The 138,584-nt window shown below is 48.4% G+C and overlaps 5 protein-coding genes, 1 long non-coding RNA gene and 2 other non-coding genes across 19 annotated transcripts; 6 read left to right on the top strand and 2 right to left on the bottom strand.

Annotated features, from left to right (window-relative positions):
- Positions 1-24,711: 24,711 nt before the first annotated feature.
- On the top strand, positions 24,712-48,125 carry Msi1 (musashi RNA binding protein 1). 4 transcript variants are annotated; one of them, XM_090320256.1, is made up of 14 exons: positions 24,712-24,757; positions 25,368-25,449; positions 25,556-25,640; positions 28,916-28,957; positions 30,718-30,810; positions 34,470-34,518; positions 35,863-35,945; positions 36,298-36,415; positions 39,047-39,127; positions 40,958-41,014; positions 44,583-44,651; positions 45,113-45,300; positions 45,683-45,746; positions 46,343-48,125. In XM_090320256.1, the coding sequence occupies exons 1-13, from the start codon at positions 24,721-24,723 to the stop codon at positions 45,722-45,724; spliced, it is 1,026 nt and encodes a 341-aa protein (XP_090176382.1). In that variant the 5' UTR covers positions 24,712-24,720; the 3' UTR covers positions 45,725-45,746; positions 46,343-48,125. The 4 variants fall into 4 exon arrangements, with proteins under 4 accessions (XP_090176382.1, XP_090176379.1, XP_090176381.1 ...); XM_090320253.1 differs by having other exon boundaries at positions 24,717-24,757; positions 45,146-45,300; XM_090320255.1 differs by lacking the exons at positions 24,712-24,757; positions 25,368-25,449; positions 25,556-25,640; positions 28,916-28,957; positions 30,718-30,810 and adding exons at positions 32,192-32,541; positions 34,263-34,399.
- A 47-nt stretch (positions 48,126-48,172) lies between these two features.
- Positions 48,173-60,292, bottom strand: LOC150045095 (uncharacterized). The gene is made up of 3 exons (XR_016532958.1): positions 60,190-60,292; positions 54,494-54,531; positions 48,173-48,251 (listed from the first exon to the last, which is right to left on the bottom strand). It is a non-coding gene; the product is annotated as an uncharacterized LOC150045095 (long non-coding RNA).
- Pla2g1b (phospholipase A2 group IB) lies at positions 51,818-58,774 on the top strand. The gene is made up of 4 exons (XM_090320261.1): positions 51,818-51,855; positions 56,115-56,274; positions 57,050-57,177; positions 58,592-58,774. Exons 1-4 carry the CDS (start codon positions 51,822-51,824, stop codon positions 58,705-58,707), a joined length of 438 nt encoding a protein of 145 aa, XP_090176387.1. The 5' UTR covers positions 51,818-51,821; the 3' UTR covers positions 58,708-58,774.
- Positions 60,293-62,304: 2,012 nt separating the features above from the next.
- Positions 62,305-71,695, bottom strand: Sirt4 (sirtuin 4). 4 transcript variants are annotated; one of them, XM_090320260.1, is made up of 5 exons: positions 71,637-71,685; positions 65,630-66,127; positions 64,320-64,614; positions 63,935-64,227; positions 62,305-62,390 (listed from the first exon to the last, which is right to left on the bottom strand). In XM_090320260.1, exons 2-4 carry the CDS (start codon positions 66,124-66,126, stop codon positions 64,075-64,077), a joined length of 945 nt encoding a protein of 314 aa, XP_090176386.1. In that variant the 5' UTR covers position 66,127; positions 71,637-71,685; the 3' UTR covers positions 62,305-62,390; positions 63,935-64,074. The 4 variants fall into 4 exon arrangements, with proteins under 4 accessions (XP_090176386.1, XP_090176385.1, XP_090176384.1 ...); XM_090320259.1 differs by having other exon boundaries at positions 64,008-64,227; XM_090320258.1 differs by lacking the exon at positions 62,305-62,390 and having other exon boundaries at positions 64,072-64,614; positions 71,656-71,695.
- On the top strand, positions 71,181-71,321 carry LOC150045094 (U4 spliceosomal RNA). Its single transcript, XR_016533010.1, has one exon. It is a non-coding gene; the product is annotated as a U4 spliceosomal RNA (small nuclear RNA).
- A 254-nt stretch (positions 71,696-71,949) lies between the features above and the next one.
- LOC150045092 (U4 spliceosomal RNA) lies at positions 71,950-72,090 on the top strand. The gene has a single exon (XR_016533009.1). It is a non-coding gene; the product is annotated as a U4 spliceosomal RNA (small nuclear RNA).
- Positions 72,091-82,849: 10,759 nt separating this feature from the next.
- Positions 82,850-128,128, top strand: Pxn (paxillin). 6 transcript variants are annotated; one of them, XM_090320252.1, is made up of 15 exons: positions 82,850-82,984; positions 115,913-116,139; positions 116,430-116,545; positions 116,952-117,088; positions 117,185-117,386; positions 118,283-118,418; positions 119,833-120,690; positions 121,897-122,172; positions 122,448-122,808; positions 123,258-123,382; positions 123,657-123,827; positions 123,910-124,083; positions 124,392-124,473; positions 124,597-124,745; positions 125,997-128,128. In XM_090320252.1, the coding sequence occupies exons 1-15, from the start codon at positions 82,972-82,974 to the stop codon at positions 126,261-126,263; spliced, it is 3,294 nt and encodes a 1,097-aa protein (XP_090176378.1). In that variant the 5' UTR covers positions 82,850-82,971; the 3' UTR covers positions 126,264-128,128. The 6 variants fall into 6 exon arrangements, with proteins under 6 accessions (XP_090176378.1, XP_090176372.1, XP_090176374.1 ...); XM_090320251.1 differs by lacking the exon at positions 82,850-82,984 and having other exon boundaries at positions 115,910-116,139; positions 122,448-122,768; positions 123,281-123,382; XM_090320246.1 differs by lacking the exons at positions 119,833-120,690; positions 121,897-122,172; positions 122,448-122,808 and having other exon boundaries at positions 123,281-123,382.
- Positions 128,129-131,649: 3,521 nt separating this feature from the next.
- On the top strand, positions 131,650-135,816 carry Rplp0 (ribosomal protein lateral stalk subunit P0). Its single transcript, XM_090320245.1, has 7 exons — positions 131,650-131,775; positions 133,006-133,181; positions 133,275-133,362; positions 133,471-133,617; positions 133,718-133,903; positions 135,136-135,276; positions 135,579-135,816. The coding sequence occupies exons 1-7, from the start codon at positions 131,722-131,724 to the stop codon at positions 135,738-135,740; spliced, it is 954 nt and encodes a 317-aa protein (XP_090176371.1). The 5' UTR covers positions 131,650-131,721; the 3' UTR covers positions 135,741-135,816.
- The last annotated feature ends 2,768 nt before the right edge of the window (positions 135,817-138,584 follow it).

The following is a 138,584-nucleotide window of genomic DNA, read 5'->3' as shown; positions in this document are numbered from 1 at the left end:
AGGAGCTCTGGGTCTCAGCCCCTTTCTAGAAGGAACTCAACTCCTTCTGAAATTGTTGCCTTGGTCAGTCCAAGAGAAAAGCTTATAGAGAGAGGCAAAGGGAAGACTAGTCCAGAAAAAATGCCAGATTGAGAATATCAATTCTGGGGAACCTGGTTACCAGAAGTGATCCTAGAAAACCAGAAGTGGTGCTATGGCTCAAGTGACAGAACACTAGTTTTGAAAAAGCTTAAGGACAGTGCCCAGACCTGGAGTTCAAGCTTTAGGACTGGCCAAAAAAGAAAAAGAAAGAAGAAAAAAGTTCCCGGGGGAGGGGGAGGAGAGGAGGAGAGGGAGATAGGAGGAGCAAAATTGGGCTGGAAAGCAGAAGCTTTCCCATCTATAAAATGTGTAGAAGTGGGGCTGGGAGTTTGGCCTAGTGGTAGAGTGCTTGCCTAGCATGCACGAAGACCCAGGTTCGATTCCTCGGTACCACATACGTAGAAAAAAAAGCTGGAAGTGGTGCTGAGGCTCAAGTGGTAGAGTGCTAAGCCTTGAGAAAGTCCAAGGACAGTGCTCAGGCCCTGAACCCAAGCCCAGGACTGGCAAAAAAAAAAAAAAATGTGTAGAAGTATGTGTATGCCTACCTTATAGTATCCTGAGGAATTGCATGTATACTGCTCACCCTGCTGAGCTGACTGCTCTACAAGCAGAACATGCTCATCACAGCCGTGGCGATGTCATTCTTTATGTTGAATTGCCTTCAGAGAGGAGTTGGTAGAGAGTGAGGGTGACTGAAAGGTCAGGTGCCAGGAGATGGTTGGTGAGGAGAAAAATGTGTGAGACACTTTAGGCTAATAATTCAGTGAGGACTCCTTGGCCTTTGTATAGCTCAGTGGAAGAGCACTTGCTTGGCCTGCCCAAAGCCCTGGGTTCCATACCCAGGCCTTTTAATATTTTTTTAAAAGAACAGTTAATTACTTTATTATAATTATGTGTTTTATTTTTTTCTAGTCCTGGGGCTTGAACTCAGGACTTGGGCACTGTCCCTGAACTTCTTTTCCTCAAGGCTAGCACTCTACCACTTGAGACACAGTGCCACTTCCAGCTTTTTCTGTGTATGTGGGACTGAAGAATTGAACCCAAGGCTTCATACACACTAGGCATGCACTCTACCACTAAGCCACATTCCCAGCCCTCTTACCCAGGCCTTTTTTGTTTGTAAAACAAAAAACAACAACAACAAAAAGGACCTTCATTTATTATAGCATTATGTATATTGTTCAATATAATGTATCATATATTACAATGAGGTTCTATAATATGCAATATGTAATATATGTGTATATACATACACACATACACATATACAATTCAGATTAGGATCTTGTTATGTAGCCCAAGCTAGCCTTGAACTTATGACCCTTCTGTTCTCACCTCCTGAGTCCTACCTTCCTTGGGATTATAGGCATGCCTACCCACACCCAGCTCATGACACTAAGTTCTACAAAGCAATAGAACCCCAGTACTACAGTCATTTAAGTTCAAATCTCAGTTCGGCTTTTTTTCTTTCTTATATTTATTTAGTCTATCAATCATGGGGCTTGAACTCTGGGCCTGGGCACTGTCCCTGAGCTCTTCAGCTGAAGGCTATTGCCCTACTCCTAAAGCCACAGCCCCACTTCCCCCAGGCTGGCTTTGAACCTGGATCCTCAGATCTCAGCCTCCTGAGTAGCTAGGATTACAGGTATGAGCCTGTAATCAAAGCTCAGTTGGGCTTTTTTTTGGGGGGAGGGGCAGTCCTGGGCTTGAGCTCAGGGTCTGAGCGCTGTCCTTGGGCTTTCCTCAGGGCTAGTATTCTACCCTGAGCCACAGCACCACTTCTGGCTTTTTCTATGTATTTGGTACCAAGGAATCGAACCTGGGTCTTCCTGCATGCTAGGCAAGCACTCTACCACTAGGCCAAACTCCCGGCCCACAATTCAGCTTTTTTCTAGCTGTGTAATCTTGGGCAAGCTGCTGAGCCTCTCTGAGCCTCCAGTTTGCCATGTTTACTAGACAATGACCAAAGCAATTAGTTCTGGGGAACAAACTGAACAACAGAACAAAAAGTCCTTAGAGAATCTGCTGCTACCTGGGCTGGGTACTGGTGATTCACACCTGTAATCCTACCTTCTCAGGAAGCTGCCATCTGGGATCAGCTTTCATTTGAAGCTGACTTAGAAAAGTCCGTTAGACTCATTGAGAATTAACCAGCAAAAAAAAAAAAGTCTGGTTCAAACAGTTGAATGACATCCTAAAATGAAAAAGCCAAGTGACAGTGTGAGGCCTTGAGTTTAAACCCTAGTGCCAACACACACCAAAATACAATAATAAAATAAAATAAAGAACAGGACTTACAATCTATCAGAAACGTCATACTAGGGGCCGGGAGTTTGGCCTAGTGGTTAAAGTGCTTGCCTAGCATGCACAAAGACCCAGGTTCGATTCCTTGGTACCACATACATAGAAAAAGCCGGAAGTGGTGCTGAGGTTCAAGTGGTAGAGCTCTAGCCTTGAGAAAGTCTAAGGACAGTGCTCAGGCCCTGAGCTCAAGCCAGGACTAGCAAAAAAAAAAAAAAAAAAGTCATACTCATCAAGGGAATTGAGCATCTAGTGTGTTCAGGCCCTATGCAAGCTAACTCAGCATCTATTATCATTTTAGAGGTGAAGAGAATAGAATTCAAAGACCTCAGGAGCAGGGGTTCCTCACTCAACATCACAGACAGGCCTCCAAGCCAGATACAGTACACATTGCATGATTTCTTTTATTTGAAATTCTAGAAGATGCAAACTAACCCATTGTGAGAGAAAGCTGATCAAGGGTTGCCTGGGAACAGAGTGGGAGGAATCACAACTACCCAGGACACAGCTTGCTCCCTGGGGAGATGGAAATGGTTTTCAGGTGACAGGTACATTAGCCACTTGGGGCTATGCATTTGCCAAGGCATACCAAATTGGATGGTCAAAATACTTTTAACCAGGCGCCAGTGGCTCACGTATGTAATCCTAGCTACACAGGAAGCTGAGATCTGAGGATTGAGGTTCAAAGTCAGCCCGGGTACGAAAGTCTGTGAGATTCTTTTCTTCCATGAAACACCAGAAAACTGGAAGTGGTGCTGTAGCTCAAAGACGTGAGAGCTAGCCTTGAGCTGAAGAGCTCAGGAACAGCGCCCAGGCCTAGAGTTCAATCCCCATGACCAAAAAAAAAAAATGTGGAAGGGAGATAGAACTGTTTCAGGCCCCTATGCTTTTGTTACATTATTTGAGTGTCTGATTGCAAGCTCATTTGTGGGTAGAAAGTGTATTAAATTCCCCCTCACTTCTAGTCAATTTCATTGTGTGTGTGTGCGCGTGCGCGCGCGCGAGTGTGCACGTTGCAGGGATGGAACCCAGAATTCCACACAAGTGGGGCAAGCCCTAGACAAGTGATAGTTCCAGTCCCCAGTGAAGTTCTTTTCAACCCATAGTTCAAATCAACAAATACAGCAGGAACACTTTCTTTGTGCTGGGTGCCAAGCTCACAGAGCAATCCATCAGTCCAGCTGGAGGTGAAAATGGACATACTGAGTCAGAAAAGCATGGGAATATTCCCCACAGAAGAGGCAGGGTCAGCGATTCAGTATCCAGACGCATAGATCCATTCTGCACACAGCCTGGGACCCCCTGGTGTCAAGATCCAGGTTCTGGAAAAGATTCACTACCTGCGCTGTCCCTTTGCTAAGCGCATGACTTGGGGTGACCTCTCTCCTTAAAGACAGCAGGCCACCCCTGGGAAGTGCAGATCACAGTGGCTCAAATCTAAAGCCCTGTCTTATGAATGAAGGGAGTCAGAAAATGTCATCAATGTCAAAAGCTTAGAATTGTGAAGGGTTCCTTCTACACTGCCTGAGAAGCCAGGAGCTAGAGAGGAATAGGGGGATGGGGTGGGGAGCAGGGGTGGGAGAGAGGTCAGGGAAACTTTCTCAGAGAGATGGTACTTGGTGGTGATGGGGTGGGGGGGGGAACAGCCAATTTTGGCCTTCATGAGGTCTGGGAGGGAGTGGAAACAGCTTGAAACAAACGCTCAATAAATATTTGCTCAATAAATTAAAAAAAAAAAAAAGCAGAGACTAAGCAAGGTCTGCTTGTTACCACGGGGATGGTGGAAAAGATCTACTAGGGTCATTCGAGGGGGTCCAAGGGAGGCGAGCCTGGATGGCTGGCCCTGTTGGCAGGTTCCAGCTCGGGCGTGGCCCACCCCAGCCTGTCCCCCTCTCCTCCCTCCCCTCCCCAGCAAGACCTTGCAGCCTGGAACCTACAGAGAGGAGGGGGGAGCAGGCTGGAGGTCCTCAAGGGTCTTCTCCCCCCTCCCCAAGAGAATGGGCGCCTCTCAGCGCCCCTGTTGTCCCAGCCACAAAGGATGGGGATCAATGGAAGGCGGGAGGGGCCGAGGGGCCTCCTCTTTGTGCGGCTGTCTCGGGCCTGTTTGCATGGCCGTCTCTGCGCCCCCATTGATCAGGCATGTGGAAACATTCCGCCTCCCGGGCTCCCTTTGTGGCCTGGTTGCCAGGCTGCGCCCGCCTGCTCGCCCTGGCGGGGCTGCACCGTGGTGCAGGGCGCTCCTGCCTGCTGTGGGCACTGGAATGGACCACCGATGGACGGACACGGGTGTGTGTGTGTGTGTGTGTGTGTGTGTGTGTGTGTGTGTGTGTGTGTGCAGGTGTGACAAAAATTACATGGCCCTGTGACATTTGAATGTCTGATCAGTCGCAGAAGGAAAAAAAAAAAGATTAAAAAAAAACTTAAGCGCTGAGGAAAAGAGAAAGTTATGGTTGATCTGATCCTACACTTCAGTAGGCATCCTGTATTTGATTGGGTACCCAAGAGACAAGGAAACCGAAGGAGGTTCCATTGGCAAGCCTTTCCTGCTCCTCAGTTTCTCTCATTGGAGTTGGTTTGCTTGCTTTTTGTTCTGACTGGATCAGGGTAGCACTGGCTACTTTCTTTTTTGCTTTCTCCTCTCTCTCTCTCTCTCTCTCTCTCTCTCTCTCTCTCTCTCTCTCTCTCTCTCTCTCTCTCTCTCTCTCTCTCTTTCTATCATGAATCATCAGCTTGAACACAGGGCCTGGGTGCTGTCCCCGAGCTCGTTTGCTCAACACTAGCACTCTACCACTTTGAGCCACACCTCCACTTCCAGTTTTCTGGAAGTTCATTGGAAATAAGGGTCTCATGGATTTTCTTGCCTGGACTGGCTTTGAACCATGAGCCTCATATCTCGGCCTCTTTGAGTACTACTAGGATTATAGGTGTGAGCCACTGGCATACAGCATCTCTTTCTTTCTTTCTTCCTTTCTTTCTTTCTTTCTTTCTTCCTTTCTTTCTTTCTTTCTTTCTTTCTTTCTTTCTTTCTTTCTTTCTTTCTTTGTCTTTCTATCTCTTGATTTCTTTCTTTCTCTTTTTGGTTTGGTGTGGATCCTGGGGCTTGAACTCAAAGCTTATCTCTTTCTTTTATCCATTCAAGGTAGGCACTCTACCACTTGAATCACAGCTCCACCCTGGATTTTTGCTGGTTAATTGGAAATAAGAGACACTGTCTAGAGTTTCTACATAGGCTGGCTTCAAATTTTGATCCTCAGATCTCAGATTCCTGAGTAGTTAGGATTACAGCTGTGAGCCACTGACGCCTTGTTTGGAGAATAGAATTTAAGAGAACAAACAGGCTAAAGCTGGGATGTAGTTCAGTAGTTGAGCTCTGGTCCATCTTCAGCAACAAAGGTAGGGTGTGTGTGTGTGTGTGTGTATGTAAGATTTCAGGGGACAGACAAGTGGGTTAGCCCCTGAAAGCCCAGGGACAGTGCTCAGGCCTTAAGTTCAAGCCTCAGGTATGGCAAAAAAAAAAAAAAAATTCACAGCCCAGAGCTGGCCCATTATAGATGTCTCTAAGTGAGCTACTATTTAGTGACAACAGCAACTGATAATGGGTATGTATGAGATGTGCTTAAGTCCATCTTCATTTTAGTGAGTTAGGGCAGATTCTGTTCTTACCTACCCATCTTACAGATGAAGAAACTGAGGCTGTGAAAGCTGGCATAGTAGGTGGCAAGGGTAACTCCCCACCCAACCCCCAGTGTGATTTTCTGGAGCCAAGCTTCAGGAGGGTTCAATGCAGCTCATGTCTAGGGATGAAAGTATGATTCAGTGAGGAGCTAGATACCTTCTTACGGCCTGGATCCTCCCCCTCCCGCCCTCTTAGCACCCTGGCCAGTAGCTTTCTCTGTAGAGGGTGGGAGGAGCAAGGCTAGACCTTTCTGGAGAGGCCTAGACTGCCAGCCATAGGCAGGTGGGAGGACAGGCAAGGCAAGTCTGACGAGTCCTTTCCCTGAGGAAGAAGAAGAAGAAGAAGCCAGGGCCTCCTCCAGCCTCAGTCACTGCTGGCACTGCCAGCTTCACTACCTGCCATCTGAAGGGCACAGGAACTGCTGATCTCAGGCGATTAGCATAGCAATCAGGGATCCAGAGTCCTCTCAGCCCAAAGCTGGGTCTGCGCAATCCCATTTGAAGCCAGCGCTTTCTTTAGCCGACTAATTAGGGAGGGGAAGGGGGGAGCACAGCCTTCTTAAAGGGCCTGGGTACCCAGGGCCCAGCTAAAGCCTGATAATATCTTCATCCCTGGAAAAGGGGAGGAGGAAGGGGGAGGAGAGAGGGGGGAGGAGGTGGTTTGTCTCCTCTTGCCTCATCCCAGGCTGGGGTGGAATCATGAGTCCCCCACCAGGATTTCACAGGCTTTTCTTTGAACATTGCCTGGGACCCTTTGAATGCACTACTGTAGCTGTACCTCAGGCTTTTTGTCTGTCTAGGCTGGCTTTGAACTATAAACTATCATCCTCAGATCTCAGATCTGTACTTTGTGAAGAAAGAGAAAATGAAGTTGGAGAGGCAAAGTGACTTGCCCAAGGCCACACAGCTAGGAAATTTCAAAGGGAAGCTAGAGCCCAGGAACCCTAAAAATAATAACACAGGACCGAGAAGGGCTTGTTACTACCACCTTTGCCAGGCCCAGGCATCCTGGTTCATCTACTGAGTCCTAAGATTCTGCAGAACTCACAGAGATGAGGAAAGGGAGAAGCAGGTGCAAAAGCTCCGGGCAAAATCTAACTCTTGGCAGAGGAACTCAGGCAGCCTGCATAGCTGAATGGAACAGTGTAGAAGGCGGTGGAGAGCGAGCGAGGCCTTGCTTAACCAGGCAGGGCTATGAGAGAAGTTATGAATTCCTTCCTTCCTCTTCTGTCTGGTCTTCAGCCTCCTCTCTCTCTCTCTCTCTCTCTCTCTCTCTCTCTCTCTCTCTCTCTTCCTTCTTCTTTTCTTCTCTTCATCTTTCCTCCCTCTTCCTTCTTCCCTTTCTCTCACCATTTTTCCTACCTCCCTCCTTTCTTGCTACTCATCCACCAACCCATCCATCCAAGCACTTATCATTCCTTCTTTCCTTCCTTCCTTCCCTCCTTCCTTTTCTTCCTTCCTTCCTTCCTTGTTCCCTTCCCTACCTACTATTTTGTAGGCACTGGGCCAGGACTGAGGGTCTCCAAGTTTCTCTCTGCTTTCCTCTCTTACCATCTTCCCTCCCCTCCCCCTCTTCTTCTAAACAGTTGCCCCACCCCCACTGGTCCAGCTCTCCTCCCCCCCAACCCCCCAACCCAATCTGTCTCCCTGACAATACTGCCTGAACCCTGAGACCAGTATTGTCCCTTTAAGGAATCCCCTAAATCCGGACACCCTTCTCCTCCCCCCACTTGAGAACCAATTAGGGACCCCGAATTCAAGTAGAGGCTTTTGTGTGTCACGTGTTTGGGGGAACAAAGCCCTCTGCGGCAGGAATAAAAGCTTCTATTCAACAGCCAGTTTGTTCTCCTTCTAATCGTTTCCACTCCAGCCTCGCCTCCTTCCCAGGTTCCCAGGGCCGCCCAGCTCGGCCTCACCTTCCTGCCTCAGTACCCTCATTAGTGCCCTACCCAAAAGCAGGTGGCCAGAGAGCCAGGCTCTGCCCATCTTTTCTTCTACCCTCCACCTCCCACGGATCAGATGACACCAGCCAGCCAGGAGCTGGTCCCAGCTCACTCGCTTAGTTTAGTGAATTCAGGCATCATCCCATAACATCCTTCAATGTCTTTGGTGAAAACGAGGAAACTGAGGTACCTGGAGGTTGAGATACCTGCCTGAGGTCATACAGCTAGTCAGGGGAGAGTCAACAGAACTCTCAGTTCTGGCACTGGTGAAGGAGGAGCTGCCATTATTTCCATACAGCTTAAGAGGCCAGGCACCTGCTGGGTATGAGGGATTCCCCACAATGCCTCGCGGGAAAAGCAACAATTGAGGTCAAAGTCACAGGCAAGTCCAGGGTGGGATAGGAGTGGGAGTTCAGGTCTTTGAGAGGAATGGTGGAGCCCCTAGGTCTGAAGATGGAAAGCCAGCGAGAGAAAGGATCTTTGCATAATGGAACCATTAAGAAGAATGTATTGACATAGAATGGCAATTGACATATTGCCAGGAAGAAAGACAATGCCGTGAACATAATATAATCCCATTTGTGTAAGGGAATACACACACACACACACACACACACACACACACACACTCTTCTATATGATATGTTTGGAAAAACTGGAGAAGACTATTGTAAGTTATTTATTTTCTTTGAACTGTGAAAAGGAGGGAAAATTGGAGAAGACGACTATTTTAAGTTGTTTATTTTCTTTGAACTGTGGAAAGGAAGAATAAAAAGAGATCATTTAGCATCCTTCTGTATTGTTTGAAAAAAAATACAGCCAGCATCAGTGGCTCACACCTGTAATCCTAACTACTCTGGAGGATGAGATCTGAAGATGGCAGTTCAAAGCCAGCCCAGGCAGAAAGTTCAATAAACTAAGAAAAAAATCAAAAGTGGTGCTGTGGCTCAGGTGGTAGAGCTCAAGCTTTGAGCACAAAGAAACTCAGGGACACTGCCCAGGCCCTAAGTTTAAGCCCCAGGACCGGAGGGGGGGAATGTATATATATTAATTATAAATATATAAATACGTATTTTTCCAACTAGACAATACATGTCTTTTTACAAATAATAATGCTACTTTTAACTTGTCCAGCTTAACTATTGGAAAGTTTAACTATATTCACAATATAGTTGTGGCACTATTGTTTCTACCCAATTCTATAACATTTTTATGACCTCAGGCAAACCAGCTGCACCTTCCTCCCTCTGTCGGCCCCTGGCAGCCACCTACCTGTTCAACCATGTTGTTGTATTAATCAGTACATTTTGTTGTTGGTGGTGGTGGTTGTAGTTTGAACTCAGGGCCTTGATGCTGTCCCTGAGTTATTTTGCTCAAGGCTTGCGTTCTACCACTTTGAGCTACAGGTTGGTTAGTTTGTTTGTAGTGGGATTTTTTTTTTTGATGGTTACAGATTAGAATCTCTCAGACTTTCTTGCCTGGACTGGCTTTGAACTGTGATCTTCAGACCTCTGCCTCCTGAGTAGCTAGGATTATAGTTGTGAGCCACCAATGCCCAGCTAATAGATCATTTCTTATGGCTAAATTGTACTTCATTATATTCAGAAAATGGTTTGGTTGTCCATTTGTCATTTGATCATTTGAGATGTTTAGGTGTTGACCCTTCCTTCTTTCTTTCTCTTTCTTTCTTTCTTTCTTTCTTTCTTTCTTTCTTTCTTTCTTTCTTATTTTCTTCTTTTTTTTTTTTTTTTGCCAGTCTTGGGATTGGGCTCAGGGCACTTGAGCCTCAGCACCACTTCTGGCTTTTTTTCTATGTATGTGGTACTGAGGAATCGAACCCGGGTATTCGTGCATGCTAGGCAAGCACTTTAACCACTAGGCCAAACTCCTGGCCCTCTTTCTTATTTTCATAACTAGGTTTGAACTCAGGGCCACAAGTCCACTTTGCTGGTATGCTTTGGCTGGCTCTCTATCATTTGATCCATGCCTCCAGCCTGGCTTTTTGCTGGTTATTTTGGAGATAGAGTCTTGTGGATGTATCTTCCAAGGCTAGCCTTGACTCATAATCCTTCAAATCTCTTCCAAAGAACTAGAATTACAGCCATTTGCATTGATCTCTTGTTCTGCTTTGCATTTTTTATAGAAAATTTTCACTCTTTTTAAAATAAAGGATCAGTTGGGTAGTGGATCAAGTGGTAGAGCACTAGCCTTGAGTGAAAGAGCTAAGGAATTGTGCCCTGGTCCTGATGTCAAGATCCATGACTTCCCCCTAAAAGTTATAAAACTATAGAGTTATTTGTTGCCTGGTTTTCATATCTTTTTTTTGAGGGGGGGAACACAGAATTGATCTCTGTATATTTTTGCTAGTATATTCTTGCATTGAGACTCACTGTCAGTCTCATGAATATTTATTTATTCTTTTGCCAATCCTGGGGCTGGAACTCTGGTGAGATCTTGTTTTTAAAAGAAATGACTATAGGGGCCAGGAGTTTGGCCTAGTGGTAGAGTGCTTTCCTGGCATGCACAAAGACCGGGGTTCGATTCCTCGGTACCACAGACATAGAAAAAAGCCAGAAGTGGTGCTGAGGCTCACGTGGTAGAGCTCTAGCCTTGAGAAAGCCCAAGGACAGTGCTCAGGCCCTGAGCTCAAGCCCAGGACTGACAAAAAAAAAGAAATGACTAGAGCCTAGCGCAGTGGTTCACACCTGTAATCCTACCTGTTCTGGAGGCTGACATCTGAGGTTCCTGTGATCTGAGGATCCTCGAAGAACTGAGGATTAAAGCCAGCCTGGGCGCTAAAGAATGGGAGACTCTTATGTCCAGTTAGCCACTGGAAAATGGGAAGTGGGGCTGAGGCTCAAGGGGTAGGGCTGTAGCCTTGAGCTGAAGAGCTCAGGGACAGTGCCTAGGCCCACAGTTCAAGCCCCATGACCCACCAAAAAAGGAAAAAACTAAAAATAAAAATGAATAGGGCCTGTCACAATGGCTTGTTTCTGTAATCCCAACAACTCGGGAAAGTAGAGATTAGGAGGACTTGTGCTTCCAGGGAAGCCCAAGCAAAATGTTTAGGCAACCCTAGTTCTATAAATCAGCTGGGTGTGGTGGGTGGGTCATGCCAGCAATCCAAACTGCTGAAGAGGTCTATATAGGAAGATCTCGGTTCCAAACCAGACTCAGGCAAAAGATCTTAGTAAAGAACTAAGACAGAGCCGGGTGCTGGTAGCTCACATCTGTAATCTCAGCTACACGGGAGGCTGCAATCTGTGGATTGTGGTTCAAAGCCAGCCCGGGCTGGAAAGTTTATGAGATTTAACCACTATTAAACTAGAAGTGGCTCAAGTGGTAGAGTGCTATCCTTGACCACAAAAGCTCAGGGACAGTGCCCAGATCCTGAGTTCAAGCCCCACAACTGACAAAATAAACAAATAAACAAACAGAACTAGAATAAGCTTGGCACCAGTGGCTCACACCTGTAACCTTAGCCACTCAGGAGGCTGAGATCTGAGAATCCAAGTTCAAAGCTAGCTAGAGCAGGAAAGTTCATGAGACTCCTATCTCCAATTAAACACTGTAAAAAGCTGGACTAGCACTGTGGCTTACAAGAGAGTGCACTATCTTTGAGCAACAAAGCTCAAGAACAGCACTCAGGTCCTGAGTTCAAGCTCCAGAACCACCATCACCCCCTCCCCCACAAGAAAAAAAAATGCCTAGAAAGGTCTAGGGGCATGGCTCAAGTAGCATAGCATCTGCCTAGCAAGTCCAAGGCTCTGAGGCCAAATCTTGCAACTGCACTGTCCAATGCATAAATAAATTAGAATATTTCAATACAAAATGAAAAATAAGCTGGACACGGAGGCTCATGCCTGAAATCCTAGCTGCTCAGGAGGCTGAGATCTGAGGATCCTGGTTTAAAGTCAGCCCAGCCAGGCACTCCTCCACTAAAACTACTCAGAAAAAGCTGGAAGTGGTGCACGCGCTTCAGGTGGTAGAGCGCTAGCCTTGAATGCTGTCCCTGAACTCTTTTGGTCAAGGCTAGTGCTCTACCACTTGAAGCCTCAGCCCCACTTCCAGTTTTCTGGAGGTTAATTGGAGATAGCCTCATGTCTTTCTTGCCCGGGCTGGCTTTGAATCACAATCTCCCTATCTCAGTCTCCTGAGTAGCTAGGATTATAGGTGTGAACCACCAGGGTCTGGTTTATAATAGGCTACCTTTTTGCCTGTGTGTGTGTGTTTGTGTGTGTGTGTGTGTGTTTGTACTGTGCCTCCTAAATAACTAGGATTATAGGCATGAGCCACTAGCACCCAGCTAAATAGTTTTTAAATAGTCTTGTGCAGATTATTTTTTGCTATAGCTTTTTGCTTGTTAAGATAAATCTATACTTACATAACAAAAATCTATACTTACGCCAACATAAAATATGTGGGTTTTTCTTAAATTTAAACACATTAATTCAAATAGATGTTATTTTATTTTACCCCTCCCCTCACCCTATGTTAATGGTTTGATGAAAATATCTTAGGATTTGATGTAGGTGGTAAACCCTTTTAGGCAGCCAAGTATGGTAGTTCACACCTGTAATTCCAGCACTGAGGAGGCAGAAGCAGGAAGATCTGATAGTTGAGGCTAGCCTGGACTACACAGTGAGTACGGGAGCTAATAGAGACACTTCATCTCAAAAAAAAATTCCTTCCAGACACTTCCCCTCCTCATAAAATCATGTATATTATTATTGTGATTCACCACTGGGGATGTTGCATAGTTCTTGATGGTTGTCTTTCCCATTCTGAGATTTGTAGAAAAGTAGAACTGGAAAAGACACAAGGTTCCTCCAATCCTGGCAAGAAAAATGCAGTTGTGTCAGCCTATGTACAAGAGCATTAATTCCAGGATTCCCAATGAGACCAAACTACAAGGATGCTTAAGTCCTTTCTGTAGAATGTCTCTCTATTTGCATGAAACCTACCCACATCCTTCTAGATTCTTTAAATAATCCCTAAAATACCCCACACTAGGTAAATGTTATGTAAATAGGTATTTCACTGTACTGTTTGGATAATAATGACAAATTTCTAAGTCTGTACAAGTTTGGTACACATGTGATTTTTGGAGGGTGGAGGGGCATTACTGGGGTTTGATCTCCAGGCCTCAACTTGATAAACAGGTGCTCTATAACTAAAAGGCACCCCTATACACAACAATTTTTGCTTTCAGATAGGGTCTTCTGTTTTTCCCCTGGCTGGCCTATACAATGATACTCATAGTTACACTTTTTTTCTTCATGTCTGGAATGACAAGTAGATGGTGGAGATGAGGTCTTCTTACCTTTTTGCCAATGGCTGGTCTGGGAGTGCATACCTCTCAATCTCAGCCTCCTATATAGTTGGAATTACAGAAGGCAGACACTATACTCTGCCAGATACAACTTTTTAAAAAAGTATGTTAGGAAAGTAGGTCAGCAGTAAAGCATTTTTCTAGTACGTGTAAGGCTCTGGGTTTCTGGGTTCCATACCAACACAGGAGGGGGAGGGGAGAGAGGGGAGGCATTTTTCTTTTCCATGAACGGTTGGTTAAATCCACAGATGTGGAATCTTCTATACTAAGGACCTCCTATATAAAGCACACTTTCCCATAGTCCCCGCTCACCTGTATCCATAGCAGACATCACTAATCAATTATAGATTTCTTTCTTTGCCCAGCCCAGCCACTACCAATCAGTAGAAAGACTGAAACCAATTTCCCATCTCTAGAATAATCTGGCCACTTTCCATTTTGCACATGAACAAACTAGGACTCGGAAAGAAGAGCCTGATTCAAGGTCAGGGACAGAGCCCCAGGCTCCTGCCTTCCCTGTATAATGCTTTTTTCCACTGTACTCACTGGTTCCAAAAGCCATTTTCCCTAGGATGGCTGAAAAACCTGGTCTCTAGGAGAGAGGACTCAGAGAAGGGACCCTGCCCTCCATTCAGGCCTTTATCTTTACACCTCTGTTAACAGCCTGCCACCCCCACCTCCACAGTTACTGGGGACAGACCTGTGGTTTCAATTCTCCAGGCCTGCAGTTTTCCATTTCCCAAAATAACACTTAAAAAAATATAAAGCATGATCTTGAGCATCTTTGTCTTGAGCCCCCAAATTGTGGGATTATTAATTGATCAGGCTAAATCAAATAGTTAATTACAGCAGAGACATGACTTCAGTTACTGACCCCATCAAACTCCTAAGGCAAACCCCTATCTTCTCACTAACACATCAAGTGAGCTCTGGCTGTCATTGGAAGCGACAGTGAGGAAAAAAAGCAGCAAAGTGGAAGAGTCAGCAGGTCTGGACCGGCTGTGGGTGTTTCCCAGCTGGCCCAGCAAAATCCTGGATTTAATTCCAGGGCAGAAGAAGAAGTCAAGGGGAAAAGGGAGACGAGGAAGGAGGCTCTTTGAGCCAGGTAGATCTGGACTCTTGGAGGAGCATCTGTATGACCTTGGGCAGGTCATGGAGTCTCTGTTCCACATGGATATTAATAGGACCTACTACTTGTGTGAAAATACCACACGGTACCCCATAGATATGTACAATTATTGCGTATTGATGGAAAAGAAAAGTATAAAGCTGGAGGGGCAGGTGATGGTGGTGGGTACCTGTAGTTCTCAGCATACTGAACCCAGGAATTTGAGGACAGCTTGGGCAACCCTGTGAGAGTCAAAAGATATTTTTTAATTAATTAAATTTAAAAAACAAAACAAAGCTAAGATTAGGCACTGGTGGCTCATGCCTGTAATTCTAGCTACTCAGGAGGCTGAGATCTGAGGATCACCATTCAAAGCCAGGTAAGGCAGGAAAGTCTGTGAAACTCTTATCTCTAATTAACCAGCAAAGGACTGGAAGTTGAGCTGTGGCTTTGGAGTGCTGGCCTTGAACAAAAAAACTCAGAAAAAGCATCTAGTCTCTGAGTTCCAAGCCCCACAACTGGTACCCCCCCCCAAAAAAAGGAGAGAAAAACCCTTTCAAATAGAACCTATTTCATTGCAATGATTTAAATGAACTAGTTGAAAATGGTATATTCATAGCTGGACATGGTGATACATACCTATAATACCAGCACTTGGGGAGCTGAGGCAGGAAAATCATGAGTTCAAGGACAGCTGGAACTACACAGTAACCCTCTCTCAAACATACAACAAAAAGACAGCAGAAGTATGGTCATGTCTTGCATAAGGATGTTGTAACCATCAATAGATGGTGGCTTCGTAAGATGCTAGTGGACTGGAGATTCCTACAGCTTAATGACATCAAAACCTTCCTAATCCAGCAATGGGACATGATGTCTACATGTGCGTGTAACACTGTGTAAAGACACCTGCTGGACTGCCAGTTCTTACATCCATGGAAAATACATAGGCTTGATAATGGTTATCAGTGACAAGGTTACTGGTTTATGTTCTAGACTACACTCTTCTTTCCTTCATCTCCTCCTCTTCCTTTTCTTCCCCCTTGTTCCTTCCTTCTTTCTTTCCTTATGTTCTTCCTTCCTTCCTCCCTTGGTTCCTTCCTTTTTCCCTTCCCTCCTTGGCTTCCCTCCCTTCCTCTCTTTTCTTTTCTGTCTGCTAGAGAGAGAACCCAAGGTCTCATCTATGGCAAACTAAGCACATTCTTTTTCTCTGAGTAATACCTAACCCTGTCATTATTTTAGAGTATACTTTGACTTATTTTTTTTAAAAAGTTTGGTGTCAGTGGTTTACACTTGTAATTCTAGCTACTCAGGTGGTTGAGATGTGAGGATCACAGTTCAAACCCAGTCTGGGCAGGAAAGTCTGTAAGACATTTATCTCCAGGAAACTACACAGAAAAGCCGGAAATAGTGTCATGGATCAAGTGGTAGAGCGCTAGCCTTGAACAGAAAGAGGCTCATGGACTTTCCTGCTGGGCCAATCTTGAACCTCAATCCTCAGATCTCAGCCTCCTGAGTAGCTAGGATTACAGATGTGAGCCACTGGTCCCCTGCTCTGGAATATTTGTCCTCACTCATTTTCCCCCTCACTTTTTTTTTTTGGTCAGTCTTGGGGTTTGAACCCTGGGCCTGGGCTTTGTCTGTGAGGATCTTTTGCTCAAAGCTAGCACTCTACCACTTGAGTCACAGTGCCATTTCCAACTTTTTCTGAGTAACGTATTGCAGACGAGAGTCTCACAGGCTTTCCTGCCCAGTCTGGCTTTAAACCGGGATCCTCAGATCTCAGCCTCCTGAGTAGCTAGGACGACAGGCGTGCGCCACTGGGGCCCAGCTATCCTCTCACCCTTAAGCTCTTTGCAGCCACCAGTTTACTTCCTGATTTTATGAATTTGTTATTTGTGGGCACCACATGTAAATGAAATCATAAAATAGGTGGCCTCTTGCTTCTGCCTTTCACAGCATAGTGTTCTCAAAGTTCATTTGTGTTATAGCCGGCATCACTACAGCATTTTCTTTTCCTTTTTGAAAATATTGAGTATCATTAATTCATTCATTTGTTGTCAGTTGTGGAGCTTGAACTCAGGGCATGGGTATTTGTCCCTGAGCTCTTTTGTTCAAGACTAATGTTCTTCAACTTTGAGCCACAGCACCACCTCTGTCTTTCCAGTGGTTCATTGGAGATTAGAGTCTCATAGACTTCCGTGCCCTGGTTGGCTTTGAACCCCACCTTACGTGTCTGAGTATAGGCGCATGCCACCTGTGCCCAGCAGTCATATTTGTTTCTCTCAAATGGGATAAAGTTTTCTTCAGGGTTCTAGGTTCTCAGATAAAACTTTATATCATCCTCTATCATTCTGCTTTTTGTGTTGTTTTGTTTTGTGCCAGTCTTGGAGCTCAGGGCCTAGGCTCTGTCCTGAGCTTCCTTTTGCTCAAGACTAGCACTCTCCCACTTGTGCCACAGCTCCACTTCTGGCTTTTTTGGTGATTATTAATCGGAGACGAGAGTCTCGCAGACTTTTCTGTCTGGCTGACTTTGAACTGTGATCCTCAGATCTCAGCCTCCTGAGTAGCTGGGATTACAGGTGTGAGCCACTGCACCCAGCCCTTTTCTCTCATTTTATCAATTTATAACTGAATTAGTTAACTTATATTTTTGTTGGCTATGGGGCTTGAACTCAGGGCCTGGACGCTATTCCCTAGCTTTTTTGCTGAAGGCTAGCCCTCTATCACTTTGAGCCACAGTGCCACTTCCAGTTTTCTGGTGGTTAATTGGAGATGAGAGTCTTATGGACTGGACTTTCCTGCCAAGGCTGGCTTTGAACTGCGATTCTCAGATCTTAGCCTCTTGAGTAGCTAGGATAACGGGCGTGAGCCACCAGCACTCAGCTTTTCTGAGGTCTTTTACTTGAAGGCTAGTGCTCTATCACTTGAGCTTCAGCTTTTCTTCTGGAGATAAGAGTCTCATTGACTTTCCTACTTATGCCGGCTTCAAACCCTTATCCTTAGAATTCAACCTCCTGAGCAGTTAGCAATACAGGTGTGAATCAGTGGTACCTGGTTTCATTGTCTCCTTTGAAGCATTTTTAATGAGGACAATATCCAATTACTTAATTTTTTCTTTCTAAAGTTTATGTTCATGCCAGGCACTGAGCAAGAGAGCTCAGGGACAGTACTCAGGACTTGAGTTTAAGCCCCATCAGCAACAAAAATGAAAGTTTATATTTTTGCAGTTAGGTTTATTATCCATTTTGAATTAATTTTTGTATATGGTAGGGGTGTAATTTAATTATTTTGGGATTGATATCCAATTGTCCCAGCACTATTTATTGAAGAGATGGATTTTTATTATGTTATGTTGTTACTTTTGTCAAAAACCAAATAAGGCCAGGCAAGTGGCTTACGTCAGCAATCCTAGTTACTCAGGAGGCTGAGATCTGAGTATCTCGGTTCAAAGCCAGCCCAGGCACTAAGTCTGTGAGACTCCCATCTCCAATTAACCACCAGAAAACCGGAAGTGGGGCTGTGGCTCAAGGAGTGGGGCGGTAGCCTTGAGCTGAAGAACTCAGGGACAGCACACAGGCCCAGAGTTCAAGCCCCATGATGGACCAAAAAAAAAAAGAAGAAGAAAAAGAAAAAAAATCAAATCAGTTTAGCACATTCAAAGAATAAGAAGAGAATGAAATACTTCCAACTGTAAAAATCAAGAATAATTTAATCTTTAGTAGTTGATCTTACAGTACATATGTTTATTTCATACATTTATAATCTGCTTATATCATTCATTATATTATATATACTTACATATTATATATACCACTTATTGAGATATAGAAAGAGAGATAGATATAGATACATAGATATACCACTTGAGCCACACCTCTACTACTGTCTTTCTTTTTGCTGGCTAATTGGAGATAAGTGTCAGAGTCTCTTTGTGCTGGCTTCAAACACTGATCCTCAGTTCTCAGTCTTCTGAGTAGCTAGGATTATAGGCATGAGCCACTAACACCAGCAGTCTCTAGTATATTTTATTGTCTTTTTTTTTTTTTTTTGCCAGTCCTGGGGCTTGAACTCAGGGCCTTAACACTGTCCTTGGGCTTTCCTTAAGGCTATGCTCTACTACTTGAGCCATTTCCAGCTTTTTCTTTCTTTTTTAATTTTATTGTCAGGGTAATATAGAGAGGGGTTACAGTTGCATTTGTCAGGTAGTGGGTGCATTACTTCTCACACATTGATACCCCTTCTCATGTTTTTGTCTCCATTTCCCTCTCTTGAGCCCCTCCCTTCCAGCTTTTTCTTTGTATATGGTACTGAGGAATTGAACCAATGTCTTCGTGCATGCTAGGCAAACACTCTACCACTAGGCCAAACTCCCGGCCCCTCAAGTATATTTTAAAGCAGTTTTTCTACAAGTGTAGTTCGAGGAAAATATGAAGATTTATTTCCAGACTATCAATTCTATTTTGTGAATCTATTTGTCTACTATTCCACCAGTATCATGGTCTATTTTTCTTTTCTTTTTTTTCCCCCTCAGCTCTGGGCATAGGACCCAGAGCTTGATGAATATTAGGCAAATGATTCCCTACTGAGCTGTACCTCCTCCTACCTAAGCCTTCATGGTAACTGAAATTGAACTGGATAAAGTGAACTGAATCAAGAGGTTAGAGGCATGGTTCAGGTGGTAGAGCACCTGTAAATGAGTGAACACATCAGATACTGAGTCCCAGTCTAGCAAAGAAGAAATAAGGAGGAGGAGGAGAGGAAAGAGGATAAGAAGAAGAGGAGGAGAAAATAATTAATTGAACCAGGACATGCACAATCTTTTTTTTTCTTCAGTTTTTCAATTCATTGATTGATTGATGACAGTAAAGGGGCTTGAATTCTGGACCTAAGTGCCCTCCCTGAGCTCTTTTGCTCAAGGCTAGTACTTTACTACTTTGAGCCATAGCTCCACAGTTTTCTGGTGGTCAATTAGAAGTAAGAGTCTCACAGACTTTTCTGCCTGGGCTGGTTTTGAATTTCACTCCTCAGATCTCAGCCTCCTGAGTGTCTAGGATTACAGGCATGAGCCACCATTGCCCGGCAAGTTTGGGGATTTTTTTTTAATTTTAATTTTTGGCCAGTCCTGGGGCTTGAACACAGGGCCTGAGCATTGTCCTTGGGCTTTCTGAAGACTAGTACTCTACCACTTGAGCCACATCACCACTTCCAGCTTTTTCTGTGTATACAGAGCAATCAAACCCAGGGCTTTATGGATGCTAGGCAAGCACTCTATCTACCACTAGACCATGCTCCCTGCCTGCTGTAGTTTTGGGATTTTTTTTTTTTTTTGCCAGTCTTGGGCTTGGGCTCAGGGCCTGAGCACTGTCCTTGGACTTTCTCAAGGCTAGAGCTCTACCTCTTGAGCCTCAGCACCACTTCCAGGTTCGAGGAATCGAACCTGGGTATTCGTGCATGCTAGGCAAGCACTCTACCACTAGGCCAAACTCCTGGTCCCAGTTTTGGGATTTTTGTTGCTGTATGATTTAGAACTTTTAGGATACTTTCCTATACAATTTCTTTTCTTGCAACAACTCTTGAGAGGTAATGAAAGCTGAAATGGCTCACACTTGTAATCCTAGCTACTTAAGAGGCTGAGATCTGAGATCACAATTTGAAGACAGCCAGGGCAGAAAAGTCCTTAAGACTCTTACCTCCAATCAACTTCTCCCCCACCAAAAAATGTCTGAAGTGCAGCTGTGGTTCAAATGGCAGAGCTCTAGCCTTGAGCAAAAGACCTCAGTGACTGTGACTATGCCCTGAATTCAAGCCCCAATACTGGCACACACACACACACACACACACACACACACACACACACACACACACACACACACACACACAAGCAGAAGGTGAATCCCCAGACCCACACCCAACCTAAAACAACAGGGAGACAAGGACTAATCTGACAGTCCCCAGACATTCAGTCAAATGCTCTCATTATCTCATCTGATTAATTCCTGGTTGAGCCCAGAAAGTTGAGAGAAGGAAAAAGTAAAGAGAGAAACTAGGGCAAAAAAAAAAAAAAGTAAAGGATTAAAAATTTATATCCATATAAAAATCTGCACATGGCTGCTTGACTTCATAATAGCCAAAACTTGAAAGCACCCCAGATGTCCTTCAGAAGGTGAATGGATAAACTGGAAAGTATCCAGTCAATGGAATACTATTCAGCACTAAAAAGAGATGAGCTATCAAGCCCTGAAAAACCATGGAGAGATCTCAAATGCATATTATTGAGTAAAGGAAGGCCATTTGAAAAAGTTTATGCTTCCAACTGTCTGATATTTGAGAAATAGTAAAGAAAAAAAAAACTATAGAGACAGTAAGAAGACCTGAGGTTGTTGAGCCCCCTCCTTCACCCCCCAGCCTTCAGCAAAGGTTGGACAAACAGATGAAACACAGGGCAGTGAAATTATCTGTATGTCATGACAGTAGAGGACACATGTCCCTATATGTTTGTCCAGCCCATGGAATGTACATGGAAGTACACTGCCAACATGGAACTCTAATATAAAGAATGGTCTTTGGCAATAGCACAGGGAAACTATTTGTTCATGGTAACAGGGAGTTTTGGGGAAATCTCTGAACCCTCTGGCCAATTTCACTGTGAACCTAAAACTACTGTAAATATGATCTTTTTTTTTAAAGTGAGGGGATGGTTCTAAAATGGACTGATTATTAATAGAGGTTCCCAAAGCAGCTTATAATAAATTTTTGTCTTGCTCCCGTACAGATAAGAATTAAGATGTTGAGGGCTTTGCCTGATACTGTATTTTCAAAGAATGAGAATAGAGTGAAATACTTTCAACACGAAAGCCAAACACGCTCTAATTCAATCTTCTGTTTTATTGTTTTTCTCAAAGTCTCTAGTACCTTTTCAAGCAGTTTCTCCAAGAGTAATCTAAAGAAAACCCCAGCTATGAGTTATCAACTGATAGATGTTCGTCTACAAAGTACAATGTTTTGGAGCCTTTTTGCATTTTGGGGAACCACTTTTAGAGCAGTGGGAATCAAATTAGGAAGAGCAGTGACTGCATTCAAGAGATGGCAGGATTCTGCTTACTGGATAATTCAGCAGCACCGCATATATATCTCCTCCCTTTCAAGTCTTTGCGAATAATCACATTCCCTATGAGCTATTTCCTGACTTAAAATTGCATATCGACCTTCCCTTGTATCTCCCACCCTTTCTGTCTCCCCCCCACACACACACCCCAAGTCTCCATTGCCCTGTTCCTTCTCCTTCTAAACTGCTTTATATTTACTTCTCTGACTCTTGGCCCTAGAAATGAAGTTGTGCCATAATAAATACTGGAGACAGAACACTCACGTTAGGGTCTCCAATGAAGGAGGTGTTTCCTAACTATTTGTGATGATTTGAATCATCTTTGTTGGTTGGGCATAATGTCATTTGTCCACGGTCTTTCTCAAGATGATTTTTTTTTAAGTTACAAAGTTTTGTTCCCCTGTGATGTGCTGTGTATGTAGCCCAAGAAAGAAAAGAGCTGGGATGCGATTCCAATGTCTGGGAAAATGATTCTTTTTCCTGAATACAGATGAGAGACTCAGTTCACCATGAGGATAATGCATCTACAGTAGCTGCCTTGTCCTGTGAGGGTTACCCCTACCTAAAAAGAGTTGCTGCCCCCACCCTTTTGTTGAACAAATCAAAACCTGCAGTGCGCCTGCACTGGGGAGGGAACTTCCCTGAAGTTTATCCCTGAGTCACTGGGCTACAAACTAGACACTGGCAAAAGGAAGCAGATGCCAATAAATGGAGCATATCTCAGGTTACTGACACAGTCTCCGGCTGGCTTCGATCGAATGCCCCTCACCGTTTCCTATGCCAACCACCTGCCCACAGCACCAACACACACGGATGATTTTGAACCCTTGGGATTTCACACTCCCAGTGACTCTCCACAAACAGGAGGAACCTAGATGCAACCTAGCATCATGGGATTTCCTAACCCAGGGGAAATACCACCTAGCTAGTCTTCGCCCGTGTGTCTCCCAGGACACACATCTCAGGCAACCCCTGGTAGGGAATGCTCTGGGTGAGATGCTTTCCTTCCCCAACCCCAGGGATCCACAGGCGGACACAAACAACAACAGCAACAACAAGCTCAGTTTGTTGTGTGTTGTGCTCAGAGGGTGGCAGGATATGCCTGCTGAGCATCTCTGCCAGGTCCCTAAAGAAGGCATTAAGGAGAGCCTCTTATTTGTGCTGGTTGGGGGGTGGAGGGTGGGAAGGGATGGAAAGTGTGCTGGGAGGAGGAGGATGGAAGCCTCCAGGTGATGTCCAGAGCTGGAGCCACACAAGTCATCAAAGATGGCTGGACACAGGACAGGTGTGAAGGTGCCTCAGCGCTCTGGATCATCCTGGCTGGGTTGCAGGAAGGGAAGAGGAAAGGAGTGTGAGATGAGGTGGGATGGACACTGGGTGACACTGGAACCCCCACCACCTCCCCTAGCAGATATATGATAGGGGGTCAGTAGTAGCTGTCTGAGACTCCAGCTTTCACCCTCCCGTGGCTGGATTCCAGCTGGGGATCTTTGAGGTCCTTAGACTTTTGGACACGGAGGGAGAGATGAGCGATAAGCAAAGTGACCTCCGTCCCTTTGAACATCCAGCATGGACTTTCTTAGAGTCGTTCTCCCCAGGCTGACCAGAGGAAGTTTTTAGAGGTAAGGGGAGGTGGTTTGGGTTAGGATCTCAGAGAACCCAGACGTTGGGGCGGGGAGGGGGCTGGGGGCGCGCGGTGGGAACGATGAAGAAAGAAGTTTGTCCCGGGATGAGATCGAGGGGGACATAACTTGGAACGGAGTGGGTGGGGTGCTCGGCTTCCCCCAGTGCGTTGGGATCCAGCTAGAACTCTGCAAAAAGGGTGTGGGGGAGAGGTGTCACCCGGAGGGAAAGGGGCCCCGCGGGGCCAGCGGGCGCCTCAGCGGGGAGCGGGGAGGTCCGCAGAAGCCTGCCTTCCGCCCCCGCTCTCTCAGCCCCGCTGGGGAGCGGGCGGCGGTGCCTGGAACCCGGTTTTCCCCAGCGCAGACCGGGAGTCCGAATGGGGCAGGCAGCGCGAAGCGGGGGGGGGGGGGGACGCCCCCAAAGTGGAGACCTCGGCTCAGGATGGGAGGGTTACTTTCCTCAAGGGACTACAGAGGGACCCCGAGTGTGGAGAGAATGGGTTGGGGGGAGTTCGAGGGGGTTCTCACTCTGGACAGCAACGGCAGAGGCATGGGGGGACTAAGCGGCTCCTACCGGGGTGCTGCTGCTGTTGGACGCGAGGCGCTGACAGGGCTCCCCCAAACCGGATACAAGAGGCCGTCAAAGAGGGACCCTCAATTAGATTCAGAAGAAAACTATGGGGGGGCTCCAAAGGTGGCCTCTGGTTCTGACTGGGGGGAGGAAGGAGGGACTGTCACCAGTTGGAATGGGTGGGGGTTGGGGGGGCACTGGGGCGACCTCCAACCAGACCCAAGCAGACTGGGGGGGTCCCGTCAATGCTGGCTAATGGGGACCTGAGAGCAAGGGTTGGGTGGGGTGGGGGGCTCCCGATCCCCGGAACCGAGCTACCTTGAAGGCACCGGGCAGCGCTTCATCCCGGGAGGGCGTTCCCGCGGCCCGGCCCCCGCGCCGGTGTGGGTGGGGGCGCGCGGCCGCGCCCCGGCCCCCGGCCCGCACTGGGGGGTCCCGGGGGGGGGACCTGCGATCACGGCGGGAGGGGGGTCCCGGCGCCGCCGCCTCCGCGGGCGCCCGGGCGCGCGGGTGAGCGCGGGGCTTTATGCGCGCAGGGCGGCGGGGGGAGGAGCCGGCAGGTCGGCCCCCGGCGGGCCCTCCCCTCGGCCGTCCCCGCCCGCCCGCCCGCCCGAGCGGGGTCGGGGGAGGGGGCAGCATGGCCTGTCCGTCCGGCCCCCTTCGCCGCGCTCCTCATCTGCCCCGCGCCGAGCGCCGCCGCCGCCGCCGCCGCCGCCGCTCCGCTGCCCGCGCCGCCCGCGGCTCCCGATGGAGACTGACGCGCCCCAGCCCGGCCTCGCCTCCCCGGACTCGCCGCACGACCCCTGGTACTGCCCGGCCCGGCCCGGCCCGGCCTGCCCGGCCCGCGCCCGCCCCAGCCCCGCCAACATGGCCGATCCGGGTCGCCCGGGCCTCCCCGGGGCCCGGGCCCGCGCCCCCCTGCGCCCGGGCGCCCGGCGCTCACGCGGGCCCTTTGTGTCTCTCCTCTCCCCGCAGCAAGATGTTCATCGGGGGACTCAGTTGGCAGACCACGCAGGGTGAGCCCGCCCGGGAGCGCCTGCTGGCCCCGCCGAGCGCCCCGGAGTCCCCCCGAAGCCTGAGCCCCGGCCCCGGGCGCCCCGGCCCGGCCCTCCGCCCCCGCTGACCCCGGGCGCCCTCGTGCCCTCTTCCGCGCCCCGCCCGGGGACCCCGGGGGCGCAAGGCGATCGGCGAGCGCGTACGGCCCAGCGGGCGGAGGGGGGCAGCAGGACGGGGTTCGAGGGGGCGTCGTGGGGGTGGTGGGCTCGGCCCCCGGGACCCGCCGGCGGGAGCGCCAACTCCGCTCGCACCTGCGGCTCAAACTTTTGTAAGGCGGCTGCCGGGGCGGCGGGAACCCGGCCGGAGCGGGGTCCCCCCCACCCTTACCCCCTCCAGCCCATTCGGGCCCTTGGCCTCCCGGGGGCCCCGATGGGCTCCAGGAGGCTCCCGGGGAGCCCGACGCGCCGAGGGTGGCGGCTGTGGGGGCGACGTGGAGCGCGCGGGCAGCTTGGCGCGGGGGCGGCCGGGCCGGGCCGGGGTCACCAGGGGCAAAGGATAAGGGGAGGGGGGGCACAGGGGAAGGAGGGCGCGGAGCCAGGGCCGGTCCGAAGGCGGGTGTGTGGTTTACAGAAGGGCTGCGCGAATACTTCGGCCAGTTTGGGGAGGTGAAGGAGTGTCTGGTGATGCGGGACCCCCTGACCAAGAGATCCAGGTGAGCGCTTCACCCCCTCCTCCTGCGCCCGCCCGCCCGCCTCGCCCCCCTCCACCACCGCCACTCGCAACCATCTGCCTCTCTCTCCCTCTCAACGCGGGCGCAGGGGTTTCGGCTTCGTCACTTTCATGGACCAGGCGGGGGTGGATAAAGTACTGGCGCAATCGCGGCACGAGCTCGACTCCAAAACAGTGAGTGGCCCTTGAGGGTTTTTTTGGGGGGTGGGGTGGGGTGCGGGGAGGGATCCTTAGAGAAGGAGAGAGAGGGAGAGGATCATGACTCTTCTCCCCCCCCCCCACCAACCATGGCCCCTGAGGGGACAGTTGAATGGGATCCGTGAAGAAAGGAGTTTTATGAATAAGGAGGCTGCCATGCTCAGAAACTTTTTGTCACTTGAGTTAGGGGGTGCAGAAGGAGGAAGAAGGATTCCCAGGTCTGGGGTGAGATGTTACTGCTTCCCTCCCCTCCCACTGCCCACCCCCATTCCTCACAGTATTGGTGAGGGCAAAAGCCACTACCACCTCTGCCCTCTAAAGTACTAATCTTGGTGCCTCCGAGTTGGGGTGGGGCCAGGTGCCTCCCCTAACCCAAAGTGAGTGAGTCAGGGCTGCAGTGACCCCACTGAGTGACTTCTCTGAACTCCTAACTAGTACTTGGCTCTGGCAGACACCCCCTCCTTTCCAGACCAATGGCAAAGCAAAGCATCACTGAGTCTCCCTCCTTCCTTCCCTGACTTTGGTCAATGAGCTTCTTGCTTTGTGTAGAAGACCTGAACCTACTTCACTCTTGCCAGGGTTTTAAGAGAAGGGAGCTTGCTTGGAGGGATGCAGGGGCAGGGAAACCTTCTGAGGACTAGACCTTAGGAGAAACTGTTTGCCATTCAAACTCCTGGAACATTTTGCTACTGCTCCCACTGTTTTCCCAGTGTCTTGAACCCTGCAGGGGGCGCTGGTGGGGGCCAGCTCTAGGGGGAGAAGGAAAAGGTGGGGGGGAATCAAGAAGATGACTGGCTTACTCATTGATGGGGGTGTCTGTCTGCAAGTGGGGCTGGGACAGTGCAAGCTCCTGTCTCCACTCACCCCTAGTTTCCCCTGGCCTGGGCCTCCCTTGCTTAGGTCAATCACTGGCTCCTGTTTACCTGCAACAATGGCTGGTTGTACCCAAGAATTTGTTCAATTACTGCCTGTCCCAAGCGCCTGTTATCTCTGCCCAGTGGCTCCCACTTCTGCTTACAGTAATGAGCGAATGAGGCCAGGCCTCGACTTTGCCGGCTCTGAAAGGATCTTCTTGGCTCAGACTGAGTGACCCAGCCTGGGAAAGGAGAGACAGTGGCCTATTGTTTTTTTGGTGATTATCTGCCATCAAGCTGCCTGTTCTCCTACCATCCCCTGTCCTCAGAATGCATTGATGGCTCCTGCGGAACTCAGGAAGCTGAGTTTAGGAACTGAGGCCTGGGGGACTGGAGGAGTATAAGATGGATAAGGACAAGGGAGAGCAGGAGGAAGGATGGGGAGATGGGTATCCTTAGGATACCAGGACTGGCTCTAAGGGCAAGGGCTTTGTCTGTGTTTGGCATCTTTAGGCTGGGAAAGGGGGTGGGAGGGAGGTTTACTGTGGGGAGTCTATTTTGGGTTCTGACTTCCACCTTTTATTTACTTGTTGGGTTTTATTTATGTTGCCAGCTGTGAGTCAGAGTGGAGGGTGGGGAGTGTCTGGCCTGGTGCAGGTGGGTCAGGGGGAGTGTGGCTTGGATACCATCTCCTTGTTTGGGCCTGTGCAGAAGGACCATTTGAGGTACATAGGTGTCTGGGGAGGTTGCATCTGGAAGGAATAGACTGAAAATGTCCGTGGAAGTGTGAATTCAAAACTTCAGACCGGGACAATAGACACCTTTGATTTTTTTTTTTTCCTTTCTTGAACCCAGTGGGCTTTTGCTGGAGAAGGAGGCATTGCTCTGGCATGGGTTTGGAAGGGTCTATCTTTATGGGAAGATTCCAGTAGGAGAACTGGCAGAGACTTCTTCCTGATCTGTGTTATAGAGGCTAGCAAAAGCCAGTTGCTTAGAACAAGGCTAAGTTTTGAACAGAAGGAACTTTGGGAAAAGATGGATCTTCCTCGTGATTGGCTAGTCAATTTCTGAATGATGTACATTCTATGGGTGACAGGAAACTCTCTAGAATGACCCTGCCTTTAGGTCCTGTGTTGGTCACAGTGTCCCGTGCCCATCTCTTGCTGTTTGTCAGTTTAGCTAGAGTACCCAGGTCCAAGTGCATCTTGATTTTTCCCTCCAGTTGTTCCCAGCCAGGGGCAAAGGTGGCCTCCTGGTAATAGCCCTTTTGTTTGTGAAATGAAGGGCAGTTCACAGAGGGTTATGTGTGTGTGTGTGTGTGTGTGTACACTAGGGCTTGAACTCAGGGCCTTATACTCTTGATTGTCTTTTCCCACTCAATGCCTAGTACTCTATCAACTTGAGCTACACCTCCATTTCTGGCTTTTTGGTGGTTGATTGGAGCTAAGACTTTTACAGATTTTTCTGCCCAGACTGGCTTCGAACCAAGATCCTTAGATCTCAACTGCCTGAGGAGCTAGGATGACAGGCTCCTAGCTCCTCACCCATGTTATCTTATTTGAGTCTTTTTTTGCAGCTATCCCTGGGAGAAGGGCAGTGAACGACCCCACTTTGCAGATGTGGGTACTGAGGCTGGGGGGCGGGTAGGTTACTAAGATCACAGGCTTGGCAAGCAGCCTAAAGTTACTAAAGTCCAAGTCCCATGCCCTTTCATGTCATCAAAGACTTGAGGCACCCTGCCTTGCCCCAAGCCTGGCTGCATTATCAGGAGCTATTTGCTTATTGCTTCTAGGAGGGTTGCTAGAGGCTGGAAGGATTGAGGAAACAGAACAGAGTCTAATCCTGGTAGTTCTGAACTCTCATCTTGTAACCCCCCCCCCCCCCCCCCCCCGGTAAAGTATATTTCCATTTGCAAGGCTTCTAAAGTCAGAGTTGAATGCCTCTCCTAGACAGATAGCTGTGTGAAGTCATTTAACCAAGGGGGGCTTTTGTGATGACTTGATACTTGAAGGAAAAAGATTTTGGCTTACATCATTTCTGGTTCTTACTGTGAGTTAGACACCATGTCAAGTGCTTTGTATATATTATCTCCCGTAATCCACACATGACCTTTGGAGGTGGGTATTATTCATTTGTCTGTTTTGCAGGTAAGCTTGACTCTCAGGCTCAGGGAGGTTAAATCAACTTACCTCAAGTTCTTACAGCTGGGAAATGTTGTAAGTGGTATTTGAACCCACTACCTTGTTTAACCACTGTGCTTTCCTGCATGAAGCTGTGGTTGGTTCCCGTCCCCTCTGGGTTCCGGAATGAGAGAGGTTCTCAGGATGGAAAGATACAGGATGACAATCAGGAGAAGTGTGATAGTCAAGACTCCTAATTGTCCCCCTTGTCTTTCAGATTGATCCCAAGGTGGCCTTTCCTCGGAGAGCACAACCTAAGGTAGGTGCTGCATGTGAGATGGAGAGTCACTCTGTTACCTTGGGCAACTCTGGACATTGATTTATTTTCCCCCCAGCATTTTATTCAGCGGCAGATGCTTCTGAATCTTGCATTTGGAGTGTTTCTAGAATAGGCTGGGGTAGGAAGAGGGAATGTCCTTTCTCCGGGCATGTTAACATCTGTGCTCTGGGGCAGACTGCAGGTGGGGAGGGGATTGTGTGTGTGGGACCTCATGGGTCCTTCTGTGTTGGAAGCTAGTACAGTCTGGAGCCCAGAGTCTTAATTCTGACCTCATAGATCACAGTCTGTATGCTGGGAGCCTCTAAGGGTCAAAAACAGGACAGGTTTGCCCAGTGAAGCTGGGTTAGATTTGGACCAGGGGCCTACTCTGATGTGCCTCCCCCCACCCCCCGCCAACTTCCTGTCATTGCCTACCTCTGCGTGTGAGGTGTGCTGGGCTTGCAGAGGAGGAAGGGGACCAGGAAGCTGGTCACCTGTTGTCTTGTTGATTTAAGTTACCTTTGTCTGCTCTCTCTGTCTTTCTGTTTCTGTCTCTGTCTCTCTCTGTTCCTTTTCTCTGGTGTTCTGAGGAGAGAGGCAGTGGGGACAGAAAGTGGATTTCTGAGCAGTTGAATGATGTAGCATTCAAAACTTGTGCTCTAGGGCAGGTACCACAGATTGGGTTCTGGCCTTATGGCAACCAGCCAGATCTCTCTCTCTCTCTCTCTCTCTCTCTCTCTCTCTTCCTTCCCCTCTCTCTCTCTCTCCCTTCCTTCCTCCTTCCCTCTCCCTCATTCTTTCTGCAGTTTCTGCATTACTTCTATGGGACTGAAAGAAAGGCCAATTACAGGCCAGAGAGTCAGGGTCCCCCGGTTTGCGTACATTGTCACGTGGTCCTAGTGGTAGATCCTTTTCCAGGAGATGTCAGTTTCCCCCTTTATTAGGAGATGATAAGAACCAAGGGCTTTGAGGTTCTGAGCTACTGGACTCCATCAAGGCCTCCTGGGTCCCAAGAAGATGAAGGGACAGGAACAGTTTTAGGAGACAGGAAAGGAACATCTCTGGAAGGGGTCCAGCAGAGAGCCTGAAAGCAATTACGGGGCAGGTATCCAAAGGCAGCCGTACCAGGGAGCACATGGTTGGAATTGGGTTAATTCCATTAAGCAGTTTGGTGACAGAAGGTGCTGTAGTGTTAGGATGGGGTTGGGAATTGCTGCGGATTAGCCATGCGCTCCCGGCCTAATTAGGACCATGTGTTCCTCCTAACACAGGACTGGGGCCACAGGGCTGCCAGAGGTTGGGTGGGGAGAAGGAGGTGGATGGGGAAAATGTCGGAGTTAAGTTCAGGGACACCCCCACCCCCTCCCTACGGCCTTGGCATCTCCCAGGAGGGCGGGTGGGGTTTTGGAGGAAGGCTGTGGATCTGGGTCATTAGTCCCCCCCCCACTTCCCTTGTAGGTGAGGATGTAAGGGAAGTTATTTACCTGGCCCAGACCCCAGAGAAGTGGCGGGGGGAGGGGGCAAGAGTGAGGCTTGAGTGAGGATTCAAGCCTACCTTGGCATGGGGCAAACAGCTGTCTGTGACAGGACTAGAGGCAAGGTTCCAATGGGGAGCTTGTGGGGGTGGGAGTTCCCTTCTGAGAAGCTGGGGTCACAGAGAGCCTGTCAGCTGGCATCCTGGCAGGGGGGCCAGAGCCCCTGCCGGTGGTGGTAGGCCACAGGACTCAGATGCCCACTTTCTCCTTCCCTCCCTTGAACAGATGGTGACTCGGACGAAGAAGATCTTTGTTGGGGGCCTGTCGGTGAACACCACAGTGGAAGATGTGAAGCAATATTTTGAGCAGTTTGGGAAGGTGGGTCTTTGAGGATGGGGGGCTGAGGGGGGGAGTGTGCTTGCTTGCTAGAGCCATGAAAGTGTGGGGAGTAAAGTCAGTAGCAAGGAGGGGCCTGTAGCCAAGCCACCTCCACCACCACCACCCCAGCCCACCAAAGGTGTAAAGGTACTAGGTATATCCTGTGGGTGAGATCAGGCCAAGCCACTGTTCAGGCTCCTGGCCCATCTGTGGGCCTCTGACTGGACATCCCCAGGGAGAGGATGCCACACAGTAGTGTTCTTTTGTTGGCCTTCCCGGGTCTTTTTCTCCTGTTTATCATCATTCTCCCAGGGGAGGACATGCTCCTGTAGCCAGTTCAATCCAGTCACCTCCCCCCCCCCCCCACTTTGGTCTCCTGGGAGTTTGCACCTGTCCAGGCCCCTGGCAGCTGTACCTCCCCCAACCCCTTCCTGGGGGGAAGATGATAAGGAGACAATAAACATGACTTTGCCACCACACCCAGTAGTACCCCTGCACACAGACGGGAGGACCTGGGAAAGGCTGATGATTCCGTACTCCCCACCCCGTAGCTTGTTGGTGGGAAGTAAAGAAAGCACCCCACATTGTGATCTTGCCCAGGGGGGTTGGATCTTTTAACTTCTGGGTCAGCAGAGAGGTGCAGTATACCTCGGTGGACAATAAGATGTCCTCGGATCAGGTGAGCTGTGTGAAGGACAACGTCCCCTAGGGAGGTGGCAGGGAACCATCCCCAAGTGTCAAGGTGAAAGGAGCACTGCGTTCTTAGTGTTATCCTTTTTAGCCCCGCAGATTGGGGCTCCGTTTTCCCATGGAAGCATTTCAGGTTTCCCTGTAGGCCAACAAGGCTGGATGGAGGACCGGGAGATGGGTTGTGATGGGTGGCTGTTTGACGCCCGGAGGCCTCGGACTCAGGCCCGGTTCCTTGAGGACCTGGGTACCCCCCAGCCTTGCTCAGGTCGGACCTGGGCCCCAGAGCCAGGCCGCGGCCGAGCGAGGGCGCGGAGGGCGCTCCCGGGAAGCCGCAGGCCCGGGCTGGGCTCCGGCGGGGTGTCTTTGTGTCTGAGCGCCGAGCATTAGAGCTCACACTAATCTGATCCAGCAGCTGTGATTGGAGGCCGCCTGCCCCCGGGGCCGGCGTTGCCACGGCAACCGGGCCCCAGGAGAAGCCGTCAGCGGCCGCGTCTTTTGTTCGGGCCTAAATCGGCGTTGGCATGTGAAACCGGCCCGGGGAGGCCAGGGGGAGCCGGAGAATAGGCTGCCAGGGAGCGAGGGGGACAGCCGGGAATGCCAAGGGCCCCGCGGCAGGGGGCCACCCACCCGTCCCTCCCCCCCCCCCGCCCGGATCGAGGGGCCCCTGCCGCCGCCGAGGGGGGGAACAATGGTCAGCCGCCATGGCTGCCACTCAGGCTTAGTGGTCGCCGAACTTGGCGGCTCCCACTGGTCAGCAGGCCTCGGTCGCCTCCCCTCCCCCCTGCAGGAGCCCCCCTTGCCCTTGGGTTCCCATGGAGACCAAAGCCTATTAAGGACACTGGGCTGAGAGCCCTCCCTCCCCTCCCTCAGCTGGCCCCAGGAGGGGGGGGGACACCGACGGAGGTACCCTGGATCCCAGCCATTTTCCTTGCTCTCTGCCCTGGCCTCAACCCCACTACCACCTCTTATCCACCCCCACCGGGGTGTGGGCCCAGGTCTGTCCAGCCAAGGCCCAAGGTGAAGGATGGGTAAAAGACCCAGGTATTTGTTGAGTTTGGAAGACTGCATAGAACGAAGGGGGGTGGGGGAAGACAAAAAATAACATAAAAAAAGGAAGGCCGGAAAGACTGGATTTGGCCTGCATCAGTTTGTGGGTCGGGCAAGAACTCAAAAGCTGTGGGATTAGGAATAAAGGTGTGGCCATTGCTTCTGTTCCTTGCTCTGGTCCATTCAAGAACTGATTAATGACCACTGAGCTTCACCTGGTGGAACCTTAAGCCATTGCAGGTCCTCCAGCTTTGCCAGCCTCTCCAAGTATAAAGATAACCCAGGCGCTTCCCTATTAAGCATTTACTAAATCTTTTAAAGAGAGGTGTGTGCACTATCTCATTTAACGCCTTCCTAGGAGATAGTTGCTGACCATACCCATTCCACAGATGGAGAATCCAAGTCTTGAAGACCTAATGACACTTGCCTAAGATCACCTCACCCCCAAGTGGACCACCAAGATTCCAACTCAGGCCTGCTCTACCCATGTCTGTTTCCCATTGCTTAAACAAGGGGTTTAAACAGATGAGGGCAAACCTGAAGTGGCTGCCCATCCAAAGTGGGCCAGCTGATTTGGGATTGAGATTCAGAAAGGGGAGGAGGGCAGAGTGAGGGTGGCACTCTGCTGGAAGTTCCTTGGGGGAGGGGAAAGGGGGGTCATCATATCCCTCTAAGATGACCCTGAGACACTGATGAACAAAGTCATGGTTTCCTGGCATGATGTTTCTTTTCAGGAGAGCTGGAGAGCTCAGGGTTGGCACATCCACTTTTTTTTTTTTTTTTTTTTGCCAGTCCTGGGCTTGAGCTCAGGGCCTGAGCACTGTCCTTGGACTTTCTCAAGGCTAGAGCTCTACCACTTGAGCCTCAGCACCACTTCCGGCTTTTTTCTACATATGTGGTACCAAGGAATCGAACCCGGGTTTTCGTGCATGCTAGGCAAGCACTTTAACCACTAGGCCAAACTCCCGGCCCTGGCACATCCACTTTTAACAGGGCACAGGAAGGTCTGGATCTGGGAGGAAGGGAAACAGGGAGAGGCTGTGCCCATAGCCTGAGGAGTTTACCTTTGGTGAATGAGACAAAAAGGCCAGAAGGCCTGACTAGTGTGATTTACTCCTGTCATCCTAGCTACTCGAGAAGCCAGGTGAGATTCAAGGATTGAGGTGCAAAGCCAGCCTGGCCTGGAAAGGAAAGTCTGGGGAGACTTAGCTCCAATTCACCAGCAAAAAGCTAGAAGTAGAGCTGTGGCTGAAGTGGTAGAGCATAAGCCTTGTGCAAAAAAAAAAAAGAAAAAAAGTTAAGAGACAGCACCCAGATCCTGAGTTCAAGCCCTAGCAATGGCAGCAAAACAACATCAAAAAGGCGGGAGATACTAGAGGAAGCAGCCAGGAGCAAGGACTGGTATTTAAGAGAGGGGAGTTTTGTGTGGACCCTCTTTCATCCCTTCCCCTCCCCCTGTCAGTGGAAGGCCAGCAGCCCAGGCACTGAGCTCTACTCACTTTAATTACAGCCTCTAGCAAAAGGAAACCTCAATTAGAGAAGATGTGTACCAGGAGAGGGGAGTTGAGTCTGCTGTCCTGTTGGCCTCCCTATATTCCCTTCTCTTTAACATCTGTTCCTTCTTGGTTTGGTCCAAGATGCACTGTGTATCCTTGGGAAGGTAATGTTACCTCTCTGTGCCATTTCTTTATGTACACTGTGGGGCTCTTTCCCAGCAGGAAAAGTTCCGATAATGGGGACAAAGTATCCGGCACATAGTTGGAGCTTAACAAGTACAGAATGATCGACTGAGAATATGAGGGTTGAGTCAGGGTCTTGAGGGTGAAAACTCTGTCCACTGAACAGAGAGCAGGTACAGAAGCCTGGCATGGGCTGGGAGTGGGTTCTGTCTGGTGGATCCTCCACGGCAGGCTGTATTTCAGGTGGACGATGCCATGCTGATGTTTGACAAAACCACTAACCGGCACCGAGGTGAGTAGGGAGCCCCTCCTCCCCTTGTCAGGCTGGGCCTGGGGGCCTGTGGTCAGCCAGGGGGTTGCAGGTCACAGCTGCCCTTTCATCTTTGCCTCCTGACATTCTATCCCCAAGGATCTGCATCCTCTCCAGGGCCTGGCCTTACAGAAGGCTTTTGTCCCGCCATTTCCTGTGCTAGAAACTTGCCCAATTACAGACACAGAGAGGAGCCAAGGAGAGCCTCCCCTCCTCCCCATCAGAACCTCCACCACCCACTGCCCCCCCCCCCCCGCCCCCCGGGCCATGTCTGCCTCTGCTGGTGATTTACCTTGTGGCTGGTAACTAGAGCTGAGGCCAGGCTGCTCCAGGGCTGGACTGACTCCACTGCCCAAGGCAGTTTGCTCAGCTCCTGCTTCCCCTAGCCACTTTGGCCCTGAACCTGTGGGCATCCATACCCTGTGAGTACTCTGGCCTGGTGGTTTTTCTCTCAAGGGTCTTCCCCTCCGAGAAACCCATCAGGCTGCTAGGTGGGGGTGCTGTGGAAGAGGCTAGACTGTTCCTTCTTTGGGCCTTTTTGGGGTGTGACATATGGGCTATGTGTATGTGTGTGTCTGTGTATCTGGCACAAGGATATATTTGGGTGCTCTTTCTTCCTTGGAAAGCACCAAAGGAAAGAAGAGCCAGGTTCAATTACAGCCTCATTCTCCCTGCTCCCCCTACCCCCGTTTCTATGGGTTTTACATTTCCAGGTTCAAGGAACTTTGGTTCAAAAACAAGTAAACCTAAAAGGCTGAGGATATAGCGTGTGCAAGAACCTGGCCTGTGTTCTTGGAATTGCATCTGTACTAAGCAGACGTTTCTCCGTAACCATACAGCATGACAACTATTTGCCTAGCATTTACATGGGTTTTTAAGTATTAGAAGTCATCTAGAAATGGTTTAAAGCATACAGGAAGGGTGTGTATGGGGGAAGGGTGCATGCAAATAGTATCACATTTAATCTAAGGAACTTGGGCATAGTGTAGATTTGGTATCCCCAAGGGTCCTGGAACCTGTCCCCCCTCTGCTCCCGAGGGACCACAAAGTTCTTGTGGCACCCTAGACTGCTTTTTAACTTGCTGTGTGACTTTGAGCAAGTTACTTCACTCTGCTGAGCCTTGGTTTGCTTATCTGTAATTTGGGACCCGAAGCCCTGTGTCAGCTGGTATTTGAGAGGCTCCTAAGCTATAGCCAGAGCCTTTCATTAACTCTCAGACACTTGCCCACAAATGGAGGAGCTGTGGTCTCTGTATGGCCTGCGGCTCGGTGCTGACCATCAACCTGGTTCTGACCCTCCCCTGACCCCTTGTCCGACCTCTCTAGGGTTCGGATTTGTCACATTCGAGAGTGAGGACATCGTGGAGAAAGTGTGTGAAATCCACTTCCATGAAATCAACAACAAAATGGTGAGCTGAGTTTAGGTGGGGGTAGGGGTGTGGAGTGACGGGGTTCCCAAGGCCTCTGGGAGGTCTCACTGTGAGCTGGGCAGAACCAATTCCCCGATACCACGTGACACTGTTGCTCTGTGGTCAGCTGGATTGCCCCGTGAGGCTCAGTCTGCGCATCTGTAAAACGGGACTCACCATGAGAAGTTTGGTGTACCACGCGTTCAATGGAACTGGTGCCTGCAAAAGCTTTCGTGTACATAACGAACGCTCCATAAATGAGAATGATGATACCAATAACGAGGCCTGTGGTGGAACCGAGGGTCCAGGGGCCCTAGCCACAAGAAGGACTGACTGTCAGGTCTCATTCCAGGTGGAATGTAAGAAAGCTCAGCCAAAGGAGGTCATGTCACCGACGGGCTCAGCCAGGGGAAGGTCTCGAGTCATGCCCTATGGAATGGACGCCTTCATGCTGGGTATTGGAATGCTGGGTACGTTGTTAAGCCTACACCTGCGGCTTCTTCCTGCCAAGAATTGCTCCCCAAGCTACCAGGGGGCTGTGTGGGTGTCACAAGAAGGTCTGCCTTCTTGTCTCTGAGTCATTGGGCAGGAGTTATGGCAAGGCATCTCCTCTGATCTGGTAGACCTTCCCAAAGGTGGGATGGTTTAGTTGTCGAGTGCTGCCCCCTTGTGGCAGCTGGAAGGATCGTCCAGCTGTTCCATAATAATGGGTCCATCCATCCATCCATCAAGCCGGGCACTGTGTCATGGATTCCAACAGTATGCCTTTCCTAAGATTTAGAGCCTTTCAGAAAAGACACCTAAGTAAGAAGGTCAATAGATTTAGTTTGAAGTATATGGTACCAGAGGAGTATGGCCCCAGAAGACTGTCCCCAGTCTTAGAGAAACTGGAAAATAAATTACATTTGTACAGAGTCTACAGGTTGAGTTCAAGCCAGTGATGGGAAAGGAGTGTTCCAGGCAGTGGGGACAACATTTACACAAAGACTTTTGGAGAAGCAAAAAGAAGGCTCCTCCCTTTTGTCATTCAGATAATTTTTATGGGGGGTGGCTTGTTTTTGTGTGTGTACACCAAAGCTAGAGATTGAACTTGGCCCTGTACTCTTTATTGGCTCACTTACTCACAGCCAGTGTTCTACCACTTGAGCCATGTGTCTAGTCTGTCATTTTGCTGGTTTATTGGAAGTCTTCTCTGCCCAGAATTGGAGACTTCTCGGCCCAGGCTAGCTTTGAATGGAGATTCTTTCCCAGGACTTGCCTTCTGAATAGCTAGGATTCTAGGTGAAAGCCACCAGCTCATGGCTTAGAGAGATGGCTTTGGAGGGAAAAGGTCCATCCTCATGGGACTTTCCTTCAAACAAGAGAAGACTGAATGGGCAGTGCCACCACAGTGCATGAGGGGTGGGGGAGACTTAAGGAGGCACCTAAAGAAAGCTCTGGCAGTTAGAGAGGCTCCCTGGGAGTTTTAAGTCTTGGGGCCTGTGGCTCAGGCCTGTAAATCCTAGCTATGCAGGAAGCTAAAGTCTGAGAATCACAGTTCAAAGCTATCCCAGGGTGGAAAGTCCCTGAGACTTTTATCTCCAAACCACCAGAAAACCAGAAGTAGCTAAAGTGGTAGCTGTTAGTTTTGAGCAAAGAGCTCAGGCGTAGCACCTAGGCCCTGAGTTCAAGACTCATGACCAAAAAAACATACATACATACATACATACATACATACATACATACATACATAAATACTGAGGTTGCTCACCTTTGTAGTCCCTGCTGGAGATAATCTGGGCTACATAGAGAAACTTTGTTTCCAAACATTCAAGAAAGAAGTAAGGGAGCCAGCTGCTGCTAGGTCTCACCTAAAAGCCTAGCTACTCAGGAGGCTGAGATATGAGAATTCCAGTAAGCCAACCCCAGTCACTAAAAGTCGTGAGACTTTTTTTTTTTTTTTTGCCAGTCCTGGGCTTGAGCTCAGGGCCTGAGCACTGTCCTTGGACTTTCTCAAGGCTAGAGCTCTACCACTTGAGCCTCAGCACCACTTCCAGCTTTTTTCTATGTATGTGGTACCGAGGAATCGAATCCGGGTCTTCATGCATGCTAGGCAAGCACTTTAACCACTAGGCCAAACTCCCGGCCCAAGTCGTGAGACTCTTATCTCCAATTAACCACCAGAAAACTGGAAGTGGCATTGTGGCTCAAGCGGTAGAGTGATAAAACCTTGAGCTGAAGAGCTCAGGGACAGTGCCCAGGCCCAGAGTTCAAGCCCCACGACTGACAAAAACAAAAAGAAGGAAGGGAGAGGACAGGAGAGGGAAAAGGAAAAAGATAGAAGGTTAGGAAAAGATGTAAAGAAGAGGAAGAAAAACCATTTGCTAAATAGATTTGTGATTGAGAGCCTTAGAGCTAATCAGGCCTCAGTTTAACTCCTAATTCCACCAGTAATACTAATTATAGGATTTGTTTTCCCTTGAGAAAGAGAGAAAAACCCACATGTCTAGAAACCATGAGATATTCTTAAACAAAGGCATCAGTGCTGTGTAAGGTGGGAAAACGGAGTTTGTCACTGGTAGGAAGGAGGAATGAGAAGACCTCTAAGAAAATGTCGAAGAGCACAATGAAGCCTCATTCATGTAATCACGGGAGTGGAAACTGCAAGCACAGGTGACTTCTGAGGTAGAATTAAGCTTGGCATATTTGAGAAGCCAGGCATTGTAGCTAGAACCCACGGAGAAAGGGAAACAGAATATGCAGTTGATAAGTGGGGGGGGGGGGGGGCGGGTGCAGCGAGAGCAGAGCACCGAGGAGTTTGGTAAGGGTGTTGGATTGTTCTTAGCCAGTTTCCAAGTCTATAACACAAGGCTTTGTCTAGTACCTACCTGTTAGTGTGCTTAAGAAGTTTAATAAGTTAATCAAAGTGTGTACACTGGGTTTAGCATAGGACTTGGCGTGCAGAAAGTATTTGGAAAGCAGGCCTGAGGGTTATCCATGATAACGCTGCTGGACGGAGTGGTATGTGGCTTAGATCCACAGCCATGATAGTCCCAGCTTGTGGGGGGGGGGGGCGTTGGAGGAGACATGGATCTGACAATTTGCCCTTTGCCTCCCTTCAGGCTATCCAGGTTTTCAAGCCACAACCTACGCCAGCCGGAGTTACACAGGCCTGGCTCCTGGCTACACCTACCAGTTCCCCGGTAAGTCTTGCTTGTTGTCACCCTGCCACCAGCATGTCTCCCAATTCTCAGACAATTTGCAGGTGGGGTCTGGGGTGCATGATTTGGGGGGGGGGTCTGCCTGCTGGAGGCTTGGAAGGAAGGACATGTCTGAGGAAGAAGGGCTTTTCCCATCCCCCCCCCACATACCTCCATGGTGCTGTGTGGCACTGTCATCTCTCAGGCTGTTTGTCTCCTGTCTATATCCTGCTTTCCTATCCTCCTCATGGGTCCAGAGGTGCCATTTCCACCCAGGGAGAGGACCCAGCCTGCAGTGGGTGGGGGTCCCTGAGATCCTCCACAGTCACATCTGCCATCTGCAGTGAGTGAGTCCTTGCAGGATCCCATAGCACTTGGGAGATACCAAATCCACCCTCATTTATAATTGGACATAAAGCCAACACTAGACCTTGAATAGGGCCCTGTGATTATCCAGTCTTGTTTTCTTTGAAACAAAATATCAAACACTTGTAAGACTCTCATTTCCTTATAGAATGCTGCCCTCCCCCCCCCCCAAAAAAAAGAATCCTTAGGATGTAGCCAGGAACCAGTGGGCTTGTGCTTATAATCCCAGCTACTCTGGAGGCTGAAATTTGAGGACTGCCTTTTTAAGCCAGCCTAGGCAAGAGAGTCTATGAAATTCTTAATCTCCAGTTAACTACCAGAAAGCTGTGGCTCAAGTGGTAAAGTGCCAGCCTTGAGTGAAAAAGCTGACGGTCAGGCCCTAGACTGAATTTTAGCCTCAGTGCCAGCACCAAAACAAAATAAAACAAAAAACAAGCTGGATACATGGTTCAAGTGGTAGAGCCCTACTACCAAACATGAAGCCCTAAGTTCCAACCATAGTATTGTAAAAAGAGAAATAAATTAATATCCTGGGGGAAATATGGCTTCATGGTAAAGTTTTTGCCCACCATGCATGAAGCCCTGGGTTTGATTCCTCAGTACCACATAAACAGAAAAGGCCAGAAGTGGTAAGAGTGCTGGCCTTGATCAAAAGAAGCTCAGGGATAGTGCCCAGGCCTTGAGTTCAAGCCCCAAGACTGGCAAAAATTAATGAATGAATGAAAAGGAAGCAAAGTATATTTTTATATATATATGAAATAAAATAAAAGCTAGGTGCCACTTGCTCACACCTAGTTACTCAAGTGGCTGAGATCTGAGGATTGTGGTTCATAGTCAACCCAGCTAGGAAAGACATGAGACTTACCTCTAATAAACCACCAGAAAACTGAAAGTGGCACTGTGTCTCAAAGTGGTAGAAAGCTAGCCTTGAGCAAAAGGAGCTCAGGGACAGTTCCCAGAGCCCTAAAGTTCAAGGCCCATGACTGACCCCCCCCCCAAAAAAATTAATAAACACGCAGATGGGGTTACAAGTTTGGCTTAGTGGTAGGGTGCTTGCCTAGCGTGCGTGCGTGAAGGCATGCTTTTGATTCCTCAGTACCACATACACAGAAAAAGCCTGAAGCAGTGTTGTGGCTCAAGTAGTAGAGTGCTAGCCTTGAAAAAAAAAAAATCTCAGGGACAGTGCTCAGGCCCTGAGTTCAAGCCCCAGGACTGGCAAAAAAAAGAAATAAATAAAAAAGAAATAAAAGAAAACGCAGAATTGTGCCACCACCGTTGATTTGCCCATCCACGATGTAGGTGTTCACTGTGCCTGCTCTTTCTCTCCATCTGCCCTCCCCCCCACCTGCCTGCTGCTGGGACCTGTGCTCTCCCCCCCTCATCCCCCAGTAATGCAGTGGCTGCCCCCTGGGCCATGCCTGAGGGACTCCCCTACCTTTTCCTAAGCTGTTTTCCGTTTCATTTTAGAATTCCGTGTAGAGCGGACCCCACTCCCGAGCGCCCCAGTCCTCCCCGAGCTTACAGGTCAGTCGCTCGGGACCCTCCTGGGGAAAGCTCAGTGGGACCCTCTCCTCCTGCCCGCCAGCCCCTCGGCTGTGGGGCCACAGCGGACTGGGCCTTGGGCACTGATCAGTCTGTAGCTCCATGGCCCTTCATGGTGGGGCACTGGGCCAAGCCAAGCAAATGGAGGTAAAGTCACTCATTCATCCATTTGCAAATATTGATCTAGCACCTTCCAGGCGCCAGGCACCACAGAGGCTCTGGGATCCAACAGTGAACGGGTCAGGATCGCAAAAGCAGAGCAGAGTGGGCCGGTGGGGGGGGGGGGCTTTGTCCTCACACAAGCCTGTGTATGTGTGTGTGTACTTGGTGCCATGGCCCTGCCAAGGGGTTGTGGACCCCGGAACTCTGGGTCCCTCACCCCCAGGATAAGCCACAACCCCAGCTTTTGCTTTCATAAGCTTTTGTTTCCCTCCCCCCCCCGCCCCGAATCAGTTTTAAATATTGGCAACAAATTCCAAATTATCAAGACACTGTGGGCTTGTCGGTGTCGTGACAGATGTTATTCAGTTGCCAAATCAGCCCTTGGAGGGTGGGGATGCTGTTGGTAATTTCTGGAGAAATGGGGTAAAGCTGGTTAGGCCAGTGGGATCCCACTGGGACTAGCTGGGTGAGCTGGGGGGTGTCTAGGTACATGCAATATACGGTGCCCAGAGTCTCTGTCCTACCTGCTTCTCCCCACCCCACCCAGGCTCCTCCCTGCAACCTGACCGTGTGTGGAAGATATGATTGTGGATTCTGCTTTTTAGATGAGACCTTCCTTCCAAGGGGTATTCAGGGGTCCCCCAAAATGGGAGAGAGGGAGAAGAGAAACATGGGAGTGAAGGAAGGGAGAAAAAGGAAGAGACCAACTACCATGAGCTGAGTAGCATTTAACCTGAAACCTGGGTGAGGAGGGAGAGACTTCTTTTCTCAAGGCCTGGGAATATGGCTTAAAGTGCTTGCCTAGCATGCATGGAGCACTGCATTAAATTCCTCAGTACCACATACACAGACAAAGCCAGAAGTCTATCCTAGAGGCAGGCACTGGTGGCTTAGGCCTGTAATCCTAGCTTCCTAAGAGACTGAGATCTGAACATGGTGCTTCAAAGACAGCACAGACAGGAGAGTCTGTGAGACTCTATGCTTCAATTCATGACCCCCCAAAAAAGGGGGGGCGCCAGGAGTTTGGCCTAGTGGTAGAGTGCTTGCCTAGCATGCACGAAGGCCTGGGTTTGATTCCACGGTACACATACATAGAAAAAAGCTGAAAGTGGTGCTCTTGCTCAAGTGGTAGAGCTCTAGCCTTGAGAAAAGTCCAAGGACAGTGCTCAAGCCCTAAGTTCAAGCCCCACAACTGGCAAAAAAAAAAAAAAAAAAAAAAAGGCTGTGCTAGCCAGATGTTGATGGTTTTCATCTATAATCTTAGCTACTCAGAAAACTGAGTTCTGAGGATCACAGTTGGAAGCCAGGCCAGGCAAGAAAGTCCATGATACTTTGGTCTAAAATTAACCAGCAAAAGCCAGAAATGGAGCTGTAGCTCAAGTGGTAGAGCTCCAGGCTTGAATAGAAAGCTCAGAGATAGTGTCCAAGCCCTGACTTCAAGCCCCACTAGCACACATACAAAAAAAGGAAAAAGTGCTGGGCTCAGTGGCTCATGCCTGTAATCCTAGCTACTCAGGAGGCTGAGATCTGGGGATCAAGGTTCAAAGCCAGCCCAGCCACAAAAGGACCTGAAACTCTTATCTCCAATTAACCTCTAGAAAAATGGGAAATGGGGCTTGGATCAAGGGAAGAGCAGTAACCTTGAGCTGAAGAGCTCAGGGATAGTGCCCAAGCCGAGTTCAGACCCCATGACTTGAGAAAAAAGAAAAGGAAAAAGCAAAAACTGTGTTGAGGATCTACTATGTGTAGCACACACTACCAGGTCCTTGGGGCAGGCAAGGACAGCTTTCACGGAACATGCAGCCTAGAGAGAGAAACAAATATTTATCACAAAGAGAAGTCGTCATTCTTTACCCGGTGATAAGCACTGCCTTATGCTGGTTTCTCGTTGAGTTTGCTCTGGAAATGGGCCAAAAACAGATACTTCAGTGCCCAGACCCTGCCCCTGCCAGCCTGGCAGGGTTGGAAATGGGTCCCAAGCTCAGCAATTCTTGGGCATCTGGCATCTGTACTTTCCTCTTGCTTTAGAGAAAGGGAAAGTTAGGCTAGTCCCTTGGCTCACACCTGCAATCCTAGCTACTTTGAGGGGCTGAGGGGGTTGAGGTTTAAAGCCAGCCCATGTAGGCAAGTCCATGAGACTGATCTCCCATTAACCACCAAAAAACCAAACTTGAGCAGAAAAGCTCAGGGACAACAGCCAGGTCCTGAGTTCAAGCCCAGGACTGGCACATGTACACACCATAGGAAAAAGAAAAGAAATGGAAAAGGAGAATTGGGTGTTTTCTTCCTCCTCCTGGGTTCAGTACATATTTATTGTGCCAGGGCTGGGTCCAGCCTTGGGACACAGATACAATGAGTCAGATAAGAGAGCTGATATTCTAAAAGAAAAAATAAAAAAGCGAGGGATATACAAACTAAATGAGAGACTTCAAAGGGTGAAAAGGTAATAGGTTCCCCATCTCCCGCACCCCAACCCCACAGCCCATGTTGTTGGGCTAGGGTTAGAGGAAAAGGGACAGGCTCAGAGCCTGTAGTCTGGGAGATCTTCTCAGGGGAAGCAGTGTCTAAAAAAGAAGGAGCCAACTGTCCTGACATCTTGGGAAAGACCCCTCCAAGATGTGGGAACCATGAAGTTCTACATTTGAATCCCTCAGTCCAATGGCTTTGCTGAGGATCCAGGAATGTCTTGTCTGGATCTCTTAAACAGCTCCAAGGTGTGATGGTTAGAATGAGAGCTTGGTATCCCACAGACTTACCAAATACAAACCCTAAAGCCCCCAGCCCCAGGAAGCCACTTGCTGGCTTATGCCAACACCATATTGACACATAGGTCTTGGCCAGGCTGGTGGTGCATTCCAGTAGTCCTAGTGTTCAGAAGGAAGAGGATTGTGAGTTGGATGCAGCCTCAAGTACATAGTGAGACCCCAGAAAGGGGAGCAGAAGGAGTTGGGGAAGGGAGTAGTTGTATCTGGCTGGCCCTGAGGGGTGCTCTGGGAGGGAGGGTAGTCTCATCTCAGCCTGACTTCATGGACTATTCTGGAACCTCATGGCACATTCATGAGCCTGGAATCAGCTGGGACAAGGGGTACACTCCCCTGGCTGTTCTGAACGCAGGGCTTGTAGACAAAAGTTGAGGATAGCAAACCATCTCTCCCTGAGTGTTGGTGTGTGTTCTTGGGTCTAGGGGGAGAAACAGGCTGAGCTGCTTTCTGGGACAGCCCCTTTTTTCCCATCCATAGTGTCAGGTCACAAGTTGATGGCCCAAAGGTGACCCCTCTGGTGCAGAGTCAGGCAGGAGATGATGGTCATGCTCAGATGGTAGAGGTCTCCTCCATCACCTCTGCCCCCCTCTCCAGCCACACTGAGTTGCCCATGCCTTGTCTTTCAGCCATTCCTCTCACTGCTTATGGACCAATGGCAGCCGCGGCGGCAGCAGCAGCTGTGGTTCGAGGGACAGGTGAGGCCTCCTGGGAAAGGAATGCAGGGGCAGAAAAGGGAAGAGCCAACAAGCCTCATTTAGTTCTTCCTTCACGTATTAACTAAGCATATACTCACTGCTGGGTATCGTGCCATTCCTGGTGAGCCAGCCAGGAACTACAGCTTCCAGTTTGTAAGCTTCCACCTTACAGACGAGGGATCGGGGGAGCGGGGAGGACATCAGAATTCAAATGGTCATAATTCTGAAGGAGGGGGTCGACAAGCAGAAGAGCTCCCAGCAGGGACCTCTAGAAACCACCCAAGTTAGCCTGGTAAAGCACGGGACAGAGGAGTAAGAATGGGCAGAGGACCTTCAAAGGCCAGCTTTGGAGGCTGCGTTAGCTTCTGGGTGGTACAGCTGGGGCGGGTGGAAGTGGTTGAGGGGTGCTGTGGGCCACAGTGGGTGTCAGGGCTATCACCATCTTCTTTCTGGGTTGTCAGGCTCTCACCCCTGGACGATGGCTCCCCCTCCAGGTTCGACTCCCAGCCGCACAGGAGGCTTCCTGGGAACCACTAGTCCCGGCCCCATGGCTGAGCTCTACGGGGCCGCCAACCAGGACTCCGGGGTCAGCAGTTACATCAGCGCCGCCAGCCCCGCTCCCAGCACTGGCTTTGGCCACAGTCTCGGGGTGAGTGGCCAGGCCTAGCAATCTCCTATCTCAGACCCCAAAGGTGGGAGGGAAGTGGGGAGGAGTAGAAACTTTGTCTTCCCAGGTTAAAGTGGGAATGGGCCAAGGGAGCTGGCGAATGGGGACAGGAAGTGTCACTTTCTGGTGACTCACATTCAGGTGGCAGGCGCTTACTCATCACCTGCTCTGTCTGTCTCCCCATGGAAGTTGAGAGTCCAGCTCAGGAGTCCCCTGGGTGCTGGAGATGGGCAGAATCTGTAGGCAGATCCACACTGGACAGTAACACGGGCAGGGTGGGGAAGGGCCCGTGCCTTCTCTGCCTGACAGAGCAGGAAACCTCAAGCTGTTCCCATGATTCAAAACGTCTCATTTTTCCCCCCAGGGTCCCTTGATTGCCACAGCCTTCACCAATGGGTACCACTGAAGCAGGGAACAGGTGGCAGGAGGTGAGAAGGGGTGGGGGTTGATGGGCAAAAACCAAGCAAACAAGTGAGCATTCCATATGCAATGAGGGTGCTTCAGAGATGTCCCCGAGAAGGTAACTTTGGGCTGGACTTGGTGGTCAGGCCTCTAATCTTAGCGTTCATGAAGTTAAGACAGGACGATTGTGAGTTTGAGGCCAACCTGGACCATATGGTAAGACCCTGTCTCCACTCCCCCCCTCACAAAAAAAAAGAAAAATGAGTCAGGCACCAGTGGCTCACACCTGAAATCTTAGACACTCAGGAACTGAGATCTGAAGATTGTGGTTCAAAACCAGCCCAGGCAATCAGGTCCAGGTGATTCTTATCTCTGACTACCAGAAAGCCAAAAGTGGTGTTGTGGCTCAAAGTAGTAGAGCTTGGGCCTTGAGCAAAAGAGCTCAGGGACAGTGCCCAGCCTCTGAGTTCAAGCCCCATGACTGAAAATATATATAGAGAGAGAAATGGGAGGGCGGGGGAGTCTATAAACAAAGCTCTTTTAGGAGGCCAGCTGTTTTGAGAGAAGCCAGTGGGGCTACTTGGGGGTTCATGTCTCCATAACTGGCCTCCTGTCTTTCTAGCACCCCAGCCTGCAGCTGACTGAGGACCAGAGCGAGCCAGCGAGGGGGCAGGACACCTCAGCCGCAGCCATCCTGCCCCACGCACGACTCTACCGCTACTGCCTGCCCCCTCCTCCCATGCCAGCCCCCACCCTGCTGCCCCAACATCTGGCTCCCTTACTAACCTCCCTTTTTTCTCCCCTTGTCCCCTTGTCCCTATTTGCCCCGTCCCTGCCCACTTTTATTTATTTTGGATTAGCCGGTTGGCCCCAGACCCCCTGGATGCCCCCCCCAACTTCTCCTTCCCCTCTAGAACCCCTCCACCCACACCCCTTATCTCCAGGCTTTTCTATTTGTGCATAGTAGACTGAGAGCGGAGGGAGCCTACCACAGGCCATAGCCCCAAGCCCTGGTTTTTAATTCTGAATTTTTTTTCCCTCCTTTGCTCTTTGCTTTTTTTTTTTTTAAGAAACTGTTTTTAAACTTTCTAGGTTTGTGAATGTGAAGCCCCAGGCCGCAGGGGCAAGGGACCAGGTGCCCCCTCCCCCCCCACAAACACATATATACACACTGGCTAAGAACCAAGTGTCTCTGTGGGTGTGGACTCCTGGCCGGCTCCCTCCAGCCCCGGAGGGGAGGGCAGGGCTGTGGGTAGGCCAGGCCGAGCCCCTGGAACCATCCAGCCCTGTGTCCTGTATCATATGTAAATACTGTGAGGTGAAGCGCCTACTCCTTCTCTTAAGACCCCTGGGGGGTGGAAGGCACTGCCTGATCCCACTGGGCAAAGTCTCCCCCTCTCCCCCTGTTTCTGCCTCCTCCCACCCCCAGTCACCGTTACTGTAAGCTTACAGGCCTCAGCTCTGGCTAGTCCACTCTCCCAAGACCTCGGGTCTCCCCCCACCCCCCTGGAAGAGGGAAGAGATGGGCTTGCCCAGAGCCACCCCTGGAAAGGAATTAACTCTCCAAAGGTCTCCCCTGTCCTGTACCTCCCACCTCCACACACACACCCCTGCCTGGGTTGGACCTGCTCCGTTTCTGCTCTGAGCCCTCCTTCCTTGAGTTAGGCCCTTCAGGTAGTGGGCAGGAGGGCATTTGGGCATGGAGCAGATGCCAAGGGAAACGCAAAGGGCTTCTCAGGGAACCTCCACATTGTCTCACTGATGTTGCCCACCAGAATGGTCCCGTGGCCAGAGCCCCTTGACAGTTCCTTAACCCCAGAGTGGGCTCCAAAGGAAAAAGAGAGAGAGAAAGAGAGGCTCCAGGTATGAAGCTGAAGCCGCACCTGGCTGAAGCCCACCTATGATTGCCCCCATTCTGTGTCCTGGGCCTGAGCTCCCGTCTCCCCACCTCCCACAGCCCCTCACCCCTTCAAAGCGCCCTTTGGAGAGAGCTCATTGTGAGGTGCTCAGTCCCAAGAACTCAAAGCAATAATCTTTGTTACGGAAATGATGCGTGGCTGTTTGTGTTTGGGTTTTTTTTTTTTAATTAATGTTTCCTAATAAAAGAGAAGCTGCATTTTATTGATTTTTATTTTATTTTATTTTTGTTTTGTTTTCTACACATTTGAGCTGAGTCCTAAGAGATTTAGCTTTCCGTTCCGGGACCCTCTCACCCAAACATGGGTCTGAATTGTTTGTGGTGGTGTTTTTGTTTTTGTTTTTTTTTTCTTTTTAAATGTTACATGGTGTTTCAAAGCCAGCAAGTTACCATCCCCACCCTCCAGTGTCTCTTCTCTCCACATCTGTAACTTCTTTTTCCAGGTTTTATTTTGTTTTAAATTCCTAATAAATTATTTGAAAACGGTGCTAAGTCTGTGAGTGTCTTGGGTCTCATCTATCCTGGCCAAGGTGACCTGGAGGCTCAGTTTCATTTTCCTGGTAGAGGACTGGCACAACTCCACCTACTCCATCTTCTTGGGGTCATGGATGGTCTAGAAAACGAAAATGAAAAAAGTTCTCAAGACCCTATCTCAGTCAGTGGCCAGGTGCTGTGACATATGCCTGACATGCCCAGAGACACAAGAATGCACAAATAGGAGTATTGCAGTCCAGGCCAGCCCAGGTACAAAGCAAGACTACCTTGAACACAACCAATGCAAAGCTGGGTGCTTGTGGTTCACCTCTATGATCCTAGCTACTCAGGACCCTGAGATTTGAGGATTATGGTTTAAAGCCAGCCCAGGTAAGAAAGTAAAGTCTGTGAGACTCAATTAACAACCAGAAAAATCACCAGTGGCCCTGGGGTTCTAAGCGATAGAGTGCTTACCATGAGCAAGAAAAGCTTAGGGACAATGCTTGGGCCCTGAGTTTAAGCCCCCAGCCAACTGAGGTTATGGGGGAGGGGAGGGAGAACCAATGGGAAAAGGAGCTGGAGGAGTGGTTCCAGCATTGGAGGGTCTGCCTAGCAATCACTAGGCTCTGAGTTCAACACCAAATGCTGCCTCTTTCCACAACAAAAAAACCCTGACATGACAGATTAACAGGTGAAAGGCATATTAATTTAATACAAGCCTTACGTGGCATGGATGCCTTTTTTTTTTTTTTTTAAATGACGCAAGGGGCCAGAAGTTTGGCCTAGTGGTAGAGTGCCTGTCTAGCATGCATGAAGACCCGGATTCGATTCCTCAGTACCACATCCATAGAAAAAAGCAAGAAGTGGTGCTGTGGCTCAAGCGGTAGAATTCTAGCCTTGAGAAAGCCCAAGGACAGTGCTCAGGTCCTGAGCTCAAGGCCCAGGACTGGCAAAAAAAAAAACAAACAAAACAAAACTCAAAAAGAGTAGATGGGGTGGGGTGTTGGGGGGGTGCCTCACCCTTGCTTGGCTTGCTAGCTGAGCTAGCCAGTATCTTTCCACCTGAAACACACTAGCCTGCATTTTGGAGATGAAGTCCCACGGAGATTTTTGCCCAGGGTGGCTTGGAATCTCTGTCTTCTAAGATCTCAGCCTCCTGAGAAAGATTATAAGTAGGAGGTACCGGAGCCCAGGGGTACAGAAACTTAAATTTGATGTGATACTTTCTGTCAATGTTTGTTCTTGTTTTCTGAGATATGGCATTCTATTCAGGAAACAATTACCTGCTCCTATTTTTTTTTTCAGAATTTTCCATGTTTTCTTGTACTAAATTCAGGGTTTCAGGCTCTGTTGCTTTTCTGTTTTGTGTTAGTCCCCAGGATTGAACTCAGGACCTAACCACTGTCCCTTAGGCTCTTTTGCTAAAGGCTAGCATTCTACTACTTGAGCCACAGCTCCACTCTTGGCTTTTTGGTGGTTAGTTGAAGATAAGAGTTTTCAACTTGTGGGGTCAGGAGTTTGGCCTAGTGGTAGAGTGCTTGCTTAGAATGTATAAAGTCCCGGGTTCCATTCCTTGGTACCACATACATAGAAAAAAGCTGCAAGTGGTGCTGAGGCTCAAGTGGTAGAGCTCTAGCCTTGAGAAAGTCAGTGCTCAGTGCCGTGAGCTCAGGACTGGAAAAAAAAATCAGATTTGTTTGCCTGGGCTGGCTTCAAACCATGATCCTCCGCTCTCAGCCTCCTGAGCAGCTAAAATGACAGGCACCCAGCTTCCACCACTTTCCCAAGGGAAGATTATGATAATATGAGCAGGAATAAAGGAAAAATGTGGAAGACACCATCCACAGTGGCAATCTCAGGCCTCTGTTAGTGTTTGGCCAATGGGAGCGAGCTGCTGCTTTGAAGCATTTTCTGTGTGGGCAGGGACCCAGCTGACATGACCTTGTTGAAGTGTGGGTATGGTGTCACCTGAATGAGTGGAGAAGCTATTGATATCTGTTCTTTCCATTGGAGATTGTGTTTTTCCCGAGCTGGGAGAAGGCAGGCCTCGCATACCTGTGCACAGATAGACCTGAATCAGTGGAAGATTAAGGCACCAAGGCTGCAGAGATTTGGGGAATTCCCTCCCCAGTGACCTGCTAAGTCCAGTCTTCTGCAGGGACCACACAGGTTTGGCTATGTCTGTGTGAGTCTAAATCAGGCGTTCAATGCAATGAACACCAGCAGTGCCTTTCTCTTCCCCACCAGGAGCTGCCTGAGAATTTGTCCAGGCTGCCTTTGGGGATGATTTCCAGTGGGACCTTCAGCATTCCCTGTCCCCAAGCTGTTCTGGGGACAATCACCAACAAACCCCTTGGTCCTGCTGTATGATGTTAAGATAGCCACTCCACCAAAAAGCCTCTGACACCTTGTCTGTAAGATGGAAGTAATTGCTAGGCGCTGCTGGCTCAAGCCTGTAATCCTAGCTACACAGGAGACTGAGATCTGAGAATCATGTTCAAAGGCAGCCCAGGCTCTTTATTTTCCCAGTCCTGGGGCTTAAACTCAGGGACTGGGCACTGTCCCTGAGTTTCTTTTGCTCAAGGTTAGCACTCTACCACTTGAGTCACAGGGCCACTTCTGGCTTTTTTTGCTATATGGTTCTGAGGAATCAAACCCAGGCCTTCATGAATGCTAGGCAAGCACTTTACCTCTAAGCCACATTCCCAACTCCTCTGTGAGACTCTTACCTATTAACTAGCAGAAAACCAGAAGTGGAGCTGTGACTTAAAAGTGGTAGAGCACAGGGGCCGGGAGTTTGGCCTAGTGGTAGAGTGCTTGCCTAGCATGCACGATAACCCAGGTTTGATTCCTCGGTACCACATACATAAAAAAAAAGCCAGAAATGGTGCTGAGGCTCAGATGGTAGAGCTCTAGCCTTGAGAAAGTCCAAGGACAGTGCTTAGGCCCTGAGCTCAAGGCCAGAACTGGCAAAAAAAAAAAAAGTGATAGAGCACAGAGACAGTGCCAAGGACCTAACTTCAAGCCCCAACAGAAAAAATAAAATAAAAAGAAAGAAAAGAAGAAGGAAGGGAGGGAGAGAGGGAGAAAGGGGAGTAAAAGAAGGAAGGAAGGAAGGAAGGAAGGAAGGAAGGAAGGAAGGAAGGAAGGAAGGAAGGAGGGAAGAAAGAAGGAAGGAAGAGAACATGGAAGGAAGAGGAAGGAAGGAAGGGAATCAAAAGCATTCCTTAGGATCAGGTACACTAGAGCCCTGTCCTACCATTGCCATTGTGTGGGCAAGGCAAGCCACTTCCACCTCTCACAACCTATTTCCTCACCCACTTTGAACATGAACTGTACAATATTACACCCACAGCCAAGACCCAAGCACTTGTCAAGACATGGGGGCAGCTATCATTTCCTCCCTTGATCTCTTATCGGGATGGATGACTCTCTGCCATGGCAAAGTGAGGCCAAGTACAAAAGGGCAGAGGGGATGGTTGAATCAAAGATTGGCAAACTCCAGAAAGCGTTCCTTTAGTTACACAGTGCAGACCACAAATCCGTGACATTATTTCCAGTAATCCCTTGCAGGCTGGCAGTACCTTCTGCCTCAAGACCAACCCAAAGTGGCTGAGAGCAAAGCAAACAGCCTTATCTTGGGGGTGCAGGGGCCCCTGACTATAAAGAGGGACAACCATTGCTTAGTTCAGTGCTTCGTTCACTCAAGATGAAATTCCTTGTATTGGCTGCTCTGCTCACAGGTAGGCACCCCGATCCCCATTGCGGGGCACTCATCCCTCTTCTATTCCAACAGGGACCTGGGGTCACAACATGCTGGGCTGGCTGGAGTCTCAGTTCTAGGCTCCCTGTGGTATGAATTCCTGGGTTAGGAATATTCTTCAAGTCCCCCAACAGTTTCCACATTTTCTACCTCATCTGAACTCGAGATCCCTTGTAGCTGGTTCTGTCCCACCACCAACCCAAGCAAGCTAAGTAAGTCCTTCTTTCTTTCTACCATATTTGCCATATCTTTTTAAAAATATTTTTTGGTCAGGGCTGGAAATGTAGCTTAATGGTAGAGTGCTTGCCTAGCATACATGAAGCCCTGGGTACCATTCCTCATAAACAGGAAAAGCTGGAAGGGGTGCTGTGGCTCAAGTGATAGAGCACTATCCTTGAGCAGAAGAAGCTCAAACACAATTCCACTTACAGTTTTCTGGTGCTTAATTGGCGATGAGACTCACGGGATTTTCTTTCCCTTGCCTGGCTGGCTTTGAACCATGGTTCTCAGATCTCAGACTCCTAAGTAGCTAGGATTATAGGCATGAGCCACCAGTGCCCAGCTGCCATATCATCTTGACCCAGTGGCTACCTGTGCCTCAATCTACCAATTTTTACTTTACTGATTCATTATTATTATTATTATTATTACTATTATTTTATATGTGTGCTGAAACTGGGCCTTGAACTCAGGCCTTGGCACTGCCCCTTAGCTTCTTTTGCTCAAGGCTGTAATGCTACCATTTGAGCTACATCTTCTCTTCCTGTTCTTTGCTAGTTAATTGGCAATAAAGTCTCACAGATGTTTCTGCCCAGGCTGGTTTTGAACCTCAGTCATCAAATCTCAGCCTCTTGAGTATCTAGGATTATGGATATGAGCCACTAGGACCTGGTAACTTTATTTTGGTTAGTGGTGCTCAGGATGGAATTCAAGGCCTTATATGTACTAGTCAAATGCCTTACTTCTTGAACCATGCTCCCAGCCTTGCCTCTATATCTTGGTTTTGGTTTTATTTGTTTGTTTGCAGTTCTGGGGCTTGAACTCTGAACCTGGGCACTATCACTGAGCTCCTTTTGCTCAGAGCTAGCTAGCACTCTATCACTTAAGCCACCGTGCCACTTCCAGCTTTTTCTGTTTATGTGGTACTGAGAAGTCAAACCCAGGTCTTCGTGAATACTAGGCAAGCACTCTACCACTATGCCACATTATCAGCCCATGTGTATCTCTTTTCTTTTCCTTTTATGGTCAGTTATCCGGCTTGAATTCAAGGCCTACATACTATCCCTGAACTCTTTTGCTCAAGACTAGCACTCTTCCACTTTGAGCCACAGGGGCCACTTGTATTTTTATTTTCGAGGACGAATCTCACCAACTTTTGCTTAGATTAACCGTGAACTTGAGATCTCCTGCTTCCAAATCTGAAGTAGCTGGGAATATAAATGTGTGTTACTACTCACAGTTTATGCTCTTCCTTTGAGCATTAAAATTTCACACAGCAGGAGTCTGGACAAAATAAAGGGTCCTGCTCCCCTGAGTCTGCTGTGCCAAGTCTTGTATTTGATCCTAGACAGATTTGTTCTCTTGTTCAGCAAAAATTTATGGCGCATCTGTTATGTGCTGGATCTTTCTCTCTCTCTCTCTCTCTCTCTCTCTCTCTCTCTCTCTCTCTCTCTCTCTCTCTCTCTCTTTCTCTCTCTCTTTCTTTCTTTCTGTCAATCATGGGACCAGAACTCAGGATCTGGCCACTGTCCCTGAGACTGTCTGTGCTCTCCAGTTAACCACCAGAAAACTGGAAGTGGTGCTGCGGCTCTCGTGGTACAGCACTAGCTTTGAGCTGAAGAGCTCATGGACAGCACCCAGGCCCAGAGTTCAAGCCCCACAACTACTACCACCAACAACAAAAAAGTAAGCTGGGCACAGTGGTTTGTGCTTTGGACTTCAACTATGTGGGAGGTGAAGGTAGAAAGATTGTGATTCAAGCAACAGACTCTACTACGGGGAAAAAAAAAAAAACCCTGAAGCATGAAAGAGCAGGACATGTGGCTCAATAATTAAACATCTGCTTAGCAATACAAGGCCTTCTGTTTAAACACAATTATTACCTAAAGAGAAAAGGGTGGGAGAAACTGAGATGACAGGTATGCAAAGCAGGGTACAGACAGACCTGAGACAGAAAATGTCATCCCCTGGTGCAGGAGACCAGTGGAGCTACAAGAAAGTGTGCAGGAGAAAGCTGGCAGGTAGCACCTTCAGCCACACCCTAGAAGGAGACTTTACACAGAGGGAAGCCTGAGAGCCTGGGAGCAGTGGGTCAGGAGAGCCCAGCTGTCCAGAAGAGATATGAGATCTGAGCTGAGGATTGCGGTTCAAAGCCAGCCCAGGCAGGAAAGTCCCCATGATATTCATGTCCAATGAACCACCAGAAAAACCAGAAGTGGCTCTGTGGCTCAAAGTGGCAGAGGGCTAGCTTTGAGAGCAAAAGCTCAGGGTAAGCATCCAGCCTGTGTTCAAGCCCTATGACTGATCAACAACAAGAAAATCTCAGGGACAGGCCCCAGGTCCTGAGCTCAAGCCCCAGGACTAGCACCAAAAACAAAAACAAAAAAAAACCTACCTACCTGGTCACTTCCTAGAGCCTGTCCAGCGCTGGCCATAGCTGTGTAGGCAGAAGAGAGAAAGAAGAAGTGAAGCGGACTGCAAGATCTATGGAAGGAAGATGCCGTCAGGATGCAGGGCTAAAGCTGAGGCGGAAGCATTCCGGACACATTTTTAGTTATGGAGAAGTAAACAGAGCTGACCCACTTCCACCCAGCCTTCACATAAACCTCCAGATTGTCTTTTTTTTTGCTGGTCTTGGGGCTTGAACTCGGGCCTGGGCTTTACCCCTGACCTCTTGGTCCTCAGTGCTAGCACTCTACCCCTTGAGCCACAGTCTACTTCCTGCTTTTGTCTGAATAGTTTATGGGCGATGAGTCGTATAGACTTTTTTGCCTGGGCTGGTTTCAAACCAGCTAGGATGACAGACATGAGCCGCAGGTGGCTGGCCTGCAGACTGTCTTCTCATTAGTAATTTTCCTAAACATTTGAAACACTGGACTCCAGGAGGGTTTAAGTACACCTTCTGCTCATCTCACCTTCTCCTGGTTTTCTGCCTAGGTCAGTAGGGACTCCTCCATGGTCCTTCAATGTCTCCTCTCTCTTCTCACCCTTCCCTGATTTTCTGCCTCAGCGCCAACTAGGATAAGTCCAAGCACTCTATGTATTTCTAAATATGTCCCTTTGGGTTTCCTGCAAATGGAGGAGCAAATGAAACATCCAACATCCCGTTCTTCCCTAGCTGGTTCGTGTTACCTTGATGATCCCTAGCAATAACCAGACATTTGCTTCCTTCCTTTTACTGGCTGCAGAGTATTCCACTGTGGGTTGCATCTGATTTACTGAACTATTTCCTCTACTGGCTGGTGGTGAGCCATGCCCAAAATGTTGATGAGCAATGCCATGCCATAACCAACAGTCTAATGTATTAGTTATTCATGGTCACAAAGCAACTTCAACATTTAGCAATGTGAACAGTGTGCCTGTGTATATACTGGCACTGGAGCTTGAACTCAGAGCCTGAGCTCTGTCTCTCAGCTTTTTTGCTCAAGGCTTGGGACTCTTGCCACTTGAGCCACTGCTCCACTTCTGGCTTTTTGCTGGTTCTTTGGTGATAGGACTTTTCTGCGTGGGCTGGCTTTGCACTGTGATTCTCAGATCCCAGCCTCTTTAATAAGCTAGGTTTACAGAAGTAGTCCATCAGCGCCTGCATGCCTAGCATGTCCTCTTTTCTGTGGGCCAGGATGTGTGTACAAGTGAGTTGAGTCTGCTTCTCTGGCTCAGGATCTTTCCAGAGCTATGACTAAGAGATAGTCTTGGCTTAGCGTCTCATCTGAGGTTTAATTGGGAGTCGAGCTGCTTCAAGACCCACAATTGTTTTTTGGCATGATTCAGCCACAGCACCACTTCTGGCTTTTTCTGTGTATGTGGTACTGAGGATGTGGTACTGTGGTACCAGGGCTTTGTGCACACTAGGCAAGTACTCTACCACCAAGCCACTTTCCCAGCCCCCAATTCCTGCCCGCCCAATTCTCTTCTGAGAAAGCAGCTGGCAGAGGTGAGGAGCACAGAGGTTGGGCAGGCAGTGGACCCCTGGGGCCCAGTGTCGCTCAGCACTGATTTGAACTGGCTGTTTTCTTGCAGTGGGCGCTACTGCGCACAGCATCAGACCTCGGGCTTTGTGGCAGTTCCGCAACATGATTAAGTGTGCCATACCTGGGAGTGAGCCCTACAAGGAATTCAACAACTACGGCTGTTACTGTGGCTTGGGGGGCTCAGGCACCCCAGTGGATGATCTGGACAGGTGACAAGCCATCTACATGTCTGTGTGGGGATGGGAGGGACAGGGTGCAAGGCAAGGACCTCACAGTGTCCATATTTGCAAAAAAGAACCTATGTTGTCCTTGGTCTTGTAAACAAATACTCTCCAAGAGGACCCTCCATCCAATGTCACCTCTGGAAATGGTGAAAAACTGTGCGAATCTGCCCTCTAGTGTCTCGATAGAGCAACTCAAACTGTCACAATCCCAACCCAGAGGTCATCAGCCCTTGTTTAAAAAGTGTTACAGGCTGGGCGCGATGACTTCTGCCTGTAATCCTAGCTACTCAGGAGGCTGAAATCTGAGAATCACAGTTCAAAGCTGGGCATGAAAATTCGTGACACTCATCTCCACAACCAACAACAAAAACAAAAAGAAGTGTTACAGGTTTGACACTGGTGGCTCAGCCTATAATCCAAGCTAATCAGGAGGCTGAGTTCTAAGGATCTCAGTTCAAAGCCAGCCAGGGCAAGAAAGTCCTTAAGACTTATCTCCAATTAACCACCAGAAAACTGGAAGTGGTGCTGTGGTTCAAAGTGGCAGAGCACTAGCCTTAACAAAAAGAGCTCAGGGACACTGCTCAGGCCCTGAGTTCAAACTCCACGACCAGTAAATAAGTAAAGGCTTACTGTTTTTGAAGATATATATATATTTTTCTCCCAGGGCGTTTCCAGTTATCTGTCCTTCCTCCAAAGCTAGGAGGTGTCACTGATCACCAATCCATGACCCTTGATTGGTTTTGTCCCTCTTCTTCTCCAGGTGCTGCCAGAAACATGACCATTGCTACACCCAGGCCAAGCAGATGAAGAGCTGTAAATTTCTTGTGGACAACCCTTACACCAACACCTACTCCTACACGTGCTCTGGCAATCAGATCACCTGCAGCAGTATGTCTAGTTTCTGTTTGACTTTCAGATTCTGCAAAAGTTTGGTGTGTGGGGGGGAAATCATAGCAATGATAGTCACAATTAATTGGTCATTCTCTTGCTCTCATGTTAACCTCACAACCACCCCAGGGGATAGGTCACTATTCCAACTTTACAGATGAGAAAACCGAGGCTCAGAAAATAAAATCTGAGGTTACACAGAGTGCAAGTGATGGTATTTGGGTTTTGAGCACAGTTCTAAAGGACTCCAAAGCTCTGTCCTTGTTTGCTATGTTTTATTGCTTCCTAATGTAATACAAAGCTGAGAGCTATATGATTAAGAAACTTGCTATTACATGGCAGATGCTAGGCTAAAGATGTATATAGGTTTTATTGATATGCATATAGGTTTTACTGTCCCCATTTCAAAAATGAGGGAAGTTGAGACTCAAAGACAGTCATTTGGGCTGAAGGGTGTGGCTCAAATATTAAAGCACTTGTTTAGTAAGTGCAAGGCTCTGAATTCAAACTGCAGAACCTGGTTTTATATGATTTATAAGGAGCTTATTGCCGACCACAGGTGGCTCAGGCCTGTAATTCTAGCTACTCAAGAGGCTGACATCTGAGGATCATGGTTAGAAGCCAGCCTGGATAGGAAAATCCATGAGACTCAAATCTTTCCAATTAACCACAAGAAAAATGGAAGTGAAGCTGTGGCTCAAAGTGCTAGAGTACTAGTTTTGAACAAAAAAGAGCTAAGGGATAGTGCCTAGGCCCCAAGTTCAATCCTCACAATCAACAGAAACATAAAAAGGCTTTCATAGTCTGAGTTTTTGCTTTCTCTTTCCTTCCTTCTTTTTCCTTCCTTCCCTTCTTCCCTCACTCCTGTTTCTCCCCTCCCCCCCCTCTGTCTCCTTCTTATGTAAGGCCTGAGTACTATCCCTGAGCTTTTCTTGCTCAAGGCTAGCACTATACCACCTGAGCCATAGCACTCCACTTCCAGCTCTTTCGCTCTTAACTGGAGATTAAGAGTCTCACAGCCTTTCCTTCCTAGTCAAATGTAACTAGGCATCCCCATTTTTTTGTCAGTTGAACTCTGAGATTGGGCATTGTCCCTGAGCACTTCAACTCAAGGCTACTGCCCTACCCCTTGAGCAACAGCACCATTCCAGTTTTCTAGTGGTTAACTGGAGATGGGTCGCATGGACTTTAGTGCCCGGTTTGGCTTTGAATCTCCATCCTCAGATCTCAGCTTCCTGAGTAGCTAGGGTTACAGGAGTGAGCTACTGTGCCTGGCTTCCAATGTTTTTATTTGCTTTGTTCCTCAACCGAAAATGTGTACCAATGAGATACCCAAGTATATTCCAACTAATTCTTCTCTCTGGGTTGTACAAAACAAAAACCATTTTGGCTCACTCTTCTTGTCCCTTTCCAGGTGACAACAAAGAATGTGAAGCTTTCGTCTGTAACTGTGACCGTGAAGCTGCCATCTGCTTCTCCCAGGTCCCATACAACAAGCAATTCAAAGACCTGGACAAGAAAGTATGCTAGGACTGTCACCTTTGAAAAGTAGCACCCTTGCCTGCTTTGTTACCTGCATCTTACATTGTATCTTCTAATAAAGCACCTTCTTGAAAGATCTGTTTGGAGATGGTTGTATTATGTCTACTAGACATAACTAGATCTCTATGATCATTTTTGTAGCCTTAGAATCTGCACTTGAATTAGAACATTTTTTAAAGCAAAGTCTTTGAAATGTGACCAACAGCCACCATCAATTATTTACTCCACCAGGGCTGTGTGTCTCTCAATTTCCTGTAGTCCTAGGAGTTATTTTTTTTTTGCCAGTCTTGAGCTTGGGCTCAGGGCCTGAGCACTGTTCTTGGAATTTCTCAAGCTCTACCACTTGAGCCTCAGCACCACTTCTGGATTTTTTTTTTCTATGTATGTGGTACTGAGGAATCGAACCCGGGTCTTTGTGCATGGTAGGTAAGCACTGTACCACTAGGTCAAACTCCTGACCCCTCTAGGAGTTAATAGTAGATATTATTTCCCCCCAGAGCTGAGGACTGAACTCAGGACCTTGCACTTGCCAGGCAAGTACTCATCCACTGAGCTAAATCATCCACTCCAGAGATATTTTCCAAGCTGAAGCCAAATAGAAGCCATTTTCCCTCATGCTGTCAATGACTGCAAGACACTCTGAGCTCCCTCCTGAAGTGTGAACCTGTATTCATTCACCTGCTTCCATTGTCAACTGGGTTAAAACCACAGTTTTCTACAACTCGCTTTTTTTCTTCTTTCTTCCAGTCCTGCGACTTGTACTCAGAGACTGGGCACTGAGTTCACTGTTCTTGAGGTTTCTCAAGGCTAGAGCTCTACCACTTGAGCTACAGCACCACATACTGTGTATGTGGTAATTGAAAAATTGAACCCATGAGCCGGGAGTTTGGCCTAGTGGTTAAAGTGCTTGCCTAGCATGCACGAAGACCCGGGTTCGATTCCTTGGTACCACATGCATACAAAAAAGCCGGAAGTGGTACTGAGGCTCAAGTGGTAGAGCTCTAGCCTTGAGAAAGTCCAAGGACAGTGCTCAGGCCCTGAGCCCAAGCCCAGGACTGGCAAAAAAAAAAAAAAGAAAGAAAAATTGAACCCAGGGTTTCCTACATGCTAGGCAAACTACCACTAGGCCACACTGCTAGCTATTTATTTATGCTCAGGACCTTGTGATTGCCAGGTAGGTACTCTACTACTTGAACCACACCTCTAGCAATCCTCCTTGCTTGAGACAGAGTACAAGCGTGGGCCTGGTTAATCATCTTTTGATGAGCATCTGCTGGGCGCTAGTCATGGAAAATGGGATAAAGGAAATTCTATTGTGGTGGCCAGGATGGTTTAAAGGAAAAAAAACAACAACACACACACACACACACACACACACACACACACACACACACCCCAAAAAAAAAACCACCGTGAAAATCATCTGAAAGCGGGATGAACATCCTGGGACCCACGGCTCCTTCACGGTACCTGATGCTGGGCACGGGCTCGTTCGAGTGGCGTCACCTTTCACAGCAGAGGGAAATCAAATAAAAATGAACACGTGGCTGTATTTACCTTTTCACATCACGTGACTTGCCCTTTTCCCCCCCCCCCCCAACCTCTGGTTCCCACTGCTGGGCCCGCAAAGGTTTCGGGGTGGGATGCCATTGGATAGCATCATGACACGTAACTACCGGTTCGTCTTTTCTATTGGCCCAAAGCGGCAGCGCCTGTGGTTTAGCTCCGCCCCTCGCGCCTGCGCGCGCCCAAGCCCGCGCTTGCGCAGTGCCAGAGAATCGTGGTCCCAGTTGTTACCTGCAGAGGCGGCAGGTCTTCTCTTCTGCGTGCGGCCCGCAGAGTCCCACCAGAAGACCAACTCTCAAGGGTGTCTCGGGGAGGGCCAACTCACCCGCCTCCCCTCCATTTTCCGGTTAGCAACTCCCACATTATTTTTTTGTAATTCCTAGGAGGAATGAGAGAATCCAGGAAAGGGAGAGGCTGAGCCACACTGGGGGAAAATAGCCCTAGTGCTCATGTCTCTAATTCCGAGGATTGAGGTCCGAAGCCTGCCCTGGCAGGAGAGTCCAATGAAACACGGAAAAGGCCGGGAGTGGAGGTATGACTCAAGTGGTAGAGCACTAGCCTTGAGCACAAAAGCTTAGGGACAGCACCCAGGCTCTGAGTTCAAGACCGCACACAGGTACAGACACGAAGGATGGAGGTGCAGACCAGTCTGGGGGCATAGGTGGGAGGTCCTGTTAAAAAAAAAAAGTTAGGGCATGGCTCAGGTGTTAGGCACTCACCTAACAAAAATGCATGGATCTGGGGCCGGGAGTTTGGCCTAGTGGTTGAAGTGCTTGCCTAGCATGCATGAAGACCCGGGTTCGATTCCTCGGTACCACATACATAGAAAAAAGCCGGAAGTGGTGCTGAGGCTCAAGTGGTAGAGCTCTAGCTCTGTCCAAGGACAGTGCTCAGGCCCTGAGCTCAAGCCCAGGACTGGCAAAAAAAAAAAAAAAATGCATGGATCTGATTCAAACCCTAGAACTGAAAACGACCTAGAGGGAAGTCGGCTTGGATTCTGATCCTGCCTCCAGTGCAATGTGACCTTAAGTAAATCTGGATTCAGAAATAGTGGTAGAAAGGCCGGGAGCCTGGCCTAGTTGTAGCGTGCTCACCTTGCATGCACGAAGCCCTGAGTTCGATTCCACGGAACCACATACACAGATAAAGCCAAGAAGTGGTGCTATGGCTCAAGTGGCAGAGTGCTAGCCTTGAACAAAAAGTGTCCAAGGACAGTGCCCAGGCCCTGAGTTCAAACCCCAGGACTGGCAAAAAAAAAAAAAAAAAGAAAAGAAATAGTGGTAGAAGTCAAGTGCAGTTCTACATACCCATTATGGAGGCAAGGAGGATTAAATTGCAAAGCTAAACTAGGCTAGTTTACATAGTAAGACCCTCTCTCAAAATAATAATAAATAAAAATAGGTAGACTGCAGACTGCTTACCTAGCATGTGGGAGGTCACTGTATTTAACTTTTCTCCAGTCTGTTATTTTCTATATAATTTTTTCCTGATAGAGAATGAGCGGGGACTGAACAGGACACCAGTGGCTCATGCCAGTGGCTCAACCTGTACTCCTAACTACTTAGGAGACTGAGATCTGAGGATCGCAGTTTGAAGCCAGATGGGACAGAAAAGTCTGTGAGATTCTTTTCTCCAATTAACCATCAGAAAACTAGAAGTGGAGCTATGGCTCAAAATGGTAAAGTGTTAGCTTTGAGCAAAATGGGTTCAGGCCTTCTGTTCAAGCGAAAAACAAAAAATTCCAGCTTATGCCACTGTTCATTTTGTCAAGAAAATATATCAACATGATTCAGTTATAAATAAAACCATTTGGAATTTTAAGTCATTTCTTTCTAGTCCTACTCCCCAAATTAGTGAAATCTCTGGGTTAGTACTGTAAAGACCACACCAGTCCACACATTTCCCAGGCTATTTCTTCTGCCAGGTGACATAGAAGGGAATGAATGCAGTTTTCCCATCAAGAGCAGTTGCTTCTGTGAAAGTCTCTTCGGGGGTTGAATCTCATCTGTTCAGAGATAGGCTGGCTGAGAGATGGTATCTTGCTGCCCTCTACAGCCAGCAGTGGGCTTGGTTTAGTTAGAGGGAAGGGTTGAATCCTTAGGGATCTGGAAAAAGAAAAAAGAAAGACAATCAATGCCATGGTAAATGCAGACTAGGATGGAAGAAGTAATTGTGAACATCGGCTACCCCATCCAGAAAACGACATCATCAAAACATAGGAAGACACATGAAAGACATACTGAGTAAAAACAAGATACAAGCTGTGTACCAGTGGCTCTCCTGTAATCCTAGCAGCTCTGGAAGCTGAGATCTGAGGATCAAAGTTCAAAGCCAATGCAGGTAGGATAGTTCATGACACACTTATTTCCAATTAACCATTTAAAAAGCCAGAAGTAGGGGCTAGCAATATGGTTTAGTGGTAGAACGCTTGCCTGGCTTGCATAAAGCCCTTAGATCGATTCCTCAGTATAACATACTCGGAGCCAGAAGTGGTGTGATGGCTCGAATGATAGAGTGCTAGCTATGAGCAAGAGAAGCTCAAGGGACGATGCCCAAGCCCTGAGTTCAAGCCCCAAGAATGGAAAAATAAATAGCCAGAAGTGAACCAGGGGCTTGTGGCTTATGCCAGTAATCCTAGCTATTCAGGAAGCTGAAATATAAGGATCAAGGTTCAAAGCCAGCCCAGGTAGAAATATGTATGAGGTTCTCACCTCTGATTATAACCAACAAAAACCCAGAGGTGGAGCTGTGGCTCAAGTAGTAGAGCAGCCAGCTCTGAGCAAAAAAAGTTCAGGGATAGTACCCAGGCTCTGAATTCAAATATCTGTGGCCCCAACAACAACAAAAAGCCAAAAGTGGGCTGAAGAGCTCAGGAACAGCACCCAGGCCAGAGTTCAAGCCCTGTGACCAAAAAAAAAAAAAAAAAGCCAGAAGTAGAGCTATACCTCAAGTAGCAGAGTGTCAAACATGAGGAGCAAAAAAGCTAAGGGACAGCACACAGGCCCTAAGTTTAAGCTTTAGCACTCACACACACACTAGCCAGGAACTAACTAAAGTTCCTGTGAAACTCTCATCTTCAATGAACCACTAGAAAAGTGGAAATGGAGCTGTGGCTGAAAGTGGAAGAGCATTAGATTTGAGTGAAAGAGTTCAGGGACAGTGCCTAAGCCCTGAGTTCAAGCCCCATGACCACCACCGCCAACAACAACAAAATATAGTTTTAGCAAGGTGCCCATGGCCCATGCATGTAATCCTAACTATTTAGAAGGCTGGATTAACCCCTAGAAAACCAGAAGTGACACTGTGACTCAAAGTGGTAGAGCTCGGCCAGGAGTTTGGCCTAGTGGTAGAGTGCTTGCCTAGCATGCATGAAGACCCAGGTTCGATTCCTCAGTACCACATACATAGAAAAAAGCCAGAAGTGGTGCTGTGGCTCAAGTGGTAGAGCCCTAGCCTTGAGAAAATCCAGGGACAGTGCTCAGGCCCTGAGCCCAAGCCCAGGACTGGCAAAAAAACAAAAACAAAACAAAGTGGTAGAGCTCTAGCTTTGAGCAAAAGAGCTCAGGGACAGCACCTAGGCCTTGAATTCAAAGCTCAAACTCCCTGACACCCCCCCCTCCAAAAAAAAAGAATGCTAAGAGCTCAGAACCTTCTTTGTCTTGTTGGCCTCCCTTAGTAATCTCAGTCCAGGGGGAATCAGCATGTTATCTATCTGAGAAGACCTTTTATCTTCAGCAGCAGGATTCAAGGGAAAGTTCCAGTTTCAGGCTCAGGAAGATCAAGCTGTAGTCAGTGTGGAATTATTAAAGGCAACAACTCTCCACAGCGAGAATTCAGTTTCAGACACGCCAAATCATCTGATCGTGTGGGCCCAATGTTCAGTATGGCAATTGGTAACTTCTTCTCCCGGGCAGTGAGGATAAACCTGTAACCCGAGTATACCTGTCCAGGCAGAAAACAAAGTCAGAACCAGGAAGAGAGAGCCCAGATAAGAGGAAGCAAAGGGCAGTTACCACCTTGACCCAGTCAGGTACCTGCAGAGAAGATCCAACCACCAGCAAGGAATCAGCTTCCCTCACGCGCCTGTGCACAAAATCAACTTTATCAGGATTCACTGTATCCCCGAAGAAAACCACATCTGGTTTCAGAGGGCCTCCACACCGCACACAGGACGGGACCTGAAAAGTCTGGACTTGCTCCTCTGAGAGAAACACATCTCCATCGGGTGCCACCCCCTGGGCCTCGGCACTCCAGCTGGGGTTCAGGTCCTGGAAGCGCTCCTGCAGCACCCCCCGAGGAGTCTGCTCCCCACAATTCAGGCAGAGGACTCTAAAAAAATCAAACATGAGGCCTGCTGATGATTACATCCTTGGGACACACAAAGCTGCAGAAGTGCTTAGTCCCTGTTTTCAGCCCTTACCATTTTCCCATCCTAACACCACATCTCCCATTCCCTCTCCCTTATCAGGTATCTTTTTTTTTTGTTTTAAACTGTCTGTCATGGGGCTTGAACTATGGGCCTGGGTTCAATCCCTAAGCTCTATTTGCTCACGGCTAACACTCTACCACTTTAAACCACAGCATCATTTCTGGGTTTTGAGTGCTTTACTGGATATAAGAGTCTCAAGGACTTTCCTACCCAGAGTGGTTTTGAACCACAATCCTCAGATCTCAGCCTCCTGAATAGCTAAGAATTAGTGTGAGCTACCTAGCACCTACCTAGGTATCTTTTTTTTTTTTTAAGATGATTTGTTTCTTTACTCCCTGCTTACCCTCCTGTTCAATTTATTTTATTGTGTGTGTGGCTGGCCTGGGACTTGAACTCAGGGCCTGAGCTGTCCCTGAGGTTGTTTTTGTTTGTTTATTTATTGTTTTTTTTTTTCCTCAAGGCCAGTGATCAACTACTTGAGCCAGAGCTCTACTTCCAGCTTTTTTGGTAGTTAATTGGAAATAAGAGTCTTGTGGATTTTCCTGCCTGGCCTGACTTCAAGCATCATCCCCTTTTCTTCGCCTCTTGAGTAGGATTATAAGCAAATTGCTTTTGTCTTTAACAGCAAATACTTAAATAATTTCCTTGGTACTGAAACCACCATTGGTGTTTTACCCCCTCTATTCTTTGCTCAGCTTTTCTTGGTAATGACGAATATCTCCTTTCTGTAACACATTTTTCTTGGTCTAGGGCACAGATGAGAGGCAGAGCACACATTTAGCATACCCAGAACAGAACAACAGCAACAAAATTCATGTTCCCGCTGGTTTTCATGCCAGTGCCCTCTGCTTTCTCCACTCTCCCTTGATCAGATCGCAAACCATTTCCCATTCCAGCCACGCCCCCCTCCTGCACCTGTGCATGCACCCATGCAGCTCCGTCAGGCGCTGATTCCCTGCTTTGGTGTGTAAAGCATCCACATTTTGAGTCACCAACCAATGCAGCTTTCCTTCTTTTTCCCAGTTGCTCAAAGCCAAGTGGGCAGCGTTTGGCTGGTGGGCTGAGAACTGAGGCCAACCCACAAAGTTTCTTGCCCAGTACCGCTGGCGGATGGGAGCACTTCGTATAAAATCTACATGCTGGATAGGCCTCCGGTCTGTTCGAGCATACAGTCCCACCTTTTCTGACCTGTAGTCTGGGATTCCAGACTCAGTGGAGATTCCTGCCCCAGTCATCACTAGAAGTTTCTTGGAAAGGGTGATGAAGCGTTGTAACTCTTTGACCTTCATAGGGTCCAAAGGAGGACTTGGAGGCACAAATAACCCCATGGGTCCATGTGAGCAAGATCGGCTGAGCTTTGTGATCCACCGGCCTTTCGTTGACCTGTAAGTCAACCCACAGCTCATCCTCATTCTAAAGATAAAAGAACCTCATGTGAGAAGCTGGGTTGTGCAAACAGAAGTTAGCCATTGTGGGCTAGGAATATGCCTTAATGCTCGCCTAGCATGCATGAAGACCCAGGTTCGATTCCTCAGTACCACATACACAGAAAAAGCTGGAAATGGGTACTGTGGCTCAAGTGGTAGAATGCTAGCCTTGAGTGCAGAGAGTCTTAGGGACTGAGTCCAGGTCTTATGTTCAAGGCCCAGACTGGCAGGCAAACAAACACACAACAAAAACCTTTATCCCAAAGCAATTCCTCTTTGCCTTAACAAGAGCCCAGCTACCAGGCTAAAGCAGAAACATTTAAGCAACACACCTGGATAGAAAAGAAAATTTTTCTCACATTACAAAAATCTACTTCCTATTTTATAAATCTGAGTTATCTTATTGCTTTCTAAACTAAGAAAACATATTTGCATTCCAATATGTCAAGTTTCTCTCTCTCTCTCTCTCTCTCTCTCTCTCTCTCTCTCTCTCTCTCTCTCTCTCTCTCTCTCTCCCCACACACACACACACAGTAAAGGGGGCTGAACCAGGGGCCTTTCACATATTAGCTAGTACTCACCTCTCACACAGCATGTCAGATTGCATCTGTTTCAGATTTCTGATTTTACATACATAATTAAGTCACAGCCATACCTTCTATTCTTTCATTTCTTCCATGTTACCTGTTTACTCTCAATTGCACCATTTTGCCACTAGGACAGACAAGAAAAACCCTGCCTGACAACTTTGCTAGCTCTAAAAAAATAAGACTTGGGCCGGGAGTTTGGCCTAGTTTTAGAGTGCTTGCCTAGCATGCAGGAAGACCCGGGTTCCAGTCCTCGGTACCACATACATAGGAAAAAAAAAAGCCAGAAGTGGTGCTGAGGCTCAAGTGGTGGAGCTCTAGCCTTGAGAAAGTCCAAGGACAGCGCTCAGGCCCTGAGCTCAAGCCCAGGACTGGCCAAAAAAGACTTGACACAATGCAATGCAGGAATTCTCTAGTTTATACCTATATACACCTCCTATTCAAACATTATTTTATGCTTGGCTTTCCAAAGCCGAGTTCAGGACCCCATCTTAACACTGCACAGCAACACTGGAGTAGCTAAACCAACACATAATCCAAAGGACCCGGGAAACAGCTACTGTCTTCCAGATCTTCTGCTCCCCGCCCCCAAGACCAAAGAAGAGAAATGTACTTCCTTACGAGAAATTCAAGATGTCCAGAAACCTAGAGTCCGCACAAAATATCCTTACCTTTCCCATCCCACGGCTACAAAAGCATTTTGGGAAATGTAGTTCACAAATCAGATGTGCCGCAAATAAAACTACAAGTCCCACAATCCCATGTGCCTCCAGTTTGAGGGACGTGGCTTATCACAATGCTCCCTTCTGCCCGGGTTATTCCTGATCCGAAGCAGCCTGGGACCTTAGTTCAGAATGCACTGCTCTCACCTGAGCTGAAGAGACACAATCGCTTTCAGGAAGAGACCAGAGTAACTAACATACACAAGAACAAGTTTGGATTCAAAGCAGCACCTAGGGCTGGGAGTTTAGCCTAGTGGTAAGAGTGCACGAAGACCCGGGTTCAATACCTCATACATAGACAAAAGAAGCCAGAAGTGGTGCTCAAGTGATAGAGCTCTAGCCTTGAGGAAAGCTCAAGGACAGTGCTCAGGCCCTGAGTTCAAACCTCAGGATTGGCAAAAAAAAAAAAAACAAAACCCACCACCACCAACAAACAACCCCCCCCCCACAAAAAAACCCCAGCACCTATACAGAATTTATGTTGTGGTTTTCTTTTCTTTTATTTCTTTCCTTTTAATTGTTGGTACTGGGGATTGAATCCAGGACACTACACTTGCTAGGCCAATGCTTTGCCACTGAGTTACATCCTAGCCCAAGAATTTATGCTGCTTCAATAATAGATCTATATCTTTATATTTAGTGGTTAATGCTGCATTGGACACAAGGGAATCAAGTTCCTGGCTGTCAGTAAAACAGCCTTGGACGTGTGAAGAAATCCATTCACAAATATCTGAAAACTGAATGTATTACATTGAACAGGAATAATTAAATATTATCAATGCACTCATCCACTTGACTTCTTCAATATTTTTGTTTAAAAAGTCATCAATTAATATGTTTTAGAACATAACAGAGACTTTGAAGACCACCTAAGGATCTTCTTTAGATATAGAAAGTCTTAGGTTCCATCATCGCTCAAAAAAATTGTTTTCTATGTATGTGATACCAAGGAATCAAACCTGGTCTTCATGTATGCTAGGCAAATACTCTACCACCAGGCCAAATGCCTGGCACCCAAATTTTTCTTTCCAGTGCTAGGGCTTGAACTCATAGGCACTGTCCCTATGCTTCTTTTGCTCAAGGCTAGCACTCTACCACTTGAGCCACAGTGCCACTTCCAGCTTTTTCTGAAGAATGGAACCCAGGGCTTTGTGCATGCTAGGCAAGCACTCTATCATGAGACCACCCTCTCGGCCCAACCTAATTTTCATATCTAGATTGATAAAGCATTTTGTGTTTGATTTTTTAAATTTTGAATGTTACTATGTAGCTCAGGTTGGTCTCAAAATTGCAGTTTTCCTGCTCAATTACAGAGGTACACTACCAAACTCAGCTATTTAAAAAAAAAATTTACAGGGCCAGAAGTGTAGCCTAGTGGTAGAGTGCTTGCCTAGCGTGCATGAAGACCAGAGTTCGAGTCCTTGGTACCACATACATAGAAAAAAAGCCAGAAATGATGCTGTGGCTCAAGTGGTAGAGTGCTAGCCTTGAGAAAGGACAGTGCCCAGGCCCTGAGTTCAAGGCCCAGGACTGACAAAAAAAATTTACAATAAAATGTTAGAGAAAATATCTTTCTCTGAGGCTGCTGTTTAAGTGTTAATAAATAGAAAAATCAAAATCAAGGTATGTTGGAGAATATAGTGCGAGGAAAAAAGAAGTTCATAAATGAAGATAAAAGTTTCAAACAGCTATTTGCCTGTGTAATACCGACAGTGCAGGAGAGAATTGCTTTATATTGCATATATTATGAGCATAACCTTTCAGCTTTTTTCTGAATTAAAGTGGGGTTTTTTTGTTTGTTTGTTTTTTGCCAGTCCTGGGGCTTGAAGGGCCTGAGCACTGTTCTTGGATTTTCTCAAGGCTAGAGCTCTACCACTTGAGCCACAGCACTACTTCCAGCTTTTTCTATGTTTGTAGTACCAAGGAATCAAACCCAGGTTTTTATGCATGGTAGGCAAGCACTCTTACCAGTAGGCCAAACTCCCAGCCCCTGAATTTAACGTTTTTGCAAAAAAAAAAATCTCTGGATGTGGGTTGATTACAGAGCCTTCACATAGCAAGCAATGATCCCTAGCACTAAAAAGGAAAAATAAATAAATAAGCAAATAAATAAATAAATAAGGCCGGGAATTTGGCCCACTGGTCTAGTGCTTGCCTAGCATGCTTGAAGATCCAGGTCCAATTCCTTGGTACTTCATACATAGAAAAAGCCAGAAGTGTTGCTGAGGCTGAAATGGTAGAGCCCTGGCCTTGGGAAACCCAATGACAGTGCTCAGGCCCTGAGTTCAAGGCCCCTGGACCGGCAAAACAAAACAAAACAACAAAACTCACAGAGAGCTCTTTTGAAATAAGCAGAATTTCTATATGAACCAGCAACATCACCTGTACTTAAGTATTCAAAAGTATTAAAACCACGAACTCAAACAGATATTCTACATCTATGACAACACTATCTACAAGAGTTTGACGGAGAAAACAGCACCCTGCTCTGTGGAGGCATGCATGGATAAACAAAACCCATTTAATGAGGGCCTTCAACCATAAAGAAGGAAGGAGATCTTGACAAAAGGCACCACATAGATGAGACAGTAAATTATGAGAAGTGAAGTAAGTCAGAACTCTTCCCCCAAAAGCCAGATACTGTATCATTTCATTTATATAATGTTTTTAAAGTGGCTAAATTCAAACAATAGGATAGTGGTTGTCAGTGGCTGGGTTAAGAGGAGAATGGGGAGCTGAAGTTTAATGGGAATAGAAGTTAGGGAAGGCTATGTGCTGGTGGCTCATGCCTGTAATCTTAGCTACAGAGGAGGCTGAGATCTAAGGCTCCTAGTTCAAAGCCTGCCAAAGCAGGAAAGTCTGTGAGATTCTTATCTCCAATTAACCACCATTAAACCAGAAGTGGTGCTGAGGCTTAAAGTGATAGAGCACTAGCCTTGAGCAAAAGAGCTCAAGAACAGTGCCCAGGCTGTGAGATCAAGCCCCAAGACTGATCAATAATAACAAATTAAAAGGTTAAGGAAGATATAAAGGTTCTGGAGATGAATAAATGATCATTGTACAATAATCTGAGTATATCAAATGTCACTGGATTTCTCCTTAAAAAGTTTTTTTTTTTTTTTTTTTTTAAGCTTTAGTTTGTTTTTCTTCTGCTAGTCCTGAGGCTTGGGCACAGTGTCTACACCTCAAGGCAAGCACCCTTCCATTTAAACCACAGCGCCACTCCTAGCTTTTTTCTGAGTAGTCTATTGGAGATAGAGTCTCAGGACTTTCCTGCCACAGGGCTTGCTTTGAACCACGATTCTCAGATCTCAGTCTCCTGGGATTACAGGCCCGGCCAAAATGGTAAATTGTGTAATATATACGTTATATATTTCAAACAGCAGCAGCAAAAGCCCTTTGGAGAAGGGAATTACACGGGGAAACGCGACCCCACACTGCCAATCACTCAGGCATCCTCGCCCCCTCCCCCCCTCAGCCTTTGCATTAAAGCTTATTAGCATACGTCCCTCCCAGAGTGCTTTGCATCAGGCTCCATCGAACCCTAGTAAGTGACTCACAACCGACACGCTTATGTATTCTCAAAAGTTCCACCTACGATGGCGTTTCACGACGAAATTTTCTTCAAACAGTTAATCATGGGAGGTTTTTTTCGCTTTACACCTAAATTCGCCTTTTTGAAATAGGGACCTCACTTGCTGGGGACGATGACCAGGAGAGGGTGCTCTTCAGCTTTGCGCAGTGGCAGTATCGTAGCCAATGAGGTTTATCCGAGGCGCGATTATTGCTAATTGAAAACTTTTCCCAATACCCCGCCGTGACGACTTGCAATACAGTCGGCACTGGCAATTTTTGACAGTCTCTACGGAGACTGAATAATCTTGTTTCAAGAAAGAAAAATCCTGGTTACTTCTCGGACTTCCACAGAAATTACTAGTATTTTCTGGAATAAACCTAGTAATTCTCTTGAATTATAGCTAAATAGCACTATCTCCTTATGACTTTAAGTATCCATAGATTTTCAGCAATCTACTTAATTGTTTGCCGCTTTAACAGCGCTTAATATTTCCACTACTTATCTCGGAAGTAATCCTTATAAAACGAGTCCACTGCTTTTTAAGAGATAGAGGTCCCCCAATTATAGCCTCATCGTTTCCCCCCCTCAAACTTACACCCACTGACTTACCACCTTTGTTCCTCCTTACCCCAGCTCAGCGTTCCGGCGTCTGTTCTAGAAGTCAACCCTAGTCGTCTCTGTGACGTCAGGCTGATTTGCATAAAGATACCCATCATCCCCAGCAATTGTCCGGCTAGTTTACAAATCGGAATATAGGGGTACCAAATAACCCTGTAATAAAGAACGGCCCGTGTCGATGGACATACAATGGACTACTCAAGTAGAAAAGCTTTATACAGAGGAATGTCTGGGTAAATTACTCACCCTCATTGTAAAGGGTATTGTCATCCCTGGGAGAGCTGAGGGAGGCAGCCAGTTCTCCAGCTTTGCGCAGTGGCAGTATCGTAGCCAATGAGGTTTATCCGAGGCGCGATTATTGCTAATTGAAAACTTTTCCCAATACCCCGCCATGACGACTTGAAATATAGTCGGCATTGGCAATTTTTGACAGTCTCTACGGAGACTGAATATGCCTGGTATGTAAAGATAGTCATGTCTTAAGTTCTTTCCTTATGTTGTTTTGCAGCTTGAATTTGCACTCAACACTTCACTAAGTGATAATGGGACTTGTGTGTCAAGTGCTCAATCGCCCGACTTTAATCAAGCAACATGGCTCAGGGTTGTTAGCTTCCAGTCAGGGAGTTAAGGTCCCTACCAGCCGTTTTACAAACGGCTATGACCAATCAAACTTATTAGAGAAAACTCAGAGAAAACATCCCTTTCTCTCCCTTAGGATTGAGGATTAGGGAGGGGTGAGGGGAGATTGGAACAGGGACAAAAACATGAGAAGGGGTATCAATGTGTGAAAAGATGCACCTACTACCTGATGAATGTAACTGTAAGCCCTCTATACATTATCCCGACAATAAAATAAAAAAAACGTAAAAATAAAATCTCTTTAATAACCAACAACAACAAAAAGATTAAACACATCTGGCTAGGGCTCTGTCCCTATGTCCTTAACCCTAAGCTTTTTTTTTTTTTTTTAATAATTTGTTTTGTGATTAATAGAAGGGTTACATTATATTCACCAGATAGAAAGTGCATAACTTCACGAGCATTGATACCCTTTCTCATAACATGGCCCCTCCCCCCCACCCCAACCCTAAGCTTTTTTTTTTTGCTCAAGGCTCGCACTCTATCACTTGAACCACAGCTCCACTTCCTGCTTTTTGGTAGTTAATTGGAGATAAGAATATTTGACCGAGGACAGCGTGGGGGAGTGGGCAGGAGTTTGGCCTAGTGGTTAAAGTGCTTGCCTAGCATGCACGAAGACCCGGGTTCAATTCCTCGGTACCACATACATAGAAAAAAGCCGGAAGTGGTGCTGAGGCTCAAGTGGTAGAGCTCTAGACTTGAGAAAGTCCAAGGCCAGTGCTCAAGCCCAGGACTAGCAAAAAAAAAAAAAAAAAAAAAAGTTGGTATTTCATTATTGTGAAATTGTTTTTTTAAGAATTTATTAACATTGATTTTTATATATTTTTTATTGTAATTAATAAAAGGGTTACATGATATTTGCCAGATAGAAGGTGCATTAATTCATATACATTGATACCCTTTCACATTTCACATTGATTTTTTTTTTTTTTTTTTTGCCAGTCCTGGGCTTGAGCTCAGGGCCTGAGCACTGTCCTTGGACTTTCTCAAGGCTAGAGCTCTACCACTTGAGCCTCAGCACCACTTCTGGCTTTTTTCTATGTATGTGGTACCGAGGAATTGAACCCGGGTCTTCAGGCATGCTAGGCAAGCACTTTAACCACTAGGCCAAACTCTCAGCCCCTTAACATTGATTTTTACATCATGTTTTAAATGACATGTTTAACAAATGAGTATTCAAGAAGGGAATCTCTATATACAGTCACTGGCACTTAGTTTTTAGAACATAATCAAAATTAGGCTAAGAGTTTGTGTATCATAGATACATATTGATCTATGTAATAAAACATTGTCTATAGAGTCATAGGTTTTTATGTTTATGTAGTTGTGTTTTGTATTTCCAATACCATGTCCATAGCATTGGGTATGCAAATATTGAATCCTTGCTCTTGCACTGTGTGGATCTAATAGTCACATATTAAGGATTCCATGTGCCTTTTGTTCCTTTGGTCTTGACTTGTCTCACTCAACATGATTCGCTCTAGATTCATCCAATTTCCTGCAAATGCCATTATTTTATCTTGTCTGTTGACTATGTAGAATTCCATTGTATATTTATATACCACATTTTCTGTATCCATTCATCTGCAGTAGGGCATCTGGATTGTTTCCATCACCTGGCTGTTGTGAATAGTGCAGAGATAAACATAGCTGAGCAGGTGTCCTTATCATATTTTAGATTATGATGTTCAGGGTAGATGCCCAGAAATGGTATGGCGGAATCATAGGGAAGGTCAATTTTCAGTTCTTTAAGAAACCTCCACACTGCTTTCCAGAGTGGCTGAACTAGTTTATGATCCCACCAGCAGTGCAGTAGGGTTCCTTTTTCTCCACAACCCCGCCAGCAACTGTCATTGTCTGAGTTCAAAATCTTGGCTGTTTTTGTCGGGGTTAGGTGGTATCTTAGGGTTGTTTTTATTTGCATTTCCTTTATGACCATGGATGATGAACATTTTCTCATGTGCTTTTCTGCCATTTTAATCTCTTCTTCTGCTAAGTCTCTCCTTAGTCCCTTGCCCATTTAGTGAATGGTTTATTAGGTTTGGGGGATTAGTTTCTTGAGTTCCCTGTCGATACTGGATATTAAGCATTTGTCAGATGTATTATTGGTAAATATCTTTTTCCAGTTAGTTGGCTGTCTCTCTACTTCTGTGGCTATGGTTTTATCTGTGCAGAAATGTTTCATTTTTAGGTAGTCTCATTTATCGAGTCTCTCTCCAATCTGTTGTGACCCAGGGTTTCTATTCAGGGATCTTTTGCCTGTGCCTATGAGTTCTAGTGTCTCTCCTACTCTATCATGTAGCAGTTTCACAGTTTCCGGTCTGACATTGAGGTCTTTGATTCACTTTGATTCACTGTATGCCTTTGTCTCCTTTGTCAAATACAAGTTGACTACAGGTCTGTGGTTCTATTTCTGGATCTTCTATTCCCTTCCATTGATCTTTTGGTCTGTTTTTGTGCCAGTACCATGTGGTTTTTGTTATTATGGCTCTATAGTAGAGTTTGAAGTCTAGTATTGTAATACCACCAGCATTGCTCTTTTTGCCTAGAATTGTCTTTTCTTGTTCCATATGAACCTTTGGATTATATCTTCTGTTTCAGTAAAGAATGTCTTTGGGATTTTGATGGGGATTGCATTGAATTTGTATATCAATTTTGGCAGTATAGCCATTTTCACTATGTTGATTCTCCCTTGCCATGAGCACGGGATATCTTTCCATTTCCTAGTGTCCTCTTTAATTTCTTCTGTTAGGCTTTTGTAATTTTCATTAAGTAATTCCTTTACATCTTTGGTTAAGTTAATTCCTAAGTATTTTATTCTTTTGAGGGCTATTGCGAATGGGATCATTTTCTTGATTTGGCCTTCTATTTGGTGAAATTATTATTATTATTTTATTTTTTATTTATTTTTTGCCAGTCTGGGCTTGAGCTCAGGGCCTGAGCACTGTCCTTGGACTTTCTCAAGGCTAGAGCTCTACCACTTGAGCCTCAGCACCATTTCCAGCTTTTTTCTATGTATGTGGTACCGAGGAATCGAACCCGGGTCTTCATGCATGCTAGGCAAGCACTCAACTACTAGGCCAAACTCCCGGCCCTGGTGAAATTATTTTTTATTTTCTTTCTTTCTTTCTTTCTTTCTTTCTTTTTTTTTTTGGTGCAAGTCCTAGGGCTTGAATTCAGGAGGACCTTAAGGCTCTGTCTTTGAGCTTCTTCATCTCAAAACTAAGTGCTTTACCACTTGAGCCACATTACCATACCATTTTCGGCTTTCTCGGAGTGGTTAATTGGAATTAGAGTCTCCCAGACTTTCCTGCCCAGGCTAGCTTTGAGCCACCATCCTCAGACCTTAGACTCCTTAGTGCTTAGGATTTCAAGCATGAGCCAGCCATGCCTGGCAACCTCCTGTGGCTTTCATGTAATTCACAGGAGTTGGGGAAGGGAAGCAGGAGAGAGGAGGATAACTCTCACCTACTCTTCCAAGCAGAAGAGTTCAGCTCCAACTTTGTTCTCCGGCTCTTTCCTAAACAGGGTTGTAGGGGGTGAAGCAATCCTTATTTCAAAAGGAGGAGGAATCTGGGCCCATTCCCAAATGTTCCTGTCTTCACCACCATGTATGGAAGTAGCCTCATATGTCCATACCCTTGATGAAACTCAATCTCACCCCGAGCTCCTGGGGTCTTCCTGGAGCCACTGCCTCCAGGCTGGAAAAGCCTGCTTCTGAAGGCTATCTCAGCAAAGAAAGGCTTCCACAAGTCTCCAGACAATCCGCTCAGTGTTTAAGCACTGTAGAGTGTTTGAAAGAACCCCAGCCTTAGGTTAAAAATATCCCTCACCCAGGGGCCCACAGTGTCTGTCTTAAAACAAAGCAGCCTCACACATCCCAGACTCCATCACTAGGGAGATGAACTGAAGCCAATTGATTGTCTTTTTCCCTTAGCACTTTCAAACCAGACTTTCCAAGCCGGACCCTGTGTGATTCATGCCGCCTGTAATCCTAGCTACTCAGGAGGCTGAGATCTGAAGATTAGGATTCAGAGCCAGACTAGGAAAGGAAATCCACTAAACAAAATATCAGAAGTGGAACTGTACTAGTCTTGAGCACAAAAGTTCAGGAAGAGTTCCCAGGCACAGCTTTCAAGCCCCAGAACCAGAAAAATAAATGAATGAATGAATGAATGAATGAATAATAAATAAATAAAAACAACATTCTTCTCTAGCTGTATTAGCCCATACCATTCATTTAGCTACACTGTAGGGGCTCTGGATGGTAGTTGTAAAGGGAGGAGTCTTGATTGTCTTTTTTTTTTTTGGTCAAGGCTTTGAACTTGGGGCCTGTACACTGTCCCTGAGCTCTTCGTTCCAAATCAGCATTCTACCACTTTGAGTCACAGCACTACTTTCAATTTTCTGCTGGTTTATTGGTGACAAGAGTCTCATGGACTTTCTAGCCCAGGCCGGCTTTGAATCATGATCCTCTGATCTCAGCCTCCTGAGTAGCTGGGATGATTACACGCGTGAGCCACGGGTTCCTGGTGAGTTTTGATCATCTTTATCTCAGAGATCCTCCTCCATCCTGGCTGTGTGTGAGAATTGTTGAGGGAGCTTCTGCATTTCAAATTAATTAAATCAGGATGTCTGGGGAATTAAGTCTAGAGAAGAAGAAGAAAAAAAAAGCCTCCCAAGTGACTGCAATGGGTCTCTAAGGAGAGTTCAATAAATGGTATAAATGGTGTGAGGCCTCAGTGAGATAATACAGGAAAAGTGGCAGCATGGATGTCATGGCCTGCTGGTCTGGCACAGATTTAAGTGCTCTGGTATGGAGCTGGAGAAGCTCAGGTAGTGATCAGGGAGAACTTCCTGGAAGAGGAGTGGCTGAGGTTAAAAAAAAACAAAAACAAAAAACCTGAAAGGAGATAATCAGAGAAGATAGGATGAAATTCCTCCTCTGAGGCCTGAGGGTCTCTTAGGGCACATGGGTCATTCTGGATTGGGATGTGGTTCCGATGTATGGTGTGTACTTTACACACTCAGGGTGCTGGGTTCCATCTCCAATGCTGAGGAAACAGAAAAGGCTGTCCTTTCCTGTGATTAGAGCTGGGGAGGAGTAGGAAAGGGAAGAGATACCGGGGTCCTGGATCTTCTACCAAAGTCCTAGAAAATCACTGCCTTTATTTTGGTGGCATAAGGTTTCTAAGTAGGACAGTAACCCTGGCTGTGCCTTCCCCAAATTTAGAAGTAGTCAAAACCTTTCTAAAATATGTACTGCCAGGTGTGGCACAGCCCCCTAGCTCTCCCTGTGAGCTGGGCACATGGCCAGTCTAGGCTCCAGTCTCTTCATGGCTGTGTGGCACAGACAACATGACTTTTTAAAAATGAGTTTTCATTTTTCTGTCCTGTAGACTAGGAATGAAAGGTCCAGTGGAAGCTAGACACTGGTGGCTCACGCCTGCCACCCTAGCTACTCAGGAGGCTGAGACCTGAGGATCATGATTCAAAGCCAGTCCAGGCAAGAAAGTCTGTAAGCTTTTGTTCGCCAGTCCTGAGCTTGAACTCAGGGGCTGGGCACTGTCCTTGGGCTTTCTCAAGGTTAGCGCTCTAACACCACTTCTGGCTTTTTTCTGTGTGTACTGAGGAATTGAACTCAGGGTTTCATGCATGGCAAGCACTCTACCACTAGGCCACGTTCCCAGCACCTAAGATTTTTTTTTTTTTATCTCTAACTAAACACCAAAAAGCTGGAAGTACAGCTGTGGCTCAAGTAGTAGAGTACTAGCCTTGGGGGGTAGGGAAGCAACCCTCAGAGACAGTGTCCAGGCCCTGAGTTCAAGCTCCAGGACTGGCACCAAAACCCAAAACAAAACAGAAAACTAATGGAATTTTGAAAAGGCTAAATGAGGTAAAATGTGAAAAACTTGGGTTGGAGCCAGGTACAGTGGCTCATGCCTATAATCCTAGCTATTCCGGAGGCTGAGATCTGAGGATCGAGGTTCAAAGCCAGCTTGGGCACTAAAGTTCTTGAGACTCTTATCGCCAATTAACCCCAGTAAACCAGAAGTGGCACTATGGCTCAAGGGGTAGGGCAGTAGTCTTCAGCTAAAGAGCTCAGGGACAATGCCTAGGCCCAGAGTTCAAGTTCTACAATCGACAAAAAAAAAATCTTGGGTTGAGGCGGTAGTTCAATGGCATAATGCTCACCTAGCATGTACTAAGGGCTTAGACTCAATTCCCAGCACCAGGAAGAAAAGAATAAAAGATTATTGTGTCTCCTATATTTTAAATAATAAATGTTCTTGATATGGATTATTAATTTATATAATTAAACTAATAATAACAATCTTGATTTTGCAATTCTTCAGTAGCTGACTCAATCTTCAAACCAATCTTTTTCTCTCCTGACCTTAAAGTCTTGCCGGGATTCTTTGGTGATAATGAATAGGTATAAGATTTCCCAGGGGGGCCGAGAGTGTGGTCTAGTGATAGAGAGCTTGCCTAGCATAGGACAGTACCCAGGCAATGAGTTCAAGCTCCAGGACTGACAAAAAGAAAAAAAAGTATATATATATATATTGTCCTGGGCTTGAACTCAAGGCTTGGGCACTGTCCCTGAGCTTCTTTTTGTTCAAGGCTAGCACTCTACCACTTGAGCCACAGCACCGCTTCTGGCTTTTTCTGTTTATGTGGCAACCAAGGAATCGAACCCAGATCTTTGTGCATGCTAGGCAAGCACTTTACTGTGAGGTCAAACTCCCGGCCCCTAGTATATATATTTTAAAAACTAAGTTTTTTTTTTTTTTTTTTTTGCCAGTCCTGGGCTTGAGCTCAGGGCCTGAGCACTGTCCTTGGACTTTCTCAAGGCTAGAGCTCTACCACTTGAGCCTCAGCACCACTTCTGGCTTTTTTCTATGTATGTGGTACCAAGGAATCGAACCCCGGTCTTCGTGCATGCTAGGCAAGCACTTTAACCACTAGGCCAAACTCCCGGCCCTAAAAACTAAGTTTTATAATCAGTCTATCTAAGGGGCAGAATGATTAAAGTGTTTGCTCCAAACTCCACAACTACTAGAAATCCTCAATATAAAACCTCACTCCCATTGTGTGAATGAGAAACTGGAAACTCAGTTGTGTGCAGTGTCTCGCCTGAGACTGCACAGTTGGTAGATTGCAGAGGCAGGAATTGAATTCTGGCATCTCTGGCAAGTCTGGGGATTTCCTTCAGAGGTCCCAAGTCTCTGCTAGGTTACTCCGCCCCCTTTTTTTTGGCCAGTCCTGGGGCTTGAACTCAGGACTTGGGCACTGTTCCTGAGCTTCTTTTGCTCTAGGCCAGTAAATACTCTACCACTTGATCCACCGTGCTACTTCTGGCTTTTTCTGTGTAGATGGTACTGGGGAATCAAACCCAGGGATTCATGCATGCTAGGCTAGCACTCTACCACGCAGCCACATTCCCGGTCCTAGGACACAATGTTTAAGTCCTATGAGTCCTTTTACTCTTTGGTGCATCCCTGCTGGGGCCCTTCCTTGCATACCTTTCTTTTTTGCCAGTCCTGGGCTTGAGCTCAGGGCCTGAACACTGTCCTTGGACTTTCTCAAGGCTAAAGCTCTATCACTTGAGCCTCAGCACCACTTCTGGCTTTTTTCTATGTATGTGGTACAGAGGAATCGAACCCGGTCTTCGTGCATGCTAGGCAAGCACTCTACCACTAGGCCAAACTCCCAGCCCAGGATCTTTTTTTAAAATGTAAGGTTTTGGGTTGTTCTGGGTCATATGTGGATCTCAGCTTGGGGCCTTATGCTTGTTAGGCAGGCATTTTATCACTTGAGCCATACCCTCAGCCCAAAAGATTTGGCTCTAAAATATTAATTCATTTTGAGGATAGGTTAAATGATATATGTAGTTCAAAAGTCAAGTGATCCAAAGGGAGTATTTAAGTAGCTTGGTGGTGCATGTCTGTAATCCAAGTTCGTGGGTGGCTGGGGCAGGAGAATGGATGATTAAAGGTTAGCTGGTCTCATAGCTGGAGGGAGTCTGAGGGTGGAAGAATATTACCAAAAGGGGGTAATTAGTAAAGTCTCTGTCTGTCTTACCCTCACCTTCAGCCACCCTGCCTCTACTTCTTCAGGTAACAATTGCTTGTGTCTTCTTCCAGAATCTTCCAACATAAATACACATCTCATAAGCAAACAAATTACCTCCTCCTCCATAACAGCTATATATCCCATTATGTATCCTGTTCACTTTGATTGGTTTATATATATTTACTTGTTATTTGTTTATTTATTTACTTATTTTGCCAGTCCTGGGGCCTGTGCACTGTCCTTGGGTTTTCCTCAAGGCTAGTATTCTACCACTTGAGCCACACCACCACTTCTGGCCTTTTCTATGTATATGGTAGTAAGGAATCAAACCCAGGTCTTTGTGCAAGCTAGGCAAGCACTAGGCCAAAATCTTAGCTATTTATTTAATTTTTGGTGCCGGTATTGGGGCACCAAATATTCAGAGCTTAGACACTGTCCCTTAGATTCTTTTCTTTTCTTTCTTTCTTTTCTCTCTCTCTCTCTCTCTTTCTTTCTTTCTTTCTTTCTTTCTTTCTTTCTTTCTTTCTTTCTTTCTTTCTTTCTTTCTTTCTTTCTTTCTTTCTTTCTTTCTTTCTTGTCCTGGGGCTTGATTTCAGGGCCTGAGCACTATCCTTGGGTTTTCTGAAGACTGGTGCTCTACCACTTGAGCCACAGTGTCATTTTTGCCTTTTTTTCCCTGAATCTTTTTTTTTTTTGTCATTCTTGAGGCTTGAACTCAGGGCCTGGGCACTGTCCTTGGATACATTTTTCTCAAGGCTAAGGCCCTGCCACTTGAGCCACAGCATCACTTCCAGCCTTTTCTGATTATGTGGTACCGAGGAATCAAATCCAGGGCTTCCTGCATGCTAGGTGAGCACTCTACCACTAGGCTTCCCTTCCAATCCCTCTTAGTTTATTAGAGATAAGAGTCTCACAGTTAGGTAATGGTGGCTCAAGCCTGTAATCCTTGCTACTCAGGAGGCTGAAATCTGAGGACTGTGGTTTAAAGCCAGCCTGGGTAGGAAAGTCCTTATGAGAATTTGATCTCTAATTTAGCCACTAGAAAACTGGAAGTGGAGCTGGGGCTTAAGTGGTCAAGTGCTAGCCTTAAGCAAAGAGCTCAGGGACAGTGCCTAGGCTCTAGATTCGAGCCCCGTGACTTTCCAGCCCATGCTGGCTTTGAACTGTTGATTCTCAGACCTCAGCCTCCTGAGTATCTAGGATTATAGGCTTCTATCTCACATTCTACCAAAGGTATTTATACCACATTTGGGGAATCCTGTATAGCATCATTCTCCAGTGTCCCCTGTCAAGTTGGTGCTTGTGAACTATATATTGTATATTTATGTAAATGCAGCTGTTAGGGAGGCACTTTGTCAGCACATAGCAAAAGCAACTTAATCCCTGACACAGCACTTCACCATATAGACACCAATGATCATCAGGAAATAACCATGTGCTCCAAGACTACAGGGATGTTCTCCTCAGCACTGCTAATTATACTGGAGACATGGAAAGAATCACATTGAACCCTAGAACTGATTAGGGAGATGTTCGTATAGATATGTGGTGTAACATTATTTTACCTGGAGAAAATGATGAATAGAATGACCCATGAAATGCCCTGAAAAAAAAAAAAAGTATTCACAAGGGTTGGGAGTGTGGCTTAGTGTTAGTGTTTGCCTAGCATGCATGAAGCACTGGGCTCCATTCTTCAGTACCACATAGAGATAAGGCTGGAAATGGCACTGTGTCTCAAGTGGTAGAGTGCTAGCTTTGAGCAAATGAACCTCAGAGACAGCATCCAGCCTTTGAGCTCAAGCCTCAAGACCAATAGAAAAAAGAAAGTACTTGATGTGGAGCTGAGTATGTTATGTCATGCATACCTTTAATTCCAACAGTCAGGAAACTGAGTGGAGGCCAGACTGGGCGTGGCAGCAAAGCAGCCTCAAGAAACAAACACATCAATGAAACTAAAGGGTGAGGGAGAGGAAAAAGGAAAGAAAAAAAAAAGTATTGGTTCTAGGACCCACAGGCTGGCCTGTGACCCGTACTGCCATTAATCTAGAGGACAACCCAAAGGCTCGCAGGCCTTGCCTGTCACTGAGTTAAGCTCCCTAGCAGGTGACCTCTTGGGAGACAGACAGAAGGATAGGTGGACCAATCCGACTTTTCAGTCCAGTGGGAAGTGAGGCATGTGGTCACCGAATGACTGATGAGTGTGAGTGGCCTGAAGGTCAGACAAGTGACTTTGCGACTAACTAGGGAGGCGCTCAAGTCCCGTGGAGACGCCATAAGCCCTCTCTACCGCTAGAGGGCGCCACCGCCACGTCCAGAAGCCAAGCCCGCAGACGGCCCGAGGCGGGGCCGAGAGCGGGGCGGGGCCTTCGTGCGCTGGGGGGCGTGGTCACCATGTCACGGACGCGCCAGGAGGCGGGGCTCAGTCGGGAGCGCGGGTGCGGGCGCGCGCGGCGGTGGCGGCGGCGGCGGCGGCGGCGGCGGCGGTGGCTGTGGCGGCGACGGCGGCGGTAGCGGCGACGCGTTCTGTTCCGGGCCGAAAACGAGCGTCTGAAAAGTTGCAGGGCTGAGAGAAACGGTCGCGGGACGGGCAGCCGGTGCCTCGGTCCTCGCCATGGACGACCTCGGTGAGTAAGCCCGAGGCTGAGAGAGAGAAGCGGCGAGGGGCGCGCGGCCCCGGGCCGGCCGGGCGGGCGGGCGCGAGCGAACGGGCGGCGGGGACCTGGGGGATCTCCCACCCCCCCGGCGCTGCGGCCCCGGTTCCGGGCCCTGCCGGCTGGGGCTCCGTCGACTGCGCTCCCGCACTGGGCCTGAGTGCGGGGGGCGGGGGTGAGGTCCGGGCTTCGTCCCGGCGTGAGGACCACCCCCGCCTCGGCCACGCACTCCCCGGCCGGGGGACCCCGCTGCTCCCCCAGCTTCCCGTCTCCATTGGCGTGGAGCAGCCCATCCCCTCAGCTCCGGGACCCCCCCTCCCCACCGGCAGCTCCCCGCCCCCACCCGCCCAGCAGCTGCTTCATCTCTTGTCCCTGATTTCGGGGACTCGCTTGCTTCGACCCCCTCCTCCCCTCCTTTCAGAACCACACTCATGTGGCCGACTAACACCCCCCCCCCACTTCGCACCCTTCCCCACCCCACACCCCTTTCTTTTCTGAAGGTAAAGAATTGAGCTTGCCATGACCACACCCCCAGTTGGAAGATAAGTTTCTCAGAATTCTCCATTAACTCCCCCCCCCCCCTCCCCTTTCCCTCTCAGGTCTGGGTCATCAGGTGGCCACTGCATTTTTCTGTGCGAACCCAGTTCTCCATTCACAGATTTGGGTGCCTAAACCCTGGAAGGGGAGTCATGATGGCTCTCTTTCCTCCTCCACTCCCACCTCCTCCCCATCCCCAGGCTCTGGTGAAATAAATGCCAGAGGAATGAGGTGGGCCTCAAGGTTTGGCTATTTGTGAAACGTGTCCCGGCTGGCAGGCTCCCCCACCTCCAGCCTCAGGCCCGTGAGCACACAGGTAAAAGGAGGACAGGATGCCCAGAACAGAGTTTTACTGTCTTCATGTTATTGGAGCCCTGAGGCTGCTCTTTCCAGTCTAGTCTCCACTTGGTATTAGGACAAGGGAAAGAATCACCTGGAAGCTGACTCTTAAGCCCAGAGGTTGGTGCCAGGGTTCTAGGAATGCCTTGAGTGCTGTGAACCCCTTGAGTGCTCTGTCCCCTTCATAACTCAGAGCAAGGAAGGGACGGGGGGAGGGGAGTGGTTCCTATCTGAAGGAATCTTGTCTTCCTCTCTGCACTGTGGTTGGCTTGTGTCACCACTGATGCTTCCTCTGCCCCAGTCTCTGAGAAGCAGATTTACCAGGCAGGAGGACTGGGGGAGCCTCCTTTCCTGAGTATTGCAGGGCACCAAGGTAAGGCTGGCATTGGACCTGACTGCCTCCCTTTTAGGCAGCTTTCTTTTTGAATCCGGGAGCCCCCTGAACAATTTCGGGGTGTTATAGGGTCCTGCTTGTTTTGCAAAGTACTGTGGCTGCCAAACAGTTCTGCCTTCAGGTCAGGTTTGGCACCTGTTTTTCCAGCATACTCAAGGTTGGTATGGCTTCCAGGCAGGTATTCTAACTCAGGACAGGAAGAGGTTTGAGGGATGTGCGTGGGATTAGGAATTGAAAGTCTCACTGCTTCTCTAGTGGGAACCAGGAGCAGGGTTAGTTTGCAGCACACTGGTGGAGCTCTGTTGCTTCTAGACAGTCCCTTTGCTGTTTGAAGAACTGAGAAAGTCTTTGTAGAGTTTGCAAAGTCCAGAATTCCTGTCTTCTGACGGTCTTCCATTTAGGGCCCAGAACTGAGCTCTGAAAGGAAAGAATATAGGGTGTTGGTGTGTGGGGGTCGTAGGAACTGTAGGAACTGAAATTTGCCGTACTTCCCCATTCCTGGATTTTTACAGTCCTTTCCTAAGGTCACTCTAAGGCCTCTGCCATCATAACTACCTACTGTTTACAAATTGAGAAAATGTCTGTCTTGAGAAAGGCTGGTTCTCTTGCCTAAGGCCGCTTAGCCACAGAGTGACAAATCAGTGACAGGATGCCTAGTATCCAACTCCTTGATCATATAGCTCCTGAATAGGAAGAAGCAGGCAGTGAGAGGAGGGTTGGCTGCAAGAACTATGGCTGCCACCTGTGACTCTGCCGCCTCCCATGACAGACACTCCTCCAGCTGCTGGATCTAGGCTGCAGGACTTCCTTAGCCTGAGCTCCCAGGGGGCCGGCCACGCCTGGCTGAGGAGCTGGGGTGGGTGGGGGGATGGGGTGTGCAGGAGGGGTGAGGAATTTGCCTAGGAGCCTAGGCCCTGTCAGCTGTCTGGATGGCTGCTCAGCACACTGCCCGTCAGCTGTTTTCCTAAGTTGGGATGGACACACAGGCCAGGGCTCTTGTTTTTATTTTTCTTCTGAGAGTGCTTTCAGCTGTGAGCCTCCTGGTTCCTAACACGGGTAGAGAGTTTATAGGGGGTCTTCCCTGTGGCAAGGCCAGGGGGAATAAAGCCTCTGTTATGACTGCTGTGGTTTTTTCCTTTGGGGTAGGGGGAGGCTGAAAAAGTATGGAGAATTTGTCCCCTCCCCCAGTGACAGAATCACCATGTGCTATTTAATAAGTTACAAATTTATAGCTCTTTGGGCAGAAAAACATAAACACAGCGTGTCCTGCCCTTTTCCCTGTGTTCTCTTTGCCCTGTGCTGCCCGGTGGCTGCTTGGTGGCTTTGTTCATTACTGTTTCGATGCTGGTTTGGCTGGGAGTTCTGTTCTGTTCAACTTCTGGCCAGAGTTTCCTGGACAGAGTTTCTGTAACACTGTGATGCACTCTGTTTACACTTTCTGCCTTGACTCCTGTCTCCCCTTGTTGGTGTTCCTGATGTATTTTGAGAGTTGGGGTTGAGGGGAACTGGCCATGCTGTGGTCTGACAATGATCATGCCTGTTGGATTGGAGGCAGGCCCTGGACTCAGTGCTTTTCGTGTTAATTACAACGACCATGCAAGAGGGAGGTGCTTCGTCTCTGTCTCACAGATGGAGAAACCTGACCTGAAGGATGTTAAACAGTGGAGCTGGGGTTTGAGTCCAGATTAATTCAACTGCAGACTGGGTCTTTTTTTTTTTTTTTTTTTTGTCGGTCCTGGGACTTCAACTTAGGGCCTGAGCTCTGTCTCTGAGCCTCTCTGTTCACAAGACTAGTGTTGTACCACTTGAGCCACAGAGCCACTTCTAGTTTGCTGGTGATTAGTTGGAGCTAGGAGTCTCACAGACATTAGTGCCTGGGCTGCCTTTGAACCACAATCCTCAGATCTCAGCCTCCTGAGTACTAGGATTATAGGCGTGAGTCACTGCGCCCGGCTAGAGACCAGGTCTTTCTTTATCCTAAAACAGTAGATGTTGCTAGGGGAAGGGCCACAAGGCCTGCTGAGTAACTGTTAGTTACTTTTAAAGTTTTTGTTCTGCTCTGGAAGCTGTCCCCAGGCAACTGGCCTGTGTGACAGAGGGTAGGGTCAATTCAAGACTTGAGAGCTTTGCCTTCCCATCCACTAGCAGGGGGCACAGCCAGCTGTTGGCAATGCCTAGTTGCTGCTGGAATCTGGACATGTCTTCTTTCAGCTTCTCTGCAGTCTTGACCCTTGGAAAACAGTACCTCATTGTCCTTGGGGGTAGTGTTAGTGGGGGTCAGGGAGTCTGCTGGGGCAAATCGAAGTTATGGATCCTCCCTGTTTCCATGGCAAGTCTGGACTTTGGGCTTGCCTGTTTGTGGTGCCTGTGTGTGTTAGGCCAGAGTCAGGGCACCCAGCTGCTGGGCCTGTGGCAAAAGGCAGCCTTTGGCCTGTGAGTCGTGATGCCTTCCTGGTGGGTGCTTGGTCATCTGGATGCTGGTAAGGGGCTGAGGAAGATTCCAACCCTTGTTTTATTGTTAATTAAGCACATGTCCTTTCTGACGTGCATCACTTAGAGGGGAAAGGCCAGACCTGTGGGGGGACCATATCCCCATCACTAGGAAGAGACATCTCAGCACTCCTTAAGAGCCTGGTCAGACCATTCCACAGAGTCTAGCTCTGAGCAGCCCTCGTCCCTCTACCTATACTCATCCTGCATAGAGTTTATACTCTTTTGAGGACCTTTATCTTGTTCCAAGGGCAGAAGAGTTGAAAATTTTCCTTTCCGTTTTATTCCAAGCTTTCTTTCTGCCTTACATCTGGCCTCAGCATACCTTTACATCTTTAGAATTCTCCAGTTAACTGATGGCCTAACCAGTGGGGCTCAGGGTCAGTCTCTCCAGGGAGGCTCTGGACACCGGGCCAATAGCCGGCACAATGTGTGGTTGACCAGGCATAGTAGAGCCCAGTGGCCAAGTCTTCCCTTAAAGACGGCCTTCCGATGCTTATTTCTTGTGTGATTGTGGTATTGTGGTTTTATGGAAGAATATTGTTACAGTTAGGTGCATGCAGAAGTATTTAGGACTGAAGTATCATGTTGTCTGCAACTCAGAAAAAAAGATACACGCTTATCCCTTGCTAGCTATTGGGAATTGACTCTTGCCTTCACCCTGCCCCCAGTCCCTTATTGAAAATGCCATAGTAGTTGTGTAGAACCTTCAGATATTCTCTTTTCTTTCTTTCTCTCTTTCTCTTTTCTTCCTTCTTCCTTTTTTTTTTTTTTTTGCCAGTCCTGGGCATCAGCTCAGGGCTTGAGCACTGTCCTTGGACTTTCTCAAGGTTAAAGCTCTACCACTTGAGCCTCAGCACCACTTCTGGCTTTTTTCTATGTATGTGGTACCGAGGAATCGAACCCGGGTTTTCGTGCATGCTAGGCAAGCACTCTAACCACTAGGCCAAACTCCCGGCCCCCTTTTTTTTTTTTTTTGTCAGTTGTGGGACTTGAACTCTGGGCCTAGGCATTGTCCTTGGGCTCTTCAGCTCAAGGCTACTGCCTTACCCCTTGAGCCACAGTGCCGTTTCTGGTTTTCTGGTGGTTAATTGGAGATTAGAGTCTCACAGACTTTAGGACCTCAGTGCCCAGGCTGGCTTTGAACTGAGATCCTCAGATCTTAGCCTCCCAAGTAGCCAAGATTATAGGTGTGAGCTACTTCCCTCCCCCTTTCTTTCTTTCCTTTTTTGACAGTCCTGCAGCTTGAACTCAGGGCCTGGGCACTGTCCTTGGATATTTTTTGCCCAAGGCTAGCACTCTGCCATTTGAGCCACAGCACTACTTCTGGCTTTTTCTGTGTATGTGGCTCCAGGGAATTGAGCCCAGGGCTTTGTGCATGCTAGGCCAGACTGCTATCAGTAGGCCAAGCTCCTGGCCCTCTCTCTTTTTTTCATTGCTAGTCTTGGAGCTTTAACTCAGGGCCTGGACACTGTCCTTGGACTTTCTCAAGGTGAGCACTGTATCCCTAGGCCATGGTCCCTGCCCTATATATTTATTTATTTGGTCAGAGATCAGTGCTCAAACTCAGTATCTGCTTCTTTTACTCTTTGGCTAGCACTCTACCAATTGAACCATGCCTCTAACTTCTCCTGTTTAAACCATCTCTAGGTTACCTGAATTACCAGATACAATGCATATGCTGTGAAAATGGTTGTGATACTGTGTTGTTTAGAGAGTAAGGACAAGAAAAAAGTGGGCTTGGCCTAGTGGTAGAGTGCTTGCCTAGCATGCATAAAGAACCATGTTTGATTCCTTGGTACCACATACATAGAAAAAAGCTGGAAGTGGTGCTGTGACTCAAGTGGTAGAGCTCTATCCTTGAGAAAGCCAAAAGACAGTGCTCAGGGCCTGAGTTCAGATGTAACATTTTTCTTTTAGTTTTTTGGTGCCAGTACTGAGACTTGAACTCAGGACTTGGGCCCTGTCCCTCAGCTCTTTTGCTCAAGGCTAGCATGATACCGTAGCTCCACTTTTGAGCCATAGCTCCACTTCTCATTTTCTGGTGGTTAATTGGAAATAAGAATCTCAAGGGATTGAACCTTAGTCCTCAAATCTTAACCTTTTGAGTAGCTAGGATTTCAGGCGTGAGCCACTGGCGCCCAGCTGCACTGGTACAAAAAAACCTTGACAGGGTCTAGAAAGACAGGGTACAGAGTAGGTTCAGGAGTAGGTGGGGTGACATTGATCAGACCAGACTGATTTGGGACAAGAGAGAAGCTGTCCCTGGTTGGAGTTTGGAAGGGGTTGTCTGGACTTTGGGATACAGAGCAAGACTTTACAAAATGCCTAACAGTCTTGGGGAAGCTCAAACCCTGGAGTGAGGAAAGAGATGCCTTTTGCTTCACCTCCTGAACTGTGGCCAAGGAGGTCACCAGGTTTGCAGTACAGATCTGGGCCATCCAGTTTTTCAGCCTCATAGGTCTCCTCTCCTAGATTGTCCACTCTCCTCAAGGTCCTTCTTGACTAGTTTGTGCTGGGCTTCTTAGCCTCCTATCTGTTTGGAGGAAATAGTTGGATTCCGGCACCAGTGGCCTGCTGGGCTCAGATGCAGAGCTGAGGGCACTGGTGCCTCCTAGAATCATTCTGGGCTACTAACTGGCTAGCAGGAGGGGAGTGCTTTGTGGAAGGTCTTCTTTGAGCTTCCTGTCAGTCTGTCAGTGTGCAAGGATGCCGACAGAGACTGGCCACTCAGAAGGGATCATGAGGACCTCCCCATGATCAAGATCTTGGGGTGGGGAGTCAGGGCCTTACTTTTCCTATTTGAAAAGCAGTGAGATGTGTTTTATGGGCGAAGGGGGTGGTGCTGGAGGAAGCTTTATGTAATTCTTGGCTGGGGCTCAGGTAATTGTTTTAATGAAATGGAATGCAGCTTATTCTGAACTCACTTGGCAGAAACAGCAATGTTCTGTTCTGTTTTCTTGTTGAGAGAGCAGGGCACACATTTCCAGCTGTTTTGAATTGTAGGACCCTGGGTGAGCTACATAAGGTGGGCGGAAACCTCCAGGGACTGTCTTCCTAGTGTAGTCTCTAGGACTGACCTTGTTCTTCTGGCTGCTGCTGCTGCTTTTTTTTTTTTTTTTTTTTTTTTTCTGATCTTGGGGCTTGAATTCAGGACCTGGATAGGTACTGTCCCTGAGTTTTTTTGCTCAGGGTTGGCTGCTCTACCACTTGAGCCACAGCTCCACTTCTGGCTTTTTTTGGTGGTTAATTGGAGATAAAGAGTCTTATGGACTTCCTTGCCCAAGCTGGCTTTGAACCATGATCCTCAGATCTCAACCTTCTAAGAAGCTGTGAATACAGGCCTGAGGAATACATACCAGTGCCCAGCCACAGGCTTCTAGTCTTTCTCTCCCCCCAGCTTTTTTTTTTTTTTTTGGTGTGTGTTCACATGCCATTACTGGAGCTTGAACTCAGGGCTCACATGCTTATTTGGCTTTTTCCACCATGGCTCCAGTTCCAGCTTTTGACAGTTAATTAAGGCAAGAGTCTTGGAAATTTGATTGCTTTGGCTCCCTTCCAAACCTTCAGTCCTCAGGTCTCAGCCTCCTGAATGGCTACGATTATAGGTATAAGGCAGCATACCTGGCTCCTTCCTAACTTCTTTACTTTGCTTCTGTTTTTAATAAAATTTGGCCTGTGCTTTTACATTTTCTGCCTCACATCTTACTCCTGCATCCGTATTTTCCTTTTCTTTCCTCGGGTTGCGCTTGGTTCTCTCTGTAGAACTTCCCCAGCTTCCTTTCCCACTATGCTTTCCCAAAGGATTTCTTTGAAATTTCTGTGTTTTTCCCTAGGTATCAGTCTGTTTGTCTGCTGGTATGACCTCCTTTAGAACTTGTATGCTGGCCACTCCTCAATTTCTATTTCCACCCCTGACGTGAATTCTATTGTCCAGATTCTTCCGGTTTGTATGCCAGAAAAGACCCAGCTCATTTCCTTTTTACTCTCTCTTTTGAAGCTTCATCTGTTGTCTTGATCTCTCTGTTAGGGCCTTCTTTCTTCTGGCCTATATTAAATAATGGACATTTGTGAACTTTTGTAAGGCTGAAGGGACATTTCCTTTTTTTTTTTTTTTTTTTTGGTGGGTCATGGGGCTTGAACTCTGGGCCTGTACGTTGTCCCTGAGCTCTTCAGCTTCCCGTTTTCTAGTGGCTAACTGGAAATGAGTCTCATGTTTTTTTTTTGTTTTTTTTTTTGTTAGTCCTGGGGCTTGAACTCCGGGTCTGAGCACTGTCCTTGAACTTTCTCATGGCTAGAGCTCTACCACTTAAGCCACAGCACCATTTCTGGCTTTTTCTATGTATGTGGTACTGAGGAATCAAACCTAGGTCTTCATGCATGTTAGGCAAGCACTCTTACCGTTAGGCCCAATTCTCAGCTGGCTTTGAACTGCAATCCTCAGATCTCAGCCTCTTGAGTAGTTAGGATTACAGGCGTGAGCCCGGATCTGAAGGGACATTTTCTTGTCTCCCATTTTTATTTAATTCTGACAATAACCCTCTGAGATAAGTGGCAGTTGTACTGCAACTGCCAAATGGAGAAGCTAACCAGAAACTCAGAGGAGTTAGGGAAAAGGGAACACACCCGTTGTCAACACAGATAATGATGCAAGAACTTGAACCTAGGTCTTCTGGTTTCTTTTTTATTTTTCTTTCTTTTTTTTCTTCTGCCACTCTACCACTAGCCAAACTCCCAGTCCCTCTTATTTTTTTGGCCAGTCCTGGGGCTTGAACTCAGGGCCTAGGCAATGTTATTGAGCTTTCTCAAGGCTAGTGCTCTTTCCACTTGAACCACAGTATCACGTCTGGCTTTTTTTGTGTATGTGGTACTGAGGAATTGAACTCAGGGCTTCATGCATGCTATGCAAGCACTCTACCCCTGGGCCACACTCCTCGCCCCAGTCTGGTTTCTGACTTGGTGTCTTTTTTTTTTTTTCCATGCTGGAAACCCAAAGGCAGATCAGATTTGATTTTAGACCTGTGTTGCTTGGTTTCTTGTATTTAAAATATAATCTTAGTTGCTCAGGAGACTGAGATCTAAGGATCGTGGTTCAAAGCCAGCTGGGCAGAAAAGTTCATGAAACTCTTTATCTCCATTTAATCACAGAAAAAGCTTGATGTGGTGCTGAGGCTCAAAGTGGTACAGTGCCAGACTTAAGTGCAAATGCTCAGACACAGTGCCTAGGCTCTGTTCAAGCCCCATAACTGTCGAAGTGCAGAAAATAGCCTCCTGCTCCTTGTCTGTCTCCATACCTTCTCCCTTTAAGAGCTTAGTGAAGGGGTCTCTCAGAGTGGAACCCCCACCCCATTAAAACCAGCCTACCTGTTGGCCCATCACTTGTAGATATAGCTTGGCAGAGCTGTGCCAAGCTTCCTTTTGTCTCTCCGTACCCTGTAAGCTCCTTGAGGACAGGGATTTTATCCTCTTTTCAAGCATCTCGCCCTGCCAAGTACCACTATTCCCCTCTTTGGTTTCTTGATAAATATTTGATGGTGGTTGATGATTAAAAGAGTACGTGGACACCCACTGTGATTCCTAACCTCTAGCAAACCACTTCCTTCTCTGGAAAGCCTGGAGAAATTCCCTGGGCCAGGCTAGGTAGGCCATCTGATGCCACAGTCAGAACCCAGGCTCCTGAGCAGCCCTACTAGGGTCTCTACCATCGTTGTCACTTGCTAACTGTGTGACTTCAGCCTGTCACTTTAACTCTGAGCCCTCATCCACCCGCTTTCACAGTGCTTTCACAGGGCAATGGAAGGGATCAGCATTGGTTCTTTGATCTCCATCTAGATACTCCTCTCAGGGGTGAGCCTCTGCTATTTCTCTCAGCATTAACATTTCCAGTGCACATATCTGCTGGCCTTGGCAGCAGGCACTTAGTGCACTCATGTCTGTTTGCCATCCTGCCGCCTGGGGAGGCATCTAACTTCTGTTGTTTTCTGTTATGTGGGCCACTTCATGGCCCTGTGGATTTGTGACAGTGTGGGGCTCTACTCTGGAGGTATAGTGGTCATACCCCAGTGTTGGTAGTGCCAGGTTGGGTTTTGATTCTGTGACATTAATTTCCCTTGAGCCTCTTTGGTGGCTTTGAGGAGGAAGTGGTACAGGGAGGAGGTTGCTCAGTGGCTTGGCTTGTACTAATCACTCAGCTAATGCTGACACACTGAGCTGCTGTGGGATCCATTCTTTTGTCCGCCCTGGCTTTTTCCAGTCCTCTTAGGCTGTGATGGATGCACTGTGACATCCTTGCACCTCTCCAGGTGTGGTGGTCACCTGGTAGCCAGGGAAAAAGGAGATTTCTTTTTCTACTCTGTGAACCATCTGGTGAGTGGACTCAGTCATTAGCTGGGAGCTGGCCCTATGATTGTCCCTTATCCAAGGCAGCTGATCTTTGGAGCCTATCCTGGCCTTTTTGGGAGTCACAGGCTTTTCTGTTTCCAGGAATGTTTCTCTTCCTTAGGTGGAAATGAGAGAGTCCACATTTAGCTTTGTTGGATCTGCCACTTCATCTGTGCACTCCAGGCTGGAGCAAGTGTGCTTCTCACTTCTAAGTGCTCTGGGACAGGCTTGACTTCTCTGCAGTGTGTGTGAAGGAGCAGCCAGTAATACTGTTCTTGCTCTTCAGAGGCGCAAGTTGGTCACCTGCTAAGTTCATTTGGTTGTTTGCTACCTGTCTTGACAGCTCCTCTGTCACCCGGAGTGTGTATGGTTTCTTCACCCCTCCTTAGTGCCAGCCTACCTATGTCTTTGGGGTGAGGTTGCTATTGGATAGCTGGGTGACTGACCTCTTCTTCCTGCTCAGCCATCTCAGATGGCCCTTTCTGTGTGTCCTGAACTTTCTAAACTTCCTGTTCCTTCCTGCTCTTTGGAATTCAGCACATGACATTATTTTGCTTGGTGTGCCGAGGCAGCCAAACCGGAAACAAGCTGGGATAGAAGAGGAGCGTCACCTGGAGGAGGTTGTCTTGACTTCCTGTAGTCACTTGTCATCTGTTTCCAAACATCCTGTTTATGCCCCTAGAGTAGCAGTAACACTGACTACGAGCCAGCTGTTCTCTGCCTAGCTCTGGGATAAGCTTGGACTTCAGTATCCCTGTCCCCAACAAACAGGGACATGGTTTGCTGGTCACTGGCTGTTGAGGACATTGCTGGTAGCTATTCCCCTAGCCCTGTCCTTCCTCCTCTCTCTGCTTCGAGTGCCTGTGAGTGGTCTCTTGAGTGTTCTCTTAGTTGGCTCTTAGATTTGTCATAGCCCTCCACCATGTTCTAGCCAGACCCAAAGCCATGTCATCTCCTCTGTGGCTGGAGGTCTGTACTATCACCTACTTCAGAGGTGCTTCAGTCAAAGCTTCTCACTTAAATTTTATTTTTATTTATTTTTTTCTTGGCCATAGGGCTTGAATTAAGGGCCTAGGCTCTGTCCCTGAGCTCTTTCACTTAAGGCTAGTGCTCTATCATTTTGAGCCACAGTTCCACTTCTGGTTTTTCTGGTGGTTAATTGGAGATGAGAGTCTTATGGGGACTAGGAGTGTGGCTTAGTGGTAGATTGTTTGCCTGGCATGCATGAAGTCCTGGGTTGTACTCCTCAGAAGTGATGCTGTGGATCAAGTGGTAGAGTGCTAGCTTGAGCAAAAGAAGCTCAGGAATAGTGCCAAGGCCCCTGAGTTCAAGCCCTAGGACAGGCAAAAAAAAGGAATCTCACTGACTTTCCTGCCTAGGCTGGCTTCAAACTGCGATCCTCAGATCTCAGCCTCCTGAATAGCTAGGATTATGGGTATGGACCACCAGTGCCTGGCTTTTTATTTTATTTTTTAATTTTGAAAGTAAGAATGTAAAAACACATGTAGGAGGGTGATACATAGAGTGCCTCTGGGGAGGAGGGAGAGAGGCCAGGGGACAAGCCGGTGTGTGTATGTGTGTGCAGGTCATCTTTTGATTTTAGGCTTGGGATGAAGTGATGGAAAGGTACGTAGGAGGAGGGGTGTTGAACACTAACCCTTGCCCGGATTATCAGGGACTATAACCCTGCTTTGGAAGTGAAGCTTGAGATGGTGGTATGTTGGGATGGGCGGATAGATCTATGGGTCATTTCTGCATGTGCTTGTGCCCTGGACTTCAGTGAGCAAAGGCCTGAGCTTCCTGTTGTCCCACCCACTGTGGGTCTTCTGTCCTCCTGCAGTTAGTGCTCCTGTTATATGCTTTTCTCTTTGGCTTCCTTGTGAATGGCTTTTTCCAATTCCCAAGTATTCTCAGTTGCAGAGTTGAAACCTTCCATGTTCAGCTACAAGTGTGTATGGATTTATGTCTTTTTCTTCCAGTTCTGTTCACTTTTGCTTTCTCTCCTTTGATGCTCTGTTACAGGCTTTGCTGCATTTGGAAGGATAATTTCTTTGTGATATAGTGATCTTCTTATCATCATGAATATCCCTCTTTACCTCCAGGAATATTGCTATCTAGAAGTCTGCCTTATCTGTTATAAAAGAAACACCTCAAGGGCTGGGAGTTTAGCCTAGTGGTAGAGTGTTTGGCTACCATGCATGAAGACCTGGGTTCAATTCCTTGGTACCACTTACATAGGAAAAGCTGGAAGTGGTGTTGTAGCTCAAGTGGTAGAGCTCTAGCCTCGAGAAAACCCTAGGACAGTGCTCAGGCCCTGAGTTCAAGCCCCAGGACTGGCAAAAAAAAAAAAACAAACAAAAAAACCAAAAAACAAAAGGAAAAAGTTTGAAGTGGCACTGTGCTCAAGTGGTAGAGTGCTAGACTTGAGCAAAAAGTGTCCAAGGGTAGTGCCCAGGCCCTGAGTTCAAGCCCCAGGACTGACTAGAAAAAAAAAAGGGTACACCTCAGTTTGCCTTTCCTTTCCTTTGCTCTCCCCTTTCTCTCTCCCTCTCCCTTTCCCTCCCCCCCCCGCCCCTTCTCTCTCTCCCCCCACTTCCCTTCTTTCTTGATACTTACCGACTTTAATAATGCAAGTTGATTGGAGCACGTGCAGTGGTGACTTGGCCTGGCTGATTGATTCCCATCTCAGTCCAGATGGTGTCATCTGTTTAATGACCTGAGGGCCACTGTGTAAGTCAGGGTCATGCCTGTAGATTCTCATCTGGAAATAATCCCACATCTTAGGAATGCTCCTCACAGGAGTTTTTCTTGTAGTGGTTCTCAGAGCAGCTGAACTTGGCCTTTACTTTGAGGTTCTGTTCCTTCGTACCCTGAGCAAGCCAGCACATAACCTTCTTTAGGAACCTTGCATCACGGCTGGTAGAGTAATTCTGACTCAGTGAATTGCCACCTCTGGTTCCATGGTGTCTTGCAAAGCTTTGGCTGTGGTGTGACACCCTGATTGACATGTTCCTGGGTGAGAGTGGGCAGCTGCAGCCAAGCAGGCCCTGCCTGAGCTCTAGCAGCTGCCCCCGTCTGCCTCAGAAGACCTCTTAGCTTTTTTGTTTTTATTTTGAAAAGACAGTCTCACTGTGTAGCCCAGGCTGGCCTTCAATTCCTAGGCTCAAGGAGCCTCAAGGGATCCTTGCCTTCATTTCTCATGTAACTGGGACTGTAGGCCCTTGCCATTATGCCTATTACACCTTTTCCTTTCCCTTCCCCTTCCCTCTCCCCTCCCTCCCTTCCTTGTGATGGAACTCAGGGCCTTGTAGGTGCTAGGGAACCACTCTACTATGGAGCTACAGCCTTACTGTTTGTTTTGTTTTGTTTTGTTTTGTTGTTGTTGTTACTTGGACTCAGGGCGTGGGTGCTGACCCTGAGCCTTTTTCTAGTGGTTAATTGGAGATAAGACTCTCAGGGCCTTTAGTGTCCGGGCTGGTTTTGAACCACAATCCTTAGATCTCAGCCTCCTGAGTAGCTAGGATTACAGGCGTGAGCCACCGAGCCTGACTAAATCTTGCATTTTTATCTAGTCTGATGATCTTTATCTTTTAATTGGAGCCTGTAGATTTTTACATTTACAATAATTATCAATATGGTTAGATCTAAGTCTACCATCTTGCTGTTCATTTTCTACTTGTACCATCTGTTATTTGTTCATCTTTTCTTGCCTTCCTTTGAATTCATTGACTGTTTTCTAGGCTCCTATTTTATCAGGGTTGGATGTGTAGCTTAACTATAGCCCTGGAAATCCTGGGTTCAGTCCTCAGTGCTGAAAAAGTATCTCTTTTCTTGACTTATTTAGCTGTACTTCATCAGTTTATTGTTTTAATGTTTGCTCTATGATTTGCAGTCAGCCTTGCATCACGTCTTACGTCTTCATTTCACATTTCATCTCACAATGTAAAAAAAAATTGAACGGGGGATATTGCTCAATGGTAAAGTGCTTTCCTAGTATTTGCAAGGCCCTGGGTTTGATTTCTAGTATCAAAGCAGATACCTCCTCAGCCCAAACAAAGTATACTTTGTAACAGTAAATTTCCATCTTTCCTATTTTTTGTTTTGTTGTTGCCATCAACTTTTACATTTATGTGTATTGGTCCTTAAACTTAGAATTTATAGCATCTTTTGTTTTTTTGTAAGGCTAAAGAAATTAAAGTGAACAAGGTGGCACTTGCCTCAGCCTTTCAAGTAACTGGGAATACATATTACTCAGCTGCTGGGTAAGTTGAGGCAGAAAAAGCATCCCTTGAATCCAGAAGTTCAAGGCCAGCCTTGACCATTTACCAAGACCCTGTGTCACAAAAGAGGGAGAGAGGGAGGAGGAAGAAGAGGAGGGAGGAATAAGGGAGGGAAGGAAGGAAGACAGAAAAGAAAGAAGTAAAGCAAAAATATAAATAATGATTGAGAGTATAATACATGCTTAACATGTGATAGGCCTGATGTTTAATTAATACCTAGCACTAGGGCCAAAGTAAAGTCTAAAGAAATTTACTGACATGTTGGGAAAACACCATTTTTTTCTTCCTTCCCTTTCAGTTTCCTTTTCTCTTCCTATAAACTGAGACTTCCTCCTTGACTGAACCTGGATGATTGGAGCTTGCTTTGGCTCATCTTGTCTGTGGGGCAATGGAGGCTATATCAGCTGTGCTATCTGGGCTGTGGAGCCCACAGAAGGTGTTGCTAACACAGTCCAGCAGTGTACTTCCTGCTCACAGGCTCCTGCCTGCTCTGCTCCTCTGCTGCCATTCTCCTTGTTCTTTCTTACTGGGTCACTTGATGATGTCCTCCTCTCCCTTCTTCTCTAGCTCCAAGCTGAGCCCACAGCCCTAACTCCCTCTGGTGCCTGAACTCCTTTCCACTGCCTCATTCCTAAGGACTGAGCCCACCTAATCCAGCTCCACCTCCCCTCCCCCACTGAAAAGAAACCCAGGCAGGCCACACAGTGAGCTGAAACCTTAAGTGCCCACAAGGGGCTGTGCTGTGGCCACGAAGAGCTTGGCTGTCCTGATAACCTGTTTGGCCTCATCCCCTCTTCCTGTAGGAGGGCTATGGAAAGGGAGCTGGCTTTGTGTGTGAGTTTTAAGACAGACTTCAGTGCAGATAGGAGCAGGCAGTGGAGGGAGCCTGGTATTCCCGAGTACTCTGAGAATTCCTGGAGGGGATAGCTTGCAGCCTCCAGAGTATCTCCAAAGCCTGGCAAGAAAATGACTTGTTTTCAGCATAAGGGCAGATTGGAGTGGGAACCGTTATCATTTTCCAATCAAACTGTTACTTTCCAGGCTCCTGACAAATTTATAGGAAATGTGACAAGGGAAAGAAAGCCTCCAATGCCCTGCCCCATCACAGGCTCTGCCTGTCCTGGATCTGGTGCCCTCTTCACCCTGACCCATCTCATAGCTACCTTCCTGAGGCCCTCCATCCCTCCTGTCTCCCCTAGCTTCATCTGGTGGCTGTTCCGTCCCACAGGAAACAAATGTGGGGAATAACCTGCACTCCTCCCCACTTTTCCACATCCACTGGCCTACCAGGTCTAGTTGATTTTACCTAATTTCTTTCAGAGCATTGTAATTCTTGGTCCTCCTCACCTACATGCACCCTGGCTGAGTGATCCAGAGGCAGGCCTGGTCCTGCTGCATTCACCCAACCACCTTCTATGGCTGCCCTTGTTGTCTAGGCTTCTCCACAGCCTCTGGGCTCTAGACTCCCCTCCACCAAGTTGAGACTTGTGCTCTGAGTTCCAGTACTCTGTCTGGGCACTTACCCAGGTTCTTTCTCAAGTCTTCCTGGAAAGCCCTCCCTCCCTCTCCTCCTGCCCTTCTGCTGACCCCTGTGTGCCCTATGCTTGTGATGGTCTCTCATTGGGTAGTGCTACTTGAGGGCAGACACTCTGCCCCTCTGCTCAGCTCCTGTTGGAGGATGGAATTGGAGTCACCAGTGGTAAAGGTGAGGCTGCCCCACTGAGAGGGATGGAAGGACTGGATAGTGAGGCAGTGTGAGGAGCACTACCTTATCTTGGAGACAGCCTTCTGAACTATGATCTCCTCTCTGGAGAAAAGAGCTGGCTAGGTTACAGACAAGTCCTGGTCCACAAACCCCAATTTCCTGGATTGAAGTGAAGATGAAACAGCTTTGGCCTCAGGAGACCACACCTGTCTTAAAGCTGTGAGCTGAAGCCCGGCAGTGTTCCCTGTGGGGGAGTTTAGTCTCCTCCAAGCTATGATTGTTGGGAATCCTCTCCCACAGCGAAGTGGTTAGAACCCACACAGACATTTTGTGTGTTATTTTAGGTGATTCACAACGCTCCCAAAGGTCATGTCTCCAGAGGTCAGTCCTCTAGTATAAGAATTATCTCCCTTCCTGAGCATGGGGAAGGTGGAGCTCTTTTTCCCTTGCCCTGCACAGTAGACAGGGGAATGGACTGTCCAGAAGGAGTGCCCTGGGGGGTGGAGAGTTGAGCTGTGTCAGCAGAAGGAGGGAAGATGGTGGGAACCAGAGCAGTCATACTGCTAGTATTGGGAGATGCTTGTTGGTTGCTTTGTGGGGATTGAGAGGTTGGCCTGTGGACCTTTCTTCTCTTTGGCCTTGTGCACTCAGCTCCCCATACTTCTAGCACAGCGTCAATGGAGAGAGATCAGAATTTTGGTTGCTCTTGAAAAGCATTTGTTTTGGACCGGGAGTTTGGCCTAGTGGTAGCGTGCTTGCCTAGCATGCACGAAGACCTGGGTTCAATTCCTTGGTACCACATACGTAGAATAAAGCCGGAAATGGTGCTGAGGCTCAAGTGGTAGAGCTCTATCCTTGAGAAAGTCCAAGGACAGTGCTCAGGCCCTGAGCTCAAGCCCAGGACTGCCAAAAAAAAAAGCATTTGTTTTTTTATATGTATACATTTTTATTTTTTTGCCAGTCTTGGGGCTTCAACTCAGGGCCTGGACACTGTCCCTGAGCTGCTTTTGCTCATGGCTAGCACTCTGTCACTTGAGCCACAGCGCCACTTCGGGATTTTTTTGTGTGTGGTACGGAAGAATAGAACCCAGGGCTTCATACATTGTAGGCAGGCACTGTCCTACTAAGCCATATTCCCAGATCCAAACTCAAAGAGGAGAGATAGGCAGACCCAGAAAGGCAAGGAACCAGAGCATCTGGTCGCCAGGTGGAGGAGGACAGATTCACACTCTGGAGTCCGTGATGGTGAATGAGAGTGGTCTCAGTTCAGGTTGGGACTCTGTCTGGCCCATCTTCCATCTCCCTGGGCTCAGGTTTCCATAGCTACAAGGGTTGTGAGGACTTCTTGCTGACCATCACCCCACTGCAATGAGTTGTCTTCATTCTAAGAATAATAAAAGTCCCCAGTATCTTTCTTCAGAAGACAGGGATACCAGGAGAGTATCATGGCTGCTCATTGAGCCTGAATTTGAAATTTGTCTCTTTCACATAGAAGCAGTGGTCTTGCTCATGATCAAGAGGATGAGCCCATCTCCCATTGTCTAGATGTGGGGGAGGAAACAGTGGAGCCCCTGCATCCATGGGGGTACAAGAAAGAGAGGTAGAAGAAAAGAAACTTATCTTCTCTCTTCCTCCTTCTTGTGCTTGTCTTGGAGCATGGACTTGGAACTTGAGCACTGTTTTGAGCTTCTTTGCTCAAGGTTAGTACACTACCACTTCAATCCCAGCTACACTTAACTAGTTTTTTGTTTGTTTGTTTGTTTTTTTCCTGCCTGCCTGGCTTTGAACTGTAATCCTCAGATCTCAGCCTCCTGAGTAGCTAGGATTACAGGTGTGAGCTACTATGCCCAGCTGATACAAGATCTTTTCTGCCATTCAGAATCCAACTTCCCAACAAACTTTTGGACTGCTCCCTCTGTGTACATTGGGGACTTCCTGTGTGATATTTCTGGGCATTGTCGCTGGGTGTTGCTGTTGCAGTCTGTCTTGACTCTGCTGGATTGGATTCCCAGAGCCCCAGACTCTCTAGTGCAATGCAGCCCAATTCAGGGATGGGATGGCTCCTGTCCTTCCCTGTTCTCATGATATAGCCAGCTAGGGGGCCAGTCCAGACCAAGCCAAGCAGGAGCCCTAGGAACTTTTTCTGCCAGCTGCATGAAAGTTCCTTTGCTTAGTTTCCCCATGAGGCTTGGCATGTGCTTCATTTCAGGCCTCAGCCCTAGAGTTGGTGGGCTTCTTTTTTTTGAGGGCTTAAACTCAGACTCTGGGCATTGCCCTTTAGTTTTTTTGCTCAAGGCTGGCATTGAACCAATTGAGCCACACCTCCACTTCTGGCTTTTTGCCTTGGACTTTTTTTTTCTTACTAGTCCTGGGGCTTGAACTCAGGGCCTGAGCACTGCTCTTGGGTTTTCTTAAGGCTAGGGCTCTACTGCTTGAGCCACAGCACCACTTCTGCCTTTTTCTGTGTATGTGGTACCAAGGAATCAAACCTGGGTCTTTATGCATGCTAGGCAAGAGTATACTCTTTTGGGGGGGAGGGGAAGGAGGGGTGGTCAGTTGCAGGGCTTGAGCTCTGGGCCTGGGTGCCTGAACTCTTCAACTCAAGGCTAGTGCTCTACCAAGTTGAGCCACAGTGCCACTTCCTAGTTTGGACTTCTTATAGGTGATCTATAAGGTCTTAATTTGGGGCCTTATTTCTCTCTCTCTTTTTTTTTTTTGCCAGTCCTAGGGCTTGAACTCAGGGCCTGAGCACTGTCCTTGGGCTTTCCTCAAGGCTAGCACTCTACCACTTGAGCCACAACACCACCTCCAGCTCTTCTATGTATGTGATACCAAAGAATTGAACCTGGGTCTTTGTGCATGCTAGGCAAGCACTCTACTGCTAGTGCCAAACTCCTGGCCCCCTTTTTTTTTTGGTGGGTCATGGGACTTATGGGGCTTGAACTCTGGGTCTGGGCGCTGTCCCTGAGCTCTTCAGCTCAAGGCTACTGCCTTATCCCTTGAGCCACAGCACCACTTTCTGTCTTTTAGTGATTAATTGGAGATAAGAGTCTCACATTCTTTAGTGCCCAGGCTGGCTTTGAACCACGATCCTCAGATCTCAGGACTATAGGCATGAGCAATGAGCCACCACACTTGGCTCTCTCTCTCTCTTTTTTTTTTTTTTTTTTTGCTTTTTTGAGACAGGGTTTTGCTGTATGGGCTAGGCTGGCCTCATACTTCCAATCCTCTGCCAGCCTCCTATGTGCTGCAATTACAGACCTGTGCTAACATACTGGCATGTAGGATCTGACATCGATTCTGTTCTGTTTTATCCTTATGTGCATCTTGGTGTCCCTCCATATCAGCCAAATAGAGAGCACAGAGGTCCCCATGGATGCATTTTGTTTTTTTCAGGAAAGTGTTTTCCCTGGGTCTTCTATTATGGTTTCCCAGTGGGACTCTGCAGCCACCATCTGCTTCTTCTCTGTCTAGGAAGAGGCAGATTTCCCAGCGCGGAGACTCGAGCTTCTGTTGAAATCAGTCTTGCTCTCTTTGGCTGGAAGCATCCCTCCTTTTTAGGTCAGGGCCTCATGTTCAGTCAGGCCTATCACCTGAGAGCCAGGATGGGGGTGGGGAGACTGGGATGGGCTCTTTTTCAGGCGGTGCCAACTGTCTGTGGTAAAACCAGCTGTCTAGGGTCCCCAGCATTTCCTAAGACCCTGAACCTAGCAGAGGGCTTTCAAATCTTGTGTGATTGAGAAGCCTCATGGCGGGATAAGTGTCATTGCTTCTAGGGAAGTGCAGGTGTCATTAAGGGTCAGCTGAGGAAGTGCTATGGGGTCAGTTGGCCTGCTTTTTCCTCCCCCCTTCCCTAGCATTGTGTGTGTGTGTGTGTGTGTGTGTGTGTGTGTGTGTGTGTGTGTGTGTGGTACTGGAGTTTGAATTCAGGGCTTCATTCTGACTAGACCCACACTCATCTTTTTAGTTTTGGTTGTGGGGCTTGAACTCTGGGCCTAGGCACTGTTCCTGAGCTCTTGAGCTCAAAGCGAGTGCTCTACCAACAGCTCTACTTCCAGTTTTGAGGGGGTGGTTAATTGGAAATAACTGTCTCACAGACTTTGGTTTGATGCCTGGGCTGGCTTTGAACCATGATCCTCAGAACTCAGCCTCATGAGTAGCTAGGATTACAGGCATGAGCCACCGGTGCCTGGCCACACTCATCTCTCCCCCCTCCCCCCACTCCCTTTTTTTTTTTTTTTTTTGCCAGTCTTGGGGCTTGGACTCAGGGCCTGAGCACTGTCCTTGGGCATTCTTTAAGGCTAGTGCTCTGTCACTTTAGTCACAGCACCACTTCTGGCTTTTTCTGTGTATTTCGTACTGAGGAATGGAACCTGGGTCTTCGTGCATGCTAGGCAAGCACTCTACCACTGGGCTCCCAGCCTGACACTCATCTCTTGAACCACAGGCTGCAGCTCCTTTTTACCACTTCTTCCCAGAGCCCCTGATCATCTGAGATAGCAGTTTCGACTCCTGTTATGCTCTATAACTGACATCCAAGGGTGTGTCCTGGGTTTCGTGGACCTTCCCAGCTTTCTCTATTCAAGAAAGCACTTGGAACACAGGTGGTTGGGGCTAACCATCATTGAGTCATCTTGAACCCACACCAGTTGATTTTCTGAGAGTAGAAATGGAAATTGGCTGCACAGGTCAACACTTGATGATTGCCAGCCAAGGACAGGTGGTGGCATACCTCAGCACATCAGAACCAGAAGTGGCTTAACTCCCTGCTTGGCCCTGTGTTTCCCAGAGTGCTGACCCCAGGGGTGGGGCAGGTAAGCAGACTATTTAGTAGAGCAAGTGCTTGGGTGTGGTATATTGCACATCTAGGTTGATTCTGGACTGGGAGTCCAGGTCAGTCAGTTGTCTCTGTCTCTCCCTTAATTGGCTGAGTTGGTGTTGTACATTGTGGAGCCCTGTCTTCTGAGGAGTCTCATGCCACCTCTGTGAGGGTACAGCTTGGTGCCCGGGACAGCCTTTTCTTGTATGCCCACGTGGGAGGAGCAGCGTATGAATAGAGCTCAAGAGGAAAACACTTGTCGATACACACCAATACATTTTACTCCATTCCAGCCTTCTTGAATTCTTTTGTGCAGGTCCTGCAGCTTGAACTCAGGGCCTACGTACTGTCACTGCACTTTTCTACTCAAGATTAGCACTCTACCTCTTGGCCACAGCTCTACTTCTGGCTTTTTGGTGATTAATTGGTGATAGAGCATCATGGGCTTTCTTGCCTGGGCTGGTTTTGAGCTATGATCTTCAGATTTCAGGTTTTGGCTTCCTAGGTAGCTAAGATTATAGCCATGAGCCACTGGTACCCAGCTCCTTCTAGAAATTAAAAAAATAATAATAATTGCACTTTATTGTCAGGGTGATGTATAGAGGGGTTACAGTTACATTTGTCAGATAATGGGCACGTTACTTCTTGAACATATGATACCCCTTTCCATGTTTTTCTCCCAGTTTCCTTCCCTCCACCCCCTTCTAGAATTCTTGAGCCCTTTGTGCCATTACAAGGGTTCATACAAGGCTCTGCCTAAGTTAGGAAAGGAGAAGGAAAGAGGACATGGGCCAATATGGGCAGTGGTGGGTCAATCAGTGGCTTGCCTTTTTTGTTTCCTCCATGTGGCCCTGGAAACTGGTGCCATAGAGCTGGAGAGTGGTGACAGATGCATGAGGGACACCTGCTGTGTGGTCCCTCCTCCCTCCATGGATGTCCTGGGATGGGCCAGCATTGCAGGCCAGCAGTGCTGTCCTTATGGGGAACACAGCCTATCTGCAGCATTCACTGATTGGACAGACCCCAGCCTCTGCACCCTGACCTGTAAAATGGGGGATTAGGACAGGGTTCCTAGGAGATGTTTCCTCCTAAGATTCTTTCTGCCACACAGCTCTGCTTCTGGTTCCTGTGTGTCCCTCTAATGTAAGCTGGCATTGGAACTCTGAGCTGGGATTGCCTCTTTTTCCTGGGCTTGTTTCTCTGGGTGCCTCTGTGGAGCTTAGGCAACTCTGGAATCAAAGTGACAGGATTGCCAGGCAGCTGTGACTTCCCAGCAGGCGGTAAGATAGGGGAGCACTGAAAGTCTGCAGCTCCTCTGTGTTCCTCTGTCCTTGCTGGGCAGCAACTCGGAGGCTGCTGGTTGGCTCAGCTGATGTTCTTCAAGGAGGACTTGGAATGAACCCCAGACACAGAGGGGTGAGGTCAGTGGTTTGCTCAGCAAGAAGACCCAAGTTAGTGACGGCCTGTCATAGCTCCCAGGATCCCTGGCTGCAGTCCCTGGCTCCAACTCCTCCCTCTCCCTGTCTGCAGGGAGATGAAAATCAGTGATGGGGTTTATTTATCACATGTCTCCTCTCAGTGTCAGAGTGGGAGGTCCACATTTCTATCATCCCTAACCACCATGATGACTTTCTCATACTTTTTCATTCATTACTCACTATGTGCCCTATGAGGTGTCTGAGTAAACTCAAATCCAGAATGATCTAGTAAATTCTCAACAGACTAGCCAGTGGTGGATTTGAAGCCATCTGCCTCTTGCTTGGGAGGTCCCTTCCTTTTACTTCACTACACTCCCAGGCAGGTGGGGTACAACAAGGGCACACAAAGAGCTATGTGACTCTCCTAGCTCCCAGCAACACCAGAGCAGCTGAATCTGTGGTGTGGGCAGGGTTGGCTTTATGTGTGGACAGTGAGGGCTTTGTGGTGCTGTGGAAACCATCCACTGCAGTCCCCCAAGTGCTTGTGCAAAAAGCCTCTTGGAAGCCTGTCTATCTCACAATCTCATTTGCATTTTGCATTTGACTCTTATCATGTAGGCTTGCTTTTGATTAAAGGCAGTGAGTTAAATGTCATGCTTGTGTGTAAATTTGACCCCCTCAGAAGGAGTTGTGCATTTGTCCCAAGGTGGCTTCCTATGTCTTTGGCCTCCTTCCATCCCCTGGATATGTATGTATTCTGGATAAAAGATGGTTGTGAGGCACATTCAGAACTGAGGGTAGAGGACACAGCTGGTGAAAGCAAAGGGAGATGCCAGATTGACCAAAAAAAGGTTGCAGCAAGAGGACCAAGTGCAGAATGAAAGCTAGTGTGTGTGTGGGGGGGGGGGGGCTCTTTTTAGAGATTAAAAACATATTGTTTTAAAGGTAAGATACAGCAGGGCTACCTTTACATCAGGTAATAAGTACATTTCCTATTGCATGGTATCATCTGCTCCCTCCTCACCTATCCCTCCCTCCCCTCTCCACCCACAGATGGCATAGCTCACATTCCTCAGTTGTTTCTGCAGCTAGTGGGCTCCACTGCTCTATTAGTTCACCATTTTCCTTCCCTTTTTCTTTCTTTCTTTCTTTCTTTCTTTCTTTCTTTCTTTCTTTCTTTCTGTTTCTTCTTTTTTTTTTTTTTTTTGTGGGTCTTGGGTCTTGAACTAGGCCCAGGCACTGTCTCTGGGCTCTTTAGCCCAAGCCTACCACTCTACCCTTGAGCCAAGTACCACATCCTCCCGTTTTCTTGAGGTTAATTGGAGATAAGAGTCTCAGGTCCTTTCGTGCCTGGGCTGGCTTTGAACCGTGATCCTCATATCTCAGCCTCTTGAGTAGTTAGAATTATAGGCATGAGCCACTGCACCTGGCTTTTCTTTACCATTTTCCCTCTCATTCTCTGTTTTAGAGTTTTTTAAGACAAGAATGTTGTCAACTCCAGGGTTTCTCCCCTTGCTTTGTAGGCAGAGAGGTTAGGTAAGTATAGCTGACCTTCTATGTCAAAAATAGGGTAACAAAAATAGGTTAGTACTGAACATAAATAGACCTTTTTTTCTATCAATATTCCCTACCACATATAACTATTGCAGGGTACTGGTGCCTTATGCCTATAATTTTAGCTACTTAGGAAATTTTAGGATTGCAATTCAAAGATAGTCCAGGCAGGAAAGTCTGTGAGACTCTTACCTCCAATTGACTGCCAAAAAGCCGGAGGTGGAGGCATGGCTCCAGTAGGAGAGTTCTAGCCTTGAGTAGAGAAAAAGGTCAGTAGTAGTTGCCCAGGTTCTGGGTTCAAGCCTCACCACTGCCATACACAAACAAACCAAAAAGGAAGATTTCCAGGAAGCTCAAATAAGCTATGTTTGCAGAAAAAGCTAATGATGACAGAACTGGAATTCAGGGCTGTGTATGACTTTGGATGCCAGTCCATGCTGCTGGTTGAAGAAGAGGAGGTGCATGAAATGGGGAGGGGTCCTGTGAAGGTTAGTAAGACTTAGGGCCAGTTAAATGTGGAGAGTAGAAAGTGGACATGTAGGTACATGGGGAAGGAAAAATTGATCAGAGGGAACTGGCAGCTAGCAGTCTGAAGAAAGGAGAAGCTCTGGCTTGTTCTGTAGCCATTATGGGCTGTGTTCACTAGGCAAAACTTGAAATGGGTGCCATGAAATTAATAAACATAGCAAAAAAAAAAAAAGGAAAGAAAAAAGACTATAGTTTATCCCAGGAACAAAAAGCAAACTTTTGAACTTTCTGTTCGGGTCTCTGTGGGCTAGTGATGACTCACTGCTGAGCCCCTCCTAACCTCTGTTGGTGATTAGCAGGGGGAGAGGCCCATGGAGCCAGAGCCACCCTGCTTTGCAACAGACCCCCTTGCCTGGATGAGCCCAGATTGCAGAGTGGATTTGGAACAGCTGAGGACATTTCCAGTGCATGAGTCTCCTGGGCTTGAAGCTGTCTGTCCTTTGTATATGAATCCGTGTTTTACCCATTGAAGGAACTATGGGATGGGCCTTGAAAGGAGCCCTCATTTGACCTTAAAAGGTACAGAGTCTCTGGGTGAGCTGAAGAGGTGACTGTAATGCAGAGGTGACTAAGAAAATGAATCCTTGGTATTCTGGAAGCTCTGCAGAAAGGAGGCACCCACTGATCTTGGCCACAAAGACTTAGTTCTTTATGGTGTGAGACTCAGCTGCTCTGTCAGCTTGAACTGTGGCTGAGGGCAGGTGAGTGCACTTGCTCAGAGAACCTTGGCTTCTCTGACTCCTATCATCTGCTACTGCACAACCTCCAGAGTTCAGTCAGATAAGAAGCTGAAGGAACCTACCCACTGGATGCCAGGTGCACTAGGACCAGGGCACCTGGCACAAAGGGGACTGGCACAGTGGCATTTGCCTAGAGCCCAGAGTGACCATCACCATTACCTTTCAGTCTTCATTCTCTTGGATTTCTGCTTACCTCTGCCCTGTGACCTTGGGCACAAGCCAGACACCTGAAAATGAAGCTATCAGCACATTCATATGTTAGGCAGGGCCTGGCAGCAGACAGACCAACCTCTGGTTCATAGGAAACTGGGAAGGAGCCGCCCTATCGAGAGGGTGTCTCCCTGCCCCCCTTCTTCCCCTCCTTCCTGCAGCAGGTTGGAAAATATTTCTCCCCTGCTTTCCTGTGTGTCACCCTAGCCCACACTTCCTCTGGGGATATAAGAGTAAGATGGCAGTTCCTGTTGAGTGAAGCATGAGTCAGCGAGGGAGAATTGGTAGCTGAGTCTTCATAACCTCCAGGCATGACTATTAAATATTTAAATGACACTCTGGTATTGACTGCTTCTCGTCCATCCCTTCCAAGAGTGCAGTTCCTGTCAAGGATTCAGATAGTAGAGGCATCCTGGATTTAGACAAATTCCTCCATAGTCCAAAGGTCCTATATAAATCCCCTCCCCACCAAATCATCATCCCTATCCAGAGCTTGCTGCCAAATCAGATTCTGCCTGTTCTGTTGATAAAGAAAACATCCAGAGAGAGAAGGCTGCATATGGGCTCCCATCTACCCCTTGGCATTGGCTCTTTCTTCTTGTTGCTCCATCCCCATTCTTCCCATTTTCAGTCATTATATCAGTCAACTGTTCATCTGGCTGCTGGGAATGCAGCACTGAGCAAGATAGACATGGCTCCTCACTGGAGCATAATTCTTGGAGAAGAGACCATTGACAGGAACTCAGCTTGGAGAACCCTCCAGAGGTTGTGTTCCTAGTCCAGGCCCTGGGTTCCTGGGTTGAGTGAGGGCAGAGTGATCTGGTCTAATTGTGGATTGCCCCTTACTGAACACTAATGTGCCTTTTCTCCAGGACTGGACAGGACGGTTATCAGGATAAATATACCCAGCTCCCCATTCCTGAAGAGTTACTCACCCAGTAAAAGCACCCTGCTGCGGATTACATTACCTCTTCTCTAACAGCTCTAGTGCTCAGGCCTGGAGGAGGGGTGAGGGGGGGCTGTCTTCCTGCTCTCTTCTCCTTCCTAATCTAGAAGAGCCTCACCAAAGGGGCCCTGATGAGACCATCCCTGAGCTAGTCCTGCTGTTTACATTACTTCTTCCTTAAGAAGGGCTGAATCCCACTCACTGCAGACAACCCTAGCTCATACAGTTAAGGGGCCCAGCAGCTTCTGTGACAATGGTTGCCACCAAGACTGCTCAGGTGATCAGCACTGTGGCTGAATCCCCCTTTGCCCACAGTTTTGGACTCAATAAGATGTGGGGGCGGTTAAGGCTGGGCTTCTCTAGGTGCTCTGAGGGTGGGGATGGTTTCACACCATACCACACCATAGGCAAGCACAGTGGCTGCAGTCATGAACAGTGATCCTAGCTGTTGGGAAGGCCTTCAAGCTCTGGCAGTCATTTGCTGCCTGTCTGGGGGCTTTGGGAGCTGTTTGTTCACTGCTCCTTCCTCCTGTTTCTTAGCTCCAAAGAAACTTCCAGGTCCTTCCTGGCCTATAGAAAGAGGGCTTTGAAAGAGGATGCTTGCTGTGGACTTCTGACAGGCCTTAAGAACGCAAGGCCTGGAGCCGGGAGTTTGGCCTAGTGGTTAAAGTGCTTGCCTAGCATGCACAAAGACCCGGGTTCGATTCCTCGCTACCACATACATAGAAAAAAAAAAAGCCAGAAGTGGTGCTGAGGCTCAAGTGGTAGAGCTCTAGCCTTGAGAAAGTCCAAGGACAGGGCTCAGGCCCTGAGCTCAAGCCCAGGACCGGCAAAAAAAAAAAAAAAAAGAATGCAAGGCCTGGTAGAGTGAGTCTTCCTTTTGGCTAGAGCACCATCCATCTCCTACTGCCTGGGGCTGAAGCTAGAAGGCCTGAGTCTTGAGCTCTGGTCAGGGGGGTGAGAATTGAGGCAGGGCAGCCTGCCAGTCTTGGGAAGGTAGGAGAAAGCTATCAAAGAGCTCCTTCTTTACCTGTCCCACCCTAGCCAGGGGTTCGGATGTAGAGAATCTGATGCTATGCTTTTCTCTAAGGCTTTGTTTTGGCCAGAATGGGGCTCTTCTTGCTGGCTCAGGATTCCATAGAATGTTGACTGGGGAGGGAAGTGCTTTTCTTTCAAGGGATGAACATTTCTGAAAAGGAGCTCCCTGGCCCAGCACCTTCAAATTACTGATAGTGTACTGTTTCCAGCCCTCTGCTCTGTGGGCAATTTATGTGGACCTTCTCGTTAACTAGTTAATTAATTAATGCTTGAATTGACGGCCTCGATACTGCCTCTGAGCTTTTTTTGTTGTTGTTCAAGGCTAATGCTCTACCAGTTGAGCTGCAGCTCATGGACTTTCCTGCCTGGGCTGGCTTTGAACCTCAATCCTCAGATCTCAGTCTCCTGAGTATCTAGGATCATAAGTATGAGCAGCACTCTACTGCCTTCTCCTGTAAGTGAAGTGATCATTCCTATATGGCAGGAGAGGAAACTCAGCCATTCCCCATCCAAACAGTTCAGCCACTGGATAGGACGTGTGGCTCTGACACTCTCCTGCCCTGTGCAAGTTGTAATGTGCTGTATCCTTAGATCCTGGGAGGAGAGAATGGAAGCTCTAGGTCTTGTGCTTCCCTCCCTCCTTCCCCTATACACTTGAGCCATCCTTGGTGAAACTTCTCATCTCTCTTGGCATTTGTCTAGCACTAGGCATCCGGTGTTGACAGTCTTTGTCACATACTAAAATGTGGTGGCTAAGCCTAGGTAGGAGGAAGCCCGGCTGTGAGAGGGCTTGTTTCTTTGCTCCACTTGGAGTGGGGGTGGAAAGATTTGACCCATGTTCATTCTTTTTCTGTCAGCCTCTCCTTGTCTGTCTTTTTCTGTCTTTCTCTTTTTTTCTCTTGGTGCGGGGTTCTGAACCCATGGCCTCATAAAAGGCTCTAGACTGAGCTCTACCCTCAATCCTGTTGATTTTCTGTAGTATTTTTGTGTGTGTGTGTGGGTCATGGGGCTTGAACTCAGCCTAGGTATTGTCCCTGAGCTCTTTAGCTCAAAGCTACCACACTCCCCCTGAGGCTAGGCACTGTTTCTGAGCTCTTACCCTTGAACCTTATCTTTGAGCCAAGTCCCACTTCCTATTTTCTAGAGGTTAATTGAAGATAGTTTTAGGTCCTTTTGTGCCCAGGCTGGTTTTGAACCTTGATCCTCAGATCTCAACCTCCTGAGTAGCTAGGATTACTGGTGTGAGCCCAGATTGTAGCACATTCTTGAGTGTTGTGTGTTCCTTCATTTGTGGACCAGCCCGGGTCTCCACAGGGTGGTGTAGGAATGAGGAGACTCCAGATTCCCTCTACTGGCCTGCTGAGGGAACTTGAGGGGCACAGACAGCTGCAGCATGCATTTGGAATGTGGGCAGACTGGCCCCTCAGGTTCTTCTCTGGCAGGCTAGGGATGTCAGCCTCTTAACCCTCTCAAGGCTACAGATCTTAGGTTTCCACCCTCCCCCGGAGGATTACAGTGTTTGCCCAGGTGTAGGAAAGGGCCTCTGCACTGTGTGTCACTATTGCTTGCCTTCAGCTCCATGTTTGCAGAGAGCACTGGAAATGAGGAAATGTGTCCCTCCAAGAAGATGAATAAAACTACATGCTGCCCTTGGTTGCACCTCCAGAGGAGAGTGTGTTACAGGCACAGCCCCAAGGTCTTGGCACCCAGGAGACTTTGTGTTCCTCTTAGTAGCATGTTTTACTTCTGCAACTCAGCCAACTTTTCTCAGGATTAAAATTCATTGTGGCTAGGAGCTCCCTGGGTCTTCAGCAACTACGTTTGATTGCCCTCCCAGTGGCAGGAAGCGAATGGGACAATGGCGCCCTCTGGTGGTTAGCCACAAATGTCTACACCTCTTCCTCAGCTGGCTAGAGCTGCATGGCCTGGCAGGGGACTTTGCACCACATAGACTGCCCCCTAGCTTTGCAACAACCTGCCTGATCTCCTTGGCTTCCTCTCCTCTGTGGGTGCACATGCCAGGGCATATTTCCTTTTTGTTCTGAGAGATTAAAAAAAAAACAACCCAGAGGATGAAAACCCCAAAAAGAGCTTTTTCCTGAAAAGTGACGAGTTTGGATGGTCGCAGTCTGGACCCAGAAACTTAGAGTGATGATGAAGAACATTTGAGGCCTCATGAGTCTAAATGAGGGCCCTCATCTGGTGCCAGGAAGAGCACCTGGAACCTGTCCTTCTAGCATGTGGGAAAAAGAGTATGTTTCAGAGTTCTGGTGGTCTCTGACACTTTCCTTGAGGTATGAGTAGAAAGAATTCCCGAGGCCACCCTCTTGGGTATTTTAAGCTGGACAGAAAGTTGAAGCTGTGGCTGAATGGTGGGGAGCCTCTCATCTGTTAGTGAACTGCTTTCTGTGACTGTCTTCCTGGCTCTGTTTACTCAAGCCAGGGGAGGAGTTTGTTGCTGTAGCAAGGGGACTTTGGCCCTTAACCATTTTGCAACCTGTGAGGAAGTGTCTGACATCTGCAGCCTTCAGAATCCAAAGTAGAGTTCAAAATCTCCTGTACTCCTGACTCTCTTCTGTGAATGCATCATGGCATCTTGGGAGATAGAGGTGCCAAGTCCCTTCCAAATCATCAGGCCAGGGCTAAGGCTGGAGAGAGAAGAGGAAGAAGTAGCAGAGATCCCGGGCTAGGCTTCCTCTCTCAGCTAGAAAATTGGAGAAAACTGGGAAATGATATGCCTTCTCTTTGACATTCCCACCAGCTGTACTTGGAATGGTACTTTATTGCTTTATTTTTCTGGAGAAGCTTGTCCTGTGCCCATCTCATTCACATCCTACCATCTTGGAAGAGGATTTTTTTTTTTTTTGAGTGGGTCATGGGACTTGAACTCTGGGCCTGGGCGTTGTCCCTGAGCTCTTCAGCTACCCCTTGAGCCCAACCCCTTGAGCCAAAGCCTCACTTCCCCTTTTCTGGTGGTTAACTGGAGATAAGAGTCTCATGGTCTTTAGTGCCTGGGCTGGCTTTGAAACATGATCCTCAGACCTCAGCCTCCTGAGTAGTTAGGATTACAGGCTTAAGCCACCATGAAGAAGATCTGTTTTTTGTTTTTATTCCTCTCTCTTTTTTCTGGATTTCACAAAGCAAATACATCCAGATGTTTGCAGTTACATCTGTTACATCTCATAACCCTGACACTCATATTGCGGAGTATGCTATGCACCACAATTTACCAAGGAAAGTAGGGCTCAGAGAAGCTGAGTAATTTGCTGGGCAGCTTAGTTAATCTGTGGAAGAGCTGGGACTTGAACTTGAGACTGGCTCAACTCTAGGACTGCTGGTCACTTCTCCACTTCCCACCCTCTCGTAGGACTAGTGATCTGTTGTCTCAGTGCCTGGGGCTGCATCCCCAACCAGCAATCTAACCATTTTAGGTATCTGTTGAAAAGATCCTGTGGGAATCCAGTTTGTAAATCAGTGCTTTAAATCAGTGCTTGTGGGGGTCTGATGAGTGGGCAATGGAATCCCTGACTCTAGAGTGCTTAGCGGGGAAGGCTGGCCATCTGACCAGCCGAGTATTCAGAGCCCGGCAATGTCACATCTAGCTTTGGCAGCAGGGGACAGGGCTGCCTTAGGAGCTCAGTTTTTTTATTTTTATTTTTTAGTTTTGGTCAGTTGTGGCGCTTGGACTCAAGACTACCACCCTACTCCTTGAGTCATAGGGCCTCTTCCCATTTTCTAATGGTTAATTGGAGATAAGAGTCTCATGGTCTTTATTTAGTGTTGGGTTGGCTTTGAACCGTGATCCTCAGATCTCAGCCTCATGAGCAGCTAGGATTATAGGCGTGAGCCACCATGCCCGGTAAGAGGAGCTCAGTTTTGCTCGTATCCTTGTGGCAAGGTAGGCAGGGTTGCACTTGTTGCCTGCTCTGGGTAGTCATGGGAGGTTGCCTCGTTGGCTCTGCCCAGCTTAGAGGAGGAGGAACCCCACCCTTGTGGGCTTAGGCCCAGAGGAAGTAGGGACACTGGGGAGCCCAGGCAGCAGGTATGGCCCCAGAGAAACCACCAGGATTGGCCTTCAATGCTAGTTCCTTTTCTGCTGTTTCCTAGACTCTCTGTAATTCCGGTTTGTTTGAGGCAGGAAGTCAGACCTGGAGGGGAGGGGGCTGCAGGAACTGATATTCAGAAGAGGAATCTGACCTTCCGAAGTAGGAGACCAGGGCTCCCCCCTCAGGATCTTGGCCATCTGGGCAGGAGCCGCCAGTAGCGGTGGTCGGTCTAGGGAGGTAGGACATCAGGACTGGCAGGGGGGGAGGTGTGGCCCGTGGGCTTGGGTAAGAGCCTTGCTTCCTTCTCTCTTCTCTGGGTGGGAGTGGAACTGGGGACAGGGCTGCAAGGAAGGATTCGACGGGCAGTTCTCAAAGCTTGGATCTTTAACTTTGAGGTCATCTGGCTGTCACAGCAGCTCCTTGTAGGCTTGTGGATTCTGAGGAGTCATGGAGTCCTGCCTTCTCTCCACCTCAAGCCCAGCATAGTGCAGTGACTTGCTAGCAAAGGGGAATAAGTGTAGCCATTGCCTTTGTGACTACTACCCTGAGAGCAGAGGATCTGAGAGTGAGCAGGCTTTGGGACACAGCAGGCTGGCTGGGCCCTGGGCTGGCCTGAGGTAGAGGGAGGCGGTGGGAAAGTCAGCAGCTCCTACCCTTGGCCTTCTAGCTGTAACCTTCTTGTTTGGAGACGGGGAGACACAGGGTTCCCATTTGGCTGTTGGGGCCTGGGATAACAGAAGCTTGTTCTTGAGGGCCCATGCTGCTGTTAAAAGCAGCGTAACAGGGCCTTGGAGCCTCTGGGGCTGGGCCACTTGCCAGGCTTTGGAAACTAGCCAGCAGAGCAGTAGAGCAGACCTGCGAGCCCCCACCAAGGGACTCTTGCACCATTTCATTCAAAGCCCTTCCCCACACACCTACCTTACCCCATATCCTGGAGCCGCAAGGAAGAGCTTAGAGCTTGGGATTCTGCTTGTACTTGGTCAGGAGGGCAGGTGGTCAAGGGTGGAGAAGAGAGGGAGACCCCTCCTATCTTTGGGCTGAGAAAGCCTAGGCACTGGGAGTTCAGTGAGGTCCTGGCACTGCTGGGCCCCTCCCTGTGACGTGGGGCCCCTCCCATCCACTCTCCTTGGTGCTCTACGGAATCAGAGTTTCAGGCCAGCATTTCTCACTTGCCCCAGCCAACAGCATAGCTCTGTCAGGAGGAACGCAGAGCCAGGAGCCTGACACCCAGAGGTAGGAGAGTCCCAAGTGCTTTCAGGCTGGGCTTGAGGGAGAGGAGAGAGGTTTTAGGAGCCAATTCTTTGCCAGGCTGGTCTGGGCTGGCAGCTTCCTGGCCTAAGGCTAGTCATTTCTCCCCTGGGTGGGGCAGGTACCCAGCGGTCGTTAGCTCTTGAGGTACAGCAGGCAGGGCACAGCCCCTGGAAAGTTTCCAGGAGACCTGACGTTCACCTCCTCCCCATACTTGGCTCTTTGCAGACGCCTTGCTGGCGGACTTGGAGTCCACCACCTCCCACATCTCCAAGCGGCCTGTGTTCCTGTCTGAGGAGCCCCCCTACTCGTACCCAACTGGAAACCACACCTACCAGGAGATTGCAGTGCCGCCCCCTGTCCCACCACCCCCGTCCAGTGAGGCTCTTAACGGCACCATCCTTACCCCCTTAGACCAGTGGCAGCCAAGTGGCTCCCGACTCACCCACCAGCAGGTATGATGCCCCCCAAAGGAGTTTACCTAGCAGAGGTTTGGGGAGCCAGTGGAGGAATGGGATTGGGGTCTGGGTCAGGGGACATGGCTGTTCCCAAGTGGACATTGCTCTTCCTACCCACTGTGTAAGGGGCGCAATGACCAATTATTAATCATCCAGCCAGGCTGGAAATTCCGATGAGACTGGCTGTGAGCAGAGCTGCCCCGGGGTTGACTGGGGCTGCTCCTCTTCCCCATTGCTGCCCTTCCTTTGGGAGCGTTTTCAGTACACTTTTTAATTTTTCCCTGAAGCCTCCATCCCCATCACCTGTGTACGGCTCCAGTGCCAAAACGTCCAGTGCCTCTGACCCCCACGACGGTGTTGGCTCTCCGTGCTCCCGAGCCGGTGAGGAGGAGCACGTGTACAGGTATCACCAGCCCAGCACTGCTGCCTGCCGCCTCCTCCACCCCTGCTACCTGTCTTTTCTGCTGGGAAACCGGGCTAGGGTGGGAGATAACTGAGGCCAGGGAGGAGTGGCCCTAGGGGGTTCTGTCACCAGAGCCATTGGTTGAACTCCAGAAGACTGGGAGGTTCCTAGCCACTCCCCGTCTTTCAGCTGGGCCCTGTCTTCTCAAGGACGTCTCCATATAGTGGAGGGTCTAGGTTCTTACAGCATATCCAAGCTGTTGAGGACCTGAAGCAAGACTTCCTTCAGGCTCCTTACCACATCCTTTCCCTGCCCTCTGCTTGCTTGTAAGAGAGACTTTGTTCTACCTTATGGGCCTTGGGAATTTGGGTGAGTACCCTTCACTTATTTCCTCTGCTCCTTAAAGCTTCCCCAACAAGCAGAAATCGGCTGAGCCTTCACCTACCGTAATGAGCTCCTCCCTGGGCAGCAACCTCTCAGAACTCGACCGCTTACTGCTGGAACTCAACGCTGTGCAGCATAATTCTCCAAGCTTCCCTGCAGGTAGGCTTGGGTCCCCAGGCTTTCTTCTGACCACCTCCAGATCCCTGGAGGGCTCAAGGGCTGAGCAGCCATTTCCCCCCCCTCTTCCTTTCCAAGATGAAGCCAACTCCAGCCCCCCACTACCTGGGGCCCTGAGCCCTCACTATGGCATCCCAGAGAATAATAGTCCTGTGGGGAGCAAAGCTGGGCCTCTGATGAAGGAGAAGCCAAAGCGGAATGGCAGCCGGGGCCTGGAGGATGTGCGGCCCAGCGTGGAGAGCCTCTTGGATGAACTGGAGAGCTCAGTGCCCAGCCCTGTGTGAGTATCCACAGCTCTCCCGGGCTGGGGAACATTTCGCCCAGCCAGGGCCCAGGCTCCAGTGTCCATAAGTGTCCGTTGTTTCCAGGGCCTGAGGGTACAGTATAGTCCAGTGGAGACCGTTCCTGTTGCCAGCCAGCCATTACTAAAGAGAAAAGGCAGGCATTGTGGATACAGAAACTACCTGTAGTTTAGTGGCTGTGATTTCAGGCTTTGTAGCCTACAATAGCATTCATATTTTGGCTCTGCCAGTTGCTATTTGTGAGTGCTCATGCTCTTTCCAAAAGACAAGAGCATGGTAGCTTATGTCAGTAAATTCTAGCTTTCAGGAACTTGAATCAGGAGGATCAAGAGTTTGAGTCCAGCCTGAGCTATAGAGTGAGACCCTGTCTCAACAATCCAAAACCAAAAATGGGACGAGCAGATAATTGGGATATGAGTACCTACCTTGGTAGAGATGAGACCAAACAATATATGTGAAGCGTTTGGAATGGTTTGGGGGCCCTAGCTGCCGATACCTATGAGAAATAATGACATTAGCTCTTACTGGTGTGATCATGTTATTGTAGTAATTTACGTCCTTGTACAGTTGCAGGGGATACAGCTTGGGTATGTTTAATATGTGAACTTCTCTTTGGGGCTGGGGGCAGAGGAGCCTTCCTGGCAGAGGTTCTATTTGAGCTGCCCTATCTTCTCCCTAGTCAGTTTGCCTCAGAGCACTGTCTTCCTGGCTGATAGCCCTCTCCCCATGGAGGGTCTCCAGGCTAATGGGCACTGGTGGTCTCCTGCAGGGGAGGCATTAAGACTCCAGGGTCAGAGCTGAAACATTGACCTGCTCCCCTCCCAAGCCTGGGGCTGGCTTCTGGGCTCCCCCTGACACCATGCCTGCCCTGCAGCCCCGCCATCACTGTGAACCAGGGTGAGATGAGCAGCCCACAGCGAGTCACATCCAGCCAGCAACAGACGCGCATCTCCGCCTCCTCTGCCACCAGGGAGCTGGACGAGCTGATGGCCTCCTTGTCAGATTTCAAGGTGCCCTTGGCCCCACTATCTTCCTTACACCCCCTGCAACCTCCCCTTTGTTCTTCTCCTCCTTACCTCTGTTTGAGTAGCTGGACCTCAGTGTTGGGGTGCTTTGCCTGAGTTAAAGACTTCACAATGCCCCTGGCCTTGCCAGGACAGTTGGATCCCTCGGAGGGAGGCCAGACGTTCTTTGGGACTTGAGCTCTGAGCAAACCAGTGAATGTAGAAAAGCTAGAAAAGTGCTCAGCAGGGACATTCCTTCCTCCCTCTTAGTACCCAGGTCAAGGGAATCAGGAGGCTGGGACACAGAGACAAAGGGCCCTGTGTTGGTGGCTATTCGCAGTGGGGGAGGGGGTGCTCTGCTGGGCCCTGAGGGCCCTGGGATCCCATGCTTGGGAGGTCATTTCCCTCAGAGCCCCATCTCCCACGCTAGCTATCCACAGCACATCCTCTTTCTTTCTGCCTCTGGAGATTGAGTCCACAGGCCTCCCTTCCCTACCTCTTCCTATCCTCCCTTCCCTCCCTCCAGGCTTGGCTTCAGGGGCCTGAGTTCTTGGGAGCCTTGTCTGGGAAACCTAACCTGTCCGGCTTTTGGGCCTGGCCTGCACAAGGGACCCTGCCCCACCTCTTCCGGGCCTCTCCAGTCCTGCCAACCTGTGATGTTTTATTTAGAGGATGCAGTGTCTCCACAGGCATTGATATTGACAGAACTCTCCAGTAATTGCTGACTTCAGCTCCGTGTGGGTCAGCTAGAGACCTTCAGAGTACAACTTAGGGAACATGAGAAGGGAAGCAAGCTGGCTGTGCATCCTTGGCCCCAGTGGTGCTTCCTGCCTCCCTCCAGTGGAGGCTCGCATGGTGGGTTGAATAGGGGCTTGTGAACCTTGCTGCGCTGCCATGAGTCTGAGGAGCCAGCGAGGCAAGTGAGTGGATTCATTGGAGCACTGGCCTATGCTGGTATGCCCCAAAGGCTGCTCTTGCTTTCTAAGATAGTTGAAGAGATGCTGCCCGAGGGCAAGGACGGGAGACATGGAAATCGTCTGGGAGGGTTGGTGAGCTGGCCCAGGAAGGCCCAGCAGCTGCCTTGCATTTGAGGCTAATCTCCCTGGTTGCCTCACCTTAGTCTTCTTTGCATCTCCCCTGGTGACCTCACAAACATGGATGGCTTTGGGGCTGTTTTCTGTTGGCCAGGTTTCATGAGGTCTGAGGATACAAAGCCCAAAAAAGCTTTTTATGGGGTCAGAGTCTTCAAAAGACAAAGCTATATTGTGTCTACCATGGGACAGGGTGGAGGGGGGCTGTCCAAACCTGAAGGCCAAGCCTTCCCCTTGCTTCGAGCATCCTTCCTCACCTGTCTTCATATTCTTCTCTCCTTTCTCCCTCTTCCTTTGTTTTTTTTTTTTTTTTTTTTTTTCTCCTCCAGACTAGCTCCTCTGCTGTGGCCCTGAGCTCTCTGGGGCCCCCTCCCCATTCAGCCACCACCCCACCCCAACCCCTTCCTTGTCCATCTTCTCCCCTGCCTTCTGCGTTCCTGCGGTCTACCATTCAAGCCTCCCCTCACGGCCAAAACTGTACCCCAGAGGTTCTCTGTACTGGGGAAAATAGATGGGACCTTCTACCTCCTGTGGCCTCTAGCTGGCTTGATTTGGCTGGTCTTGGGGTGCTGTCTGATACCCACAGCTCAAAGCCTCCCTCTTTAGAGGGTTCTCCAGGGTCACTTGATGCCAAGAGCCATTCTCAAGTTAGCTGGGGCCTGCTGAACCCCACGAGTGAGCCCTCTGTGGCTCCCCTTTGCAACACCCTACGCCCTGCCAGGAACACAGGACCCCAGGAGCCTGGAGAGCTGCAGGGACCACCGGCTAACTCCGAATGTCCAGGGGAGGTTGTGGCTGCCACCTGCAAACGTCCATGGGCTTTGGTGGCCTCCAGTCCTGAGACTCAGGAAGTAATTGAGCCAGCAGTTGTGGCAGTGGACCGTCAGACCATCTTCCCAGATACCTGGAGTCTCACAGAGGAATGTGGCCTGCCGAAGGAGGGGGCACAGACAGAGTCAGGGGGTGTGGAAAGCAGCTGCCCTGCCTCGGGTGATAAGGAGCAGCAGTTAGGTGGAGAGAAGCCCCAGAGGGGAACCCTGGAGGTACCGGCCCAGGGACTCGAAACCTCAAGGATGCCAGAGAACACCAAAACTGCTCCTGAAGCCATAAAGGATCAGCCGGAGCTTCCACATGCCATGGTCACGGGCACACCCTATGCCACAGAGAGGATTTCCACCTCTGGCCAGGCAGGCACTAGCTTGAGCAGCCACTAGGCATGGGCCTTGCCAGTCAGAATGTGGGCCACTCCCCGCTAACTGCATGCAGCCTCTACTGCATGTGTGTCTGCCTGGCAGGAAGTGCTGGGGGCCCTTACTCTGGGGGTGAGTTCTTGGCATCGCTCTTGTATGCTTCCATTTCTCACAGCGATGACCTGCTTCTTGCTTGTGCAAGGTTTTTCCCTCCAGACAAGCTGCCCTCAACATTCTGATATGCAAAATGGCTGAAGCATGACCTCCGGAACTATGGAGAGCCATAAGCAGAACCACCAGCATTTGCTACCTTTGTGACCTTGGGCAACCATGCTTGGACTCAATTTCCTCATCTTTCAAATGGGGATAATAATAAACCATTGCCTACCAAGGCAGTGCAGAGGATTAGAAAATTCCTAGGACTCCATAGCTGCTACCACTGGTATTAATCTGTTTCTTGCTTGACTAAGAAAGCAAGAAACTCTTTTCCAAAACAACAAAAGCCCCTCAAATATGCAGTCGAGTAGTTTATAATATAAAGAAGAAAAAAGTGGTCTAAAAGACAGAATTGGGTACCAGTGGCTTATGCCGTAATCCTAATTACTCAAAGAAGTTGAGAGCTGAGGATCAAACCTCAAAGTGAGTCCAGGTGAAAAAGTCCATGAGGCTCTGATCTCCAAAAAGCCAGAAGTGGCTCAAATGATAGAGTGCTGTTCTTGAACACAAAAACTCAGGGACCAAGCCCAGGCCCTGAGTTCAAGCCCCAGGACCAACACATACAAAGAAGGACTTAGAGAAAATGAAACCCTACAGTTTTCTCCTGAGAGACAAAAGAGAAAAAGACTAAAGCCCTGTTAAGGGCATCCATGTACATTCTCTCAAATAATTTTTTTATTATCTTGTGAGATATGCCAAGAAAATAGAGTCAGCCCCATTTTAAGGATGGAGAAGCTGAGGTCCTTGGGAGTTAAGTGCCTCGCCAAGGTCAGAGGCTGATTTGGAAGTATATGCCAGGCCAGCGGGCTCTTTCAGCCTGTGCTCCTGAGCCAGTCCTTGTCTGTCTTCTCCCTCTTTGCTTCTCAGCGTGGCTCTTTCCTGGCCGTTGCATTCTGCCTTCTGCTCCTCTTGGACACCCGCGTGTGGAGTGAATGGCATGGTACCCTGTCTACACAAGACAGTGACAGCTTCTCCCTCCACCCCCAGATCCGCTCTGTGATCAGGAGGAGCCGGGAGACAGGCCATGCGCACCCCATGTCCCGGGAGCCCTCCCCTCGCCGCCGGCTGGACCCTGCCATCCTAAGCAGGACCCCATCCCAGGAGCGGCTCATCGCAGAGCTGCAGGGCCGGCTGGGCATCCAGCCGGAGGCAGAAGAGACAGCAGGGCCAGGAGGGGCCTCCACCCAGGACTGGCTGACTGAGGGTGTCGTCATCACCGTGCAGCCACGTGGGAGGCGGGCTGGGGGGCAGCTTGTAGAGAAGGTAGCCAGGAGCAGCCCAGGGCCTGGGCAGTGGGCATCTAGATACTTCCTCTGCCCTAGCTCTGCCTGGAGGAGAGATCTGAGTGGGTGTGGGGGTGTGGGGGTGTGGTTGGGGTGGGGTGTGTGTCCTATGGCCTTGTAAGGCTGACCTAACTCTTGGTTCAGAGTGGGAAGGCCCAGGGGAGCCTGGGGACATTATCTTCCCACTAGCTCCCTTTGTTCCCTGCGCTGATGATTTCTTCTCTGCCCTTATCTCTCTCCCCCGTTTCTTCCCAGGTTGTCTTCCCTCCTGATTCTCCCATTCCTCTGAGAAAAACCATCTCTGTTGTGGCTTCTCCTCCTCCTCCTCCTCCTGTCCCCTTGCTCCAGCATTACCCAGATGCCTCGGCCAGCAGCTCTTCTCCTCTCCCCCGGCTGCCCTCTCCCTCCCCCCTGGGACCCTCAGCTTGTATCCATCGTTCTTCTGGGGGCCAGAGTTCAGGGGAGGAGCCCTGTGATGAGCATAAACAGGGCCCCAACCCTCCGGCTCCTGCACCCCATACTGTGAGGTCTGTGGGCTGCCAGACGGACGAGGACCCGCTCTTCCCCTTGATGCAGGCAGGCCTCTCAGGAACCCCAGCCCTTCCTGACCCGCCACTATCCACACACCAGCATATTAGCCCCAGTCCTGCCTTAGATCTTGACCCTAGACCTTCACCAAACCTGATGCCCAGGCCCCACTCCTCAGGAAATGAGTTGGCTTCTTGTCTTCTGAGACCCCTCCTCACTACCCCTGACACTGCAAACCAGAAGCTCACCTCCCCTTCCAGCCTCCTGGCCAGCGTCTGGTGAGGCCTCTGTGCCTACTTCCATTCCCATGGCCTGTGACGTTGGGTGGCTTACCTCCCTCTCCCTCTCTCTGGACTTCTCTGTGTCTGGATTACTCCAGGTTGTTCTGCTCTAGATTATTTTCTCTCCTGATTTTGGTATGGCCATTGAGGAAAAATACTTTTACCTCATCCTGAATTTTCTTGCGTGAAATGGTTCAAAAAACAAGGTCCTTTTTCTTTCTTCCTTAGCTGTTTATTTTTTTTTTTAATTTCTTTTCCTCCTTTCCTCCCTTATCTAAGATGCACGGCCTGGAGCAAAGAGCGGATGGAGAGCAGAACTGGGTGGCTGGCTGGCCTCCGAGCAGCAGGCAGAGCAGCCCTGAAGGGCAGGACGAGGGAGGGGTCAGTGCCGGGCTGCTTGTGTTCCCTGGGGCTTGTCATGCAGCAGGGTGCCATGAGCTCTTTCTCTACCCCTCTGGGAGCCCCTCCTGACCTCTAGCATGGCCTGCCAGTGTCACTGCCACCTTTAGGACTCCTCAGGACCCCCTCGAGGATATTTTGCTTTTGGCTTGGGTCAGCCCATTGCCCTTGGAGGGGAAAAGGCCGTTGGCCCTGGTACTGTGCCACACCTGCTTCCTGGTTCAGAGTCCTAGTAATCTTCTCCCCATCTCTACAGTTCATGACCCAGGGGAAGACTGGAAGCAGCTCACCCCCTGGGGGACCCTTGAAACCTGGAAGCCAGCTGGACAGCATGCTGGGGAGTCTACAGTCTGACCTGAACAAGCTGGGGGTTGCCACAGTCGCCAAGGGAGTGTGCGGGGCCTGCAAGAAGCCCATCGCCGGGCAGGTGATGAATGGGGCAGGTGGGCACCCAGCAGGATCTGTCTCTTTCTCTCTCAGCCCTGAGCCACCCGTGCCTTTTTTCTTAGGTTGTGACAGCCATGGGGAAGACATGGCACCCCGAGCACTTTGTCTGCACCCACTGCCAGGAGGAGATCGGATCCCGGAACTTCTTTGAGCGGGACGGACAGCCCTACTGTGAAAAGGATTATCACAACCTCTTCTCCCCGCGCTGCTACTACTGCAACGGGCCCATCCTGGATGTGAGTGCCTGCATGGGCTGGGGAGGGTGGCCAGGGCTCTCATGTGGGTGCTGGCCCCTCTGCTATTTCATCTTTACTGTACCCCTCACTTGGAAGGGCCTGTCACATGCCCAAGACTCACCAGTGAGGAAGTGCTGGGGTGGGAGTTGGTCAGAGGCCTAAGTCTGCCCCAGTGCCTTTCTGCCTCCCATCCTGAATTCCTTCCGCAGACACTGCAGGGATGCGTCTTCCTCTTCCCATGTGTCTTGGCTGTGTGCTCTGTCCAGCAGGGCACAGCTTGGATTTGATCCGTCTCTTTGCTTTCACAGAAAGTGGTGACAGCTCTTGACCGGACGTGGCACCCTGAGCACTTCTTCTGTGCCCAGTGTGGGGCCTTCTTCGGTCCTGAAGGTATGGCGGACCTGGTGGATAAAGCCGCCACCTCGTGGAGGGCCAGGAGGAAGGCTGGGAGATGGGGCTGATGAGGGAGTCAGGGAGGGTCTAAATCTGCTACCATCTCCTCCCACCCCCCAGGGTTCCATGAGAAGGATGGCAAGGCCTACTGCAGGAAGGATTATTTTGACATGTTTGCACCCAAGTGCGGTGGCTGTGCACGGGCCATCCTAGAGAATTACATCTCCGCCCTCAATACCCTCTGGCATCCTGAGTGCTTCGTGTGCCGGGTAAGGAGCTCCCGTTACTGGTGGATGGGCTGGGAATAGGCAGGACTAGAGAAGGGCCTCTGTCGCTTGGCCTTCTCTTGTTTGGGGTTCTGATGAGGGGAGCAAGCAGGAGTACAAAACCTTAAGCTGAGCAGGCCCTGGGTTAGGGCCAGGAGAAACCAGGAACATTGTCTTCCATCCTAAGTCTTTTTCTTTTCTTTTTCTTTCTTTTTTTTTTTTTTTTTTTTTTTTGCCAGTCCTGTGACTTGAGCTCAGGGCCTGAGCACTGTCCTTGGGCTTTCTCAGGACTAGCACTCTACCACTTGATCCACAGCACCACTTCTGGCTTTTTCTATGTATGTGTGGTGCTAAGGAATTGAACCCGGGTCTTCGTGCATGCTAGGCAAGCACTCTTACCACTAGGCCAAACTTCCCGCCCCCTAAGTCTTTAATACCACTTGTGCGAGACAGAGAAGCCAGCTAGGGTCCCGGAGGCCTGGGACTAGTCATGTTTGGAAGAAGAGCACGTGGGAATTAAATGGGATAATACAAATACTGAGGAGACTCGACAGAAATTTGTCATTTCCAAACTGCATTGTGGAGGCCTGAGGACTCACCAGTGTTACTAGAGACCCAGCAGGGGTTCTCTTGACTGAGTTAATTTTGGAAACAGGCTCTGCCTAAGCCTTCTCACATCCTTGCATGTGCACGTGAATCTCCAGACATGAATCTAAGACACAGTTGAGTCAGATCCTTTTCCTCAGCCCCAGGGTTTCTGGCAGCCTGTTGATCAGCGCCTACTGAAGTGTTCAAGTCAGACCTAGCTTCCAATCCAGACTATGCAACTCGGTAGCCGCTGCCGTTGGACAGATCACTTGTAAACTTCAGGTTCTTCCTCTCCTAGGAGAATTAAGCATTTTAGGCCACGTGTAGTCATTAATAACTATACTCCCAGCTACTGTGAAGACAGAGCAGGAGGTCGAGCAGGGCTCTTGTCATCAGCCCTGGAAAACGAAAAGCAAAAGGGCCAGGGTTATGTGGCTCAAGTGGTAGAGCGCTTGCCTTAGCAAGTGAAAAGCCCAGAGTCCAATCCTAGTCAGAAGAAAACAAACAAACCCCCAAATTCAACCATCCCCCACACCCATGTATTTAGCTCAGCACACAGTGTGGAGAAAATGAACAAATGGTGGTGACTGTGCCCTGCACATGACGCTTCCAAGAGGGGCCAGCCCTGAGCCCCTCTCCTCCAGCCACCCCGCTTGTGTCTGGCAGGAATGCTTCACGCCTTTTGTCAACGGCAGCTTCTTTGAGCACGATGGGCAGCCATACTGCGAGGTGCACTACCATGAGCGGCGCGGCTCGCTGTGCTCTGGCTGCCAGAAGCCCATCACTGGCCGCTGCATCACCGCCATGGCCAAGAAGTTCCACCCCGAGCACTTCGTGTGTGCCTTCTGCCTCAAGCAGCTCAACAAGGGCACCTTCAAGGAGCAGAACGACAAACCTTACTGCCAGAACTGCTTCCTCAAGCTCTTCTGCTAGGCGCTCCTCCCGTACCTGTCCCCTCCCCAGCCGGCGTCCCCAACTGCTACTGTGACCCAGAGACCTTGCCCGGGTGCCATGGGCAAACCCGATGGAAACTGGAACCTTGTCCTCAACTGGTGCAGCATGGGAAGAGAGTTGTGGGGTCTTGCCTGCTTCTCCTCACCCCCACCAGAGCCTTCTGAAGCCCTCCCCAGAGGTGGAAGGTGGACCCACCCCCATAGCATGTGTGGTGTATCCCCACAAACTGTCACCCCACACTGGAGCCATCTCCCACTCAGTTCAGTGGTGGAGCCAGGATGGGAGGAGGGGCAGGGCCACCCAGGGGCCCTCTTATCCTTATTTCTTCCCAGTCTAATTATCTGAGAGTATTGGGGGGACACCTGGCCCCCTTCCAGACCATGCCAGCATAAACCTATCTATCCAAGGGTAGGAGCTCTGCAGGGGCTGTGGAAAGTTCCTTGGGCTCCTGCCTTTCAGTCTCCCTGGACCTGGGTGACTGTTTCCTTCCCATGACCACCCATTTTATACTTGTTCCAGCTCTACTGAGAACATTCTCTCCAGCAATAATGTTTTCTAGCCACTTCTCCCATCTCCAGGGATGGCACGAGGTGGGGAGTGTCACCTGTGCCTGGACACTGTACTTTGATAGATTTCTACACTGAGGTTTCAATTCGTATTGCCCAACTTGCTTTTACTTCTCTATACAAGATGGTTTTGAGGAGATTTTTAACTATGTTCATTTTTGTATTCTCTCCACAGCTACTGGTTCTGTCCATGGCTGTGGCTTTGGTATGGACTTTGCTTTCTTTATACTGGGGTGGGGAAGCGATTTTATTTTTTCTTAGCACAAACAGGTTAACTGGGGGCAGCTCTGTGACTATCCTTCTATAACTTCACAGCTCACCAGGACTGTTTTTTATAAACTGCTGTATTTTGAAACCTCTTCTTTACTGTTCAGGCCAGCAAACTCTTCATTAAAAGTGGCCTAAGGGAGTGTGGTCCTTAGGACCTGGAATTCTGAACCTCAGCTGCCCTGTTCCCAGGGGAGGAGGGGCAGTACATTGCCGGGGGATGACTTCCTGTCTGAGCCTCTTCCCTCCTCTGAACTTTTTGGCAACAAAGAGAACCCATTGGACATCCTTTGCCTCCTCGCTGCTTCTGTGGGGCTCTTTCTTCTGCCTTCTCAGGAAAGCTGGTATCTGATTCCACTCACACAGACCATGAGCGTCTGTGTTCTTATGGCTCTACTGTGCCCACTGCTTCCTCAAATCCCCTGTCCTTCCTGGAGACCTAGCCCAGGTTCTTCCCCTTTCACAGGTGGGATCTGGGCTCAGTAGGTCCTGGGAGAAAGCCTTAGGTTGGGACAAGTCAGATTTGAGACAGGGGGACAAGGACTCTGCCAGCATAACAGGAAGCCCAAGTGCTCTCTTTCCCCAGGATGAAATAGGAGCAGCCAGGCCAGGGTTCCTGATCAAGAGAAGGGGCCCCTGGATGATCTGGACGGGGGGGAGGGGGGCGAGAGGGGCGTCCAGGACCATTCCATCAGCCTCTTCAGCAGAGGCTGAGTGCTGGGATCCCAGAAGAGGATCAGGAAGGGGCTGGGAGCAGCCCCGGTCTGGGAGGTCAACCTGTGCCCTCTGAAGGTCTGACATCTTCCCTTCCACTCACAGGCCTTATAGCTCTGTTTACAGTGACCCTCCCTAGAACGCTCCCCAAGAGGGACTGGGGTTTCTGGGGTCCATCATCTGGGTTAATAGTTTATTGATCATTTCATTTTGATTTTTTCCTCTATAAACTTCGAATCTGGCCTTTTCCATTTCAATTCCTGTGATTTATGCCAATAAAGTTTGCCATTATTTTCACCTGTGCTAGTGTCATTTCTTGGTGGTTTAACAACCTTAGTGGGCCCAGCACAGAATCCAAACCCTCTTCAGGCTTCTAAGAATTCCCAGGTGTGGAGACTGAAGGTCAAAAGCCCAGGGAACAGGGTCCTGGGCCTTGATGGTGGCTGCAGGTCCTCCTGACCCCAGCCTGGGCTGTACTTAATTGGGAAGTTGCTGGGAGCACCTGTGAGCCCCTCCAGGCGGCAAGCCCTGCCCTGGGTCTTCATTTGCATTGCTTGAGAGCATCCCTTGAGGGCCTGTGGGTGGACTTCCACTCACAGATCAGGAAAAAGATTTAAGAGCAGCCACCTGATCAAGGCAGTCACTGCTGTGTGAGCTCAGGACCTGCTCTGCCCGTGTGCTGCGTGGAGAGACATCAACAGCTTCTAGATGTAATGTTCCTGGAATAATACCTGGAATACCAAGGGCTTAGAGTTGCAAGTGCATTTCTACTGCCTCCTGTGATCTCGTCTACATTTTCAGGCCTCTTAGCACTTGCTGGATCCCTGATCCCCAAAATTGTATGTGTGTGTGGGGGGGGGGGTCATAGGGCTTGAACTCTGGGCCTGGGTACTATCTCTGAGCTCTTCAGCTCAAGGCTCTACCACATTGAGCCACAGTGCCACTTCCTGCTGAATGGTTTTCCTCTGATTTGGGGATTATTCTGTTAATTCCTAGTCTGAATTCAGAATTGAATATTACTGGGCTGGGAGTGTGGCCTAGTGGTAGAGTGCTTGCTTAGCATGCATGAAGCCCTAGGTTTGACTCCTTGGTACCACATATGTAGAACGAAGCTGGAAGTGGTGCTGTGGCCCAAGTGGTGGAGCACTAGCCTTGAGCTGAATAGCTCAGGGACAGCAGCCAGGTCCTGAGTTCAAGTCCCAGGACTGGCAAAAAAATATAAACATTAACCAAGCTGGGCACTGGTGGCACATGCTTGTAATCTTAGCTACTTACGAGGCTGAAATCTGAGGATTGTGGTTCAAAGCCAGCCCAGGCAGGAAAGGCCATGAGGATCTTCTTTCCAAGTAACCAGAAAACCAGAATTGGTGTTGTGGCTCAAAGTAGAAGAGTGCAAGCCTTGAACAAAAGAGCTCAGGGTCAGTGCTCTGGCCTTGAGTTCAAGCCCTACAACCGACTATGTATCTCCTTCAGCTCAGCTCTTACCCAAAAGTAATAACAGTTTGTTTTTCCTGTCCCTGCTGGATTTTTTTTGTCCCTAGGAATGGGAGTAGCACACTCCATTGTAATTTGCTTTTTTTTTTCATTCAAATATGCTATGTGGATATTTCTCCGTGTTGCTGAATATAGACCTGCATCGCTTTTTAAATGGCATCATGTTTGCTACATTGATAAAACAATTATAGATAGATGATGTTCGTATTGACAGCCAGGATGTCCTCGGAGATGTATGGGAAGAGTGTGTATATACTTGGAAAAGTGCACTTAGAAGGAAACAGACTTAAAGTCAGAGTCTATGTAACTATACCATAATGAGGCCTATGGGCTTTGAACTTGCTCCTAGAGTTCTAGAATCAACATTTGCTGGCTGAGAGATGTGGATGTACTATTTAACCTCCCAGAGATTTCTTATGAGTACAATGGGATGGCTAACATTATACATCCTCCAGGGACTGATGGAAATATTAGCGTCGGGACTGTGTACAATGTACTTAGCACAATGCTGAGTGGGCAGGAATGCACTGTCATTAAAGAGGGATCTTAGCAGTAACTGACTATATCAGTTTTTGAACTGGGCAGATCCTCAGAGGCCCTAAGAGGCTTTAATACAAAATACAAAGGCTGGACTCGGTTGTAGAGTGCTTCCTTAGCTTGCATAAGGCCCTAGGTTCAAATCTCCAGCACTACAAAACTTTTTTTAAACAGAGGTGGCACTGGGTGCCAGTGGATCATGCCTGTCATCTTAATTACTTAGGAGGCAGAGATCTGAGGGTCATGGCTCAAAGCCAGTCTGGGCATAAAAATCTGTGAGACTCATCTCCAGTTAACCACCAGAAAACTGGAAGTAGCACATGGCTCAAAGTGGTAGAGCGCTAGCCTTGAGCTGAAGAGCTCAGTGGCAGTGTGTCTAGGCTCAGAATTCAAGCCCCAGGACTGTCAAAGCAAAACCAGACAAAGATGAAGATGCTGATGATGCTGATGCTGATGCTGATGATGAGGATAGGGCATTAGTGTAAAAGGAGACTGGAGGAGGAATCAGTAGGAGGGGAGATGGGGAAAGAAAGGATGCCAAGGGCTGAGTTACCTTGCACATGTCTATCTCTAACTCTGTGTACAAACTATATATGGGTATATTAGTCAGTCATATATAGATATCTGAAGGTAACAACAATAGGGAGCTGAGGGTAGGTCTCACGGAGAAGTCTGTAGCAAGACTTGGTGGAGGTGAAGTAATCAGGTGGCTGAGATTATTCTAAAATCATACTTTGCTCTGGAAAAAGCAACAGAAAGAATGATCGGCTAAAAGGAAAAGAAGCAATAGGAAGGGGCCGGGAGTTTGGCCTAGTGGTTAAAGTGCTTGCCTAGCATGCATGAAGACCCGGGTTCGATTCCTTGTTACCACACACATAGAAAAAAGCCAGAAGTGGTGCTGAGGCTCAAGGGGTAGAGCTCTAGCCTTGAGAAAGTCCAAGGACAGTGCTCAGGCCCTGAGCTCAAGCCCAGGACTGGCAAAAAAAAAAGAAGCAATAGGAAAAGCAAGCGATGAGATTATGGGCATAGAGGACCTTTGCAAGGCTGTCACATAAATTTTTCAGCCTTTTCTGTGAAAGAAGGGGAGTTTTTGAAGAATTGTAAGCACGAGGACGTAGGTTTGCAAAAGGATCCCTCTGTTGTGGGTCGGAAGGAAGAACAGACTAGAGGAGACAAAAGACCGTCTATGAAGGCATCCACCAACAGGCTGTGTAAATTTGCTGATTTGGCCAGTTCAGCCTTGCAAAATCTACCTATAATGCACCTCCAGGCCAGCAGGGGGCAAAGCTGTAAAAAGAGCTCCTTCAACGCCAGGCAGCGCCCTCCTTAACCACCGTCCTTTAAAAGGTGTTTCCTGTTGACCTGAGTGGCAGGGAGATGAGCCAATAGCTGATGACAGTAGTTCACTTTGGCGGGACAGGCGATCGTGTCAGCCAATAGGCAGGAGTGCCGTCCGTGACTTCTGATTGGTCCCTGGTTCCCATATAAAAGGCTCACTCCGGCGGAAGGCCCTTCTTTCGCCAGGCGTCCTCGTGTGAGGTTCGTGTGGCGGGTTCTTCCTTACTGGGTAGTGGTGGCAAGACGCATGGGGTCTTTTGGGTAACCAAGGAGGGTGGGATCGGAAGCGATTTGGAGGTACTGGGGCCTGGGCCCGCGCCCCCCGTACTTTGGCGGCAGATTGATCTCCGCATGTGGCGGTGGCTGCTCAAGACCCAGCCGGCGAGTGCCCGCGTGTGGCCCGTTCCATGTAGGCCTCAGACCCAGGGATAGGTGTTGGGGTGATTGAGTCTGAGCTCCTTTTCTCCCCTCAGTGACCTCGTCTTTAAACCCTACGTGGCAATCCCTGACGCACCGTCGTGATGCCCAGGGAAGACAGGGCGACCTGGAAGTCCAACTACTTCCTTAAGATCATCGTAAGTGCGGAGTGGGTTGTGGTAGAACTTCATGGTGTCTCTTCATGAATTGAGGGAAAGGATAAAACAATCGCAGCAGTTTTCCTAAGTAGGCCTCCCCTCCAATTCCCTCATCATCTTTGGGGACGCTTTTGACCAAGAGTGACTCATTGTATGGCAAGTCGTTGACACGTTAAGACCTGTCAGTCAGGAAAGTTAGTGTCCAGTGATTTCGGAGTGGCTTTCAGAAGCGCCAGCTACTTTTATTATTAGTCTGCTTAATAAAGTGTGTTTCAATATCACACACTTAGAGTAAGTTTTTTTTTTTCACTAGTTGTGAGGCTAGAACTTAACGATATGGGCCCTGTCCCTGAGCTTTTGCTCAAGGTTAGCACTGTACCACTTAAGCCACAGCGCCACTTTCAGCATTTTTTGTTTAAGTAATACTGAAGAATCAAGCCCACGGCTTCGTGCAGGCACTCTACACACAGCCACATTTTCAGCCCGGCATAGCTTTTCTTGGTGGATTTGAACTCAGGGCCCCCATGCTTGCTAGGCGTATTTGCATGAAGCTTTTTTGGGCATGGTAGAGAAATCTAAATAGTGCTTTTTTTTTTTTTTTTAGTTTATTCAATGCCATCCTTCTGTATTTTTTTTTGCCAGTCCTGGCCTTGAGCTCAGGGTCTGAGCACTGTCCTTGGACTTTCTCAAGGCTAGAGCTCTACCACTTGGGCCTCAGCACCACTTCTGGCTTTTTTCTATGTATGTGGTACCGAGGAATCGAATCCGGGTCTTAATGCATGCTAGGCAAGCACTTTAACCATTAGGCCAAACTCCGGCCCCCTAAATAGTGCTTTCTATTTTGTGTGTTGAGTCCCTTTCTTTGATAAGTCTTTTTTGAGACAGTTTCTGTTTGTTAGCTATTTTAGTGAATTAGATTGGTCTCATGATTGAAAGGAAATAAGCAACAAAAGTCTACTTGTAGGTATTAAATCACCTCTTAGCACAGGTGATCAAGCCCGGAATATTGCTTATGCTAAGCAAGTGTTCTACCACCGGATTGCTCATTCCCAGCCGGTGAAGTCAGGAACAGCTCTGACTGGATTAAGGCGTGGGATGTTAAAGCTGGTAGGAAGATCTACCTGTCTTTTGTGTGACTTCAAAGCCTAGTGAGCAAGAGAGAAACTGGTGGTTGTGTTTATGTTGTGCTGACGTTGCCTTCTCACTCAGTTTTCTGGTTTGTTTTTATAGCAACTTTTGGATGATTATCCAAAATGCTTCATTGTGGGAGCAGACAACGTGGGGTCCAAGCAGATGCAGCAAATCCGTATGTCTCTCCGCGGCAAGGCTGTGGTGCTGATGGGCAAGAACACCATGATGCGCAAGGCCATCCGCGGGCACCTGGAAAACAACCCGGCTCTGGAGAAGTCAGTCCTGGTGCCTGCCTGCCTGCCCGCTCGCCCCGTGCCACCCTCCTTCCTGCTTTCAAGTGACAGTGTCTTATGAATTTCTCTTTGCAGACTGCTGCCTCATATTCGGGGTAATGTGGGCTTTGTGTTCACCAAGGAGGACCTTACTGAGATCAGGGACATGCTGCTGGCCAATAAGGTAAGGGGAGGAGCAGTTTGGAGAAAGATCTTATCTCACCTTTAAAACAGAATCGCCCAATCTTGGGTGGTGTCAGTGGATAGATTTCTCATTGTCATCTCCATTCAGGTACCAGCTGCTGCCCGTGCTGGTGCCATTGCCCCATGTGAAGTCACTGTGCCAGCCCAGAACACTGGTCTGGGCCCCGAGAAAACTTCCTTCTTCCAGGCTCTGGGCATCACCACTAAGATCTCCAGGGGCACCATTGAAATTCTGGTGAGTAGCAAGGCACACTGTGTGTGATGCTGTGTGTTTCTTTTGAAACAGGCTGTGCCTGCTAGATGTGCATATATTAACTGCTCACTGTTTTCCTCAGAGTGATGTGCAGCTGATCAAGACTGGAGATAAAGTGGGAGCCAGCGAAGCCACATTGCTGAACATGCTCAACATCTCCCCCTTCTCCTTTGGGCTGATCATCCAGCAGGTGTTTGACAATGGCAGCATCTACAACCCGGAAGTGCTCGACATCACTGAGGATGCTCTGCATTCTCGCTTCCTGGAGGTACGGGCTGCCCAGCCCCTCCCTACATCAGTGGTTGGTGGCAGGACAAACAGGAGTACTGTTTGCTGCATAAGTTGGCTGTGGGACCAGGCGGTTTAATCTGTCTATCTTCATACATCCTCATTGGCAGGAATGACTGTTGTAAAGTTGGTTTCATGAGTTGTAAAGCCTTAGAAAAGAGGCACTGTGTGTGTTACTGTTCAGGATCCTACAGGGTCAGAGAAGACTATGGGCAGTTTCCTACATAAATGTTAATGCTTTGCTAAGTACCTTTCCTTGGAAGGGTAGATTATTCAATTATGTAGTTGGTCCTCCATAACTGATTTCCACAACCTGCATATTTAAGCAAATTAGGATTTGGAAGCAGAAACAAATTTTGTCTTCAAACTTACTAGAATATAGGAACTTCAGTCATCCTAAAGAATACATAGTGTGACTTACCGAGTGAAAAGTTATTGGGTGCTGGGCACTGCGTAGCTACTTAGAACTGAAGATCACAAGTCAAAGCAGCCCAGGCAGGAAAATACTAGATTCCAGTTAACCGCCAGAAAATGGGAAGTGGAGCTGTGGCTCAGAGTGGTAGAGCACCAGCCTTGTGAACTTCTCTTTAGGATGTCTCACCTAAAAGACAGTTTTTGTTTTTTCTGGCCTGGTGTGTATGTGAGTCATGAAGCTTGAAATCTGGGCCTAGGTGCTGTCCAGGAGCTCTTCAGCTCAAGGCTACTGCTTTACCCCTGAGCCACGGCACCACTTCCTGCTTTCTAGGGATTAATTGGAGATAATAGTCTCACATTCTTAGTACCCTGACTGGCTTCAAAACGAAACCCTCAGCTCTCAGCCTCTTGAATAGCTAGGATTACAGGTGGGAGCCAAGACGTCCAGCTGTCTTTTTTTTTGCCAGTTGTGGGGCTTGAACTCAGGGCCTGAGCACTGTCCTTGGACTTTTCTCAAGGCTAGAGCTCTATCACTTCAGCCACAGCACCACTTAGAGCTTTTTTCTATGTGTGTGGTACTGAGGAATTGAACCCTGGTCTTTGTGCATGTTAGGCAAGCACGCTACCACTAGGCCAAACTCTGGGGGCGGGAAGAGGGGGCTGTCTGGCAGGCATCCTCTCCTTGCCATCCACAGGCAGGTGGGTGCCCTGTCTGGGTGGCCTGTGCTTGGTGTGGTATACCTCCAACACTCAGGTTCTTTTTTTATAATTTATCTTCAAAACATCATTCCCCTGCAGGGTGTCCGCAATGTTGCCAGCGTGTGTCTGCAGATTGGCTACCCAACTGTTGCCTCAGTGCCTCATTCTATCATCAATGGATACAAGCGGGTCCTGGCCCTGTCTGTGGAGACTGACTACACTTTCCCACTTGCTGAAAAGGTAAGACAAGATTTCACCAGGGCCTCAGTGAGCTGGACAGCAGGGTAAAAACATCTGTGGAGTGTTTTCATAATTTACACTGGTACATTTTTAAGAGCATATTTTAGAAATTTGGACAGGGTGTGTTGTATTCTTCAGAAGTGACAAGACTTGAGGGCATATAGGTAAGAGGTGGCCTTAAGATGCCTTCTTCAGGCTACAGACAAGGCCTCCTGGATCTGGACATGACAGATTAGTAAGATGGGGGTTTCTGGGTGTTAAGGGATGGATACTCTGTTCACCGCTGACTTCTCTTTATTTAGGTCAAGGCCTTCTTGGCTGATCCATCTGCCTTCGTGGCTGCTGCTCCTGTGGCTGCTGCCACCACTGCTGCACCTGCTGCTGCTGCAGCCCCAGCCAAGGCTGAAGTCAAGGAAGAGTCGGAGGAATCAGATGAGGATATGGGATTTGGTCTTTTTGACTAATTTCCCAGGAGCGGTCAACTCAGATTTATTTGCAAAACAGGAAAATAAAAGGCTTACTACTTTGTCTTCAAAAGTCTCCATTTTGTGGTTAATAAGGCAAGGTAAAAGGTGAAAGGTTGGCTTCCATTGGCTAAATGAAGCTGCTGCTTGAACAATGAATGGATGGCTAGAACAGGATTGTACAGAGCCTTTTTTTAATTTTTATTTTGGTAGTACTGAGGTCTTGGATTCTAGGCTTCTTGCTTGGCAAGTGATCTACCATAATCCCAGCCCACCAAATCCTTTATATAGTGTCTTGAAATGTAGGAGAAGGACTTCAAGAACCCTCTACCAAAATTTGTCAGTGTCCACGACACTTCAAGTATTTGAGTTGAATTGGACATGGTACTTCTGATTGCTGTATTCAGGAATTCAGAAGCCAATCCAGGCCCAGTAGTGAGTCTTTATCTATACTTGATAGTTTGGATCACTTCTAGGAATGGAGGTATGGTTCATGTGGTAGAGTATCACTGGTGAGCCAAAAAGCTGAGCAAGAACTTGAGGCCCTGGTACTAACTACTGCACACAAAAATCACCTTTAGAATGTTATGCTTAACACTATCCCTGTATAGTTTGCTGTCCTCAAGGAGTAATGGCAAAGATACTTGTTCACAAAACAAACAGAATGAAGAGGGTTCATTGTGATACTTTGTATGGAAGTTCCTAATTTGCCCGATTTTTTTTTTCTTAAAGAAAGATGGGAGTCTTGCCCAGAGTGGCCTCAAACTTGATCACTGTTTCAGCTCTTGAGTGCTAGGATTATAGATGTGAGACCCCATTTGGCTACATGTTTGGTACTGGTACCGTTATACTGAATATGACTTAATTTTACAGTTTGGATTGCCTTTAGGGAAGGCTGGTTGTACAGGGTCTTTTTCTTTATACCTAATGAAGTTTGTATAGGCCTAGTAGGATCAGCATAACACATGCTGTAATAAAATTGGGGCAATTAAGTACAAAGGCTGTTTGAACACAAGTACCAGGTTATCACAGTGTGATACAAGGATAAATGCAGTGTGGCTATATCCCAGCCTGGAGAGTTCAAATAAGATTTCATGCTATTTAGAGTTTGAGTCCGAATTTTCATTAAATACTTTCAGGTCATGATTATAATAGTGCAGAAAGTAAAAATATGGAGAAACACTACTGTTTATTAATCTAGAGTATGACTGTACACTAGCAACCTTCACTAAAATACCTCAGGTTTATGTCAGTTCGAAAAGATATTCAACAAATGGACTCAGATCAGATGAACTCTTAAGAGCTCTTTTCAATCAAGAGTTTTTTTCAATCAAGTTGATTGCTGAGAGTAAATACCCAATTGCTGAGAGTGGACCACTTTTTTAGAAAGCTTACGATAACAACATGCATCGTGATGTATTTGTCACAAGGGCTTTAAAAAAATGTTTTTGTAGGTCTTGGGACTTGGAACTCTGGACCTGGGCGTTGTCCCTGAGCTCTTCAGCTACCCCTTGAGCCAAAGCCCCGTTTCCCCTTTTCTGGTGGTTAACTGGAGATAAGGGTCTCAAGGTCTTCGGTTCCCGGGCTGGCTTTGAACCTTGGTCCTCATTTCAGCTTCCTGAGTAGCTGGGATTACAGGCGTGAGCTGCCGCTCCTAGCTCATCAAAATTTTAAAAAGTCACTGATGAAAGCCGACTAGAGGCTCTAAACCTGTATAAACTGGGCACCAGTGTCTCACATGTAGTGTTAGCTATTCAGGAGGCTGATACCCAAGATCCAGGTTCAAAGCCAGCCAGAGCAAAGCCATCCACCGGCTGTGGTATCTTGGTGCTTGTTTTCAAACAGCCCTTGTACTTAATTGCCTCATTTTTTTTTTTTTTTTTTTTTGGTCAGTTGTGGGGCTTGAACAAACTCTGGGCCTGAGCTCTTTAGCTCAAGGCTACTGCCCTATCCCTTGAGCCACAGGGCCACTTCAGGTTTTCTAGTGGTTAATTGGAATAAGATTCTCAGTGATCCTCAGATCTCAGCCTCCTGGGTAGCTAGGATTACAGGTGTGAGCCACTGTGCTAGGCTGCATCAACTTTATTATAGCATAATTACGTTAATCATTAGGTATGGGGGAAAATCAATACAACCAGCCCTCCATAAATTCTTCCAAATCCAACTGTAGATACAAATTACAAACAATGTTAACTCTTCCAGTACTAAATGGTAGCCAGTTGTTGTACCAGACATGTAACCCCAGCCCTCAGGGGTCTGAAACAGAATGATCAAGTTTGTGGCCACCTCCTGAGCCTTTTATCTCCCACCATTCAGCAGTCAGAAGGGGATGGTGTGTGGTTCAAGTGCTAATCTTGAGGGATAAAAAACAGCTGAGGCAAGAAATGTGAGGCCCTGGCTAGGAGTTTGGCCTAGTGGTAGAGTGTTTGCCTAGCATGCAGGAAGACCCAGGTTCGATTCCTTGGTACCACACATATAGAAAAAAGCTGGAAGTGGTGCTGAGGCTCAAGCGGTAGAGCTCTAACCTTGAGAAAGTCCAAGGACGGTGCTCAGGCCTTGAGCTCAAGCCCAGAACTGGCAAAATAAAAAAATCAGAAATGTGAGACCCTGAGTTCAAGCCCCAGTACAGGCATAAATAAAAAGCGGGAGTTTACAGGGTTAGCACGGGCTACAATAGGTCCACTGAGTAAAATCCAGACAACAAAGCCAGGCACGGAGGTTCACACCTGTAATCCTAGCTACTCAGGAGACTGAGATCTGAGAATCACAGTTCAGAGCCAGCCCAGGCACTAAGAGGTCCCTGAGGCTCTGATCTCCACTTGACCACCGGAAACCGGAAGCGGC

The sequence above is a fragment of the Megascapheus bottae genome, chromosome 28 (assembly GCF_031878675.1).
Source record: "Megascapheus bottae isolate mThoBot1 chromosome 28, mThoBot2.hap1, whole genome shotgun sequence".
NCBI lineage: Eukaryota > Metazoa > Chordata > Mammalia > Rodentia > Geomyidae > Megascapheus > Megascapheus bottae.
Note: the sequence above shows the minus strand (reverse complement) of the source record. Positions and strands in the feature narration are given on the sequence as shown.

Coding starts and splice junctions, on each gene's coding strand:
- Pla2g1b (XM_090320261.1), top strand. CDS start 51,822: ATGAAATTCCTTGTATTGGCTGCTCTGCTCACAG. Junction 56,275..57,049: donor CCAGTGGATGATCTGGACAG/GTGACAAGCCAT, acceptor CTTCTTCTCCAG/GTGCTGCCAGAAACATGACC. Junction 57,178..58,591: donor CAATCAGATCACCTGCAGCA/GTATGTCTAGTT, acceptor GTCCCTTTCCAG/GTGACAACAAAGAATGTGAA.
- Msi1 (XM_090320256.1), top strand. CDS start 24,721: ATGTTCATCGGGGGACTCAGTTGGCAGACCACGCAGG. Junction 34,519..35,862: donor AACCACTAACCGGCACCGAG/GTGAGTAGGGAG, acceptor CGACCTCTCTAG/GGTTCGGATTTGTCACATTC. Junction 45,301..45,682: donor GCTTTGGCCACAGTCTCGGG/GTGAGTGGCCAG, acceptor TTTTCCCCCCAG/GGTCCCTTGATTGCCACAGC.
- Rplp0 (XM_090320245.1), top strand. CDS start 131,722: ATGCCCAGGGAAGACAGGGCGACCTGGAAGTCCAACTACTTCCTTAAG. Junction 133,363..133,470: donor ACATGCTGCTGGCCAATAAG/GTAAGGGGAGGA, acceptor ATCTCCATTCAG/GTACCAGCTGCTGCCCGTGC. Junction 135,277..135,578: donor CTTTCCCACTTGCTGAAAAG/GTAAGACAAGAT, acceptor CTCTTTATTTAG/GTCAAGGCCTTCTTGGCTGA.
- Sirt4 (XM_090320258.1), bottom strand. CDS start 66,126: ATGAGGATGAGCTGTGGGTTGACTTACAGGTCAACGAAAGGCCGGTGG. Junction 64,615..65,629: donor CTGCATGGGTGCATGCACAG/GTGCAGGAGGGG, acceptor TGATTTTTTTAG/AGTCCTCTGCCTGAATTGTG.
- Pxn (XM_090320252.1), top strand. Junction 116,546..116,951: donor GAGGAGGAGCACGTGTACAG/GTATCACCAGCC, acceptor TGCTCCTTAAAG/CTTCCCCAACAAGCAGAAAT. Junction 117,089..117,184: donor TTCTCCAAGCTTCCCTGCAG/GTAGGCTTGGGT, acceptor TTCCTTTCCAAG/ATGAAGCCAACTCCAGCCCC.